This window comes from Hylobates moloch, unplaced genomic scaffold (assembly GCF_009828535.3).
Source record: "Hylobates moloch isolate HMO894 unplaced genomic scaffold, HMol_V3 SCAFFOLD_5, whole genome shotgun sequence".
Classification (NCBI taxonomy): Eukaryota; Metazoa; Chordata; class Mammalia; order Primates; family Hylobatidae; genus Hylobates; species Hylobates moloch.
The window spans coordinates 80,174,756-80,296,651 of record NW_026652280.1 but is presented as its reverse complement, the minus strand read 5'-3'; the positions used below and the strand labels follow the sequence as shown (position 1 = coordinate 80,296,651).

General features: G+C 47.3%; 3 protein-coding genes across 16 annotated transcripts; 1 reads left to right on the top strand and 2 right to left on the bottom strand.

Moving 5' to 3' along the window:
• Window positions 1-1,367: 1,367 nt before the first annotated feature.
• Window positions 1,368-66,196, bottom strand: SDHAF2 (succinate dehydrogenase complex assembly factor 2). 8 transcript variants are annotated; one of them, XM_058438775.1, is made up of 17 exons: window positions 66,092-66,193; window positions 58,374-58,597; window positions 58,103-58,212; window positions 23,893-23,944; window positions 10,704-10,840; window positions 10,178-10,304; window positions 9,807-9,960; window positions 7,800-7,928; window positions 7,214-7,277; window positions 6,418-6,530; window positions 5,928-5,987; window positions 5,721-5,807; window positions 5,270-5,383; window positions 5,091-5,185; window positions 2,347-2,511; window positions 1,715-1,798; window positions 1,368-1,485 (listed from the first exon to the last, which is right to left on the bottom strand). In XM_058438775.1, exons 1-16 carry the CDS (start codon window positions 66,125-66,127, stop codon window positions 1,729-1,731), a joined length of 1,737 nt encoding a protein of 578 aa, XP_058294758.1. In that variant the 5' UTR covers window positions 66,128-66,193; the 3' UTR covers window positions 1,368-1,485; window positions 1,715-1,728. The 8 variants fall into 8 exon arrangements, with proteins under 8 accessions (XP_058294758.1, XP_032008922.1, XP_058294761.1 ...); XM_032153031.2 differs by having other exon boundaries at window positions 10,187-10,304; XM_058438778.1 differs by lacking the exon at window positions 2,347-2,511 and having other exon boundaries at window positions 66,092-66,195.
• An 88-nt stretch (window positions 66,197-66,284) lies between these two features.
• CPSF7 (cleavage and polyadenylation specific factor 7) lies at window positions 66,285-93,316 on the top strand. Of its 5 annotated transcripts, none has more exons than XM_032153024.2 (10): window positions 66,285-66,360; window positions 66,984-67,092; window positions 74,605-74,823; window positions 75,640-75,743; window positions 76,121-76,266; window positions 79,704-80,118; window positions 80,441-80,559; window positions 84,254-84,422; window positions 85,073-85,240; window positions 91,269-93,316. In XM_032153024.2, exons 2-9 carry the CDS (start codon window positions 67,039-67,041, stop codon window positions 85,233-85,235), a joined length of 1,389 nt encoding a protein of 462 aa, XP_032008915.1. In that variant the 5' UTR covers window positions 66,285-66,360; window positions 66,984-67,038; the 3' UTR covers window positions 85,236-85,240; window positions 91,269-93,316. The 5 variants fall into 5 exon arrangements, with proteins under 5 accessions (XP_032008915.1, XP_032008914.1, XP_058294757.1 ...); XM_032153023.2 differs by having other exon boundaries at window positions 76,121-76,293; XM_058438774.1 differs by lacking the exon at window positions 66,285-66,360 and adding an exon at window positions 66,444-66,517 and having other exon boundaries at window positions 76,121-76,293.
• Window positions 93,317-97,124: 3,808 nt separating this feature from the next.
• On the bottom strand, window positions 97,125-103,382 carry TMEM216 (transmembrane protein 216). Of its 3 annotated transcripts, none has more exons than XM_032153019.2 (5): window positions 103,288-103,382; window positions 102,622-102,723; window positions 101,983-102,075; window positions 97,997-98,198; window positions 97,125-97,433 (listed from the first exon to the last, which is right to left on the bottom strand). In XM_032153019.2, the coding sequence occupies exons 1-5, from the start codon at window positions 103,319-103,321 to the stop codon at window positions 97,397-97,399; spliced, it is 468 nt and encodes a 155-aa protein (XP_032008910.2). In that variant the 5' UTR covers window positions 103,322-103,382; the 3' UTR covers window positions 97,125-97,396. The 3 variants fall into 3 exon arrangements, with proteins under 3 accessions (XP_032008910.2, XP_032008911.2, XP_032008912.1); XM_032153020.2 differs by having other exon boundaries at window positions 97,125-97,710; window positions 103,288-103,370; XM_032153021.2 differs by having other exon boundaries at window positions 103,274-103,363.
• Window positions 103,383-121,896: the final 18,514 nt, after the last annotated feature.

Sequence of the window (121,896 nt, the reverse complement as noted above, 5' to 3'; positions counted from 1 at the left end):
TGGGTGTTTATGTGAAGATCTGGTGTTTGTTTCCATTTGTTTGTGTTTCCGTGTGTGTGGTTGTGTTAGTTTGTGTGTACTTCCGTTGGTGTTTATGTGCCTAGATGTGTGTGTGCGTGCCTTCAGGGGTCTGTGTGCACATGTGTGTTTGTATTTGCATGTGCTTTTGAGTTGAGTGTGTATATGTGTGTGTGTGTCTTTGGGCAGGGAGAGGCCAGCTGATCCCGCACTCGCTCACTCTCCACCTTACTATGGCCATGGCTGGGGCCCAGCTCTGTCCCTTTGGTGACTCACTCCTAATGCTGGGGCATGGACTGGCAGGTTGCCACCCACAGTCTGGGCTGTCGCTGGATCCTGAGTCTGGCTCTGAGATTCTGTGTCTTCTGCTTGCCTCCTGTCATGCTGGGACCAGCTGGAGCCACCCACAGCCCACATGGAGCCCCAGCCAGGCTGTGGACAGCCCCCAGGCCTGCTGCTCAAGACTGTGCTGGGTACAGCCAGGCTCTGGAGTCAGCAGCACTGCTCCACAGACCCCCACTAAGGAACACAAGTGGAGGCAAGAGGTCGGAGGACACCCCCTCTGCATGCCCAGACAGGGCTGCAAGGCACAGGGATTATATCCCCAACCCAGGGCTGCTGCTGCCTTTCTGCCCTGTGGGACCCTGAGCAGCTCACGCACACTCCTGGGTCCACACTTCTCATTTATAAGGAGCTGGTGCTAGCAGGGCCACAGCATACAGTGTTAGTGTTGTGCACTGCACAAATGCACCTGGCTGAGGTGACAAAAGGTGCTGAGAGCTGGCCCAGATGCTGTCTTGCTGGCTGGGGGCCTGTGTCAGGCTGCAACATCTGGAGGAAGAGACGCCCTTCTCTTCCCACAAAGGATGTTGGCTCATCAGGGCCTGCGCCCACCTGGGACATCCGCCTAAGGGGCAGCTTGTTCTCTTTCTCACAAATAGATGACCTGCTCTGGTCACCTTGGCTGGGATGGAGACTGGCACCAGCCTTTGTGATCAACCCCCCCGCCCCGTGTTGGTGTCCAGGTGGCCATGCGTCCGAGACTGTCCTCTGTCCCCTTGCCCTGCGTCTGCTTCCCTCCCCTTCTCTGGCCCACCTGCCCCTCCCCTGAGGTTCTTCCACCCACACTTGACTAAGTACTTTCCCAAGCAGCACAGGCCATAGAGGACCCCTTTGCACGACAAGAAAGTGAGTCTGGAGAATGCAGTGCCTGTCCATCATGTCATGGTTCCTCAGAGGTTCCGGCCGAGCCCTTCCGACTCCAAATCTGGCCCTAGATCCTCCACCCCTGCACCCACCGCCCCAGCTCACCCCTCCTTTTTCCAGCCACCCCGATAGTGATGTCACACTTCTCTGCTTCAATGCTCTTTATTTCATTAGGAAAGTAGCTGGGCGGGGGTGTTCCCCTGGGGGATGGAGTGGGGGTACAGAGAGTAGCCTGGCTCCTGTCCCCTAAGGTTGACAAACCTGTGGAGGAGAAGCAGAGGCGAGGCCTGAGCGAGGGGTTCTGGGGTGGTTCTGTGTGCTTGCCTGGCACAGAAGAGGTTCTGAGAGGCCCCCTGATCTCCCACCCCCCACTCGGAAGGGGGGTCCCCAGGCAGGACTTGCTTAACCCAGGGCTTGGGAGGCAGGGCTGGCCCACAACGGTTGCCCACACACCCGGAGCAGCTGAGTGTGGGGGTCCCCAGCCCCTTACCAAGGGCTCAGGGCTCAGCTGTGTGCCACGCAGCGGCTGCTGTGAGGTGCACTCTGGTAGAAGGGGTCGGCTGAGGTCAGGGTTCTGCAGGGAGGCAAGAGGAGAGTGTTAGGGGCATTGGCAGGCAGGGCATGGACCTTGTCTTCTTGTCTTCTGCCTGACCCTCCCTGAGAGAGCATAGCCAGGGTTCAGCCAGGGCAGCCAAGCCACATTCTTTGCCTGCCAACTCTGGGCCATTGTTGATATAAATGTGATTTCTGAGGAATTGAATTGAGCAGAAAGGAGCTGAGTGAGGCCGAACCACAGTCCATTCATCTCTGGATCCGTCCATCCCCCCCCGGATCCGAACCACCCCAGAGCCCCTTGCTCAGATCCTCCCCCTCCAGTCCACCAGGCCTGGGGTACAGGGGCAGGAGAAGGAGGAGGAGCCATCTGAGGGAGGGATCACTGGAGGGAGAGGAGGGGAGGAGCCAGTGCTGGCAGGAGAAGGGACACTAGAGCCAGCCAGAGGAGACGGGCCTCTCATAGGAATGAACCTGACTGACAGAGCAAGAGAGGAGAGGAAGGGAAAGGCCTGGCGCAGGGCCTGGATGAGGGGTAGAGAGAAAGAACAGAGCTGGGGGCGGTGCCACCTTCCCACATGGGGGTGCAGGTGCCGCAGGCTCTCTGTGGGGTTGGGGTTGGCCTCCATGCAGCTGACCGGCTGGCTGAGGGCGTAGGCTCCCGGCATCTGGGGCTGGATGCCGCCTCGAGTCCAGCCTTCCCGGTCTAGACCCTTGGGGAGGTTCTTGAAGTACCTGGAGGAGGGGAGGGGTCCTTGGCTGGAAGCTGGCCTCTGCCCACCTCTGCAGGCCCTCCTGCCCTTCTCCATTGACCCTCAGATCGCCCAGCCTCCCCACCTTTGTCATGCTGTCCTCCTCGTCTGGCTCTCCCTAAGCCCACGTCCACTGGGGGAACTCTTACTCAAAAAGCCTGCCCTCCCCTCCACCTGACGCTGAGACACTCTGGAGTGTAAAAGGACAGTTTCAGTGATGCCCCTGTCCCTGGCCTGCCAGTACCTTGGGGTGGGGACCCTGTCTCATCCACTTCTCTAGGCACTTAACTTTCCTTCCATTTCACTTCTATTTCCTTCCATTTCACTGAGGACAGCCAGGTCAGGAGGGTGCAAAGACAAGAAGGGGGGTCCCACCCTTGAACTTATGAGAAAGGGTGCAGACAGATCAATGCAGAAATCAGTGATGACAACCCCGGGGCTCTGCGCGCACCAGGAAGCACCAGCAAGTGTGCCTGATAGCCAGCAGGAGCTCAGGACACGACAGGACGTGACAGGCTGGAAGGACCCAGCAGAGAGGGCTGGAGCTGGTCTCTGCCAGAGCCACAGGAAGAGGTGTTTGCCTAAGAAGCGGTCAGAATATCGTTGCCCCTCACACCTAGACGGAGCCTCTGGCCCTCCCACCACCTCCGTGGGAACTGGAGCAGCCACTGTGCTGTGAATCTGCTGTGCGGGCGGAAGCTCTGCTCCTCCCCTCTGAACCTCAGGGTTTAGGCCAGAGGACAACCAACCGCCCTTCCAGCTCAGACTCTCTGTTGCTCCTCCAGGCCACCGCCCTCTCCTCTTTTCAGTCTCAGTTCAAACGTCACCCGCTCAAGGCCACCGATTTCAAATCTGACCCGTGCCCATGCAGCCCTCCCGATCCCTTTCTCCTTGCCCATCACCTAACAGCTCTCACTAACTGGCTGCAGCCACATGCACGTCTCCTCCCATGCAGAGGTCTGAGCTCCGTAGGACAGGAGCTGCACACACATTCCCAGGGCCTGGAGCAGGGCCTGGCACCCAGTCAGGGCTCAGTTAAAGTCTATTCCATGAATGGATTCTGGGAGGTGTCCTGGAGCAGGGGGTGGGGCACGGGGAGCCTGAGGAGACAGAGAGGTGGCAGGGACACCTTGAAGGACCAGGAGCTGGAGAGGAAGCAGGGTGGACACAGGTGACTGATGTTGTGAGGAAAGCTTGCGCTTCCTCGCTCAGAGGAGTTTGTCCTAAGAATTATACTTCCTGGAGGCAGGCAGATCACGAGGTCAGGAGATCAAGACCATCCCGGCTAACACAGTGAAACCCTGTCTCTACTAAAAATACAAAAATTTAGCCGGGCGTGGCTGCAGGCGTCTGTAATCCCAGCTACTGGGGAGGCTGAGGCAGGAGAATGGCGTGAACCCAGGAGGCAGAATTTGCAGTGAGCCGAGATCGCACCACTGCACTCCAGCTTGGGCGACAGAGCGAGACTGCATCTCAAAAAAAAAAAAAAAAAAAGGAATTATGCTTCTTGGCAGGGCGTAGTGGCTCACGCCTGTTATCCCAGCACTTTGAGAGGCCGAGGCAGGCAGATCACTCGAGGTCAGGAGTTCAAGACCAGCCTGGCCAACATGGCGAAACCCCATCTCTACTAAAAATACAAAAATTAGCTGGGCATGATGGCATATGCCTGTAATCCCAGCTATTTAGGAGGGTGAGACAGGAGGATCACTTGAACCCATGAGGCGAAGGTTGCAGTGAGCTGAGACCATGCCATTGCACTCCAGCCTGGGTGACAGAGTGAAACTCCATTTCAAAAAAAAAAAGAAGAAGAAGAAGAAGAATTACACTTCCTTTATACCACCCCTGTAATGCTTTCCCCACCCAGTCCTGGCCCCAGGAGGCTTCCCCATGGCTCTGGGGCCACCTCCTCCTGGAAGCCCTCCCTGATGCCCAGGACAGTCACTCCTCACCCAGGGAATGCACAGCACAGAATTTACCTTCTGAGGGAGCATTGAGCCCACCAACCATTGGCTGGATGGAATGTCTTAGCAGATGCTGCTGCTCCAGACCCCCTCGCACTCCCCTGGTTCTTTCCATGCCCACCAGCCTGGCCACCAATGCCCTGCATCTCTGTGGGAAAGCTACCCTTGGGATGCTAGAAGCTGTTTGCCTGAGCAAGGAGGCACCTGGGATTTAATGTTGCCCTGGGGATAGCCTTTAACCAATGACTGATGGATGTGGGGATATAAAATACCCCAGCTCTCTCACCTTTGACTGGGGTAGTTCTGAGTTGTGTGCTTTACACTGTTTTCTAGAGTTTTCCCAGTGGGATAGCTGGCTTAGTAACATGCTCATTATTGCTACCTTCCCTCCCTCATCCCTCTTTTCCACTCCCACACGCCTAATAACTGCCTAATAATGTGCTTGCACTCCAATCCTTGGCTTAGGGTCTGCTTCTGCTTCTGAGGAGCCCACATTCACTCAGCGTTGATCTTCTCCACGAGGCTGTGAGCTCATTACTTATCCCAGTCTCAGTCTGTCTGTCAAATGGGTTTCAGCTTTGGACCAGGAAGTGGACCTCACCCTTGGTTGTAGGTGGTCAGGTATCGCTGATCCCTGTCAGGATCACAGGGGCTCCGGACATACATGGGGTTGTTAAGGGTGAACCCTGTGGGCTCCTGCACAAGAGGGGTAGACAGGGGAATTGTCAGGTCAGAAGGGGTGGGGATTTGGGGGTGGAGGCTGGGTGTAGCAGGTCTCACCTTTTTCCCCACAGTCTCCCGGCCAAGTAGGGCAACATTTGTCTGTTGCATCTGATGAAGTGGCTGAAACTGCTGGTGGCTCACGCTGCTGGGTTCTGGGCAGGGAGGGGGCACCTGCAGGGCACAGAACCACCAGAAGGGAGGCTGAGGTGGCCAGGCTGAGGCAGCAGGGAAGGAGAGGGGAGCAGGCAGAGACACACACAGCTGTGACCTGTCCACAGCCCCAGAGACCCTCCTTTCCCCTTCCAGCCAATTCTATTTGAGACCACACCCCTCGTCTTCCAGCCCCCAGGAAGGCCCAGGCTCTCTTCACCCTCCACCTGGGGCCCTACCTCCACATCCCCAAATATCCTAATTCTTCTCATTCTTCAATGCCTGACCCAAATGCCACCTCTTCCCAGAAACCTCCCTGTCTTCTCCCTTCTCTGAGCAAGACGCCAAGGCCACTCACTCTGGGGTTCAGAATCTTTTCATTCCCTCGGCTGAAGGCTGTTTCCCGCTTGGAGCCTCTGGCCAACCCAGGTAGGAACTCATCTCCCTGGAAGGAGCAAAGCAGCCACTGGCACCAGGATGTGGCTGCCTCCCCCACCACCTTCCAGAGCCATGTTCTAACTGCTCCCCGCCAGGCGGTCCCCAGCCTCCCCCTAGCTCAGCTTACATGGAGGTGAGTCTTGGGGAGGAAGTCTGACTTGGTGACACTCTGGCCTGGGAGGAGGGCCTGGAAAGAGGCGCACAGAGGATGTCAGCCCCGCAGAGGCAGGCTGGGCCCCTGGCGGCTCCCAAACACTCTGCCTCCAGGCCACTCCTGTGCTGAGCACAGAGGAGGACTCAGCTCAAATGAGCATCATTGAGAAAAGGGAAGTGTTTGGGGAGAAGACAGGGGAAGGCATGACTCTGAATGGGACCAGCAGGCCAGGGCTCTTGTCTGAATTCTGAATGACCTTGGCTACACCTCTTCATCTCTTTGGACCTCAAGTCTTCTCATCTATAAAATGGGGGATTTGGACCAAAGCAGTGGTTTTCACCTAAGCTCTTTCATCTTGTGTTTGAACAAAGGGCTCTGCAGCTCACATTCTTTAGGAAAGCTAAACCTGAGACCGGAGGGCTTCAAGCCCCCTAAAGTTCTAGTGGGAGCCCAGCTGACTTACAAGGTCCCCAGGGAGGGCCTGTGAGGGCGGTTGGAAGACAATGGGGCTCTGGTGGGACTGTTTGGTGAAGCCGCTCCCCTCCTTGGCGCCGATCGATTTCTTCTGCAAGAAATCTGCAAAAGAAATGCCCGGCTGGGCGCAGTGGCTCACGCTTGTAATCCCAGCACTTTGGGAGGCCAAGGCGGGTGGATCATGAGGTCAGGAGATCGAGACCACAGTGAAACCCCGTCTCTACTAAAAATACAAAAAATTAGCCGGGCGTGGTGGCGGGCGCCTGTAGTCCCAGCTACTCAGAGAGGCTGAGGCAGGAGAATGGCGTGAACCTGGGAGGTGGAGCTTGCAGTGAGCCGAGATCGCGCCACTGCACTCCAGCCTGGGCGACAGAGTGAGACTCCGTCTCAAAAAAAAAAAAAAAACAAATGCCCTGTGTGCTGCCAGGCCACCTGGCCCACCCACGTGTCCTCCAGAGGCTCAATGTCCCAGCAGGTGCAGAGGGAGTGGATCCCAAGATCCCAGAGACCTGCGCCATAGGATCATGGGCGGCAGGGTGAGGATTCCAGAGTCCAGGCCGGAAGACAGGAGAGGGAGCAGCAGGAAGGGTATGCACCGGCCAAGCCACCCTCCTGAGAGGCCCAAGGTACTGAGGTCAGCCCAGGACAGGCACTTCCCTCCAGCCATGTGTTCATCCTTCTTTCTTCCACTGGTGCCTTCTCAGTCCTAGACCAGCTCCAGGGCCCCTGGGGTAGGAAGTAGGGAGGTGGACTGGAAGGGAGCTGTGAGTTCAGACAGGGCCTACCTGGCTGGTCTAGAGGGTCCCTGAGATACTTGGAACTGTACTCCGAAGTCATGAAGCGTGGGCCCTGGAACAGAGAGGTTGGAGGAATGGGGGCACTGGCCCACCAGGGCCCCGAAGGCGTGTGGCAGCGGTGAAGTGGCGCCTCGGTTATCTGTGCTCTGAGGAAGCCTGTGTGGGCCAGTACAGCACCCTGGACACAAGTCTCTCTGGGGTGGGGCATCACAGGGCCAGAAATTTCAGCACAAGAGCACAGTTCCCCTGTGACTATGAATACCACGTCACACCCCACACCAGACTCCTGGTAATGAGTGGGGGGCCCAGAGGGACCGAGACCAGGAGGGGCCGTGAGCGTGAGGAGAAAAGCTGGGGGAAGAGGAGGAGCGTTAAATCGCGAGAAGCCACATTGATGCTATTATGGAAATAGCCAATATCAAATCCTTTGCTCTCCCGTCTTTCTTGGCGCCCTGAGCCTACCCTGAGCTGGCTTCTTGGGTGAGTCAGTGCAATACTTGTCTTGAGGTGGGAGGAGGAGGCGGCTGTGGCCCCTCTGCCCCACCCCGAAGCCCTTAGCCGGGCTGCCACTCACATATCGGAAGTTCTCCCGCTCCAGCGGGTCCTGGCCCTGCTGCTGGTGGAGCAGGGGGACTTCCCTGGGCTCCAGCCCCGTGATGGCCTGAGGCCCGTGCTCCTGGGTGTCGAAATGGACCTTCTGGACCTGGGAGGAAGAAGGGCCAATTACAGATGAGGGGGCGGCAGTCACTACCTGACTCTGCTTCTGCCCTTGGCTTTTACAGAGCACAGTATCTGCAGAGCAGCCAGAGGGGGTCCCTTTACAATGAAACCTGCACGTCCGCCCTCTGCTTAGAGCTCTGCAGCCTTCCCATCACACTCACAGGGAATTCCACATCCTCCTGGTGGCCTGCAAGGACCTGAGCGCCTCACCCTGCTCTAGCTGCTTGTCTCCTTTCTCTTCCCACCTCGAGGCCTTTGAACTTGCCGTTGGCACTGCCTGGACCACTCCTCCCTCAGACAGCTGCATCTGGAGGAGCTGGCCTCCCTCAAGTTTTTGTCCCGTGTCTCCATAGCAAGCTCTTTCCCCACCCTCCCGATTTGCAGTTGCAGCTCCTTTGCTTCTTATTTATTTATTACTTATATTTTTTGAGACAGAGTCTCGCTCTGTTGCCCAGGCTGGAGTGCAGTGGCATGATCTCAGCTTCCTGCAAGCTCCACCTCCCGAGTTCAATCAATTCTTGTGCTTCAGCCTCCCAAGTAGCTTGGACTACAGACGCAAGCCACCACACCTGGCTATTTTTTTTGTTTGTATTTTTTTGGTAGGGATGGGGTTTCACCATGATGGCCAGGCTGACCCAACAGCAGTTGGCCTCAAGTGATCCACCTGACTCAGCCTCTCAAAGTGCTGGGATTACAGGTGTGAGCCACCACACCTGGCTTTTTTTTTTTTTTTTTTAGTCCAAGTCTCATTCTATTGCCCAGGCAATCTCAGCCTCACTGCAACCTCTGCCTCCCGAGTTCAAGCAATTCTCCTGCCTCAGCTTTCCAAGTAGCTGGAATTATAGGTGCGTACCACCATGCCCAGCTATTTTTTGTATTTTTAGTAGAGATGGAGTTTCACCATGTTGGCCAGACTGGTCTCGAACTCCTGACCTCAAGTGATCTGCCCGCTTCAGCTTCCCAAAGTGCTGGGATCACAGGTGTGAGCCATCATGCCTGGCCTGCAACTCCTTCACTTCTCTTCCTCCTTGCTTCTCCCTGTTGTATTTCCTACCCCCCGTCCCACCCCGCACTCCACCAGCTCTTATCATCTTCAAATATGAAGGAGATATTCAGAACATTCTTACTGGATGAATGAATGAGTGTCCATTCTGGTGGTGGTGCTGATGATAAGAAGGGTGGTAATAATGAGGATAGAAATGAAAAAGATGGGGCCGGGGGCGGTGGCTCACGCCTGTAATCCCAGCACTTTGGGAGGCTGAGGAGGGCAGATCATGAGGGCAGGAGATCGAGACTATCCTGGCTAACACGGTGAAACCCTGTCTCTACTAAAAATACAAAAAATTAGCTGGGTGTGGTGGCACATGCCTGTAATCCCAGCTACTGGGGAGGCTGAGGCAGGAGAATCGCTTGAACCCAGGAGGCGGAGGTTGCAGTGAGCCGGGATCACACCACTGCACTCCAGCCTGGGCAACAGAGTGCGACTCCATCTCAAAAAAAAAAAAAAAAAAAGAAATGAAAAAGATGGGGTGAGGATGTCAATGGTGGGGGGACAGTGGTGGTAGTAGGGACAGTGATGGGGCTTGCAGGTGTGGACGGGAGTGTGAGGCTCATGGAATGGGGACAGGGATGGGGATGGAAATGGAGGCGGAGGTAATGGTGGGGCTAGGGGAGGGAATGGAGGTGGTGGGGATGGTGGGGACAAGGATGAGGACAAAGGGGAGAAAGATGAGTGGACCCCATCCCTACAATGTGGCTGCTCCATGCCCTGTCACCTCTGCCTTGACCAACTGTTGGCAGTGCAGCCCTAGCCCCACCCCACCCTGAGGCTTCCCTCTCCTGGCCCTGACCCAGCACTGACCTCCTTGGTGTGGGGACCCGCACTGGGCTTCTCCCGCCCGTAGCCTGAGCTGGTCTGGTGCATGCTCCAGGGCAGGGGATGCTTGCCGTCAGGCACCTCCAGGGGGCGGTAACTCTGGCTGGCCACGGACTGGAAATGGTCCCGGGCTTGTTCCCTGAGGGTGAGGAGAAGCCAGAACCCCAGGCCACCTGCCTCTGTCCTCTGCTAAGGAGCTTCCCTCCTCCCTGCACCCTCCCACAGATGGCTCAGAGGTCCGCCGTGCCCTGAGTCACCCAGGACCCCCAGCCTAGGCCAGGCAAAGCTCAGGGTCCCCATCCACGGAGACTGGAGTTGGTCTGATGAGCAGGGCAGGGGCTGGGAAGGGGCCATACAGACTGTACCCCCTGGCCGGGTTGTCTAAGGCCTCCAGACTGTCTTGGCATGAGACCATGGGCTGGAAATTTGATTTGTAGCCGGTGCCTACATGACTACCCACACGGGGCTTGAAATCCTCCCGACCTGCCAGAGGGGTAACGGGGAGACAGACCCCAAGGTCAAAAACAGGCAGGGCTTCTCAGGCAGGGCCAGCATCCTCCTAGGGGCAGTGGGGTCACAGTGAGAGGGGAGGGCTCAGAGCCACAGGCAGGAGCTTTGCAAGCCTGCCCTGTCAGGACTGTGATGGCAGGAAATGGAGTGGGTGGGCTGGGGACAAGGTCAGTGTGGCAGAATCACAGTGACAGAATTGCAGGGAAAGAACCAGAGAAGGGAGCAGCCGGGCAGGGCTCAGGGGACAAACGGATTCAGCGTGACAGGGTTGCTCTGCAGTGTGACAGCCAGAGGGGCTGCTCCTCCCTCAGAGAGAGCCCCTCCCTTCCTGCCCATGTCCTGGCGGAGGCTCCTGCACAAAGGTGCCCTCACCGTAGGCTGTGCAGTAGCTGGTGGCGTAGAATTTCAGGGGGTCCGTGTAGCCCCCCGAACTCATCTTCACATAAGGGGAGATGACCCCCAGAGGGAGTTTCCCCATCATGATGCTGTGGGGCAGGGCCCCGGGGGTCCTAGAAAGGAAGCATGGGGAGCCTCATGGGTCTCAAGCCTGGCTCGGAAGCCCACAGGGGCGAACATCTGGCCCCCCACCCACAACGCAGCTGGCCCCTTCTCCCAGGCCTCTGTCTCTCTGCCCCAGCTCCCACGTCCATAAACTGAGGGCGAAACTGATCATCCACACTTATCCCAAGAGTCCGCATGTCTCCTCTCGCTTTCCCACACCTTGTTATTAACTCTTCCTGTCCCCATTTACCGCTGGGGCAGTGAGGTTCCAAGTGATAAAGGATTTGCTCAAAATAGGTGGTAGTGCCGGGATTCAGACCTGGGTATTTGACTCCTCGGCCCACGACCTGAACCTTACATAACCCACCTCTCGGAATGAATGAGCCGACAGCCCGCTACCTGGGAAACTCTTGGCCCCCACCCAAGAAGTCAGGCCGGGACGCTCACTCCCAGCCCCCGGCTCCTCTCTCTCCCTCACCTCCCATGGCCTTGCCTGCCTCTGGCCTTGCCTGCCTCCCCTTGGAATTGGCTCTGCTCTCCCCGAGGCCCAACCACAGTGGCCCCACCCTCACCTTTCCTCTGCAGAGGCTCTGAGGTCGGGGAGAGGCTGCAGGAAGCAGAGCTCTGCAGAGAAGCCAGCCCTCCTGGAGGAGGCCAAGCAGGAGAAACAATATGTAGCCTAGCAACTGGTGCCTAGCAACAGCGTCCCCAGCCTTCTGAGCCCTTCTAGGGCCAGGGCCCACTGAGGGGCGGACCTGGCCAGGAGGCAAGGTTCAGGAGCTGCCCGAGCAAGGCCCTGCTTCCAGGGCTCTGGCCCCAACCTCCGGCCTCCTCCACAGGGCTGGGAAGAGTTGCTGTCTGCATGACATAAAAGATAATCCTGAACACACACTCCCATAAAGTACCCACTTCTCGGCAGATACTTTACATCCTCTATCTCGGTCCTCTGAGCAGCTCTTCAGTAGCTATGATTATCCCCATTTTCACTGGGGCAACATGAGGCTTAGACAAGCAAAGTGACTTGACTCCAGAGATCTCGCAATCAGAAAATAGCCAAGTTGAGATTCAAACGTGGGTGGATCTGGATCCCGCTCTTCTGCCTCTTGGTAAATCAATGTTTACTATGTTCCGCTGGAGCCAAATCTGTGCTAAGCCCTTTAACACACATTACGTCGTGTAATCCCCCAAACTACCCTGTGAACTGGGCACTATTATTGTAGGGCCAATAAACCGCAGCAGTTAAGAGTGTGGTTCAAATCTGATCTGTCACCTTTGATGAGGTACTTATCCTCTTCACGCCCCCATATCCCCAACTTCGCAAGGGATGTGACTGCACCCACCTCACAGGGCTGCTGGCAGATTTAGCAAGAGCATGGATTCAGCACCTGGCAGGTAGTAAATGCTCATTTTTTTTTAAGAGAGGCAGGATCTTACGCTGTCACCTGGGTTGGAGTGCAGAGGCACCATCATAGCTCAGTCCAGCCTCCAACTCCTAAGCTCAAGCAATCCTCTTACCTCAGACTCTCAAGTAGCCGGAACTACAGGTGTGCTCCCCCATGCCTGACTTGCTTATTTATTTATTTGTTGTAGAGACAGCGTCTTGCTATGTTGCTCAGGCTGGTCTTGAACTCCTGGCCTCAAGTGATCCTCCTGCCTCAGCCTCCTAAGTTGCTGGGATTGCAGGGGCAAGCCACCACGCTCGGCAAATGCTCCATTTGTAAAAGCTGCTGTACTTTTAGTCTTATTTTGCAGATAGGAAAGGCGAGGCTCAAGGGGAAACAGCCCAGGCCCCACAGTGGGTGGAGACGGAGCCTGGACTCAAATCTGAGTGCGCCAACTCCACAGTGACAAGCTTCTTCCATGACAGCCTTTTTGCCTCAAATTGGCTTTCAGGCTTGTAAATGTTGTAACAGTTGGATCTCTGGGTGGGGTGGGATAGCCCTACTTTGCAGCATTTGCCAATTTCTGTGATGTCAGTAGTCCCATCAGGGCTGCTTTCAGATCACCACTACAATGTCTTTGAACTAGGACATGGGAAGGTCGCTCACCACTGTATGGGAGTAGTTCCATCATGCAGACATAATGGGCGTAAGGAACCTCGACAGCACAAATAATAGAAAAATGTACTCACATAATTAGGGGGTGATGAGTTTTAGGTATGTATATTTTGTTTTTAATATAATCCATTAAATTTCAGGTTTCAGTTATTTATTTATTTATTTGAAATGGAGTCTTTCTCTGTCTCCCAGGCTGGAGCACAGTGGCGCGATCTCAGCTCACTGCAACCTCCATCTCCCGGTTCAAGCAATTCTCCTGCCTCAGCCTCCTGAGTAGCTGGGATTACAGGCGCATACCACCACGCCTGGCTAATTTTTGTATTCTTAGTAGAGATGGGGTTTCACTATGTTGGCCAGGTTGGTCTCGACCTCTGGAGCTCAAGTGATCTGTCTGCCTCAGCCTCCCAAAGTGCTGGGATTACAGGCATCAGCCACCATGCTCGGCCAGTAATTTAATTTTTAACAATGGCAGAGTTAAAAACCAGCTTGCCAATTTCCTGGAAGTTTCGCCTTCAGCTCTCCTGAGCCGGTAGAGCTGACTCCAGAGCACCCCTCCTCTCAGGGGAGAGTGAGGTATGAATGAAGGCTGAATAAAGGGAAAGGAGGCATCTCCTTTCCTCACCCAGGAGATGCCCTTGCCGCATTCATCCTGTAGTGACCTGGCCTGCCAGGGTGGAGGCTCACTCGTGTCCTCACCCAGCCCCCCATGGGAAGGCAAGCTGAAGCACGTTTGGCACCCACCCTCCAGACTAACGATTCTGTTCAGGGATCACAGGGCGCAAGGACACAGGAGTGAGTGCACACAGCCCTGCCCTGCGGCAAGGTGCTCCCATTCTACTACAGAGGCTCATGTGAGTTCCACACATGAAGCACAAAGGGTGAGACCACCACAGGTGAAGTGCCCACAGGGTGAAGGGAGAGAGGGGCTCTCCTCTAAGTGTGCCTGGATAAGTGGCTATGAGCAAGAGCTTGGACTCTGAAGCCAGATGGTGTGGGTCCTGTCTCTGCCACTAGATAACCGTAAGACAGTGCATGTTCCTTGTGCTTCAGTTTCCCCTTCTGGAGAATGAGTATAATAATGGTAACCACCTGCAGGGTTGTGGTACGCACGAAGCATTTAGCCCAGTACCTGGCACATGGTAGGTGCCATCTAAGAGTTAGGGAAAGAGGTGCCTTTTGAGTACTCACTGCCTGCTAGGCAAAGGGTTGGGCCCATGGGTTATAAACAGGAAATCCACATGGCCCTGGCCTCAGAGAGCCCACGGTTTAGGAAGGATCTCAGATGTAGCAAAAGAAAGCTCACTGTGGGAGCCCGAGTTCAAAACCTGCTTCTGCTGTGTGTGACTCGGGGCTTCCTCTCTTCGAGCCTGTTTCTGCACCTGCAGGCAGGGATAACCGTGCCTACCTAGCAGGGTCGCTGGTGGATTTGAAATACCCTATGCACAAGAAGTAACAGGCCTGCACCAGGCAGAGATAAGGAAGGGCCCTCTACGTGGAAGTCCCGACAAACACAAAGGCGGACAGGTGTCCAGCAGGCTGGGAGCCCGGACTGGTGCAGCGTGGCTGGGGCACTGCGTGGGGAGGAGGGGCTCAGCTGGGAGAATCAGCCCTCAGGTAGACTGTAGCCAGGTTTTCCTTTTAGCAGGTGGAGGGGGCAAGGAGGGGTGGTAGAAAGGTTTGAAATCATCCCTTAGGGCTTCTCTTAGGGAGGCTCTAGGCTGTAGCCGACCAAGGACCTGGGCAGGAGTTCAAGGGTCAGGGATCAGGGTCTGGCGGCGCTGTCCCATCAGAACCCCCATTAGGTCCCGTCCTCCCAGCGGCCGGTGGGTTTTTTGCTGTGTGGCGACACCCAGCGGCCATAACTCGGAACTGCAGGAGACGCCGCAGATGAATCCCTAAGACCGGGGTCGGCGCGGGGGCGGGGAGGGTCCTAGGAGTTGGGGACAGAGCAGCTCCGTCGACCTGGCCACAGCCCCACCCCAAGCCTCACTCACCCATCCCTCCAGAACCGAAGGGTTGGGTCTGGGCAAGGAGTGTTCCGGGAGGGCAAGCGCTGGAGCCCACAAGGAGCAGGAGTCCAGGTGCCAGGTGACCCAACAGCAGCGTGACTTTTGGACCTGTCACCTGTGGACCTCAGTCCTTCTATCTACAAAATGAAGGAACAGACTAAAAGTCCTTCCATACTGGAAAATCTAGGCCCACCTCATCCCACTCCCTTCCCATACCCGTCCCCATTTATTCAGCACTTTGTTGTGCCAGAGCTGAGCTACGAATCACCTCATCGCTTTTCATTCCTGGCTCTAAAGGGGAACTACAATAATCGTGCCCGTTTTACATGTGAGGAAACTGCCTGAGGCCTTGCAGACAATGAGGGGTGGAGCTGGGATCCAAACACAGCTTTGAACCTGGAATCTATGCCCCGCCCTCTGGAACACACCAGCAAATTCTCCAGAAAGCGCCGGGACCTTAGCACTGGGCTTTTCCAAAGGGATGATTTTCCAAAGGGATGGGCTGCCCTGGCCAGATGGGCAACTGCCTCCTACTTTCTAGCTCTCCCCAGTCCTGGGCAGTAAGATTCCCCTGTTTCCGGCCAGGCACAGTGGCTCACGCCTGTAATCCCAGCACTTTGGGAGGCCAAAGCAGGCAGATCACCTGAGGTCAGGAGTTCAAGACCAGCCTGGCCAACATGGCGAAACCCCATCTCTACTAAAAATACAAAAATTAGCAAGGCATGGTTGTGGGCACCTGCAATCCCAGTTATTCGGGAGGCTGAGGCAGGGAGAACTCCTTGAATGCAGGAGTTAGAGGCTGCAGTGAGCCGAGATTGCGCCACTGCACTCCAGCCTGGGCGACAGGGCAAGACTCCGTCTCAGAAAAAAAAAAAAAAAAAAAAAAGGATTCCCCTGTTTCCCTCCCATAGTAAGGCAGAGGCTACAGATACACCAGGTTAGCAGAGAGGACCCAGTGAGAGGACGTGCTGGGTCTCAGCCCATAGAGTTCCTTGGCTGAGATCAGTGGGGTAGGCCCTAGCAGGCTTCCGAGGCCAGAGCACACCACAACTGAGTGCTGAGTCCTGAGCAGAGATAGACATCTGCACTCTGTGCTGGGCCGTGTGGGCTGCAGTTCCCTGAAGGAGGATTAACTCAAGTGAATGAGCCACACACCACTAAGTGTGTGTCATTTTGCTTTGGTTGATGTGGGTCTTTATGGCTGCCCTCAGAGGGAAGCCAGGGCTCTTGTAGGGAAGAGACGGGTTGGCATACTTCAGCTTAATGGATAGAAAAGCCTCCTAACACACAAAATAATCCAATAGGGGAACAGGCTGCCCTGGGGAAGTGAGTTCCCCATCCCAGGAGGCATGCAACAGCTTGACAGGATGACAATAAGAGCAAACTTTCACTGGTTTATTAGGTATCAGGGACTGTTTCTAAGCACTTCCCATGATTAGCACAATTAAACTTCACCACATTCTTACCTGGTGGGTGGTATCAGCTCCTCCATTTTATAGATGAAGAAACTCAGACACAGAGGGGCTGCGTAACTTGTCACAGGTCACACAGCTAGTAAGGGGAAAAGCCATTATTTGAACCCAGACATCCTGGCTTCAAAGGTCATGCTGGTGACCACTTTGATATTGCCTCAAAGGCTGAGCTAGAGGTTCTCTGATCTATTTTCAAAATCTGACCTCCGATGACTTTTTAAATCTTTTTAAACCTGATTACCTCTATAAAGAAAAAAAATAAAAAGTAAATATTAAAAAAATTTTTTTATAGAGACAGGATCTTGCTTTGTTGCCCAGGCTGGTCTCAAACTCCTGGCTTCAAGGGATCCTCCTGCCTCGGCCTCCCAAAGTGCTGGGAATACAGGTGTGAACCACCATGCTAGGCCTAAAAATCCTTTTAAAGAGTTCATCCCTCTCATGGTCCTCAGTTTGTGCTGGGCACTGCTGGGTGAAAAATTCACAGAAGAAAGGTCTGAAATTGTTCAAATCAGCTACGATGATTGAGAAACGGGAAACAGATCCCTGGGATGCAGCTAAAGGCACTGAGCCCTCCCAGCCCAGGAGGCTGGGGGTGGCAGGGAGAGGGTAATTATACTCCTACTTTTGAAATTCCCATGCTGGAGGCTGGGACAAGCCTAGAGTAATGTTTCTTGGCTTCAGGTGATCTGAGGTTACATCCCTGCCCCTTTCTGAGACTCTTCTAGGCTTGAGTTTGAGGTCTGGCTCTGGCACAAATAGTACTCTGTGACCCTTCTTAATTAACTGCCTCCCTCTGATCCTGTTGCCTGTGAAGAGGGGGTTGAGCCAGAATAGGAGGTTTGCCTTGCTTTAGTTTGAGATGTGTTGTTTTGCCTGGAGAACTTGGAGCTCTGTCTTCATATACTGAAGTGATAGCTGGCTCCATATCCCCTCCCCCTGTGCCCCTCACCTGCCATCTGTGAAATAGCAGGACCCCAGCCTACCCCCTTCCAAGGTCCTTCCCCTCTGCCTTATTACACCGGGGCATGGAGGGGAGTCGGCCTCATGCCAACCCACACTCAGCCTGGCCTCTAGGCCTGCTGGACCTGCACAGGGAGTTTCTCCCAAGCCAGACTCCAAGGTGCCCACAAAGGACACAAGAGCTCACTGAACCCCTCATTCTGCCCACCAGAGTACTGTTCCCCAACCCAGATTCTTCTGAGCCCACCAACAAAGCTCACGCAGATGAGATACCCCAAGCTCAGCTGCTCCAACTGACCCTTTCAGGGGAGCAGTTTGAAGCTGGGATGCAGCATAAAGCGTATCATGGCAGAGAAGAGCTGACCGGGAGGACAGCAAGTCTGTGAGGCCCTGTCTTCCCTGCGATGGGGAAGAGCATGGAGCCCTGGATTCATGCAACCACCTTTCTGTCTAGTCCTGGGGGTGGCGGCTGCCCTGCTTCTTGGGCTCAGCTGTGTGAGCACCAAGGAGTGATGGGTGACGTAATGACCATGGGGGCGCAGGTTGGGTCCAAGGAGTGGCCCGCAGGCAGGCCTCACTATCATCGATTTTGCCCATTTCCAGTTTCTCTGCTCTGTGACTTGCAGTGATTAAGGCAGGAGAGCTGCCCAGGACTGGGGCCCTCCTTCCGAAAGTGCTTTGGGGGTTCTATTCACTGAGCTGTGTCATTACCAGGAACTGAAATAGCCCAAGTCTAATGGCTAAGTCCCATCTCTCTCTCTTTCGTAAAAGGAAATGATTCCCCTGATGACCGATTGCTTTCCCTCCCAGCCTCCCACAATCCTGGCCTCACTTGTGGTTCATTTCTCCCCTCAGTGGGCATTTCCTGGAAGACTCTATCCTGTGTATCTGATGGCTGTTCTGTTCCTGCCTGTTCTGTTCTTTTACTGTCTCCTCTGAGTGAACTTGTTGATCTCACACAAGGTTTAAAAATTCATGACTTGCGGGGAAGATGAAATGAGATGAGGCAGAAAATAAGAAGCCATTCCCAATCCTCAGATGGAATGAAGATATTCTTGGCAGAGATGAGCAAGGAACCAGGACAGGGGTCAAGGGGGTGGGTTTCCAATGCACAGAGATCTGGGTTCAATTCTGCAGCCCTGCCTTTATGAGGTATGTGCCCTTGGACAACTTCCTTAACTTGTCTGAGCCTGTTTCCTTGGCTGTATGATGAGGTCACAGTAGAACTTTAAGAGACTTAGGCTTGGAATACAGAAAAGGCAATATTTACATGCTTAGCACACAGCCTGGCATAGAGAAAGCACTCAAGAAATGTTTATGACTATCATTGCATTTTCCTGCCTTCCTTGCAGTTAGATAAGGGCCACGTGGCTGGTTCTGTGGGTGGAATTGAGCAGTGCCACTCCCAGTCTGAGTAGTTAGTGGTGGGTGTGAGTTTTCCATTCTCTGTGGGTAGAAATCACACTTGGGATGGCAGAACCAAAAGATGGAAGCAGGCTGGATCTCTGAGTCACTGCATGGAGTCAGCTGCCCTGGAGCTGCTTTCTCTCCAGCGCACTGGGATGTGACAGAGAGATAAACCTTGCTGCTTTAAGCCTCTAATGTTCGGAGTTTTGTTTGTTACTGCGGCATAAGCAAAGAAATGAAGATTTGAGAACTTCTTAGGGAATAAATTAGGATGTGATTCTGTATTAGTCAGCATTCTCCAGTAAAACAGAATGTGCACACACAGACATACACGAGAGATAGAGAGAGACAGATTTATTATACGGAATTGGCTCTGCCTGGGCCAGTGATGCCTGTAATCCCAGCACTTTGGGAGGCTGAAGTGGAGGGTTGCTTGAGCTCAGGAGTTCAAGACCAGCCTGAGCAACACAGTGAGACTCCGTCTCTACAAAAAAAAAATTTTTTTTTAATTAGCTGGGCATGGTAGCATGTGCCTGTAGTCCCAGCTACTTGGGAGGCTGAGGTGGCAGGATCACTCAGGCCCTGGAGGTTGAGGCTGCAGTGAGCCATAATCGTGCCATTGCACTCCAGCCTGGGCAACAGAGCAAGACCCCATCTCAAAAAAAAAAAAAAAAAAGGAATTGGCCCACGTGACTATGAAGGCTGGCAAGTCCCAAGATCTTCAGGATGAGTTGGTTGGCAAGCTGACGACCCAAGAGAGCTGATGGCTTAGTTCCAGTTTAAGTCCAAAGGCCTGAGAACTGAGAGAGCTGATGTAGTTCTTGTCTCAAGGCCAGCAGGCTTGAGACTCAGGAAGAGCCAGTGTTCCCAGGCGAATCTGAAGGCAGGATAAAAGCCTGTGTCTCAGTTTGAAGGCATCCAGGCAGAAAGAATTCCCTTTCACTCGGGAGAGTGGAAGTCTTTTTGTTGTATTCAAACCTTGAGCTGATTACATGAAGCCCACCCCCATTAGGGGGACAGACTGCTTTACTCAGTCTACCAATTTAAATGTCAATTTCATCCAAAAACATCCTTACAGAAACACCCAGAAGAATACTCGATCACATATCCAGGTACCCAGTCACCTAGACAAATTGAGACACAAATTAACTGTCACATTCAGGCATAGGAAACTCACTGGAAGTAGACAGATGAGAGGCCTACTGAAATTTTGAGAAAACAGTAATGCCCAAAAAAAATGAGATTTTTTTTTTTTTTTTTTTTAGAGAAAGGGTCTTACTCTGTCACCCAGGCTGGAGTGCAGTGGCGCAATCATAGCTCACTGTGACCTCAACCTCCTGGACTCAAGAGATTCTCCTGCCTCAGCCTCCCAAGTCGCTGGAACTACAGGCATGAGCCACCGCCCCTGGCCATGAGCCTGGTCTCGGTCTTTAAAAAGATTGTGACTATTTGAAACTTAAAACTTCCATGGGCAGGATGTGGGCTGAGAAATCCACACAACCCACAAGGAGGGTGGAACACACAATCCCTGCTTCAGATATGATCGAGGAAAGTAAGGTAGGGGAAAAAGAGCCTTAAATGAGGGAGCCAAGCGGCCCTGAGAGCAGCGATGAAGGTAGTTCCTTCCAGAAACTTCCCTACCCCTCCACAAGGTCTGCCCAGAAGGCCTCAGCTCCCACTTCCCGGGGTATCCTTACTGTGGTTATCCTGTCCCTGCCCCTACTCTGCCTTTGTGTATGGCATGGGGGTGGGGAGGGGGAAACAGGTAATTTTTTTTTTTTTTTTTGAGATAGAGTCTCGCTCTGTCACCCAGACTGGAGTGCAGTGGCATGATCTCAGCCCGCTGCAACCTCCGCCTCCCAGGCTCAAATGATTCTTGTGCCTCAGCCTCGCGAGTAGCTGGGATTACAGGTGTGTGCCACCACACCTAGCTAAATTTTGTATTTTTTTAGTAGAGACGGGGCTTCTCCATGTTGGACAGGCTGGTCTCAAACTCCTGTCCTCAAGTGATCCACCTGCCTCGGCCTCCCAAAGTGCTGGGATTACAGGTGTGAGCCACTGTGCCCAGCAGGTAACTTTTTAAATTTATTTTTATTTTTTGAGACGGAGTCTCACTCTGTCTCCCAGGCTGAAGTGCAGTGGCACAATCTTGGCTCACTGCAACATCTGCTTCCTGCGTTCAAGCGATTCTCCCGCCTCAGCCTCTTGAGTAGCTGGGATTACAGGCACGTGCCACCACACCCGGCTAATTTTTTTTTTGTATATTTAGTAGAGACAGGGTTTCACTGTGTTGGCCAGGCTGGTCTCGAACTCCTGACCTTAGGTGATCCACCCGCCTTGGCTTCCCAAAGTGTTGGGATTACAGGCGTGAGCCAACGCGCCCAGCCCCCAACAGGTAACTTTTTAAAATTCCTACATCTCTGGACCAAAAAGGGCCACCTCTAGACCTCATAAAGAGACCCTAGGGCAGCCCATGAGATCCTGGCTGGAGGCAGGAGCTGCACATCACTCTGGGTTTTCAGTCTTGGAAAGGGGTTTCATGTTGTGTGTTGTGTGTAGGAAGAAGAGCGAATCCAATGCAGTACACAGAGACCAGCAGAACAGACTGTGGTAGAGACTTTAGGCTCAGCCAGATCTGGTTCTCTTCTCCTTCCTGGATACCAGGGAGAACCACACCTCCCAGGCTCCTTGCAGTTCCACAGGAACATGTGACTAGCTCTGGCCCAAGGGCTGTGAGAAGTGTCACGTGTTGCTTCCGGGTTGCAAGTGAATGTGAGTTATCCGTACTTTCTCATTCCCTTTAGTAGCAACCGTGGAGACCACATGTTGAGATGGCAGAGCGTGGATCCCTGGGCTGCCACAGAAAGGAGCTGTCCTGAACAGCTGCCCGATTCACATTGGACTTGGCACAAATGAGAAATAAGCGTTGCCTTGTTAAGTCGCTGAGATTTGGGGGTTTACTTATTATCACAGTCTAGCCTAACGTGACTAGTACACCTTTCTATTAGATAGTGGCTAACTATATCATGCATAGGAGGGAAAGGAAACATCTATAAAGTATGGTAAGTTTCTGTTTTAAGAGAATCTTGTGGCTGGGTGCAGTGGCTCAGGCCTATAATCCCAGCAATTTGGGAGGCTGAGGTGGGAGAATTGCTTGAGGCCAGGAGTTTGAGACCACCCTGGCCAACATAGTAAGACCTTGTCTCAAATTTAAATTTTAAAAAAGTTAATTAAAAAAAAAAAAAAAGCCCGGGCACAGTGGCTCACGCCTGTAATCCCAGCACTTTGGGAGGCCAAGGCAAGTGGATCATGAGGTCAGGAGTTCAAGACCATCCTGGCCAAATGGTGAAACCTCGTCTCTACTAAAAATACAAAAATTAGCCAGGCACAGTGGCAGGCGCCTGTAATCCCAGCTACTCGGGAGGTTGAGGCAGGAGAATCGCTTGAACCCGGGGGGCAGAGGTTGCAGTGAGCCGAGATTGTGCCACTGCACTCCAGCCTGGGCGACAGAGTGAGACTCTGTCTCAATAAATAAATAAATAAATTTTTTTTTAAAAAAAAGGCCAGGCACAGTGGCTCACGCCTGTAATCCCAGCAGTTTAGAAGGCCGAAGTGGGCGGATTGCTTGAGTCCATGTTTGAGACCAGCCTGGGCAACATGGTGAACAAAAAATTAGCTGGGCGTGGTGGCATATGCCTGTGGTTCCAGCTACTTGGGAGGCTGAGGTGGGAGAATCGCCTGAGCCTGGAAGGTTGAGGCTACAGTGAACCAAGATCTTGCCACTGCATTCCAGCCTGGGCAACAGAGTGAGACCCTGTCTAAAAAAAAAAAAAAAAAAAAAGAGAATCTCATAAAACACTCAAAACATTTTCCACTAACTCGTTGAGTGTCATTAACAACTTCCATTTGCAACAGATGTCAATGGTCTTGGATCCAGCACAGGCACCTTCATAAAGAGCGTCTACCTTCATTTATTTCATCAGTCAATTAGTCATTCAATGAACATTTAATGAGCACCAACTACGTGCCAGGCACTGTGCTAAAACACGGAACAGAATGGAACCTAATGTATGTATGGTCCTTATCCCCCGTGGAACTAGTAGTAGAGAGAGTTACACATAATCTCTCTGGGCTGGGCTTGGTGGCTTGCACCTATAATCCCAGCACTTTGGGAGGCTGAGGCAGGTGGACTGCCTGAACTCAGGAATTCAAGACCAGCCTGGGCAACATGGAGAAAGCCCATCTCTACCAAAAAAAAAAAAAAAAAAAAAATTAGCCAGGTGTGGTGATGTGCGCCTATGGTCCCAGCTACTTGGGAGGCTGAGGTGGGAGGATTGCTTGAGCCTGGGAGGTAGACGTTGCAGTGAGCTGAGACTGTAGCACTACACACCAACCTGGGTGACAGAGTGAGACCCCCCATCTCAAAAAAGTTTTTTAAAATAAATAAATAATCTCTCTGTGCTAACCTAAGGGCCGTGTAGGGTAACAGTACAAGCATGCTTACTGGAGGCCAATGTGCGTTAGTTCCAATTCCAGTTATTTTCATGTAATGTGCTTGCTTAGAACAGTCTCTCTCTCTCTCTCTCTCACACACACACACACACACACACACACACACACACACACACACAAATAAAGGCACAAAACGAAAAGCAGTTGAGTAAGATTCAAATGCAGGTCTGGCTGACTCCAAAGCCTGCAAGCTTAGCTGCAATGCAATGCTGCCTCTCCAATGGCCAGGTCACAGTGTTATGTGCTTTATCCATACAGTGTGCCAAAAGCATTGTCTATATTTTATTTTTTTTTGAGACGGAGTCTCATTCTGTTGCCCAGGCTGGAATGCAGTGGCACGATCTCAGCTCACTGCAACCTCCACCTCCCGAGTTCAAGCGATTTCTGGCTAATTTTTATATTTTTAGCAGAGATGGGGTTTCACCATGTTGGCCAGGCTGGTCTTGAACTCCTGACCTCAAGTGATCCGCCCACCTCGGCCTCCCAAAATGCTGGGACTGCGTGAGCCACCATGCCCGGCCACATTGTCCATATTTTATAGATGTGTACACAAAGGCTCAGAGATGTGAAGATGCTTGTATAAGGTCACACAGCATGTCAGCCAAGGAGCCAGGGCTCAATGCTAGGATGGTCTCATTCTCACCTGTTGAGCTCCACTTCAGAATGTGCCATTTTTCTTGTATAAAACCTTCTCCCTGATTCAAGAAAGCACACAGGACAGGCCTTGCACTTAGTAAAGATTCAAAAGTTTATTATGATGGTGAAAATCAATGATGCTCAACCTTATTTCTGACTCTCCACCACCGGGGCAGGGGATGGGACTGTACTTCTGGGCTCCCTATGGGGCTATGTGACCAGTTCTGGCCAAACGGTTGTGAGCGATAGTGAAGAAAGAGTGTCACATCCAGGACAAGCATTTAACGCCACTGTGCAACCCTCCAGAGCTCTCATTTCCTTTTCTTAGGGACTGAACTGTGTCCCACTACAAATACATATGTTGAAGCCCTAGCCCTCCCCCCATGCGATCATCGGAGACGGGGCCTTTAAGGATGCGGTTAAAGTTAAATGAGGTCATAGGGCAGAGCCCTGACCCAATAGAATTGATGTCCTCAGAGGAGGAGACACTGGACCTCTCTTCCCGCCATGTGAGAACATGGCCAGAAGGCTGCCAGCCAGAAGGAGGTCCTTCACTAGGAAGCAAACCCTGCTGACATCCTGACCCTGGGCTTTCCGGCCTCCAGAACTGTGAGAAAATTTCTGGGCTGGATGTGGTGGCTCACATCTGTAATTCCAGCACTTTGGGAGGGTGAGGAGGGAGGATCACTTGAGCCCAGGAGTTCAAGACTAATACCAATGTATTAGTCTGTTCTCATGCTGCTAATAAAGACGTACCTAAGGCTGTGTAATTTATAAAGGAAAGAAGTTTAACTGACTCACAGTTCCACATGGCTGGGGAGGCCTCACAATCATGGCTGAAGGCAAATGAGGAGCAAAGTCACGTCTTACATGGTGGCAGGCAAGAGAGCTTGGGGAATTCCCCTTCATAAAATGATCAGATATCCTTAGACTTATTCAATACCATGAGAACAGCACAGGAAAGACCCACCCCCATGATTCAATTACCTCCCACTGGGTCCCTCCCATGACACCTAGGAATTATGTTATGAAAGCTATAATTGAAGATGAGATTTGGGTGGGGACATAGCCAAACTGTATCAGGCAACATAGTGAGACCCCATCTCTGCAAAATTAGCCAGGTGTGGTGGTGCCTGCTACTTGGGAGGCTGAGGCAGGAGGATCACTTGGGCCCAGGAGATGGAGACCAGCCTAGTCAATAAAGAGAGACCCCATCTCCACAAAAGATAAAATAATTAGCTGGACCTGCTGGTCCCAACTGCTCAGGAGGCTGAGGTAGGAGGATTGTTTGAGCCTAGGTTGAGGCTGCAGTGAACCATGATCGCACCACATGACTTCAGCCTGGGCGACAGGGTAAGACTCTTTCTCTTAAAAAAAATCTTGTTTTAAACTTTAAAAATTTAAAGTTATAGCTTTAAATTCAAGGAACCAGCACACCAAACCCCTTTTCTCAGGATAAGGCCATACAGCAGAGGGGTTAAGCAGGCTGGCCATGCAACCAGGCTGCCTGGCTCCAAGCCCCGACTCCCTCACTAACCAGCTGAGCCACGTTAGGCAAGTTGCATGACTTTTCTGCACCTCAGTTTCTCAGTTAAAGTGAGGCTGATAAGAATGCCTTTGCTCTTCACTATGAGAAAGAAATGAGATAAATTAGAAGCATGCTTCACACACAATAAGTGCATATTATTACTCTCAGGATAAGACTAAGGAAGATATTTATTGGCTAAAGGAGGCATTGTCTTGGCTGTCTTCCTGACACTGACTGGGACACAGAGCATGTGACCCCAGTTCCCTGAACCTCCCAAGGCAGTGTCAATGGACGATGGATGTGGCAGGGATGTCCGGTGTGGATTTTTGAGACCTGAACTTACACACACGTCACTGCAACAAAGCGTTACCTCTGCCTATTGACGACCTTTTTTTTTTTTTGAGACGAGGTCTCACTCACTCTGTTGCCCAGGCTGGAGTGCAGTGGTGCCATCTCCGCTCACTGCAACCTCCGCCTCCCGGGTTCTAGCGATTCTCCTGACTCAGCCTTCTGAGTAACTGGGATTACAGATGTCCATCATCACGCCCGGCTAATTTTTGTATTTTTAGTAAAGACAAGGTTTCACCATGTTGGCCAGGCTGGTCTCAAACTCCTGACCTCAAGTGATCTGCCCGCCTCGGCCTCCCAAAGTGCTGGGATTATAGGCATGAGCCACCATGCCCGGCCTTGACAACCATTTTTTATGTGACAAACTGATAAATACTCAGCGAAGGCAGTTAAAATCTTTTGCTCTCTCCACCCACATGCATATAGCTTTGGCATTCTTAATCCTGGTTAATATCAAAGTTCAAAAAGAAAGTTGTCTTTTGATGAAGAATTTCGTCTTCATTTTCAATATAAATGACATCAAACTGAGCATCCTTTTATTACAGCCTAGTCACAATCAGTTCCATTTTTCTCAGTGAGGAACTGATTTTTAAACATGAATTTTTGTAACTCACACTACTTTTACTCACACTTTATTTTCACTTATTTTTTTTTTTTTACGAGACAAGAGTCTCGCTGTGTCACCCAGGCTGGTGTGCAGTGGTGTGATCTCGGCTCACTGCAACTTCCGCCTCCTGGGTTCAAGCAATTCTCCCTGCTTCAGCCTCCCGAGTAGCTTGGATTACAGGTGCATGCCACCACACCCGCCTAATTTTTGTATTTTTTAGTAGAGATGGGGTTTTGCCATGTTGGCCAGGCTGGTCTTTGAACTCCAGACCTCAAGTGATCCATCCGCCTCGGCCTCTCAAAGTGCGGGGATTACAGGGGTGAGCCATTGCACCCAGCCAAATATTTTATATTTTAAAAATTTATGTGAGACAGGGTCTTGCTCTGGCACTCAGGCTGGAGTGCAGTGGTGCAATCACAGCTCTCTGCAGTCTGGATCTCCTGGGCTCAAGTGATCCTCCCACTTCAGCCTCTGGAGAAGCTGGGACTATAGGCATGTGCCACCACGCCCAGTTAATATAGTTTTAAAATTTTTTGTAGAGACATGGTTTTGCCATGTTGCCCAGGTTGATCTTGAACTCCTGGGCTCAAATGATCCACCTGTCTTGGCCTCCCAAAGTGCTGAGATTATAGGGGTGAGCCACTCTGCTCAGCCTAAACATTTTATTTTATTTTTTGAGATGGAGTCTCGCTCTTTCGCCCAAGTTGGAGTGCAGTGGGGTGATCTCTGCTTACTGCAAGCTCTGCCTCCTGGGTTCACGCTATTCTCCTGCCTCAGCCTCCCCAGTAGCTGGGACTACAGGCGCCCGCCACCACGCCCGGCTAATTTTTTGTATTTTTTAGTAGAGACAGGGTTTCACCATGTTAGCCAGGATGGTCTCGATCTCCTGACCTCGTGATCCATCCGCCTTGGCCTCCCAAAGTGCTGGGATTACAGGTGTGAGCCGCCACGCCTGGTTACAGATATGTTTTTTGATGAGATGCCAAACAATCCAATAGGAAAATGAGTTTTTAAAAATAAATGATGGGGGCTGGGCATGGTGGCTCACGCCTGTAATCCCAGCACTTTGGGAAGCCAAGGCGGGCAGATCACTAGAGATCAGGATTCGAGACCAGCCTGGTCAACATGGCGAAACTCCGTTTCTACTAATAATACAAAAAAAATTAGCTGGGCGTGGTGGCGTGCATCTGTGGTCTCAGCTACTCGGGGGCTGAGGCCAGAGAATCTCTTCAATATGGGAGGCAGAGGTTGCAGTGAGCCGAGATCAGGCCACTGCACTCTAGCCTGGGCGACAGAGTGAAACCGTCTCAAAAAATAAAAATAAAATAAAATAAATAAATAAATGATGGGGCTGAGGGAGTGGCTCATGCCTGTAATCCCAGCACTTTGGGAGCCCAGGGAGGAAGGATCCCTTGAGCCCAGGAGTTTAAGGTCAGCCTGGGCCACATAGTGAGACCATATCTCTACAAAAAAAAAAAAAGGTTTTTAATTAGCCAGTTGTGGTAGACTCTGCCTGTGGTCCCAACTACATGGGAGGTGGAGGTGGGAGGGTCATTTGAGCCCAGGAGCTGGTAGCTCAGTGAGCTATGACCATGCCAATGCACTCCAGCTTAGGTGACATAGTGAGACCCTGTAAGAAGAGCAGGGCAGGGAAGAAGGGCAGGGCAGGGCAGGGGGGAAGGGAAGAGTGAAGGGAAGGGAAGGGAAGAGGGAAGGGAAAAGGGAAGGGAAGAGAAGGGGGAGGGAAGGGAAGAGGGGAGGGAAGGGAAGAGGGAAGGGAAGGGAAGAGGGAAGGGAAGGGAAAGGAAGGGAAGAGGGGTGAGAAGAGGAGAGAGGAAAGGGAAGAGGGGAAGGAAGGGGAGGGGAGGGGAGGGAAGGGAAGGGGAGAAGGAAAGGAGAGAGGAGAGGAGAAAGACAAATCACAGACTGAGTAGAAATATTTCCAAACACATGTGCAAAGGACTGGTATGTAAGATATATACAGAACGACCACAGCTGTATGCAGTGGCTTGCACCTGTGATCCCAGCACTTTGGGAGACAGAGGCAGGCAGACTGCTTGAGCTCTAGGAGTTTGAGACCAGTCTGGACAACATGGCAAAACCTGGTGATATCGTTTGAATTTCTGTCCCCACCCAAATCTCCTGTTGAATTGTAATCCCCAGTGTTGGAAGAGGTGATTGGATCATGGGGGTGGATTTCCCCCTTGCTGTTCTTGTGATAGTGAGTTCTCATGAGATCTGGTTGTTTAAAAGTATGTAGCACCTCCTCCTTCACTCTCTTCCTCCTTCTCTGGCCATGTAAGATGTGCCTGCTTCCCCTTCACTTTCTGCCCTGATGGTAAGTTTCCTGAGGCCTCCCAAGCCATGCTTCCTGTACAGCTTGCAGAACTGTGAGTCAATTAAACCTCTTTTCTTTTCTTTTTTTTTTCTTTCTTTCTTTTTTTTTTTTTGAGACGCAGTCTCACTCTGTCACCAGGCTGGAGTGCAGTGGCATGATCTCGACTCACTACAACCTCCACCTCCCAGGTTCAAGTGATTATCTTCCCTCAGGCTCCCGAGTAGCTGGGACTACAGGTGTGTGCCACCTCGCCCAGGTAATTTTTGTATTTTTAGTAGAGATGAGGTTTCACCATGTTAGCCAGGATGATCTCAATCTCTTGACCTTGTGATCCGCCCGCCTTGGCCTCCCAAAGTGCTGGGATTACAAGTGTGAGTCACCACACCCGGCCTAAACCTCTTTTCTTTTTCTTTTTTTTTTTTTTTTTTGAGACGGAGTCTCGCTCTGTCACCCAGGCTGGAGTGCAGTGGCGCAATCTCAGTTCACTGCAAGCTCTGCCTCCTGGGTTCATGCCATTCTCCTGCCTCAGCCTCTCCGAGTAGCTGGGACTACAGGCGCCTGCCACTACGCCCGGCTAATTTTTTTGTATTTTTAGTAGAGACGGGGTTTCACCATGGTCTAGATCTCCTGACCTCGTGATCTGCCTGCCTCGGCCGCCCAAAGTGCTAGGATTACAAGCGTGAGCCACTGCGCCCGGCAACCTCTTTTCTTTATAAATTACCCAGTCTCAGGCTGGGCACGGTGGCTCACGCCTGTAATCCCAACACTTTGGGAGGCCTAGGCAGGCCAATCACCTGAGGTCGGGAGTTCGAGACCAGCCTGTCCAACATGGAGAAACCCCGTCTTTACTAAAAATACAAAAATTACCCTGGCGTGGTAGTGCATGCCTGTAATCTCAGCTACCCGGGAGACTGAGGCAGGAGAATTGCTTGAACCTGGAAGGCAGAGGTTGCAGTGAGCCGAGATCACGCCACTGCACTCTAGCCAGGGCAACAAGGGCAAAACTCTGTCCCTAAATAAATAAATAAATAAATAACTCAGTCTCAGGTAGTTTATTTATAGCAACATGTGAACAGACTGATACACCCCTTCTCTACGAAAAATACAAAAATAATGATAACAGGCTGGGCACAGTGGCTCATGCCTGTAATCTTGGCACTTTGGGAGGTGAAGGCAGGAGGATCACTTGAGCTCAGGAGTTTGAGACCAACCTGGGCAATATAGGGAGACCTCATTTCTACAAAAATTAAAAATGAGGCAGGTGTGTTGGCACATGCCTGTGGTGCTACTACTTGGGAGGCTGAGGTGGGAGGATCACTTGAGACTAGGAAGTTGAAGCTGTAGTGAGCTGTGTGATTGCACCACTGCACTCTAGCCTGGACAACAGAGCAAGACCCTGGCTCAAAAAAAGGAAAAAAAATGACTGCAATCAAATTTTTTTTTTTTTTTAGACGGAGTCTCGCTCTGTTGCCCATGCTGGAGTGTAGTGGCGCGATCTCAGCTCACTGCAAGCTCTGCCTCGCAGGTTCACGCCATTCTCCCGCCTCCGCCTCCCGAGTAGCTGGGACTATAGGTGCCAGCCACCCCGCCCAGCTAATTTTTTTGTATTTTTAGTAGAGACTGGGTTTCACCGTGTTAGCCAGGATGGTCTCGATCTCCTGACCTCGTGATCCGCCCGCCTCGGCCTCCCAAAGTGCTGGGATTACAGGGGTGAACCACTGTGCCCGGCCCCTACAATCAAATTTTTAAATGGCAAAAGACAAACAGATACTCTGCAAAAGAAGATACATTAATAACGCGAAAAAGTATCAACATGATTAATCATCACGGAAATGCACATTAAAATCACAATGCGGCACTGCTAAACACCCACCAGAATGGCTAAAAGTTAAAAGACTGACAATACCAAATGTTGGCAAAGTGGTGGGGCAACACACATAGCTAGTGGGGGTGTAAAATGGTACCTCCCCTTTGGACGTTTCTTTGGCAGTTTCTTTTAAACTAGACATATATCTACCTCATGACAGAAATTTTACTCTGACATACTTACTCAAAATAAAAATAATAAATTCACAAAAAAGAGTTGCTTGTAATATCTTTATTCATAACAACCCAAAACTTAGGCCAGCCTTGGTAGCTCGCCCCTGTAATCCCAACACTTTGGGAGGCCAAGGTGGGAGGATCGCTTGAGCCTAGGAGCTAAAGACCAGCCTGGGAAACATAGGGATACACCCCCATCTCTACAAAAAATACAAAAATTAGCCAGGCATGGTGGCACACACCTCTAGTCTAGTCCTGGTTACTTGAAAGGTTGAGCGGGGAGGATCCCTTGAGCCCAGGAGGTCAAGGCTGCATTGAGCCATGATTGCACCACTGTACTCAGAGTGAGGCCATCTAAAAAATAAATAAGCAAACATAATAACTGAAACCTGGAAACAGCCCAGGTGTCCACCAGTAGGAGTATAGATAGATTAGATAGGGGTAGAGTCAGACAATGGAGTACAACTCCACAATCAACACGTTATTAATGTGTGCACTGACATGGCTGTACCTCAAAAACATGAAGCCGGTTGGGCGAGGTGGCTCGCATGTGCAATTCCAGTTACTCAGGAGGCTGAGGCGGGAGGATTACTTGAAGCCAGGAGTTCAAGACCAGCCTGTGCAATATAGTGAGACCCCATCTCAAAACAAAATTACGCTGAGTAAAAGCAGACACACACAAAAGAGCACAAACTGTATGATTCCATCCATATGAAATTCCAGATAAAAATAATCTAGGGTAGACAAAACCAGAGATAAAGTTGTCTGGAGCTAGGAGGTGTGACGGGGCACTGGGATGGAGCAGGAGGGAACGTTCTGGGGTGACGGCAATTTCTCCCTTTTTTTTTTTTTTGGAGACAGAGTCTCGCTCTGTTGCCCAGGCTGGAGTGCAGTGGCGCGATCTCGGCAAGCTCCACCTCCCAGGTTCACGCCATTCTCCTGCCTCAGCCTCCCGAGTAGCTGGGACTACAGGTGCCCGCCACCACGCTCGGCTAATTTTTTGTATTTTTAGTAGAGACAGGTTTTCACCGTGTTAGCCAGGATAGTCTCGATCTCCTGACCTCATGATCCACACACCTCAGCCTCCCAAAGTGCTGGGAATTACAGGCATGAGCCACCGCGCCCGACCCAATTTCTCCATTTCAATAAGAGTCTGGTGTAAGCCTTTGTCAAAACTCAGCAAACATACACTTAAGATTTTTGTGAATTTCATTGTATGTAAATTTTACAGCAAAAGAATAAACTTTAAATATTGAATTCTAGTTAATAACATACATTGTGAAGCTTTTAGCAAGAGTGCTCTGATGTCTGTCATTTGCTTTGAAATGTACCAAAAAGGAGATGAATTAATGGGTGGAGAGAGGGATGGAAAGATAAACTGATAGGTGAAGAGCCCGGCAGAGTAAAAAATTAAGGGTAGGCTGATGCAGTGGCTCATGCCTGTAATCCCAGCACTTTGAGAGGCAGAGATAGGCAGAACGGTTGAGCCCAGGAGTTCGAGACCAGCCTGGGCAACATAGTAAAACCCTGGGTGTGGTGGTGCATGCCTGTAGTCCCAGCTATTTGGGAGGCTGAGATGGGAGGATCGCTTGAGCCCAGGAGGTTGAGGCTACAATGAGCTGTGATCACCAGCCTGGGCAACAGAGTGAGACCCTGTCTCAAAAAAAAAAAAAAAAAGTTAAAGGTAGAATCTAGGTGGAGGCTATACCAGTGCTCACTGTAAAACTCTTTCAACTTCAGCTGTATGTTTGAATTTTTTTATAGTAAAATGTTTTGTTTTGTTTTTTTTGAGACGGAGTCTCACTCTGTCGCCCAGGCTGGAGTGCAGTGGCGCAATCTCGGCTCACTGCAAGCTCTGCCTCCCGGGTTCAAGCCATTCTCCTGCCTCAGCCTCCCAAGTAGCTGGGACTACAGGCGCCCACCACCACGCCCGGCTAATTTTTTGTATTTTTAGCAGAGACAGGGTTTCACTGTGTTAGCCAGGATGGTCTCGATCTCCTGACCTTGTGATCCGCCTGCCTCGGCCTCCCAAAGTGCTGAGATTACAGGCGTGAGCCACCGCGCCCGGCTAGTAAAATGTTAAAAAAAACTTTAATAACATTGAATGTATTTGTTTTTAGAGTTTTAATTTTGGCAAGAGACGCTATTGATGAGATTTTTTCATTTACAGTTGTCATATCGTTTCCTTTTAAAAGTAATTCATTTAAATAAAAAAGGGGCTCTATTTAAGAACAGAGGCTAAATATCAGAATAAATGGTCACAGATCCCGCAGTGCTCATGAAGGTAATGAGTGAACGGGCTAAGTCTGAGAGGATGAGTAGGGTGTTGGGAACAACACAATCTCTAGGGCAACCTGGGTTTAAATTTCAGCCCTGCTGCCTCCTAGTGATGTGACCTTGGACAAGCCTCATGTAGGAAATGGGATGATACAATCTCCGAAGGGAAGTTTCTGAGTATGAATGAGAGAACCCAGGGAGAGTGTAGTTTGGAGGCCTCAGTAAGCGGCACCTCCCTCGCACTGAGGGGAGAAAGGCAGAGGACATTCCCATCTGGGAAAACAGTTTGAAGAATACAATTGGAGCAGTGAGTATATGTGTGTGCACTGGGGCTAGGCAGTGGGAGAGAGTCAAAGGAGTCCCACCAGATTGAATGGGGAGTAAGGAAGCAGAGAGAGCCAGTACTGAGCACCCACACAGTCACTTAGGATGGCCAACTATTTCTGCTTCTCCAGCACATCCTCCTCATGAGAAATGTAATGCCCACCCTTGGTGGGGGTGGATGGATCTTGGAGCCCCAGGCTCCAGGAATATGTGATGCAGCTTCTATTTCCTGGAGCACGCCTGGGTTTGGGAATTTGCTTCTTTTAACATCCCAGGTCTTCCAGAGGCCTGGGCAGAGAACCAAGAACTCTCCACTTTGCACAACAAGAGAGACAGATCTAATTCATTAAAACTCTTCTCCCCAGCCACAGGGCATTCAGCCACCTGGAAAGCTGGGACTAATCCTTCAGGCATACTGAAATTGGGAAGGGAAAAAAATCTCTCATCACAGCAGGAGGCCCAAGGGGCCTCTGATTCTTGCACCCGTACAGCTCTCACTGTTAGAAAGGTTTACTCTGAGTTCCGAAATCAGATGGATCCATCAATTGATTTTTTTTTTACTTTTTTTTTTGAGATGGAGCCTCACTCTGTTGCCTGCCCAGGCTGGAGTGTAGTGGTGCAATCTTGACTCCCTGCAACCTCTGCCTCCCGAGTTCAAGCCATTCTCCTGCCTCAGCCTCCCAAGTAGCTGGGACTACAGGCATACACCACCACGCCCGGCTAACTTTTTGTATTTTTAGTAGAGATGGGGTTTCACCATGTTGGCCAGGCTGGTCTCGAACCCCTGGCCTGAAGCAATCTGCCCGCCTTGGCTTCCCAAAGTGCTGGGATTACAGGCATGAACCATACTTGTTTCTTAAATAATTAGGAGCACCCTCTATATGCCAAGGGTTGTGCTAGGCACCAGGATATAAAGTGAACAAAAAAAAGATCTAGTCCTTGTCTTCATGGGGCTTAAAATTCTGGTGGGAAGATAAGCATCCATGGGAGAACCACCATATGGATTTAAAATGGAGGCTGGGGCCGGGCACAGTGGCTCACGTCCGTAATCCCAGCACTTTGGGAGGCTGAAGCGGGGGGATCATGAGGTCAGGAGATAGAGATTATCCTGGCTAACACGGTGCAACCCCGTCTCTACTAAAAATACAAAAAATTAGCCAGGCGTGGTGGCAGGCGACTGTAGTCCCAGCTACTTGGGAGGCTGAGGCAGGAGAATGGCATGAACCTGGGAGACGGAGTTTGCAGTGAGCAGAGACTGTGCCACTGCACCCCAGCCTGGGCAACAGAGCAAGACTCCATCTCGAAAAAAAAAAATGGAGGCCGGGTGTGGTGGCTCACATCTGTAATCCCAGCACTTTGGGAGGCCGAGGCAGGTGGATCGCCTGAGCTCAGGAGTGTGAGACCACCCTAGGCAACATGGTGAAACCCTGTCTCTACTAAAATACAAAAAATTAGCTGGGCGTGGTGGTGGGCACCTGTAGTCCTAGCTACTTGGGAGGCTGAGGCACGAGAATCGCTTGAGCCTGGGAGGCGGAGGTTGCAGTGAGCCAAGATTGCACCACTCCACTCCAGCCTGGGTGACAGAGCCAGACTCCATCTCAAAAAAATAAAATAAAATAAATGAATAAATAAATAAATAAAATGGAGAAGTTAGGCCGGGTGCGGTAGCCCAGGCCTATAAGCCTAGCATTTTGGGAGGCCAAGGTAGGAGGATCAGTTGAGCCCAGGAGTTCAAGACCAGCCTGGGCAACATAGTGAGACCTCTATCTCCACAAATAAAAAAATAAATAAATTAGCCTACTTGGGAGGCTGAGGTGGGAGGATCCCTTGAGTCTGGGAAGTCAAGGTTGCAGTGGGCCACTGTAGGTCGTGTTAAGAATTTTCATTTTCTTAAGAGCAATGAGCAGCCATAGAAGGGTTTTAAGGAAGTGGAAGACATGTTCAGACCAGCGTATTGAAATACAAGTGACTCTTGAACAGTAAGTTTGGACTGCTTGCGTCCACTTATATACCAATTTTCCTTTTCTTTCGTTTTTTTTTTTTTAGAGACAGGGTCTCATTCTATTGCACAGGCTGGCGTGCAGTGGTGTGATTATTGCTCACTGCAGGCTCAACCCATGGGGCTCAAGCAATTCGCTCACCTCAGCTTCCCAAGTAGCTGGGACCACAGGTGCGTGCCACCACGCCTAGCTCTTTTTTTTTTTTTGAGATAGAGTCTCACTCTGTCGCCCAGGCTGGAATGCAGTGGCGCGATCTTGGCTCACTGCAAGCTCCGCCTCCCAGGTTCATGCCATTCTCCTGCCTCAGCCTCCTGAGTAGCTGGGACTACAGGCGCCCGCCACCACGCCCAGCTAATTTTTTGTATTTTTTTTTTTTAAGTAAAGATAGGGTTTCACCGTGTTAGCCAGGATGGTCTTGATCTCCTGACCTCGTGATCTGCCCACCTTGGCCTCCCAAAGTGCTGGGATTACAGGCATGAGCCACCGCGCCTGGCCTTTTTTTTTTTTTTTCTTTTTTTTTTGAGACAGAGTCTGATCTATTTATTGCCCAGGCTGGAGTGCAATGGCGCGATCTTGGCTCACTGCAACCTCTGGCTCCTGAGTTCAAGCAATTCTCATGCCTCAGCCTCCCGAGTAGCTAAGATTACAAGTGCATGCCACCATGCCTGGCTAATTTTTTGTATTTTTAGTAGAAACGGGGTTTCACCATGTTAGCCAGGATGGTCTCAAACTCTGACCTCAGGTGATCCGCCCACCTCAGCCTCCCAAAGTGCTGGGATTACAGCTGTGAGCCACCGCACCCGGCCATGGCGAGCTAATTTTTAAAAAAATATTTTTTTGTAGAGACAGGGTCTCTCCATGTTGTCCAAGCTGATCTTGAACTCCTGGACTCAAGCAATCCTCTCACCTCAGCCTCCCAAAGTGCTCGGACTACAGGTGTGAGCCACTGCCTCTGGCTCTATATACAGATTTTCTTTCACCTCTGTCAGCCCTGAGCTCCCATCTCGGCCTCCCAAAGTGCTGGGATTACAGAGGTGAACTACTGTGGCTGGCTTATGCACAGATTTCCTTCCACCTCTGTCACCCCTGAGACAATAAAACCAACCCATCCTCTTCCTCCACCTCCTCAGCCCATTCAATGTGAAGACAACAAAGATGAAGACTTTTATGATGATCCACTTCCACTTAATGAATAGTAAATGTATTTTTTCTTCTTTATGATGTTTTTAAGAGACAGAGTCTGACTCTGTTGCCCAAGCTGGAGTGCACTGGTGTGATCACAGCTTACTGTAGCCTCAACCTCCTGCCCCACACCCCCAGTAGCTGGGACTACAAGGTGTGCCTCCACACTTGGCTAATTTTTAACATTTTTTTTTTGTAGAGCTGGGGTCTCATGTTGTCCAGACTGGTCTCCAACTCCTGCCTTAGCCTCCCAAAGCTAATTACAGGTGTGAGGTGCTGTGCCTGGCCTGATTTTCTTAATATTATTTCTTTTCTCTAGCTAACTCTAAGAATACAGTATATAATACATATAACACAAAATACATGTTAATCGACTATGTTCTCAGTAAGGCTTCTGGTCAACAGTAGGCTATTGGTAAAGTTTTTGGAGAATAAAAAGGTATATGCAGATTTTCGACTATGCAGGGGTTGGCGCCCCAACTCCTGTGTTGTTCAAGGGTTAACTTGCACACTCATTTGGGAGCTGCAGGCAAAGAACAGATTCGAGGGAATGCCAGATGATGAAGGCAGATCAGATGGCCGTACCCACTGTCCATCAGAGAGATGAGAGTAGCTTTGACTACAGTGATGGTGCTAGAGATGGGAAGAGGTGATGGATTTAAGAACTATTTTGGAGCTAAGTCAACAGGCCTTGGGTGATGGCCATGGAGGAAGAAGGTGCAGCTTAGGACAATTTCCAGCTTGAGCAACTGGATGATTGGTGATGTCATTCACTGAGGCTCTCAAGACGAGGGAGTTTTTGGTGAGTTGAACAGGGAGGGAGGGTGGCCTGGCTGAGTTTGAAGGGTTTTTCAGCCTCCTTCAAAGGAGGAGTCAAGCTGGCAGTTAGATATGCAAGCTGGAGCTTAGAGGAAGATGTGAGAACTGTCCACATACAGGTGGTGATGGGTACCCTGGTATGGGTGAGATCACTAGAGAGAGTATCCAGAGGAGAGAGGAGGCTCCTAGGAGAGCACTGTGAAGAACTACAAATAGAATGACTGGGAAGAGGACGGTGTGCCTCACAGAGGCAGAAGCATGGCTGGAGAGGCAGAAGGAAACAATCATGACAATCAAGGGAAGTGGAGGTGTCCATAATCGGTCAGAGGCAAAGATAAAACTTCAATAAAGCCTGTTGGATTAGCAACATGGAAGTCACAGGTGACTTTAGTGAGAGATGCTTTCATAGCATAACGAGGTGGAAACATGGATAGATTAATATAAAGAATGAGTGAGATTCTGGCTGGGCGCGGTGGCTCACGCTTGTAATCCCAGCACTTTGGGAGGCCGAGGCGGGCGGATCACGAGGTCAGGAGATTGAGACCACGGTGAAACCCCGTCTCTACTAAAAATACAAAAAATTAGCCGGGCGTGGTGGCGGGCGCCTGTAGTCCCAGCTACTTGGAGACGCTAAGGCAGGAGAATGGCGTGAACCCGGGAGGCGGAGCTTGCAGTGAGCCGAGATCGCGCCACTGCACTCCAGCCTGGGTGACAGAGCGAGACTCCATCTCAAAAAAAAAAAAAAAAAAAAGAAAAAAAAAAAAGAATGAGTGAGATTTTAAGAAAGTAGAGACAAGTATAGTCAACCCCTTGAAGAAGGTGGATTACGAAGGGGAGGAAAGGAAAAGAAGAGTCAGCCGAGCACAGTGGCTCACGCCTGTAACCCCAGCACTTTGGAAGGCCAAGGCAGGCGGATCACTTGAGGTCAGGAGTTTGAGACCAGCCTGGCCAACATGGTGAAACCCTGTCTCTACTAAAAATACAAAAATTAGCTAGGCGTGGTGGCACACGCCTGTAGTCCCAGCTACTCAGGAGGCTGGGGCAGGAAAATCGCCTGAACCCGGGAGGCGGAGGTTGCAGTGAGCCGAGATTGCACCACTGCACTCCAATCTGTGCGACACAGTGAGACGTGAGACTCTCTCAAAACAGACAAGACAAGAAAGAAAGAAAGAGGAGAGTCACCGGATTTGAAAAAGAAGCCAGGGCTTGGGAGTAGGATTGAGCCGAGTGGGACAGATGAGCATACAGGAGGCAGGCTGCTACTGACAGTGCAGAGCAAGGTAAGGGCAGAAGCCAAAGTTCCTGTGTCACAGAAGAATGGGTGTGCAGATGTGGGAAGGCAAGGGAGCTCCTCTCTGAGGGCTTCAAAGTCCTCTGATGGAAGTCAGTGAGGTCATCTGAGAATGGAGAGAAGGAAAAGTCACAGGTTTGAGGAATGGGTGGGAGGTTTGACCCAGTCATTGTGGAACATGAAAGAGCAGATTGGCCAAAGACATACAGCATGTGCAAAGGTCCTGCAGCAGGAGGAATTCTGGAAAGGGTGAGGTTGAAAGACTGACTATCTTAGAGGCTGGAGCACAGAAACTGAGGGCCTGGCCAAGATGAGTTCTGATATACTGAGATGTGCCAGTGATATCCTATGAGCCTGCTACACTAAGAGGTGCTAGTCAGGATCGAATAGACAATGATGAGGAAACGAATAAAGCATGAAATCCCCCTTGACTTAACACAGTAAAGGCTTCTCATTCACAAGCAGTTTGCAAGAGTTTAGGTGGCCCTCCTCCTTCGTGTGCCACATTGTCTGGACATGTGGTCTCCGGGATGTTTGCAGCAGGCTAGCAGCAGGCTAACAGCGGGCTGCAACCACTCAAGATGTTTCCAAGGGCCAGGCCTGGAAGTGGCTTTCATTGCTTTCACTCACACTCTATCAGCCAGACTGAATCGCATAGCACCAGCCTTGTTATTAGGGCAGCTCCTTCTTTTTTTTTTTTGAAACGGAGTCTCGCTCTGTTGCCCAGGCTGGAGTGCAGTGGCACGATCTCAGCTCACTGCAACCTCTGCCTCCCGGGTTCAAGCCATTCTCCTGCCTCAGCCTCCCGAGTAGCTGGGATTACAGGCGTCCACCACCACACCTGGCTAATTCTTTACATTTTTGGTAGAGACGGGGTTTCACCATGTTGGCCGGGCTGGTCTAGAACTCCTGACCTCAAGTGATCTGTCTGCCTCGGCCTCCTAAAGTGCTGGGATTACAGATATTAGCCACTGCACCTGGCCCGGAGAGTCTGCTTCTAATTTCCCACATGCTCAGGGAATTTCCTGGATGCTATAGGAAATGGTCTTTCTATATGCTTAGGGAGAACAAATGGTGTGCCGGGTGGATACCATCATCTCTGCCACAATCCACCGTTCTGTTTGCCAAACCAAGTTTTTATTTTCACTCAGGGAACACACCCTTTTCCCAAGGGACCCAAAGTCCTATCTAGTCCCGATATCTGGCTCAAAGCCCAGGGTCTCTGGTGATGTGCAGTAGTCGCTTCTCATCCATTGTGGCTCTTCTCAGTACAGTGAGCCATGACCAAAAAGACAAGCAAGTTGCTCCCCTAACCCCGTGCCACACAGTGGTGGAGCAGGGACAGGACTCAGGGGAGACCCGTTCATTACACCCAGGTGCTGCTCGCCGGGAGACACTCTCCTTAACCACTCTCCACATTGGCCCTGGCTCTTCTCTCTGGGAGATTCCTCCTTTTCCATCATCCTTTCTGACTACAGCTGAAATGGGAGTGGCAGAGCCTGCCCTCCCTGGGGGCTGAGCACCATCCCTCCTGCTCATGGATGATCGGAGGCCCAAAGGTTGTTTTATAGCTGGAACTGTCCAAAGGGTTGGCTCCTGGTTCCTTGGCAACACAATTCTTTACATAGTTAGTGTCTAACCTACTTGCTCTGGTCAGTTTTGTGGGCCAGTGGCCACGCTCACACATGCGCCAAGTCTTTTCCTAGATCCAGTTCTTAGGTCTAATATGTTTTGCCTGTTCATCCTCCATGTCTCTTCCTTTCTACTCAATGGCCAGCTTGAGGCTATTTGGAACAATAAATAGGAGGCCCACCTTTAACCTGACTCTTGTCGTGAGTAACTGCATCCAAGAGAAAAGTTTTACCAGGCTTTTCTTGCCCAGATGAGTCTTATATCTCATCTCTTCCTATTTGGGGTGTAACAGATTTTCCAACCCTAAAAGACCGTGGGTTTCTGGACTTTATTTCCTTTCATTACTGCTCAAACACCAGGTAATCCTCGCCTGAGCTCATCCCTTCCTTATAAATCCTCAACAAATATAGCCTATGGTAGCCAAGAGAGATGACAAGTTTTCTGCTTTCCAACTGCGTTGCCTTTGGCTGTCAGCCGGAAAGCACATGGGATACCCTCCCAAGTTACAGTAGGCAGTAGTTTTATCAAACATTTTGCTAATGCATAACACAGACCTCCAACTTTCCAAGGGTCCTATATCAGTTTGTTTGCTTCTGCCCAAGTGCTAAGCCACTGTCACCACAGGTGAGTAACTCAGTCTCTCTGGGCCTGTTTCCTCTTTGGCAAAATGAAGACAACAATACAAGTAACTTCATCAGACTGCTATGGAATTCAGCAAGACAAGCCATGTATGGTGTTAGCCTAATGTCTGCTCTGGAATAAGTGCTCAGTAAATGTTATTGCTGCTGTTCAAATAGATCAGTAGGAATCACGTGTGTTCACATGCGATTGCTATAGTAAGTTCACAAGAATCTGATCTATACTAGGCAGCTTCCTTTTTAAAAATTCAAGGGTCAGGCACGGTGGCTCACGCCTGTAATCCCAGCACTTTGGGAGGCCGAAGTGAAGTCAGGAGTTTGAGACCAGCCTGGCCAACATGGTGACACCCCATCTCTATTAAAAATACAAAAATTGGCCGGGCGTGGAGGCGCATGCCTGTAATCCCAGCTACTCAGGAGGCTGAGGCTGGAGAATCGCTTGAATCCATGAGGCAGAGGTTGCAGTGAGCCGAGATCACACCATTGCACTCCAGCCTGGGCAATAAACAGAGCAGACTCCATCTCAAAAACAAAAATAAAAACAAAAAAAATACAAATGAGAGACTGACCCATCCAAGGGACAGGATGCTCATTCATGCTGGCCAGTCAGTGATTTTTCTCCCTATAAAGCAAATCTACATGGACAAGCCCTGTTGCCATCTGTATCTGTCACCAATTGCTACAATAATGCTGCCTAACAAATAACCCCAAAACTTGATAACTTAAAATAAGCATTTCCTTAGCTTAAAAGTCTGCGGGTTCACAATTTGGACTGGGTTAGGCCGGGTAATTCTTCTGGTCTTGACTGGGCTCACTTAACTGTCAGTTGACTTTGGCTGAGGCAACTGGGGTGACTGGGACACACATCTCATCCTCCAGAAGTCTACCATGGGCAGGTTCTCAGGTGGTGGCAGGGGTACAAGAGCTAAAGGGGAAGTGCTTTCTAAGGTTGTGCTTGCTTCACAATGACTGATATCTCATTGACCAAAGCAATGAGTTGACCCCAGTGTCTGGGCAGAAAGCCCTAAAAGCTACATGGCAAACAGCATGGACACAGGGTAAGAATCTACCAGACAGACCTGGCTCAGTGGCTTATGCCTGTAATCCCAGTGCTTTGGGAGGCTGAGGTGAGAGGATCGCTTGAAGCCAGGAGTTCAAGACCAGTCTGGGCAACACAGCAAGACCCTGTCTCTACAAAATATATATATATTTCTTGAGACAGAGTCTCTCGCCCAGGCTGGAGTGCAATGGTATGATCTTGGCTCACTGCAATCTCCGCCTCCCGGGTTCAAGGGATTCTCCTGCCTCAGCCTCCTGAGTAGCTGGGATTATAGGCACGTGCCACCACGCCCAGCTAATTTTTTGTGTCTTTAGTAAAGACGGGGGTTTCACCACGTTGGCCAGGCTGGTCTCGAACTACTGACCTCTTGATCTGCCCACCCCGGCCTCCCAAAGTGCTGGGATTACAGGCGTGAGCCACTGCACCCAGCCCAAAATAAACTTCTTAAAAAAAATTTTGCTAATGCATAACACAGACCTCCAACTTTCCAAGGGTCCTATATCAGTTTGTTTGCTTCTGCCCAAGTGCTAAGCCACTGTCACCACAGGTGAGTAACTCAGTCTCTCTGGGCCTGTTTCCTCTTTGGCAAAATGGTGTGGTGGCATGCGCCTGTAGTCCCAGCTTTTCAGGAGGCTGAGACAGGAGAATCCCTTGAGCCCAAGAGTCGATCACACCACTGCACCCCAGCCTGGGTGGCAGAGTGAGACCCTGTCTCTATAAAAAAGAAATCTACCAGACAATCGTAATGGATTGCCGAGGGTGAATTCAGAACAAAAGAAGTTATTTCTATATTAAAAGTAGGTGTGTCAGAGCTCAGTGGCCTGGTGTCCTCATCCCTGCTGTGAGGATAGACCTGGCATACAAGGCTAGATGTCCTGCTGCCTGCTCTCACAGGGTCAGTGCCTGAGGCCCACAGACAAATCCTTTCGTGCCTTCCATTCACTTATCCCTTCTTCAGAGGACCTCTGCGGCATGAGCTCTATCTCATTGATCTCCGCGTCTTCTGTGTCTGGCACTGGGTGTAGCACATTGTGCTAGTGTAGACAACTTCTGCTTGGCAATCAACGAAATAAAGCACCAAGAACGTGAGCTCCCCAAGGACAGACAAGATGCGTTCTTCTCTATCCCCAGCATTTAGTGAAGACCATGACAGTGTCTTTCCAATTAGCTTTCTTTTTTTTTTTTTTTTTTGAGAAGCATTTTCACTCATTGCCCAGGCTGGAGTGCAATGGCGGGATCTCGGCTCACTGCAACCTCCACCTCCCGGGTTCTAGTGAGTCTCCTGCCTCAGCCTCCTGAGTACCTGGGATTACAGGCACATGCCACCATACCCAGCTAAATTTTTTTGTATTTTTAGTAGACACGGGGTTTCACCACGTTGGCCAGGCTGGTCTTGAACGCCTGACCTCAGATGATCCACCCACCTTGGCCTCCCAAAGTGCTGGGATTACAGGCATGAGCCACTGCACCCGGTCTCCAGTTAGATTTCTAAGCATCACTTTTCCTATTTGGACCAAGACAACTACCTGTTTCTGCTTCTGCTGGAAACACAGTATCTAATACACCATCTACGAAAACCTTCTCACTTCTGCACGACTCTGCTGAGAGATGGGAGCCCAGACAAACAGGTGAGTGAGGGTTCTGCTCACAGAGGGCCTGGCCTCAGAACCTGGGGCCTTAGGAGGAACCAGCACTAGTTTGTCAGCAAAGGCACTGGAGCCAGTGGGTGCGATAGAGGTTGTGCAACTCATCTTGGGACCCTGGAATGAGTTCTATGTGGGCTTCCTAACAGGCACATCCAACTCTCAGAGGCAGCCTCCCACTTGGATAGAAAGCACAGCCAGTGATGGCAAGGCCCGGAAAGCATGAGAGCTCATCTCTACTGCTCAGGGTAAGGAGAAAACACTTGAAGCTGGGCAGAACTTGAGCCCTTCCCTCTGGCTCCCCTCCAAATCCACAGAAGTCTCTGAACTCCAAACTCTCACCTGGAGAGCTAGGCTGCACGTGTCCTCCTTGGAAGGCTCAGGTGGTTAAGTCTGGAGCTGCTGAGGCTGTGACATATGAGTCATGGTCCCCAGGTCCTATAGGGAACCAAGAGAGGGTGGCCCAATCTGTGCAAAGCTGTCCACACCAGCAGTCTTCCATGGACCAAGACAAGATTCAGGATGAGAGGTTGTTAGAAGAGAGATGATGATGCTTTTCATGTTTTGAGGCAGGGTAGCACATGACCTAAGTGCAAGGGCCCTGGGGCCCACTGCCTGGCTTCAAACCCTAGCCCCACTGCTTCCTATCTGTGACTTTGAGCTAGCAACTTCATCTCACCAAGCCTCACTTTCCTCATCTCTAAGAGGGGAATAATCATTGCACCTATCTCATGGTATTGTGGGATGAAATGATGTAAAGCACTCAGCAGCACTGGGTACACAACAAGCCGAACTATTAGCTGTTACTACCAAGTGTTACTGAGGGTACAGGGGCTGTACTAAGCTCTCCAGGGACAGGACTTTATTCAGTCCTTATACCCACACTGTGAGGTCGGGTTCCTTTTCTTTCCTTTCCACAGATGAGAAACAGAAGCTTGGAGAGGTTAAATAATGTGTTTGAGGTCACCCAGCTAATCAATGGGAGCTCCAGGATTCTAGGTTAGGCCTCATTCTTAAACAGCTCCCCTTAACTATTCTGTTCTACTTCCCCTAAACACGTGTTCCAGGGCATCACCAGAGGAGAGTATTTTATTAAATATTAGCCAAATCACCTGAAATCCACTGAGAAACAGAATGTACATCTTAACGTCCTCACTTGCTTAAAGTTCCATGCTGTGATGTGTTGTTACAGAAAATGATATATCCACCCTCCCCCACTTTTTTCCTTTTATACTCTAATCTCATGACAGATTATACAATCCCCTTCTTAAAGAAACATTCTCCTCTTTGAAAGGAATATTTGGCACTTTGGGAGGCTGAGGCAGACGGATCACATGAGGCCTGTAGTTCGAGACCAGTCTGGCCAACATGGCGAAACTCCGTCTCTACTAAAAACACAAAAATTGGCCAGGCATGGTAGCATGCACCTGTAATCCCAGCTACTTGGGTGGCTGAGGCATGGAATCACTTGAACCCAGGAGGCAGAGCTTGCAGTGAGGGGAGATCCTGCCACTGCACTCCAGCCTGGGTGACAGTGAGACCCTGTCTCAAAAAAAAAAAAAAAAAAAAAAAAGGAATATCTGGGGTCTGAGATCCAGGATCCAACAAAAGGCTTTAACTCTTCTTTTGCAGCTATAGGTGATGATAAATCTACCCATCTCCTTTAAAGACTGATGTTGTCCTGGATAGCTTAAACTTTCTACCACCCCTCTAACAAACTGCTAACAACACTTGTTTCTTAAGTCACAAAAAGTACTGCTGGCCTGAAGCCACCTATCCCACCAATGCCATCTTCCCTGACAGGAAAATCTGAACACCACTCCTCATTCCCAGAGGGTTCACTGGGAAACTGAGGTGTCAGGAGGTAGCTTCACTGGGTACTGATCAGTGTCATCAACATGATAGCTGTGGGATGGTGAGTCCACTGTCCTCAGATACTACAGAACATACTATTAAGTGGGGCTGTCAGCTCAAAAATCTCACAGACCTGCTTGCCATCTAAGGCTGTTTAGCTTATCATTAAACCTTCCTCTTTGTCTAGCCACAAATAGCTGCAGATGGACTGAAGGATAAATGAGAGACTTCAACTATCCCATCGGAATCTTTTCCCGGTGATGTTTAAAAATATGAACTGGGTCTGTGCTGATGCCACCCTGGCTGGAGCAGAAGACATACTAGATGACCTCCAGATAACACTCAAAGCCAGTAAGAGGTGCTTCTACAATGACCCCCAAAAGACACACTCTATCTAAGGCACAGAAAGCTCCAGCACAAGGTGTTTGGCTTACGGATTTTTAAGACTTAGGATGATTAAAAGGAAACGATGGGAAGAGAACAGCCTTTCCTGACCCAATTTAAGGTGTCACGTGGGGAGCCTGTGCAGGACTCACAAGACCACTTGAGTCGGTCAGGACAGGGCCAGACGCTCATATGCCCCATACAGGCTCTGAATGAGGTCAGTAAGCAGGGATGTGTCAAAGTAAAAGGAATGAGTCTAGCTTCTGTGCATCAGGGATCCTTCAGGGGCTGCTGGCCCTTGCTATATGTTTAATTTCTAAAAAAAATGCACTGTGGCCGGCCTAGTTTTATTTAATGCCTAATAAAGGGGAAAAACTGTTTACATAGCACCCCTGGGCCTGACAACTGAGCGGCTGAACTTAGCAAGAACCTTCACTTTCAAAGATGACACAATCCAGCAGCCTGGGAGGAAAACAACTCCTCTAGAAGCATGCCATTCCCAGGTGAAAGCGGCAGCAATTCAACATTGTGTTAAATAAGACAAAATCAGGCTAAGAAGGGATCAAACCTGAGGGGGAGAAAAGTTCCAACTACATCCTTGGCTACTGGGGTTTGTTGCATAACGTGCAAAGGATAAATGGGTAAGTCACCGCCCGATTCATGTGCACTTCGTGAAGTCCACATCTATGTCTATATATAAACTCCGGGCCTGCTTAACATTCTCCCCAGGGTGCATCAAATGCAGCCCGAGAGACTAGCCAGAGACTTCAGCAAGCTCCCAGGGAGACGTCTCCTCCCTCGCCTGCCCTGCTTCTGCGAGTCTCACTTCCATTCCTTGCTTAGGGGAGAGTGCTAGATTTTTCCATCAAAGGTCTTGTCACCAGGGTCTGTTTTCTCTCTAGTCTTCACTGGGAGGTAAGACACTCTGTGGTTCTATTAATAGGCTCAGCTTTCTGACCTGCAGATGAGACACCCTGGATGTAGCTATGATGACCTCACTGATATGCCAGGCGATTTGTGTTAGGGACAGGTTTTAAGTCTCAGACTAAGGCTATGACTAAATGCTGACATTCACATCTACAGAGTACATACTGTGCAAGTTACCATGTTAAGAGCTTTGTGTGTTTCATCTCATCAACTAGCTGAGACAGGAAACATTATCATCCCCATTTTATAGATGAGGCAACTGAGGCTCAGGTCAATTCATGTATCCAGCAGGTAAGCAGCAGAGCCAGGATTTGAATGTGTAACCAGTACACTGCGCTGCTTCCTCACAGAAGCTTCACTGGGTGACCAAGTTCAGATCTACTCACTTGGCGAAGCACCTGGCAGATTCCTACCCACCATGTAACACAGAGGTCATGTCTCAGAACTGTCACGTTTATTTGCCACAGCTTTTCCAAACAGAGACTTTTATTAAATTTCCAGCAGTAAGGCAGGGTGTTCTAGTAGAAAGTTCAAGAGCTTTGGAGGCAGACTGAGTTATACTAAATTCTGCTTTTTCGACTCAATAGCTACCTGACCTTAGACAAATTACTTCCTCTCTCTGAGCCCACTTTCTTATGTATAAAATACGGATAACACCACTAGTCTAGAGTGCTGTGAGGCTTTACTGTGATTATGTAAAGGCTAGATCTCTTCCCTTCCCTCCTGAGCCACCATGGATACTGAAGGGCAGGCAGGAACCATGAGGTGGCTCTGTAGGAACCCTGGAGCTCAACAATGCTGGAAACATGTACGTGTGTCATCCCTGTGTGCGGCTCCTATAATCACCAACCACCTGCTCATCAAATCTGGCCGACCTTCCTCTGGTCAACAGCTTTAGATGCACCTGGTCCAGTTTGGGTGACTGATTCTACTGCCTAGATTACAGCTCTGAGGGCAAAACCCCTCCAGGGAGGGCACCACTAGCAACACAGAAGTCAACACAGCCCTAGAGCTTTTAAAAACACTTCTAACTAATTCATTCTAATATATTATTTCTTATGTATTATTATTTAGTCAACTAATTGTAAAGACTGTAGGAATGCAGGGTAAAGTTTTCTATAGTGCTACATGAAAATAAACCTGTAATTGTGAACTTGTAAAACGCTATAAAGATATGACTATGGGTTATATGAAAATAGACGAAATTAATTGTGAGGGCTGGGAAATTGTAAATTTCCTTTTTTCAGTATGCTTTAATAATTCTCTTTCAACTTCCAAAGTGCACGTTTTAAAGAAAGCCCAATGATGAAGATGTTGACTCTTAAGCAGTGTGCCTACGCCACTCCTGCCTGTGGCCCTCATTCTGCCTGCTGTGCCTTTGAAGGATTCGGCTCAGGAGGCTGGGATCAGCTACCCTTCACAGAAGGAGCCATACCAGGTTGGAAGTGGGGAGTTCCACCTCAACAAAGCCCTGGGCCACTGAGGGCGGGGAGCTGCAGGGAGGGCGGGAGGCTTGCCATACAGCACGCACAGCTGGCTGCCTCTTTTCTTTGAGTACACTTGGGCTGAGGCAATGAGCAAGCACAACTGCTTCGCCTGCAGTGCCCTCTCGTGGCAGACTTGCCTCTAGAGATAGCAGCTAGGCAAGGCCTGCATGCCAGCGTTGCTGACAAATCACTTTTGAGGCTCAGAGCTGAACAAAAAAGTATGAGAATGAGTCACATTGTGCATTTACATGTATGTCCTGGGAGAGGGTTATGTCCATCACTTAAGGCAGGACCAGCGGTCTGGGGTGGGGCAGCTGGGCAACTAAGGAGAAGCCGGAAGCAAGGCTAACGTCCATCATAAGTAGTTACCATCCGCAGACTGAACCCCCATGCCAGGCCGTGGAGCACAGCTCAACGTGGCTTTTCAAAGAGGTACTCAAGATCTGGGGCACGCAGTCTCTGCTCTTTGTTTTTGTTTTTAGCAAAGTCTCTCAGCAGGGCCATGACTTCATTTTCAAATATTTCTGGGGCTGGTTTAGCTTCTGCAAGAGAAGAGTGGGCAGAAAAAATTATGCCATAGTCAGTCAATGCTCAGGTATGAGAATCTTAAAACTTGAAACATTGGCCAAGAACCACAGATGGATATATAGACTGTCTCCATCCTTCTTCTAAATATACACGATGTTAGCCTATACCAGGGGGTGGCAAACTGTGTGAGCCTATATTTGTAAGTCGTTTTATTGGAACAGCTGCTCCCAATGGTTTACATATTACCCATGCTGCTTTTGTGTTACGACAGCAGAATTGGGTACTTGCAACAGAGACCATGTGACTACAAGTAAAATATTTACTATCTGGTCCTTTATGAACAAGTTTGTTGACCCCTGGCTCGCACAATCTTGGCTGTACTATTTTGCTTTGCATTTGGCAATTCCATTGTTCCCCAGACACTGTGTTTTCCCTTGCAATGTATACATTTCTTGAAACAAAAGCTCTCTCTCCTTTGTCTATCAGTTGGAGATCCTCAGTTTTAAGAGACAGAAACTAATAACTCTAGTAAACTTAAGCAAAAAGGAATTTATTGGAAGGATATTAGAGGCACACAGAACTGTCATGAGCCTAAAGAACCAGATTTCAGTGAACGGGCAACAAAGACACTGAGTCAGAAGAATGAGAAGGCCAGCCTCAGTCTACGGCAGTGGGTCTGGCAGTGCGCTGCTCCCTCTGACCTTTCTCTACACCCTCGGGACACTTATTTAAGATGCCAATTACAAGCAAAGCCTCCCACTGCCAAAGCCGAGGCAATGTGCTCCAGAATTACCCTTCCACCAACACTAGGTACAATGCCAGGAGAGAGAATTCCTCAAAACCAAGTCAGATTCTCCCTTACTCAGCACAGGGCCTGGCATCTAGTGAGGGCTCTGTTTTCATGTGACAATCAACATAAGATCAAAGAGGTTTTGGCTCCCCCCAAGAAAATAGAAAGTTGGAAAGAATATCGCACTCACTGTAACAACACGAAAAAGCCAGATAAATTACAAATATCATGACTTTTCTCAAAGATGTCAGAGAACTGAGGTCACGGGGCAACCCAATAGACGAAACCTAAGTAAAAAGAGGCCCTTCAAAAGAGAAACGAGAGCCGTGCACTTGCTCACCTGTGGCAGGCACAGGAAGAAGAGACACTGGACATCATACAAATGGGTAAAAGGAATTCAGCTAAAAAAAAAAATTTTTTTTTTTTTTTTTTTTGAGATGAGTCTCACTCTGTCACCCAGGCTGGAGTGCAGTGGTGTGATCTGGGCTCACTGCAAGCTCCGCCTCCTGGGCTCACGCCATTCTCCTGGCCTCAGCCTCTTGAGTAGCTGGGACCACAGGCGCCCGCCACCACGCCCAGCTGATTTTTTGTTTTTTTGTTTTTTTTTTAGTAGAGACAGGGTTTCACTGTGTTAGCCAGGCTGGTCTTGATCTCCTGACCTCGTGATCCGCTCACCTCCGCCTCCCAAAGTGCTGGGATCACAGGCGTGAGCCACCACGCCCAGCCAAAAAAATTTTTTTTTAAATTAATACAGACAGGGCCAGCCTTATGTTGCCCAGGGTAGACTGCAGTGGCTAGTCAGAGGTGCAATTCCACTACTGATTAGCACAGGAATTTTGACTTGTTCCATTTCTAACGTGGGCTGGTTCACCCCTCCTTAGGGAATCGGGTGGTACCCTGCTTCTGAGAGGTCAACATATTGATGCCAACCTTACAGCAGACACCTGATTGGTACAGAGCACCGCAGCCCAGACATTCCTGGGCTCCAGCGATCCTGCTGCCTCAGCCTCCAGGGCAGCCAGGACTGCAGGCCTGTGCCACTAAAATTTGCAATGAATTGTTAAAAGCCAAGTGTGGGCTAGCATGAGTGTATAAAACCACAGACACAGGCTGGGCACAGTGACTCACACCTGTAATCCCAGCACTTTGGGAGGCCGAGGCAGGTGGATCACCTGAGGTCAGGAGTTCCAGACCAGCCTGGCCAACATGGTGAAACCCTGTCTCTACTAAAAATACAAAAAATTAGCCGGGCATGGTGGTGGGCACCTGTAATCCCAGCTACTCGGGAGGCTGAGGCAGGAGAATTGCTTGAACCTGGGAGGCAGATGTTGCGGTAAGCCAAGATTGTGCCACTGCACTCTAGCCTGGGCTACAAGAGTGAAACTCCGTTTCAAAAAAATAAATAAATAAAAATCAAAATAAAACCACAGACACAAATGGAATATGCACCCACTCACGGGTTCTTCTCACAAAGGTGTGCTCCTGACAAAGACTGGGTAGAAAGCAGGAGGCTAGAAAGAACCTTCCTCAGTGATGAAGACCAGGAGGAGGGAAAGAGCCAATGTGTCCAAAAAATGCATATCCCAGTGCCTTGGGAGCCCAAGGCAGAACTGCTTGAGGCCAGGAGTTTGAGACCAGCTTGAGCAACATAGTGAGACCCCATTTCTACAAAAAAAGAAACAAAAATAGCTGGGTGTGGTGGCATGCACCTCTAGTCCTACCTACTTGGGAGGCTGAAGCAGGAGGATTGCTTGAGCCGAGCTCGAAGCTGCAGTGAGCTAAGATTGCACCACTGCACTCCAGCTTTGGCAACAGAACAAGACCCTGTCTCAGGAAAAAAAATAAAATTAAATTTAAAAAAGCATAAAGTCCAGCCTGGACTCTTTTCCTCTACCCCTATGGGAGAGGCACTACAACTGAGAAATCCCAGCTCCAAGACCCAGGACCACAGGGGCTACCTGGGACTAAGGCTAGCCCAGGATAACACAGAGTGCCATCCCAACCTCTCCTCCCCTGAACAAACCAAGCACCAAGTGGGAAGCAACAGGAAGGCTGCTGCACTGGGGAAAGGCAAGAACACAGACAGAGATTCCCTCTGAGACATAGAAATACAGGGAAGGCTGAGAGCTGAAGGTAGAATAGGGTTTCTCTTAAGAAACCCTCTGGAGGCCGGGCGTGGTGGCTCACGCCTGTAATCCCAGCACTTTGGGAGGCCCAGGAGGGCCGATCATGAGGTCAGGAGATCGACACCACCCTGGCTAACACAGTGAAACCCCATCTCTACTACAAATACAAAGTATTTGGCTGGGCACGGTGGGTCATGCTTGTAATCCCAGCACTTTAGGAGGCCGAGGTGGGCGGATCACGAGATCAGGAGATCGAGACCATCCTGGCTAACACGGTGAAACCCCGTCTCTACTGAAAATACAAAAAATTAGCCGGGCGTGGTGGCAGGCACCTGTAGTCCCAGCTACTTGGGAGGCTGAGGCAGGAGAATGGCGTGAACCCAGGAGGCAGAGCTTGCAGTGAGCCGAGATCACGCCACTGCCCCCAGCCAGGGTGACAGAGACTCCGTCTCAAAAAAAAAAAATTAGCCAGGTGTGGTGGCACGTGCCTGTAGTCCCAGCTACTCGGGAGGCTGAGGCAGGAGAATCGCTTGAACCCAGGAGGTGGAGGTTGCAGTGAGCTGAGATGGCGCCACTGCATTCCAGCCTGGGCAACAGATCCAGCTTCCACCCTAAGCACATGTTAACACTAGACACTAGTAATGCAATGAAGGTAACCAAAGCAAAAACAAAACCCAAGCTGAGCTTACCTCCCAGCTCACTGACTTGATCCCCACACTAACAGTAAAGCAGAAGCAGCATCCCCGATTGTAAGCATAAATACAGTTATGAGAAAATTACGAGAGACATATAAACAAAAGAAGAAAAAAACAAGACACTGTCAAGGGACAAAGAAATCAACAGAAACAGATTGAGGGATGACCCAGATGTTAGAACTATCAGACGGGGAATTTAAAATGACTATGACTGCCGGGCGCGGTGGCTCACGCCTGTAATCCCAGCACTTTGGGAGGCCGAGGCGGGCGGATCACGAGGTCAGGAGATCGAGACCATGGTGAAACCCCGTCTCTACTAAAAATACAAAAAATTCGCCGGGCGCGGTGGCGGGCGCCTGTAGTCCCAGCTACTCCGGAGGCTGAGGCAGGAGAATGGCGTGAACCCGGGAGGCGGAGCTTGCGACAGAGCGAGACTCCGTCTCAAAAAAAAAAAAAAAAAAAAATGACTATGACTAATATTAAACGCGCCAGTGGAAAAAGCAGACAAAATGTATGAACAGATGAGAAATTCTAGCAGAGTTGGAAACTCCAAAAGTCAAATGGAAATGCTAAAAATAAATACAGTAGCAGATATGCAGAATGATTTCAACAGGCTCATCATGAGATTTGACATCATCAAGGAAAGAATTAGTGGAAGATAGGTCAATAGATATTATCTAATACAAATTACTCAAACCGATACAAAAAGAGAAAAAAGAGTAAAAAAAACACAAAACAGAGAACCCAAAAGCTGTTGGACAAACTGAGCGCAGTGGCTCACGCCTGTAATCCCAACACTTTAAGGGGCTGAGGCGGATGGATCACTTGAGGCCAGGAGTTCAAGACTAGCCTGGCCAACATGGTGAAACCCGTCTCTACTAAAAATACAAAAAAATTAGCCAGGCATGGCGGCACGTGCCTGTGGTCCCAGTTGCTCAGGAGGCTGAGGCACGAGAATCACTTGGACCCAGGAGGCAGAGGTTGCAGTGAGCCAAGATGGTGCCACTGCATGCCAGCCTGGGTGACACAGCAAGACTGTCTCAAAAAAAACAAACAAAAAAAACCCCCACAAAAGCTGTTGGACAATATTAAACCATTTAACTAAGTATAACTAGAATCCTAGAAGGAAAAGAGGGAGAAAACAAAGCAGAAGAAATATCTGAAGGGATAACAGCTGAGAATTTTTTAACAATAATAAAAGATATGAAAACGCAGATCCAAAATGCCCAGAGAACCCAAAAGCACGATAAATATCAAATACCTACATATATAAATATCAAATAAAACCTACATATATAATATTGAAACAGCTAGAAACCAAAGACAAAATATTGAAAAGATTCAGAAAGAGAAGACACATACAAAGGAACAAAGATACAGCAGACCTCGTCACAACTATGGAAATGAGAAAACAGCACATGGTAACACGAGAGGGAATATGAAGCTGGTGACGCACTGAAGGTAACCAGAGCAAAACCAAAGCCCAAACCCAGCGGAACTCCTGACTACTCGATCTTGTACACTAAGAGCTGGCGGTAGAAGTGTGTCTATTTAACAGAAGAAAAAACATTGTGACCCTCGAATTCTATATCCAGTGAAAGTATCTTCCAAAATGGAAAATCTGGCCAGGTATGGTGGCTCACACCTGTAATCCCAGCACTTTGGGAGGCCGAGGCAGGTGGATTGCTTGAGCTCAGGAGTTTGAGACCAGTCTGGGCAACATGGCAAAACCTCATCTCCACAAAAAATACAACAACAAAAATTGGCTGGGCATGGTGCTGCCGGCCTGTAGTCCCAGCTATTCTGGAGGCTGAGGTGGGAAGATCGCTTGAGCCCAGGAGGTGGAGCCTGCACTGAGCCATGACTGCACCACTGCACTCCAGCCTGGGTGACAGAATGAGATCCTGTCTCAAAAAAAAAAAAAAAAGGGAGGCAGGGGTCGGGGGCGGAATTTGAAGAGACATATCACCAAATACACATAAAGGGCCGATAAGCCCTTGAAAAGATCCTCAATATTATTAGTCATTAGGGACATGCCAATTAAAACTACAGTGATGTACCAATATATACTTCTTGGAATGGCTAAAAACAAAAACAAAACCCTGATAATACAAAGCGTGGGTAAAGATGTGGAACACCAAGCCCTCCCTTCACGTCCAACACCCTGGCAATCACTGATTTGTCCCTGTAAGTTTTGCCTTTTTCAGATTATCATGTAAACAGAATCACATTCTTTGAGTCCAATTATGTACTGAGTATGTACTCGTTGCGTCTGATCTTTTTTTTTGAGATGGAGTCTCACTCTGTCACCCACACTGGAGTATAGTGGCATGATCTCGGCTTAATGCAACCTCCAACTCCCTGGTTTAAGAGATTCTCCTGCCCCAGCCTCCCGAGTAGCTGAGATTACAGGCACCCACCACCATGCCCAGTATTTTTAGTAGAGACGAGGTTTCACCATGTTGGCCAAGATGGTCTCGATCTCCTGACCTCGTGATCTGCCCACCTCAGCCTACCAAAGTGCTGGGATTACACGCGTGAGCCACCGTGCCCGGCCGAGTCTGACCTCTTTTGCTTAGCACAGAAGTTGGCAAACTATGCCCTGTGAGCTAAGAATGATTTTTAGAGATTGGGTCTCACTCTTGCCCAGGCTGAAATGCAGTGGCGTGATCATAGGTCATTGCAGTCTCTGAACTCCCGGGCTCAAGTGATCCTCCCAAGTAGCTGGGAATACAGCGTGCACCACCAAGCCCAGCTAATTTATTTTTATTTTTGGAGATAGGGGGTCTATGTTGCCCAGGCTGGTCCCAAACTCCTGGTCTCAAGAGATCCTTTGCCTCAGCCTCCCAAAGTGCTGGAATTACAGGTGTGAGCCACTGCATCCAGCCAAGAATGATTTTTTAATGGTTGGGGAAAAAAAATCGAAAGTATATTTCATAACTGGTGAAAACAGTATGAAATTCAAATTTCAGTGTCCACAAATAAGGTTTTATTGAAACACAATCATATTCATTTGTTTATCTGCTATCTGTGGCTGCTTTCATGCTACAAAGGTCGAGGTGAGTAGTTATGAGAGGCTGCATGGCCTGGAAAGCCTAAAATATTCACTATCTGTATTTGCTATCTATATTTACCTATTATAGAAAAAGCTTACTATCTATATTTACCTATTACAGAAAAAACATACTAAAAGTTTTATTTATTTATTTTTGAGACAGAGTCTCATTCTGTCGCCCAGGCTGGAGTGCAGTGGCCCGATCCTGGCTCACTGCAACCTCCACCTCCCAGGTTCAAGCGATTCTCCTGCCTCAGCCTCCCGAGTAGCTGGGACTACAGGAACCCGCCACCACACCCAGCTAATTTTTTGTCATTTTAGTAGAAACAGGGTTTCAGCATGTTAGCCAGGACCTCAGGTGATCCACCCGCCTTGACCTCCCAAAGTGCTGGGATTACAGGCGTTGACTCACCGCGCCCGGCCCTATTTATTTTTTTGAGAGAGTCTCGCTCTGTCGCCCAGGCTGGAGCGTAGTGGCGTGATCTCGGCTCACTGCAACCTCTGCCTCCTGGATACAAGCGATTCTCTTGCATCAGCCTCCAGAGTAGCTCCACCACACGTGGCTAACTTTTCCATTTTTAGTAGAAACAGGGTATTGTCATGCTGGCCAGGCTGGTCTCGAACTCCTGGCCTCAAGTGATCCACCTGCCTCGGCTTCCCAAAGGAGGAGCATGTAATCTCATGTTGAAATTACAGGCATGAGCTACCACACCTGGCCTCATTATAAAGTTAAACATATACACTTAACACATGACCCAGCAAATCCTTCTCCTGAGTATTCACTCAAGAAAACCTAAAACCTATGTTCACAAAATCTGTATGCAAATGTTTACAGTGGCTTCATTCATAATCACCTAAAGCTGGAAACAATCCTAATGTCCCTCAGCTGGTCAACAGATGAACAGACCGTGGTACATCCACACAATGGAATATTACTCAGCAACACTAAAGAATGAACTATTGATACAAGCAGCAACAAGGATACGCATCTCAAATGCATTATGCTTAGTCAGGGCAAACTTGTTCTGTAAAAGGTTGGAGAGTAAATATTTGGACTTTGTTGGCTTTCCAGTGATTGTATAAGGCTCCAGACTCTGTCTTATCACTCTTCATACCTGGAACCCATAGACAATGGCTGCTACTTTCTGATACAAATATTGAGTGAAGACACAAAAACAGCAGTCCCAGAGTGTGGCAGAATGAATGACACGTCCCCTAATATCCAATTTTCTTCGATAACAGAATCTCCAACGTAGCTGGGGAGATGGAAGAGACTGTATTATTTTTCCTTATGGTTAGATGTAGCCAAGCAACTAAGCTGTGGCCAATGGCAAATAAGTGGAAGTATGCTGGATAATTTCCTGAGCGGGATCTACAAAGGAGGGGTATGCACTTCCACACACTTCTTCCGGGCTGAAATATGGCTGTCCTGGATCAAGAAGTAGACAACACATGCTAGGATGAAAGAGCAGCAAGTAGGGGGGACCTGGACCCATGACTTTTCAAAGCCCCTCTATGAGCTCTGGAGTGTGCCTTCCTCTGGACTTTGCCTTCCTCTGGACTTCTGTCATGAGAAAGACAGTTCTACCTTCTTTAAGCCATTATTGTTTTGGATTTTTTTTTACTCGTAGCCAAAGTTAATCCTAACTATACACAGTTAGAATTCATTCCTCATAAAGGCAGTGCCAGAATGAAACTTTTTTTTTTGAGACATAGTCTCATTCTGTTGCCCAGGATGGAGTGCAGTGGTGCAATCTCAGCTCACTGTAACCTCTGTCTCCCAAGCTCAAGCGATTCTCTTGCCTCAGCCTCCCAAGTAGCTGAGACTGCAGTTGCCCGCCACCACGCTCTGCTAATTTTTGTATTTTTTGTAGAGATGAGGTTTCACTGTGTTGGCCAGGCTGGTCTCAAGCTCCTAACCTCAAGCAATCCATCCGCCTCAGCCTCCCAAAGTGCTCAGATTAGAGGCATGAGCCACTGCGCCCGGCCAGAATGAAACTATTGAGGAGCTATGGCTAGGCAGACTTAGTTGTCTGATTCCACTCTATTCCCAGAGTGGTTCTTCTTCAACCTTTGATACTGTGAGCTTCATATACCCTTCCACTAAATTCGTTTTTGCTTAAGTGAGACAGACAAGTTTCCACTCTGTCTTGCAAATAAAAAATCTTAACTGATAAAAAAATTTTGTACACTTAACGAAAATTTGAACAGTGTTTGGATTGAGTGTCTACTTCATGAATAAAAGAAAAAAATTATAGGCCAGGAACAGTGGCTCATGCCTGTAATCCCTGTACTTCGGGAGGCCGAGGTGGGCGGATCATCTGAGGTCAGGAGTTCGAGACCAGCCTGACCAACACAGAGAAACCCCATCTCTACTAAAAATACAAAATTACCCGGGCATGGTGGCACATGCCTGTAATCCCAGGTACTCAGGAGGCTGAGGCAGGAGAATCGCTTGAACCTGGGAGGTAGAGGTTGCAGTGAGCCGAGATCGTGCCGTTGCACTCCAGCCTGGGCAACAAAAGTGAAACTCAGTCTCAAAAAAAAAAAGAAAGAAAGAAAAAAGTATCTAGGATACAATTCTAGACTCAAATCAGCCTAAACTGTCCTATTTTCACATTATACTGCTTATCATGCCCAGTACCTGTGGCCCAGTAGTAAATATCCCAGTCATTACTAGGCTCGTTAATCAGGCGGTCATAGAGGTTCAGCTGCTTCTCTGTCATGCGCTGCAGATGTTCTTTAGCAAAAAGGCTAAAAACAAAAAGGAAGAAAAAAAAAGAGGTTGAGAAGGCTGTGTTTAATAAGAGAAGTGACACCAAGACTCCTACTCCCGGGAGTCTCTCTGAACCTACTCTGGCTCAGGAAGCTGCCCGATTTAAAAAAAAAAAAAAAAAAGACTCCTAGTCCCATACCTAAGAAGAATGCAGTTTTCCAACATTCCCCTCTTTCTGCTCTCATAGAGCAGGCGGGCTCTTTTGGTTTCTATGGATTCATCAGTTCTCTCCTGCCATGGAGGCAAAGGGATTTCAATCATGTCCTTTTGGGAATCTGTTGGACTGTCACCTTTGTAGAAGCGCCTGAATGATGTCACACTGAGCAAAGGAGACAATAGGCTGTGCCTTGACAGAGCAAGCATCTGAAATGAACAAACCACAAACATCTTTACAATAATGACGACTATCATCACTATCATTTACTCAATGCTTACTAGGTGCTGAATGCATTCAATCACATTTAGTCATGAGGAAATTACACTGCTGGCCAGGCGTGGTGGCGCACACCTGTGATCCCAGCACTTTGGGAGGTCGACGCAAGCATGATTACTTGAGTTCAGGAATTCGAGACCAGCCTGGGCAACATAGCGAGACCCTGTCTCTACCAAAAATACAAAAATCAGCCAGGCATAGTGGGGTAGTCCCACCATAGTGCCTGCAGTCCCAGCTACTCAGGAGGCTGAAGTGGGAAGATCATCTGAGCCTGGGAAGGTCGAAGCTGCAGTGAGCTGTGATCGTACCACTGCATTCCAGCCTGGACAACAGACCCTATCCCCCTGAAAAAAGAAAAGAAATTATGTTGATATTGTCCCCACTTTACAGCCAAGGAAATAGAGGCTCAGGAAGGTTCAATAACTCACCCAAAATCATCCAAATAGTAACTGCAATTAGAATTAAAACACAGTCCTAACTGCAAATGTGTCCTTAATCAGTGCCTTTCCAGAAACTATCCCAGCAGAAATAATTTTTCCTTCCTTTGCACTCCCTTAAAATTCTTACAGTGTGGTTTATACTCTACTCACTCACCTGTGTCAAATCCTGAGCACACAGAGACAGCATGATCCCTAATCCCCCAAAGGCTCCCAAGCCAGAGAAGTGGGTAACTTATCAAGACATGATGTCAAGGTGGTGACCTCAGCAAGAGGTGAAGATGGTGGAGTAGGAAACCCCAGATCCTCCTTCCCTGATGGAGACACTGAGCCAACAGCAACAAACAAACCAATTCCCTGTGAGAAATCCAGAAACCAGTAAGAGGCTCCTGCTCCCCAGGTGAACACAAAACCAGCTGCATGGAATACAGCGGAAAAATTTGTAGCACTCATTTGCCATAGTCTCTCCCCTCCCTGCCCAAGCATGATCATGAGATAACCCCCAGCTCCTAGCTTCAACCCAAGATAGAAAGAGAAGACTGAAAAGTATGTATAATGTTCGGACTTTTGGGGGGATCAGGTTTCTGTTTTGTTTGAATCTAAGTGCTGACAGAAAAGGGCAGCAGGTTGAGGGAGAACAAAGAACCACGGAGAACAAAGGTGACAGTTTAGACTGGCAAGCACTCACTCCCTCATCACTCATCCTTGGCTCAGTGCAGAACAAGCAGGAGAAAACTCCCACCTCCCAGCTTCTCCCTAGGGAGGGAAACAGGTGCAGTGTGCAACCAACATTCTAGCTTTTCGGGGCTCTCTGGGGGACTGGATTCTGTCTCTAAGCACTTGAAAGGATCTAGCACATTCTAAACGCCTGGGTGACTTGCTGCTGATCCAGAGGATCCCTGAAAAGGCAGAGAAAGGCCAATACAGCCCAGTGGCCTCTCCCAGGGTTGGGGGGAGTGGAGTGTGCATCTAATAGTCTGACTTTTTTTTTTCTTTTTTGAGACGGAGTTTCACTCTTGTTGCCCAGGCTAGAGTGCAATGGTGCGATCTCGGCTCACCGCAACCTCCGCCTCCCAGGATCAAGCAATTCTCCTGCCTCAGCCTCCCGAGTGGCTGGGATTACAGGCATGCCCCACCACGCCCGTCTAATTTTGTATTTTTAGTAGAGACAGGGTTTCTCCATGTTGGTCAGGCTGGTCTCGAACTCCTGACCTCAGGTGATCCGCTCACCTTGGCCTCCCAAAGTGCTGGGATTACAGGCGTGAGCCACCACGCCCAGTCGTAACATTCTGTCTTTTGGGGAAGCTACCAGAGGGACCAGTTTCTGTCTTGCCCAGCTTGGGGCACTGATGGGACATGGCATACTCTAAAAGTCTGGAGGCCACCGAATAAGACAGCTGGGAGACTTGCAGCAGCTCGAGAAACTGCACTATCATAGGCAGACACTAGAGGGAGCAAGAGATTATGGGCTCCTGAAAAAGAAAACCGGCAAATCCCTCCAATTGGGAATTTACATCCACAAGTCCAGAAAAGACACATCCTCAGGAAAGGATTGAGAGGCCCTCAGAATCTCTATCCATGCTGACTGGTGAAGGCCAATCACCAGTACAAAGACTGGGAGAGACAGATGATTTTTCAAATGTAGAAATCACCAGTACAAGTTACCAAGCACATGAATAAAGAGGGAAACATGGTCCAATTAAAGGAATGAAATAAATCTCCAGAAACTAAAGAAACAGAAGTACACAGTGAATCACTGTGAATCATCTGATAAAGAATTCAAACTAGCCATAATAACGATGTTCAATGAGCTTTGGAAAGTGATGCTTGAAATGAGAATACCAATAAAAAGAAAACATTAAAAAATAACCAAATGAAAATTTTGGAGCTGAAGAATACAGTAACTGAATTGAAAAATTCACTAGAGGAGGCCAGGCATGGTGACTCATGTCTATAATCCTAGCACTTTGGGAGGCTAAGGCTGGAGGATCACTTGAGCTCAGGAGTTCGAGAACCAGCCTAGGCAACATAGTGAGACCCTGTCTCTAAAAAATAAAAATATATAAAAATTTTAAAAAGGCCCCGCGCGGTGGCTCACACCTGTAATCCCAGCACTTTGGGAGGCCAAGGCAGGTGGATCACGAGGTCAGGAGATTGAGACCACCCTGGCTAACACGGTGAAACCCTGTCTCTACTAAAAATACAAAACATTAGCCAGGCATGGTGGCGGGCGCCTGTAGTCCCAGCTACCTGGGAGGCTGAGGCAGAAGAATGGCGTGAACCCGGGTGGTGGAGTTTGCAGTGAGCCGAGATCGCGCCTCTGCACTCCAGCCTGGGTGACAGAGCAAGATTCCGTCTCAAAAAAAAAAAAAAAAAAAAATTTAAAAATTTGAATAAATACAAAAATTCACTAGAGAAGATCAATAGTAGACCTGATCAAGCAGCAGAAAGAGTCAGCAAACTCAAAGACTGGTCATTTTAAATTAGTCAGGGTTTTTTCTAAAAAAAAAAAAAAAAAAAAATGAGAAAGAGTGAAGAAAGCTTTACGGACTCCATCAAGATCAAGGAGATCAAATATACACATTATGAGAGTCCTATAAGAGAAAGACAGGGGAGGAAAGCTTATTAGACGACATAATTGGCTGGGCTCAGTGGCTAATGCCTGTAATCCCAGCACTCTGGGAGGCTGAGGTGAACGGATCACCTGAGGTAAGGAGTTTGAGACCAGCCTGGCCAACATGGTGAAACCGTCTCTACTAAAAGTACAAAAAGTAGCCAGGCATGGTGGCGCGTGCCTGTAATCCCAGCTACCGGGGAGTCTGAGGCAGAAGAATTGCTTGAACCCAGGAGGCAGAGGTTGCAAGGTTGCAGTGAGCTGAGAATGTGCCATCGCACTCCAGCCTCAGTGATAGAGTGAGACTCCATCTCAAAAAAAAGACATAATGGCTAAAAACCCCCAAAGTTGGGGAAAGAAGTGGATATCCAGATTCAAGCCCAACAGATCTCAATTAACATGAAGCCAAAGAAGTCCACACTGAGATGTATTTTAATCAAACTGTCAAATGTCAGAAAAAGCTGGGTGCAGTGGCATGTCCCTATAGTCCCAGCTACCTGGGAGGCCGAGGTGGGAGGACTGCTTGAACCCAAGAGTTAAAGTGCAACCTGAGCAACAAAGCAAGACCCTATGTCTTTAAATAAAGTCACAAAAGAGACACCAAGGATGTGCATGCACAGAGAAATGTGAGGACACAGTGAAAAGGTGGCCATCTGCAAGGCAAGGAGTGAGGCCTCGAAAGAAACCACATCTGCCAACACCTTGCTCTTGGACTTCTAGCCTCCAGAACTATGAGAAAATTAATTTCTGTTCTTCAAACCACACAGGTTATAGCAGCCCTAGTAAACTAATACAGCATGCAATGAAAATTCAGATTCCCAAGCCCCACTATAAACATTCTGGATGAGAATCTCTAGGACTGGGCCCCGACGAATGAATTTTTTTTTTTTTTTTTTTTGAGACGGAGTCTTGCTCTGACGAATGAATTTTTAACAACCCTCTAAGATATTCTGACGCAGACTGAAGGCAGGGATTCCTACTTTCTATACTAAAATAACATGATTGAGTAATTTCTACAGAAATGAATGCGGATGGGGAGGACTATCATTATCAGTACAAGGAAATTGTTCTAATAATTGGGATGTCTTATTATTTTAGCCAAATTTCACCCATTTTTTTCTGTTAGTATCAAGGCAGCATTCCATAAAAGAAACAATAATGGTTGTCACATAGTTCCAGGGAATTGTGTGACACTGGTATGAGTTGTGTTAAAGAAATTATCACTGGAGGCCGGGTGCGGTGGCTCACGCCTGTAACCCCAACGCTTTGGGAGGCTGAGGTGGGCAGATCACGAGGTCAGGAGATCGAGACCATCCTGGCTAACACGGTGAAACCCCATCTCTACTAAAAATACAAAACATTAGCCGGGCGTGGTGGCGGGCACCTGTAGCCCCAGCTACCCGGGAGGCTGAGGCAGGATAATCGCTTGAACCCAGGAGATGGAGGTTGCAGTGAGCCAAGATCGCGCCACTGCACTCCACCCTGGCAACAGAGTGAGACTCCATCTCAAAAAAAAAAAAAATTAAATTAAAAATATATATATAGAGAGACAAGTACAGAATACTATAATACTGTAACTGTGGTACGTAAGTCACTTTTAATTTTGGCATAGAAATTAAAGACAAGGGTATAAAAATAACCATAAAAAATTGTTAATGGAGACAATATAAAAAGATGTAATTTGTGACATCAATAACATACAAGGGGGTCATAAAAGAGCAGAGTTTTTGTATGCAATGGAAATTAAGTTATCAAAACAGATTGTTATGTTTTATATAAGCCACATGGTAACCACAAAGAAATACCTGTGTAAGCCACACAAGAAAATGAGAAATTCATTTCTCAAAGTATGTCACTACAAAATAAAAAAAAAGTCAACGAAATATAAAGGATGACCAGAGTGGAAAAGAGGAGCAAAAATGTTGTAAGACAGAGAACAGTTTACAAAATGGCAATAGGAAGCACAGTCGGCCCTCCGTATCTGTGGGTTCCACACTTGTAAATTCAACCAACTGCACACTCAACCAACTGTGGATCAAAAATATTCAAAAGAAATAAATAATACAACAATTAAAAAACAACTAAGATATAGTATAACAAGTATTTACATAGCCTTGACATTGTTTTCGGTATTATAAGTAATCTAAAAATAATTTAAAGCATATGGAAGGATGTGTGTAGATTATATGCAAATACTATGCCATTTTATATAAGAGACTGAGCATCTGCAGAGTTTGATATCCACAGCGGATCCTACAAGTCATCCCATGGATGCAAAGGGATGATTGTACTTCCCTATTTATTTTTTGAGACAAGGTCTCACTTCCGATGCCCAGTCTGGAGTGCAGCTGCAAAATCAAGGCTCACTGCAGCCTTGACTTCTCAGATGCACTCCCACCTCAGCCTCTCAAGTAGTTGGGACTACAGGTATGTACTACCACACCTGGCTAATTTTTTTTAGTAGAGAAGCAGTTTTGCCATGTTGCCCAGGCTGGTCTTGAACTCCGGGACTCACACGATCCGCCCACCTCTGCCACTATTTACTTTAAGTATAAATGGATTAAACTCCAGGCCAGGCAAGGTGGCTCACACCTGTAATCCCAGCACTTTGGGAGGCCGAGGCGGGCGGATCACGAGGTCAGGAGATCGAGACCATCCTGGCTAACACGGTGAAACCTCATCTCTACTAAAAATACAAAAAATTAGCCGGGCGTGGTGGGGGCCACCTGTAGTCCCAGCTACTCCTAAACCAGGAGAGTGGCGTGAACCTGGGAGGTGGAGCTTGCAGTGAGCCGAGATCATGCCACTGCACTCCAACCTGGGCGACAGAGTGAGACTCTGTCTCAAAGAAATAAAATAAAATAAACTCCCCATCCAAAAGACATGAAGTGGCTGAATATAATGAATTTAAAAAAAGCTTCAACTATATGCCATACAAGAGACATTTTATTAAAACCTGGAAATCAATGTCAAAAGAAAAGCTGGAAAATTCACAAATACGTGGAAATTAAACAACACACTCTTGAACAATCAAGGAGTCAAAGAAGACATCAAAAGGAAAATTAGAAAATATCTTGAGACATCACAGGAATAGTGGCTCACACCAGTAATCCCAGTGCTTTTTGGAAAGCTGAGGCGGGAGGATCACTTGAGGCCAGGAGTTTGAGACCAGCCTGGGCAACATAGTGAGACCCTGTCTCTACAAAAAAAAAGCAAAAAAGAAGGAAAACAATAGGCCGGGCGCGGTGGCTCACGCCTGTAATCTCAGCACTTTGGGAGGCCGAGGCGGGCGGATCACCTGAGGTCTGGAGTTCGAGACCAGCCTGGCCAACAAGGTGAAACCCCATTTCTACAAAAATACAAAAATTAGCCAGGCATGATGGCGATGCCTGTAATCCCAGCTACCTAGGAGGCTGAGGCGGAAGAATCGCTTGAACCCGGGAGGTGGAGGATGCAGTGAGCCAAGATCGTGCCATTGCACTCCAGCCTGGGTGACAACAGCAAAACTCCGTCTCAAAAAAAAGGAAAACGACAAAAAACAAACAAAAAGGAAATATCCTGAGACAAACTAAAACCCAACATATACAAAATTATGAGATGCGACAAAAACCGTACTAAGAAGGAAGTTTATAGTGTAAACGCCTACATCAAAAAAGAATAAAGATCGAGTTCCGGGGTCTATAGGAAAAAAAAAAAAGAATAAAGATAGGGATGGGGGTAGGAGGGGAAGACAGAGGCAAAGTTAGTTACTTTATAACAGCAGGCTAGGAAAAAAGAATAATAAGTTCCAGTGTTCTATTACATATTAGAGTGACTACAGCTAATAACACTGTACTGCATATGTCAAGATGACTAGAAAAAGATCTTGAGAAGTTATTACCACAAATAAATGATAAAGATTTGAGCTGATGGACATGCTAACTACGCTGATTTGATTATACAACGGACACGTATTAAAACATTATACTGTACCCCCATAAACACGTACGATTATTATATGTCAATTATAAACAAAACAAAAAGCTCAAGATACTATGTGAAACCACGAAAAGCATTAAAGACTAAAGAACTGGGAGAAGGGGCGCCCAGAGAAGTTGGGCTAACCTCGCCTGGGACGTAGGTGAGAGGCGAATTGGGTCTTGGACGATGACTGATCGTTTAAGCAGGTATTTCCAGACCGGCACACAGTAGGCTCACCAAAGAATGGAAGCGACCTTTATTTCCTGAGCTGCAGGATCGGCCTCTCCCTGGGCCTGCACTTGCCCTGGGCTATCGGGCAGACGAACTCTCCCCAAGATAGAGACCATAGAGGAAGACAAAGGGTAATCCCCGCTGCTGCCCGCCCAGGACGCTAGAACGTTCTCTCTCCTCACCCGCAACGAAGTCGAGAACACTGCAGCCACCGCCATTTTCCCCACCTGCACCGGAAACCGGCTGTTCGGGCACTTCCGGGAACTCCTAGCCGCCCGGCCAGCCGACTACGGCAGCTACGGAGGACCTGAGCCGGAAGGTGCGTCCCTGCGTATGCCGGAAGTGGCGGTGCGTGTGACGCCGGCGGCGGGGGGGGCGGGGCCTGGGGCGGAGAGCGGTTCGCGCGCTTCGGGCCTAGTCCGGACTCGCCGCCGCCGCCGCCATATTCCCGGTAACGGGGGCGCGCGGCCGGGGGCAGGTTGGGCCGGAAGAGGGGTCCGGGCCGGCACTGAGGCGGGGAGGGGGTCGGTTGAGATGGGACGGCCAGAGTCTGCGGGCGGAGGGAGGCGCGGGCCTTTTGAGGGAGGAGGCAGAGCGCGCCGGGCCGGGTTTGTGGGGAGGGAGCGGGGCGGGCCTAGCTGGGGGCGAAGAGTAGGCCTGGGTGGGGAGCAGAGGCGGCTGGAACTGCTTGACACCTGGGGGCCCTGGCCGGAGCCGCCTTGGGGGCTAGGCAGGTGCGGCGGATAGGGGCTGCGGGCTTCGCCGCGGTCATTCTTCGCAACGCCGTCCTAGGGCCCCTAGGAACCGAGGGTGGGACTTTTCCGTCGCGCCATAGGCAGCTGCGGCGCCGACGCGGCGCTACCCGGGTCGGGCCCGAGGGTGATGGGCAGCGACCCCCGGCGGCCTGGGAGAGCGGGGGGCGGCGCGAGGCCGGGGGCGGGGCGGAGCGGGTGGGGCCGAGCTGGGGCCGCCAGGATGCTGCGTCTCTGGAGATGGGAGGTTAGCAACCATTACCCTCCTCCCAGCCCAGGACCCTCATGCCTTCTAATTCTTGCATTTTGCCGAATCCCGCAGTGGCATCTTCCTTGCTTTGTCCATCCTCCGGACTCGCGATCTTCCTTCCGGAGCCATGTCAGAAGGAGTGGATTTGATTGATATATATGCTGACGAGGAGTTCAACCAGGTGAGGGGTCATCAGGAGCTTTGGGATTTTCAGCAAACTGGCAGTGATTTCAAGCTGTACCAGTCCTAGGCTTGAACACGCGTCTACCTGGTCTAAAATTTTTTCCCTGCGGAAACTTTAAAGACTACACTCCATTCCTCTTTATGTTAATTTGAAGCTCCAGGCTTAATTTTAAAGGCTTTGATTTAAGAGCAAATAAAAAGCAGGTGTAATAGAATGGTGAATCAACCTGTGGAATTTACTCCCCAGGAAGCCAAAGTTGGATGTCAGACTAACCACACTTAAAAATCAAAAGTACATTTGCTACGGTATTCATGAGGACAGTGTTGATACCTGTTCCTTTACATGTTCAACCTGCAGCTGGAGAAGTGTAGTCCCCTCCACCGTGACAGTGCAAAGGCAAAGTAGAAAAGATAACTTTAACATGTAGTTTCAACTCCATTCCAGTTAAGTTTTACTTCCCTTTATAAGTTGGTTGACTCCAGTCATGAGAAGTCCACAGGCATTTTGGTATCAAATTGTATTGATTAACTTTAGTCTTTCTAGAGGGAATAAAAGAGTAAAGACGTTAGACAAACCAGTTAGGAAACAGATAATAGACCCACGCACATACCCTCAGTTGGATTTGTTTTTATTGTGCCAGGGAACATTATACAGACATTTATCTAGAGCTGGGCATGGTGGCTCTTGACTGTAATCTCAGCTGCTCCGGAGCCTGAGATGGGAAGATTACTTAAGGCGAGGAGTTCAGTACCAGCCAGTGCAACATAAGAAGACCCAGTCTCTACAAAAATGTAAAAACAAAACAAAAAAAAACAACCAGATGTGGTGGCTTGTGCCTGTAGTCCCATCTACTCTGGAGAGTGAGGCAAGAGGTATTCCCTGAGCCCAGGAATTCAAGGCTGCAGTGAGCCATGATTGGGCCGCTGTACTCTATCCTGGGCAACAGAACAAGACCCTGACTCTTAAAAACACGAGAAAAATTCTCTCAAAGAAATAATCTTCCATGCAGTTCAGTTTTTCAGTCTTGAGGTCAATTCTCAAGAATGTTCCAAAATTTCTATTGAAAACATACCAATATCTTGCCTGGGTTATTTTCAGCACCATTCTATGTAAGTAAGCTGGCTCTTCCCACTTGGCGTCTTCCAGTGGGTACACATAAGGACCTGGTAAGAGCATGTATTGAATGGGTTAGAAAGGGAAAGTTCCCTGGTTGGACCTGACTTTGATATGAGGCAACAGAAGAGGCAGGTACATGCCATTTATTTTTCACTTGGCGTAAGTTTACATTAAAATCTATTTTTTGATGCATTATGGTTTTGTAACATGGAAATTATAAACCATACACAAAAGTAGAATAATGTAATGACCTTGTACTCATTATACAGCTTCACCAATTATACTTTTTAATGGCAGATTTCTTGTCTCTGCTCTGGTTAACTGTGGTCCTTTAAATATAGCTGCTGATTGTCTTAAATACATGAATTTTCCTTTTTTTTTTTTCTTTCTTGAGATGGAGTCTCTCTGTCACCCAGGCTGGAGTGCAGTGGCGCCATCTCGGCTCACTGCAACCTCTGCCTCCCGGGTTCAAGTGATTCTCCTGCCTCAGCCTCCTGAGTAGCTGGGACTACAGGTGTGGGCCACCACGCCCAGGTAATTTTTGTATTTTAGTAGAGACGGGGTTTCATCATGTTGGCCAGGTTGGTCTCGAACGCCTGACCTTGTGATCCACCCGCCTTGGCCTCCCAAAGTGCTGGGATTACAGGCGTGAGCCACTGTGCATGGCAAAAAAAATTTTTAGTTTTAAATAAGTCCAATAATTATGGATAAAAGAGAAGTTATAGATGTTAATTTAGGTACAAAATCATTGTTTTCCTGAGTTTTCCATATTCATTTGAATCAGACTTTTACTACCTTAAAAAAAAAAAAAAAAAAAAAGTCTTGCTGTGTTGCCTAGGCTGGTCTCTCAACTCCTGAGCTCAAGTGATTCTCCCACTTAAGCCTCCCAAACGGTTGGGATTACAGGTGTGAGCCACTCTGCCCAGTTCAGACTTTTTGCAGATTATGTTTTTCCCCCACCAAGATAACAAGAGTGCTCCTTAGTTCTTCTCTTTTTTTTTTTTTTTGAGACAGAATCTCTCTTTGTCGCCAGGCTGGAGTGCAGTGGCACCATCTTGGCTCACTGCAACCTTCATTTCCCAGGTTCAAGTGATTCTCCTGCCTCAGCCTCCCGAGTAGCTGGGACTACAGGTGCGCGCACCATCATGCCCAGCTAATTTTTGTATTTTTAGTAGAGACAGGGTTTCACCATGTTGGCCAGGATGGTCTCAATCTCTTGACCTTGTGATCTGCCTGCCTCGGCCTCCCAAAGTGCTGGGATTACAGGCGTGAGCCACCGTACCCAGCCACCTTCTCTGTTATTAATGAAAAGCTTTTCCCCTTCTAATTTCTTATTTGTGGATTGATAATGGTGCCATTCATTTCACTTTGAGAAATAGGCAGAACCCATTGTCCAGTGGTCACTGCTTTGTTAGAGTAGAAGTTATTGGTCTCAACAGTTTGTTCTCTGGTCTTCTCAGTTAAAAAGGACTTTTTTATGGGTCTAAGACAGGCTAAAGGGACTTTAATAGATACATATATCCAACAGGCAATATTTGACACTAGGCAAGCTGAAGAAAGTGTGATTTTTGAATATCTTATGTTTTGTGGAAGGTGAGGGGATGAGTGCCTCCCCCACACACACATGCAAATTAGTTATTTTTGACAAAGTTAGTGTTAGTGTCATCTGGAAGCTACAGAAATTATTTAAAAAAAAAAAAAAAACTTTGGCTAGAATTGTTAGAAGCTGGCTTAGTCTGAAGGCACCCAGTACAAATTGTGTTTTAGAATGTTTTAAGAATGTTAATGATTTTGCCCCAAGCTGGCCCATGCACAGGAAGCCCTTCATGTGCACTTTGCTCCGCAAGGAAAATTAATACTTTTCCTAGATGGAACCCTATGGTACTTATTCCCTGATCTCTTAGAGCATTTGCTGCAAAAGCCTGTTTTTGCCAGAGCTACTTTATTCCTGTAACATAGGGAGTCCTGGGATTCACACTGGCTCTCAGTCACTCTGGAAGGGTGACTGAGATCAGTTGCTCTGCTGGGAGTTTTGGCTTATACTGAGACAGGCTTTGCACAGTGTGTCCAGTTCTCTTCCTTCCGTCCATCAATAAGTATTTATTTATTGAGCTACTTGTGTTTGCTAAGCACTGTGCCAGGACTAGTGAGATAAAAGGAAAAAAAAGTGGGTCCCTGTACTCAAAACAGATTCCATTCCTGGTGGGTAGGGGTGGTGGACAACGACAATGTACAGTGAAGGGCAAGGAGGGTGTGAAGTGGGAACTGTGGAAATGGTCATTATAAAGCCAAAATTTTTTGTTAAGCCTTGGTTACAATTAAAATAAACAATGGTATCAAGTTGGTTGTTCTGAGAAAAATAAATCCTAGGCTAGTTACTTCCCTCAGTGGGATATGAGGAAGAAGAGGGTGGAGGGTAGGAACATTGAGCAGACAAGTGGAGAAGATCTTATTTAAATTGAAAATCACACATGTTCTCTTTTGTTTATAGAGAAGCAGGAAGTTTCATGAGACAGTCACAGTTCTTTCTGTGCTATTAAACACAAAATTCTTTGAGATAGTCATTCAATATTAAATACATGTTTCATGTTTAATCTCCCTGGAATGAAACTTTGAACATCAGTATATGTAAAATGTACTTTTCACTTAATTTGTAGAATTTGATTTTACTTTAATCTATCACTGCATAAATCCCCTGAGAAATATCTCCAGCCCTTAACTGTGTTTCCGTTTTACTAGCTGAACAAGTAAAATGAATTATGATGCTGGGGGATTAAAATCCAAACAATTTGATACCTTGTTTCTTCAGTAGAACCCTCAACAGACTTGCCCTGTGCAGTTCCCACCAGCTTCTTTGAACTGAGGCTCTGTGGCCCAGAGAGACCATTTAAATCTTGTGATAATTTTGTATTCATTCAATCCTTTTGTTTCTAAAAGTGGTAGCCATACCAAGATCCTCCAGGATCTAGTGTGTCCTATTCTTTAAGGGATCTTAAAACAGTGGATTGGTTGCCTAAGCATATAGTACGAAGGGTTTCCTAGTGATGCATTTGGTCTCTGAGCTGTCCAAATCTGCATGTTAGTCCACTACTCAATTTTCAGTGATAATTTTTACATTACAAATTTTAGACACATATACCTGAATTACAGATACTGCGTGGAAGGGAATCTCAATTTGGTTCCATTCGATTATCCAAGATGATGTGTTTCCTTATTCTGTTTAAGTGTCATTTGAAAAATCCTTGATTTAAAAAAAAAAAAAAAAGGCTGGGTGCGGTGCCTTACGCCTGTAATCCCAGCACTTTGAGAGGCTGAGGTGGGAGGATCACCTGAGGTCTGGAGTTCGAGACCAGCTTGGCCAACATGGTGAAACCCCGTCTCTACTAAAAATACAAAAATTAGCTGGGTGTGGTGGTGCACACCTGTAATTCCAGCTGCTTGGGAGGCTGAGACAGGAGAATTGCTTGAACCCAGGAGGCGGAGGTTGCAGTGAGCCAAGATCGTGCCACTGCACTTCAACCTGGGTGACAAAGTGAGACTCTATCTCAGAAAAAAAAGAAGAATCTTGGTGTGAAGTAGTGCTTTCTAAGGATTTGAGCATTGGATAGGATCAAGTGATGTATATAAATCCTTTCTCTACCTTGAACCACAGGAGCAACTCACCATACCTGGTACATGAATAGAAGAGTGATTTGTCTAGAGTTGGGATAGTTTGAGACATAAGAGCTGTGAAATATTTTATGGTAATTACTTACACACAAAATGTTTTCCCACTCATTAGCCTTAGCTCACCTCACCTTTATTATCCACTCTGTCCTCTCCAGTGTTACCTTCTCTCCTCATTCTTTACATGCTGACCCTTTTTATGCACAATCCTTTTTTATGGGTTTGACTACATGGAACAAGCTTCCTGTGCTTATTTGCCTTACTAATTTCATGTTGTTAAGTTGCCCCCTAAAAGTTTACTCTCTCTTGCTATTCTTTTTCTAACGTTTTTACAAGGGTTAAGCCCTCCTGGTGGGTTTCTTAGAGTGTTTTAATATTTGAAATTATTTATATGCTTCAGGAAGTAGAATCCTTCCCCCTTCTCTATCAGAACAACCCAAGATTATTCTCTTAGTGTGCATTTTCTTCCACTGTACTTCAGATAAACTGAAAAACTAAAAGATTGTTTCCAAAGGTTCTTATAATACAAGGACTGGTCTAAGAGTAAACTTTTTTGTGAGTCTTCTTCACATCACTTCAGAATTAGCAGTTCTTGCCGTGATATTGGAGGGAGAAAGTTATGGGAGCCACCTGTCTTTAGTTGCCTTGGAGAAGCTGTTTCTTCAGGGTACTAGACAACTTAGGTGCCTCCTTTATTCCCTTTTCAAAAGAATAGCAATATGAAACTGCCGTAGCATCCTTAAAACACTGAACTACTTGCTGTCACTGTCATTTTGGCAGCATTATCTTTAGCATTGTTTGAATGTTTTGTCTAATTCTTGTAATAAAAATAAAATACTTGTCTAATCCTTAAAAAGATTTCTCTGAGGCTAGGCATGGTGGCTCACGCCTGTAATCCTAGCACTTTGGGAGGCTGAGGTGGGCAGATCACGAGGTCAGGGGTTTGAGACCAGCCTGACCAATATGGTGAAACCCCATCTCTACTAAAAACAGAAAAATTAGCTGGGCATGGTGGTGTGTGCCTGTAATCCCAGCTACTCAGGAGGCTGAGGCAGGAGAATCACTTGAACCCAAGAGGCAGAGGTTGCAGTGAGTTGAGATGGTGCCACCCCACCCCGGCAGGGGAAGAGGAAAAAGTCTCTTTCTCAAAAAAAAAAAAAAAAAAAAAATTTCTCTGAGATAATTACATTGTAGAATGCTGAACACTTTTTTTTTTTTTTTTTTTTTTTTTTTGATACAGGGTCTCACTCTGTTGCCCAGGCTGGAATGCAGTGGTCCACTCGTGGCTCACTGCAACCTCAACCTCCTGGGCTCAAGTTATCCTCCTGCCTCCCAACTAATTTTTGTATTTATTGTAGAGATAGGGTTTCACCATGTTGCCCAGGCTGGTCTGAAATTCTTGGTCTCAAGCAGTTTGCCTGTCTCTGCATCCTAAAGTGCTGGGATAACAGGCGTGAGCCACTGCACCCGGCCTGTAAAGTCCTAAACATTAAGATCCCATACCGTAGTAGTAGTATTTGTAGTTTTAGGGGTTTTGGTATATAGTAAGTAAGATAACACATAGGCAGAATATATATTTTGCACATTTTCCACAATACATATTCATATTGTAAATGCTTACTGTGATACAGTTTATGATATAGGTTTTTGTCCTGTTTTCTGGCCCTTTTATTTTAGAGAACTTTAACTGTTTTTTGTATATCATTGAATATCGGCTGGGCATGGTAGTCACCCCTGTAATCTTGGCACTTTGGGAGGCTGAAGCCAGTGGATCACTTGAGTCCAGGAGTTCCAGAGTAGCCTGGGCAACATGGTGAAACCCTGTCTCTACAAAAAAAAATTTGAAAATTAGCTGGGTGTGGTTGCGCATGTCTGTAGTCCCCAGTTACTTGGGAGGCTGAAGTGGGAGGATCACTTGAGCCCAGGAGGTTGAAGCTGCAGTGAGTTGTAATTGCACTACTGCCCTCCAGCCTGGGTGACAAAGTGAGACCCTGTCTCAAAAAAAAAAAAAAAAAAAGTCTCCTAGATACACGTCATGGTAATGCATTGGGTCTGTATGTCATTTAAGAAATAGAACTTAGTAGGGGAAAACCTCTATTGTTATTCCCTTCCCTTTTATTTATTTTTTATTTTCTCTGATGGAAAGATGGGATTGTATACAAAGAGTTTAGAGCTTTCCTACATCATTTGTACCAATCAAGGGATTTAAATCAGTAACTCCTTATCTTCTTTGCATTTTTGTACCCACTTTCATACTTTTCCTCTGCATTCTGTTTCTAAATAAATTTATTATTAAATAGACAAGTGAATTTTATGTAACACTTGATTTTGGAAATAGCATAAGATATTGAAAATAAGTTTTCGTTAGCTTATCTTAGATGTGGTCTTTAGAAGCTGACCTTATTGATAACAGCAGCCCATGCATCTCATTATGCATTCTTTCTTTGCTTGCTTAATCACCCAGTGCTTTTTGATTCTTGCTGGTGGCTAAAGCCAGAAACTTTACAGACTATTAACAGAATCTGGAGGGGAAAAAAAATGTACATAAGCATAGTTAAGTGATACAGTTTCAAAAGGAGGTTTTTCTTACCTTGTTTCCTAGGGTAGAACAAGGAAGTTTTGTACATGTTTTACCAAGTATTTAACTGGATTCTAATAAACTAGAGTGAAATAGAATGAACAAAATGAAGTTTGCAAACCTACCTTTGGCAACCCCTCATCTCTTAGGACCCAGAGTTCAACAATACAGATCAGATTGACCTGTATGATGATGTGCTGACAGCCACCTCACAGCCCTCAGATGACAGAAGCAGCAGCACTGAGCCACCTCCTCCTGTTCGCCAGGAGCCATCTCCCAAGCCCAACAACAAGACCCCTGCAATTCTGTATACCTACAGTGGCCTGCGTAATAGACGAGCTGCCGTCTATGTGGGCAGCTTCTCCTGGGTGAGTGTGGGTAACCAAAAATGCTTATGGGTGGGATGGAGGGAGAGCACTGGGAGGTGATGGCATTTTCAGAAACCACTGTTGCACTGTTTTGTGCTCTGATGGGGTTGGATTTCTTTTTCCTGGGATCAGGTTGGATTGATCTCTGAAAGAGAACTATCCTGAGGACGTACTGGTGCCGAAGAAAGCAATGATTAAGTGGGTAGTTGCTTTTTCTGCCATCTTGTTACTGCCCCTGACCCTGGGGCTTTATGTCTAGCAGGGTCATCTGTGGGACGAGATTTCAGAGTGAACACCTTGAACTCTTGGTGGTCATTAGATGGTCCTGTGATAATGGTGGGTGATGGGGATTAAAGACCTTGATAACTCTAGTATACTTGGGGTAGGTGGTGACTATTGTTCTGCAAGTTATTTTGTAATGTTTTGGGGCTGGTGGTGGGAGTGGTTTTTCCAAATTAGGAAATACATTTATGGTGGGGGAAGTTCTGGCAATGGTCAACTCTAGCCTGTCAGATCTATAATTAAAAAATTGCTAGCTGTCAATGTTTGAACTGATGACCAGCCAGCCCAAATGGCAGTCAAAGTTATAATAAGTTTTAATCTTCATAATCTCTAAAGATGGAGATTGGGGGTGAGTGGGTTTGGAATTCTGTATGGGTAAGGACAATAAGAAAAGTCTGCACTAATTGAAATATTGCCAGGCTTTTGAGTTTCCTCTGGGGGGACTTAGTTGTGACTAGAATCCTGGGTTTGGGACATTGGCGGGCGGGGGTGTAGCTCTTGACATCTCTTCCTTTTCCATCTTGCCGGCCCCAGTGGACCACAGACCAGCAGCTGATCCAGGTTATTCGCTCTATAGGAGTCTATGATGTGGTGGAGTTGAAATTTGCAGAGAATCGAGCAAATGGCCAGTCCAAAGGGTGAGGTCTGGATTTGAGAAGCCCCTTTTAATTTGTAACCACTGGGTAACAGATCTGCACTATATTTTGGCCCTGGATTTTAATCCCTCCCACCCCTGGCCCAGCTTACTGCCTTGGTTTCGGCAAACTGCCTTAGAAAGGGACCTAGCTGCAGTGTAGTAGAACATCCATCTGTTAAGGGGCGAAGAATACTGATTTTTAATTCCAAAAAGATAAAAATTTAGGCTATCTCTTTGTTGTTAGTAGTGCTGTGTGTCTGTTTAGTTTAGCAAGATGTCCTTTGCTTTATCAATTTTTACTAAAAGTGGAAGAGAATTTCTTTTTTCTTCTCTTGGTTGTCTACAGATTTCATTCATTTTTAATTTTTCTTTCCTAAGGTATGCTGAGGTGGTGGTAGCCTCTGAAAACTCTGTCCACAAATTGTTGGAACTCCTACCAGGGAAAGTTCTTAATGGAGAAAAAGTGGACGTGAGGCCGGCCACCCGGCAGAACCTGTCACAGTTTGAGGCACAGGCTCGGAAACGTGAGTGTGTCCGAGTCCCAAGAGGGGGTACGTGGAGACCATCTGTATGAAGGGGGGGATGTTTGTGGGTTTGTTTTCTGTGGTGTAGGCTCAGCCTACAGTGTGAATGAGTTTGGGGGAGGGTGATGGTGGTTGTGACTGGTGTCATGGTCGACAAGTAGTCCTCAGAATAGGTCTATATAGAAGAAAGAGCATTGTGCTGGGAGTCAAGTAGGTTCAGGTTGTAGTTTGGTTCTGCCGCTAATGCATTATGTGACCTTGGCCAAGTCACTTTACTGCTTAGGGCCTGTTTCCCCATCTGGACTAGTGACATGATGTTTAAAGTTCCATTACCTCTAAATTCTGTGTTTCTACGTAAAACTTGGCATTAGGTGAATGGGCTTAATTTTTAAGACATGCCTCTCTATAAATTATCAAGAAGCAGCCACCCTAAAATGTAACTAAAAGGTGCCTATAATCTTTCCATAAATGTTGATTGGAAGGATACTGTAAGGAATCAACTAAGAGGAGTGTTGGAGAATAAGACTTGAACAATGTTTCTCCAGCATTGTCCAGGGGAGAGGGTGTCTTTTGATTACCAAATGTTTTAGTCTGCTTGGCAGGTATATCCCATTAGTAAAGAAAGTTACAGGCTGGGCGCGGTGGCTCACGCCTATAATCCCAGCACTTTGAGAGGCTGAGGTGGGTGGATCACGAGGTCAAGAGTTTGAGACCAGCCTGGCCAACGTGGTGAAACCCCATCTCTACTAAGGATACAAAAATTAGCTGGGTGTGGTGACACGTGCCTGTAATCCCAGCTACATGGGAGACTGAGGCAGGAGAATTGCTTGACCCCGGGAGACGGAGGTTGCAGTGAGCTGAGATCAGGCCACTGCACTCCAGCCTGGGCGAAAGAGCAAGACTCCATCTTGGGGGGAAAATTAAAAAGTTAGGGGCTGGACATGGTGGCTCACACCTGTAATCCCAGTGCTTTGGATGGCTGAGGCGGGCAGATACCTGAGGTCAGGAGTTCGAGACCAGCCTGGGCAACATTGCAAAACCCTGTCTCTACTAAAAATACAAAACTTAGCCAGTTATGGTGGCACATGCCTGTAATCTCAGCTACTCGGGAGGCTGAGGCAGGTCAATCTCTTGAATCCAGGAGGTGGAGGTTGCAGTGACCTGAGATTGCACCACTGCCCTCCAGCCTGGGTGACAGAGTGAGACAACATCTTGAAAAAAGAAAAAAGGTTACCTCAGAACTACCTTAGTTTGAGGACAGTTTCCCTAATGTTCATCTTACTCTCTTTATTCTGACTGTACTCGCTGAGCCACTTTCTGATGCTAATTTGGTTTCCCAATTAGGGTCTCCTATTGGGAAGAGAATGCACTGACCAGCCGACACAAATATTCTGGTCTGCTTGGCAATTATATTTCTTATTGTAAATTAATAAATTGGTTTTATGGTTTATGAATCAGTCTCTTGTGAGTTTGGTTAGCATGGATCAGTCTCCTAGGGCCTAGTCACCCCAGTTGAAGCAAGTTTCTGAACCTGAGAAACCTGAGGACTAGACCTTGGATTTTCCTGACCTCATAAAGTGCAGCCACCCTGCAAGGCCTTCCTTGAGACAGGAAACCACTCTTATTTTCTTTTGCTACAGTGGGAGGAACAGCAAAGTTTCATCACTGATGTTCTGTCACTGCTTAGGTCCAGCTCTCAAAATAGTGCCTTGTATTGATTGGGTGTATCCTCCAGGTAGAAATAGGACCACTTTGCTCTTGCATAGGAACAGCTGTTCTTTTAACTAGATTGACAGCCTAGATAGATTTGGTGTGAACTCTTATTGTTCCATGTTAGAAAGGACACACTCTTCTTCCTTGACAAGTTGTATTTTCAAGTCCCCTCTGTTTTGGAGTCTTTCTGTAATTCACCCCTGACTTTCCTTAGGTATGTAATTTTACAGCTGTATTGAGGGGTAACATTCTACTTCTACTCAGCTACTTTTCGTGTTACTTTTCTTTGCTGAAAAGATTGTGTAACTGAGTGCTGTTTTTCTGCTCTGTCATGCTGATGGACCTGGGCTGTGTTAATTCACTAAGTAAAGCTGGTGGACTTCCTCTGCATAAAAATGGTTGCGTCTTTTGGGACTTGTAGCCATAGACACAAAACAGAACCCTTGCAGATATGACAACAGTAGTAGCTGGGAAAGTGGTTAGCTGTCAGATGACACTTGCCTTATACCTTTTTGTTCTTCAGTTTGAGAGAACTCTAGGAAAGAGCCAGTTGCCATGTGTTTGAGACATGAAGAACAAGACAGAACTGGCACTGTTCTGTAAGAGAGAAATCTAGGTGGTTGTCAACATAATTGATTCCACCTTAGGTTTTACTCAGGAGCTGGGATTAACTGTCGTATTATCGTATTCTAGTTTAAGGAGCACTCTTTCCTCACTTGCTGCCAGTGGCATCTTTCTATCTCCAAGACCGCCCCCCCAAAGCCATGTGATATTGTTCTTCTATTGGATTCCACAATAAAGAGGCTTAGACTGTTAAACTGGAGAGAAGGAACAAGTTTAACCAAGTGACTTGACAATGTCAGAATCCATGCTTCCAGCTGTTTAAAACATGTTCTGAGCTCCTGTTGTGCACAGCACCATACTAGCATGTGGTGATGGTGTTCCTGTTAGGCTGCCCTGAGGGGTAGAGGATTTTGGCCATTGAAATGTAGCGGGAGTTCCCCAGATTTGAGACGTGTTTTGTAGCAAGCTTTTGCTAAGCATCCTTACTGTCAGCTGTGTGCCATCTGCTTGTGCTGTGGGCGGATCTTTTATTGGCGGATCTCCCAATTTTTCTTACCTTTCACTTAACCTCCAGTTGTCTAGTCTTCATGTGTGTCTCTTTCTCACCCTGATTACTAGTTTTAGTATGTAAATAGAAGTGCCATCCAGTTCCTGCCACTCCCTCTCCCCGTAAATTCCCTAGCCTACACCCTGTGGCAAAGAGAACATTTTAAGTGTGCAACAGGAAGAGGTTAACTAGTATTAGTTTAAGGAGAGAGGTCGTGAACTCTTCAGGAGATGTGGGGTTTCAAGTCAACTGCAATTCACCTGAACATCAGTGAGCACTGTCATTTTCTCGTGGGCTATCAGGATCCTTCTACATTTAAAAATAGAAGATGTATATAAGAATAAATTAAATCTGTTCTGAAGCACTTCTGGAGTTCTGGATGGAAATCATTCTTTGACAGGATTTAGGACGATATTGTTTTTTGGATTTAATGTCTTCACTGAGTAGCTTCTGACCTTCTCTGAAGCCAAAAAAAGGCAGTAGATGATTTTACCTTCTCAGCCACTTTAGTCACCTTCCGTTGTAGGGTGTCTGATAACTCCTGAAGGATGAACTGGTCCTATGGGTTTGTGTAAAGCCTGGGCAGTAACGTCAATTCTGTTTTGCTTCATAGGAATACCTCCACGGGCCCATTCCCGAGATTCTAGTGATTCTGCTGATGGACGGGCCACACCCTCTGAGAACCTTGTACCCTCATCTGCTCGTGTGGATAAGCCCCCCAGTGTGCTGCCCTACTTCAATCGTCCTCCTTCGGCCCTTCCCCTGATGGGTCTGCCCCCACCACCAATTCCACCCCCACCACCTCTCTCCTCAAGCTTTGGGGTCCCTCCTCCTCCTCCTGGTATCCACTACCAGCATCTCATGCCCCCACCTCCTCGATTACCTCCTCATCTTGCTGTACCTCCCCCTGGGGCCATCCCACCTGCCCTTCACCTCAATCCAGCCTTCTTCCCCCCACCAAACGCTACAGTGGGGCCTCCACCAGATACTTACATGAAGGCCTCTGCCCCCTATAACCACCATGGCAGGTAAGGACTATCTTGTTCCTTTCAGATTTGAGCCAGGATAAATAAGTGTATTAAGCATTTTATTCTCCCTGAGAAAATGAGCACTGAATCCTTGTTCTTTCCCCTATGGATATTCTGTTATCATAGCATTGACTCCTGGGAAGTAGTACCATGTCCTTTATACCCCTTTTTAAGGTGCTTAATTAAATGCGGGAGCAGGTATTATGAATGCTACAGATGTCTAGCATTGTCGTGTGTTATGCCAAAATTACAAAAGTATTGTAGAGTACAGTAAAAATAATAAGGGGTATGAGCAATCAAGGATGGTATTTTCTCTGTACAGCCGAGATTCGGGCCCTCCACCCTCTACAGTGAGTGAAGCTGAATTTGAAGATATCATGAAGCGAAACAGAGCAATTTCCAGCAGTGCCATTTCCAAAGCGGTATCTGGAGCCAGTGCAGGTAACTCATGCTTACTTTTGCTGCCTTCTCCTTAACCTTTACTTTTTTTTTCCTGATTTTGTCATTTCTACTGGCAAAAGTTCAACAAGATAAAGTTGGAGTACTGTAGATATCAAGAGCGGCACACTTTGAAGAGCAATGTGTAACCTGATTTCTTGGCCTTGGGGAAGCTCCGGCAGCATTACTTAGCCTGTATCTAGGCCTGCCCTCATGAAAACCAACTTAATGCCTAGAATATAAATAATACCATCTCGATGTGGTGTTTGCTGTAGAATGAAATTCCTGCCTTGTGGAAATCTCCATCTCAGTGGTTGATCTTTAGATCTAGTGTCTGTGTAGTAGACCCAATACCAGATATAGACCCTGGGTTTTTTTTTAGGAATGATGTCTTGACTGGCTAATGTGTTTTTTTGTTTGTTTGTTTTGAGAGGGAGTCTTGCCCTGTCGACCAGGCTGGAGTGCAGTGATGCAATCTTGGCTCATTACAACCTCCACCTCCTGGGTTCAAGCGATTCTCCTGCCTCAGCCTCCGGAGTAGCTGGGATTACAGGCACTTGTCACCACACCCAGCTAATTTTTGTATTTTTTTGTAGAGACAAGGTTTCACCATATTGGCCAGGATGGTCTTGAACTCCTGACCTCAAGTGATCCACCTGCCTCAGCCTCCCAAAGTGCTGGGATTACAGGTGTGAGCCACCACGTCCAGCCTAGATAATGGTTTGCTATGAAATCTGATTACATTTGGGAATCTAAGCAGAGCTGGTAGGTAGCCTATCCTAAAAAGAGGCAAGTCTGTAGATGTCATCTTAAGGCATGTTATGCCCTTACAGCTAACTTTTGCCCTGCTCTCAGTATTAAGTGGGTAGAACCAGCAGCTATGATTCTGAAAGCCCTGAGCATAAGATCTTTGGTTTCTAAAAGAGGAGGCTACAGGAAGTTTCAGAGTTCTGGTCCAGTTTTCACATCATGACGTTAGCCATATTCACTTCCTTCCTGTGAGTTTCCTACATGAATATAAATGTCTGTAGGTTATCAGATCTCCTAAGAAATAAGTTAGCCCTAAATATTATCTGCTTTCCCTCAGTTTTCATCTTTGCATCATCTTGCCAAACTTGAATTCACAGAGTAGGTTAAAGACGGAAAGTATGTATGTTCCCTTCATTTTTTTCCCACCAGAAAAATCTACATTGACATCTAAGTTAATCTTTTTTAGGCCAGGTGCAGTGGCTCATGCCTGTAATTCCAGCACTTTGGGAGGCCAAGGCGGGTGAATCACTTGCGGTCAGGAGTTTGAGACCAGCCTGGCCAACATGGCAAAACCCCATCTCTACTAATAATACAAAAATAAGCCAGGCATGGCGGCACACTCCTGTAGTCCCAGCTACTTGGGAGGCTGAGGCACGAGAATTGAGAATTGCTTGAGCCCAGGACGTGGAGGTTGTGGTGAGCCGAGATTGTGCCACTGCACTCCAGTCTGGGTGACAGAGTGAAACTGTGTCTAAAAAAAAAAAAAAAAAAAATTAGTCTTTTTAAATTAAAAAGTAATATATGCCCATGGGTTATATGGGTTAAATACACAGAACAGTATAAAGTACTCATTGTTCCTTCTTCCTCATCAACCCTTTCACACTAAGATGATCAGTAACTGAATCTTGATCTCCTGTTGTTCTCATTCCAGTCATTCAAACCACAAATACTTATTGAAGGTGCTACAAAAACAGGCAAAAATTCCCTGCCAGGATGGAGCTGATGTCTTCATATTCTTGTGCCTCCACTGGACAGTTTATCCATAGTTTCTGTTCTTGTTGCCTTGCACAGAGGAAGCTTCCAGGCTTCATTTTCACTGGACCCCTGCCTGGATTCATAATTTCTTTGTATTAACTTCTGTCCTTAATGTTCTTAACTTAGCTTGGAAAAGCAAAGTGCAGGTACCTGCCCCATGACCACTATCCCTGAGCCAGGCATTGCTCAGAGTTGGGAATGAAAGGCCTAGTTTTTTATGACAGCATAAATTTTTTTTTTTTTGAGACGAAGTCCGGCTCTATTGCCCAAGCTGGAGTCGTGCAGTGGTGTGATCCTGACTCACTGCAACCTCTCCCTCCCAGATTTAAACAATTCTCCTGCCTCAGCCCCCCAAATAACTGGCATTACAGGTGCATGCCACACTGCCTGGCTAGTTTTTGTATTTTTAGTAGAGAGCGAGTTTCACCGTGTTGGCCAGGCTGGTCTCGAAATCTGGCCTCAAGTGATCCGCCCACCTCAGCCTCCCAAAGTGCTGGGATTACAAGTGTGAGCCACTGCATCCAGCCATAATTTTTTTAATGTATACATATACTACACATACATGTTTTATGTAAATAACATAATATACACACACATCTGATTGTAGGTTAAAAATAATTTGTAGAAATACACATTGTTTAGAAAGTCTCATGAGGTACAGTGGCTCATACCTATAATCCCAGCACTTTAGGAGGCCCAGGCAGGAGGATCACTTGAGGCCAGGAATTCAAGACCAGCCTGGTCAACATAGTGAGACCCCATCTCTACAAAAAAATTTTGAAAAATAAGCCAGGTGAAGTGGCATGCAGGAGGATGGCTTGAGCCCAGGAGTTCAAGGATGCAGTGAGCTATGATCATACCTCTGCACTTCAGCCTGGGTGATAAAACAAGACCCGTCTCAAAAACAAAATAGTCCTCTATACAAGGACCACCAATAAGACCACCTTTTATAGTTTATATTCCTCCAGAATTTTTTCTGTACATATGACAATTTATATAATTTTTATTGTTTTTACAAAAACAGGATATGGTTTTGAAACTTGCTTGTTTCAATTAGTATATTCTGGACACCTATTATATCAACATATAATATAACATTTGTTGATCCTTACTGTGTGCCTGGCACTGTGCTAAGGGCTTTACATGGATTACTTTGTTTACATACAGGTTTACCTCCTGCTTTTTAACAACTGTGTAATGTTCTGTAGAACCAATGTTCCTTTATATAGCCAGACCCTATTGAAGATAATATAACAAACAACATTGGCCGGGTGCGGTGGCTTACGCCTGTAATTCCAGCACTTTGGGAGGCCAAGGCAGGCGGATCACAAGGTCAGGAGATTGAGACCATCCTGGCTAACATGGTGAAACCTTGTCTCTACTAAAAATACAAAACATTAGCCGGGCGTGGTGGCGGGCGCCTGTAGTCCCAGCTGCTCAGGAGGCTGAGGCAGGAGGATGGCGTGAACCCGGGAGGCGGAGCTTGCGGTGAGCCGAGATCACGGCCACTGCACTCCAGCCTGGGCAACAGAGCGAGACTCTGTCTCAAAAAAAAAAAAAAAAAAAAATCACTAAAACACTGTTAAACATACACACTTGTGAACAGAAGTAGAAAATTTTTAATAGAATTGCTGGCTCAAAAAATATGCACGTTGTTTATTTTAATAGATGTCAAATAGCCCCTGGACAACAATGTGTCAGTTTGTTCATCTGACAACATCTGTCAGATTCTAAACTGCTGGAATATAGGTGTCATTCAGTTTTACACTTGCAACATCTGCCTTGTCTCTTTTACTGCGGTTGTTTGGGACAGCTAGCTACTCTTGGTTTGTGTCTGCCTGAGTTCTCCTTTTGGTCCAGTTAGTTTACCATCTCTCCTCACCCTTGGCCTTTCTCCTTCATCCTTTATCAGGGGATTACAGTGATGCAATTGAGACGCTGCTCACAGCCATTGCAGTTATCAAACAGTCCCGGGTTGCCAATGATGAGCGTTGCCGTGTCCTCATCTCCTCTCTTAAGGACTGTCTTCATGGCATCGAAGCCAAGTCCTACAGTGTGGGTGCCAGTGGGAGCTCTTCCAGGTGAGTTGGTGATTGTGTCCTCACCTACCAGCCCCAAGCAGCACTCTTCCAGGGATAGGGAGTGGGGACAAATGGAGCCCAGGGAATCTAGGAAAGACCTGGCTGAAAGTCTGGACCTTAGCCTTCGTGTCTTTTTGGGGAAGAAACTAATCAGATGCTTTCATTAATAAGTGTAACATCTGGAATCTGGCGGGTTGAGGCAGTGGGCTCATGTAGGAAAAAATACAGACAGGTATTTTTAAGAACATGGGCTTTGGAGCCCTACAAGCTTGGATTGGAATGCTAACTATCTGTATGACCTTCTTGCGTATGGAAGTTAGTCAACTTTCTAAGCCTTATTTTTCTCATTTTCTAAAAAAGGGACAATGATAGTATTTATCTTACAGACCTGTTGTAAAGATTAGGTCAAATAATCCATACAAAATTATTAGTACTGCACCTGATAAATTATGTTCTCAACAGATAAATTTACCTGTTAATCATCTTCCCAGAAAAGACTAGTCCTCAAAGAGCTAAAATCCTCAGACAGTAGGCCCATGATAGAGTAATAGAGGAATAGTTTAGGCAAATATCGGAAGACACCAAAACACCACATTCTTGGAAAGAAAGTGGTAGGCCTTCTGAGTGAGGCTGAAGGATCTTTCTAATAGGAAAAGACATCGGTCCCGGGAAAGGTCACCTAGCCGGTCCCGGGAGAGCAGCAGGAGGCACCGGGATCTGCTTCATAATGAAGATCGGCATGATGATTATTTCCAAGAAAGGAACCGGGAGCACGAGAGACACCGGGATAGAGAACGGGACCGGCACCACTGAGAAAGGTGGGGAGAAGCCCTGTTCCTGGCTGCTGGGGGATTTTTTATTAAAAAAAGATTTATAGTGAAGAGTTCTCTCTCTTTAAAGCAAAAGTAAATGCAGCAAGGGTAGGGGGATCTTCTGATTTACAGAACTTTAATTTCAGGGCAGATTTTCTACACATTTATGGGGAGTCTTACCCTGAGATTCACCTGTTTCTGCTTGTTTCTTGACTGCTCTAACCTGGTATCTGAATGAGAGTATGGTGTCTACATTCAGGTACCAATTTGAATCCCAGTTTCTCCACTAATAATTGGCCATATTACTTTCTGTTCCACAGTTTCTTCATTTGTAAATGAAGATAATAAAAGCAACTGTCCCAATAACTTGCTAAGTTTTAGTGAGAGAGTCCATGTAGACCATTTAGCACTCATGGTACCTGTCACATAGTAAGTTCTCAATAATTAATAGCCATTGTTACTATCATTATGAACTTTCAATTTAGAAAATTAGGAAAATTGACTAAGAATAGTAAGGCCATTGCCTACTTCGTTTTCAAGGTGCAACATTAATGATTTTAAGAATTAGGCTCGGCGCAATGGCTTACACCTATGATCCCAGCACTTTGGGAGGCCAAGACGGGAGGATTGTTTGAGCCAAGAGTTCGAGACCAGCCTGGGCAACATAGGGAGACCCTGTCTCTACAAAAAATACAAAAATTATCCAAGTGTGGTGGTCCCAACTGCTTAGGAGGTAGAGGTGGGAGGGTTGCTCGAGCCCAGGAGGTCGAGGCTGCAGTGATCTGTGATTGCACCACTGCACTCCAGCCTGAGTGACAGTGAGACCTTGTCTAAAAAAAGGTGGGGAGGAGGGGCGGGTGGGTTCCTCATGCCTGTAATCCCAGCACTTCAGTAATTTGGGAGGCAGAGGCTAGAGAATCACTTAAGCAGGAGTTTGAGACCAGCTTGAGCAACATAGTGAGACCCTATCTTTTTTTTTTTTTTTTTGAGACAGACCCTCACTTTGCCGCCCACGCTGGAGTGTAGTGGCATGATCTCGGCTCACTGCAACCTCCACTTCCCAGGTTCAAGCTATTCTGCCTCAGCCTCCCCAGCAGCTGGGGCTACAGGCACATGTCACCACACCCACTGATTTTTCTATTTTTAGTAGAGGTGGGGCTTCACCATATTGGCCAGGTTGGCCTTGAACTCCTGACTTCGTGATCAGCCCACCTCCGTCTCCGAAAGTGCTAGGATTACAGGTGTGAGCCACCACGCCTGGCCGAGACCCCATCTCTTAAAAAAAAAAAAAAATTAGTTTATTTAAAAGATTTTGAAAATTAATATGCTTTAGTGAGGAGAAAGCTGATCTGAAAAATTATCTTTAACAGGTTTAGAGGCTTTGGTGGATAATTAACTTCAACGGAAGGGTTTTTTGCTTTTGGAAAAGACTTAGTGACAAGGTTGTTTATTTTGTTGTTGTGTTTTTTGTTTTGTTTTGTTTTGAGACGGAGTCTCACTCTTGCCCAGGCTGGAGTGCAGTGGCAGCATCTCGGCTCACTGCAAACTCCGCCTCCTGGCTTCAAGCAATTCTCTGCCTCAGCCTCCCGAGTAGCTGGGATTACAAGTGCCCACCACCACACCCGGCTAATTTTTGTATTTTCAGTAGAGACGGGGTTTCACCATCTTGGCCAGGCTGGTCTTGAACTCCTGACCTCATGATCCACCTGACTCGGCCTCCCAAAGTGCTGGGATTACAGGCGTGAGCCACTGCACCTGGCTGTTTTTTTGTTTTTAAATAGACACACTGTCTCGCTCTGTCACCCAGGCTGGAGTGCACTATCATGAGGCACCATCATGGCTGTGTAACATCAACCTCCTGGGCTCAGGTGATCCTCCTGCCTCAGCCTCCTGAGGGCTAATTTTTAAATTTTTTGTAGAGTCTTGCTTTGTTGCCCAGGCTGGTCTTGAACTCTTGGCCTCAAGGGATCCCCCTGCCTCAGCCTCCCAATGTGCTGTGGGATTACAGGCATGAAGCCACTGCAACTGGCTATAATTTTCTTTTGAAGCAAAATGAAAGCAGGAAAGTTGGGAGAAAAACTGTTAAGTAATGGAGAAGTTCATTTAAGATTAGTTGGATCCAGGGGCTCTGGCTGTGTCATCCAGACTTTATCTGCATCTCTCAGCTCTGCTTTTCTCTGTTACTTTCATTCTTAGACAGGCTCCATAATCGGTAGGGAGTCAGAGGGGTTGCTGTGTCTTTAGGTTGCATCCTACCAGCTTAGCAATCCCAACTGAAGGAAAACTTCTGGAAAGATTGTTTCTAGTATATAAGCATATAGGAGCAGGTGTTGACTCTGCTTCTATGGAAATCTTTAAAATAGGCCAGAGTGGCTGGGGGTCAGTCTGTAGTTCCTGGAGGCTACTGCGTGACCCAGGTAACTTCAGGGTCCTTTCTCAATTTTGTGGTTGCAGATTTATAAGTCTCTAGGACTTCCCATTTTTCTGTCTCACATCAAGTACATTAGGAAGATGTCCTTGGCCGGGTGCGGTGGCTCACGCCTGTAATCCTAGCACTTTGGGAGGCCAAGGTGGGCGGATCACGAGGTCAGGAGATTGAGACCGTCCTGGCTAACATGGTGAAACCCCGTCTCTACTAAAAATACAAAAAATTAGCCAGGCGTGGTGGCACGCACCTGTAGTCCCAGCTGTGCGGGAGGCTGAGGCAGGAGAATGGCATGAACCCAGGAGGCTGAGCTTGCAGTGAGCCGAGATTGCGCCACTGCAGTCCAGCCTGGGCGACAGAGTGAGACTCCATCTCAAAAAAAAAAAAAAAAAAGATGTCCTTGATATTTTGCCTGCTTGATCTAAAGTAATGGTAATTGAAAAGGAAGGTGAGGGAAAGAATAGTAGTTCTGTTTGGTGTCTTTGGGATGGTGATGTCTGGATGAAGAAGGAGAAAGAAACTCTCACCACCTGTGAGCCCCTATAGTTCATGAGCAATAGCTGGAATGTAAATAGGTGGAAAATTAGCAGTATTTTGCCTAGTGACAACCTACTAAAACCCAAAATACTCCTTTTAGGTTTGGCTACTGCCCTCTATCTTATTCTTTGGCCATTAGCTTAAAAAGATTTATAACCAGGAATTGTTTTTATCTTCTCCCAAACAAGTAAGTGGAAAGATGAAAAATTACTAATATTTTTTGTCTCTGTTCTCTGTTGTTAGCCACTCATTTATTCCACAGAATCCTAGAGTGCTTAACATCATTGAAATCTAGGGTGTATCCCATGTAGAATCAACAGTTAGGCTGCGGGCTCTAGGTACTTCTTTCTAGATTTTGCAGCAGGTTGAGTTTGGGGAGATGCCCATGTGTCCTCTGGAAAAGCAGACACTAATGTAGATGGAGACCACAAACAACTTTGGCCTAATTCAGTCTCAGGTGGGCATGAAGGCAGGCATTAGAGTTGGTGTTGGTCCAGTCCTAACTCCCTTTTCTTGTTTGAGTCTGCACAGTTGCTAGTGTTACTTGTGGGTTGAAAAGCATATGTAGGCTACTGTGTATGTCTTTTGGAGCTGACTGGGATAAGAGTGACCAGGAAGGTGATGATTGACCTGTGCAGAGCATGCACTGTCGTCTTTGGGGCTGCATTCAGTTTAGTAGTTAGAACATAACTGCATGTCACCATTCCTGATGGCTTTGCTCCTGACAGCCTTATGACAGTGTAATTACCAGCGAGATCCACTGATCCAGCAGTAGTTTGAGAATTAAACATCTCAACCTGAGTCTTTAGCTGTCACTTTGCATTATTTCTTCCACTTATAAAATGGGGCCAGGCACAGTGGCTCATGCCTATAACCTCAACACTTTGGGAGGCCGAGAGGGGCAGATCGCTTGAGCTCAGGGACCAGCCTGAGGAACATGGCAAAACACTCGTCTCTACCAGAGATACAAAACTAGCTGGGCATGGTGGTGTGCTCCTGTAGTCCCAGCTACTTGGGGGTGCTGAGGCAAGAGGAGTCCCAGCTACTTGGGGGCACTTAGGTGGGAGGATCGCTTGAGCCCAGGAGATAGAGGCTGCAGTGAGCCATGTTCGTGCCACTGCACTCCAGCCTGGGCAATAGAGCAAGACCCTGTCTCAAAAAATAATAGTAATAAAAATAAAATAAGATGAGACTATTTCTCCCATTATGAGGATAACTCTTTTTTGATAACTTTGAAAATGCTGTGACAATATTGCCTAGAAAACAGTCATTTGACTTGTGTAGGCCCATGACAAGATGGGAAAAATTAACTCTGAGGCAGGTTTTCTACTACCCCACTTTTCCTGGTCACCTGTTTGATAATAGTGGTTATTGCTTCTAATAATACAGTCTGAAAGAACTGAATCAGGCACCCCAAGAATGTCAGTTTCTTACATTCTCACCCTAAGGACTCTTAATTCCATCTGTAGTGACCAAGTTATGGCTTAGGAAGTTTCATGTTGGGAAGATGGTACATGGTCCTCATTTATAGCAACCTTTTAGTTAGAAATGAATCGTATTTATATTCTGTGATGACAGGTGTTCCCTGAGAGTGAAAGGTACATTTTGTCCAGAGGCAGCAATAGAACAGTAGCCTTCTTTGTCCATCTTTTCTCAGCATAGGTCCCAGTTCTGGGGCCTGAAGGCTAATTGGCCTACTGAAGGAATCTCTGATTTCTGCCTGCATTCCAACATTGGCACCAAAATGTAGCCATGGAGATTTAAGAATTCAGTGCTGTGGCTTGCTTCTCTTGGTGTACAGGTTATCCTCTGCAACCTGTGTCTTCAACTTTTTGTAGTTCTCTACTATGTCAGTTACCTCATTATTTTAGGACATTATCCTACTTGAAATATAGTCATTCTCACCTCATTCCTGTCCTCATTATCCATTGAAAACTGAGCTTTCTCTTCAATTTGGATCGAATTTAAAGATTCAGAGGCCCTAATGGTATGAAATTGAGTGCACTGAGGGCTTCAGTTTTCCCTTAGAGAAAATGGGACAAATACCAGCCTGCATAGGTGTTTAGACAGGCCAGGAAGGCTTAGGCCATACAGATTCTGAGGACCCAAGCTGAAAATAGTGTCATTTCGGTGTGTAGAAGGATCAGGGAGGACGTAGATGTCTCCTCTAGGTTTTATAAGGCCACTTTACAGAAGTAGTTATATAAAAGGTAAACATTTGTGTGTAGGCTGTGTTGCCGGTTTGGGCATTAGGAGAAATTCTAATTCCTCATTTTCCCTTTGACTATTAATTCTGTTTAATATGCTCAGACTGACCATACCACCACCTGCAGATGGATATTGCAGCATTGGAACAAGGGCTGAGTATACTAGGAACTTTGTTTGGTGGCCATGTGACAGGTGGCTTAATAGACCCTTACTTTTGGGTAAAAGTTCTTAACTGCATTTAGGTTTCTTCCATGCTCTGCTTTCTGTTCTGGCCACGTGACTCCTGCTTAGTGTTAGTATGTTGCCTGGTTCCTCACCTATGGCTGTCAAGCGAGGAAAGACTTAAAATCTTGAGTTTTAGTACATCTTGGGTATTAATGGATTTGGTTGTATACATACTTGTTTTCTTACCACTGAACCTCCCATTTCCAGATTTTTCCCCCTTCCCCTTAAGGTAAGCTATGACTTGCACAGAATAGATTTCTGAACCCATATTTAAACTTACCTTATTCCCTTTTAGCAACTTTTCTTGAAAGTGTCACAGTTTCCATACTTTTGCAGCCAAAGTCCCCTTTTCAGTCAAACTTTCAGAGACCTCATTTTGTTGTTTTTTCACCTGATCTTTATAGTGGATGTCACTGCTTTTTTTCTCTCTACTCACTGTAGCTTCTCCTCCAACCATTCCTCACCACTTCCAGTGTCAGACAATCCTGCTTTGTTTTCCCAGACTTGCATTCTCTGTCTGCATTCCTTGCTTCTTATGTTGTAGCGTTAGAATATGTGTGTTTTATATAAGCCCCTGTCATTCAGAAAGTAACCTCTAACTTGTGTTTTCTTTCTTCTCTTCTGATGTTCTCATTGCAGGAGTCTGGTTGGAAGCAAATTTTTTTTAATGGACTTGCATCTCCTCACCTTGATCAGGACTAAAGGACGGAGGCCGCCCCACCCCCTTCCCTTTCCTCCAAACCCCTAACTCCCTCCAGACACCCAGGGAATACCCTCTGCCCCACAGGACTGACGCCTGCTTGGCAGCCCTCCCAATCACACACCTCCTGTTTGCCAGGGGAAAGAACCTAAAGACTTCTTGTGATTGGGAGGGGTGGCAGACAGGAAGAAAAGAACATGTCCAGGCCCCTGGTCTCCATAGAGAATGGTGCTTTGTCCAAGAAAACGTATGAGTTTCTGATTCTCCGGGAGCAGTTCAATGGTGAGGTTGATGGGAAGACTTCCTTCCCAAAGAAAATAGATCCTCCATGCAGGATCTAGGAGAGTGACTGGGTGTGCCAAAATATGCCCAGGGTCCTGCCCTCAGCACTAGATTTAATGGGGCCAAGAGGGTCCAAACCCCTTGCTAACATACCACTTTGTTTAACTCCTTTACCTTCCCAGCCCTTTGAGGAGGGACCATGAGAACAGAAATTACCTTATGAAAAGCTACTTCTGTTCCTGCTTTCCCTCTCGTATTGACGGTTTATTTCCTTGACCTCCCAGAGGGCTGAACTCTTTCAACTCTGCGCTGCCCAGCCTTCTCAGTGGACTTGCCCTCCTAAGCAGAGAAGGCCTATGAGGTTGCTTGCTGCTGGGAAGCCTGGCAGAGCCAATTACCACCCTCTTCTGCTTAGTGCTTGGGTACCTCTTGCAATAACCAGCTCTTAGTTGTTCCCTTTCCCTGGGGCTTTTCCATTTAACACATGGAGCCCTTCCCCCAGAAGGCTACTTCCTTGTTTTAGAGGAAGGTACTGCCCATTGGGAGATGGGGACATTGGGACCTCAGCAATGAAGAACCCTTGTGAAGTAACCAGGAGGAATGGGGAAAGAAGCAAGTTGGGCAGGATATGGCCTGCTTCCATAGGCTTTTCTTTTTTCAGGTTTGATGTAAGCATGGGCTTGCATCCCCCAGGTACATACTTTTACTTATTGTGGGATAACCTGGCACTAGTAGGCAGGTAAAGTCACAAATTTGGTGTCTTTTCACCTTTTGACTATTGACTTAATAGCTCCTCTCACTCTGCCTGGAGATACTTCCTGCCTCAGATGAGGAGCCAGAAGAAACAGAGCCCGACTTGAATGAACTCAGCTCAGAGTTCTAAGGACCAGCATTCTGGGGGCCATTTTCTCTACAGGCAAATGGAATTGCTTTTCCATAACATCCAAATTGTAATGTGGTTGCTGCTGAAGAAGGAGGCAGCAGCAAGGTCCTGCGGTACCCATGGGGTGATGCTACTTCTGCATGCATCTACAGGGCATCTGACATCTAACATGAGACGTGGCATGTGAGATGAGACTTGGCATGTGAGACATAGGGTCACTAGAGACCCTTCTGGGTCAGAGGATAGAGACTGAATTGGACTAAACCCTTCCTCTGTTCCCAGCACGTTTCACATATAGCCCTCAGTCACTGAGGGAGTCCCCCGCAGGATTGGAGAGGCACATTCCTTTGGGACAGAGGCTACAGGTTGGAGCTTTTTTTCCCCTGTCCCCCAACCCCATCCCCACCTCCACTTCAGAACATGGCACCCCACCCAACTGGCCAAGTGTTAAGTGATGTGCTTATTGAGAGCAACTCCGGGTGTCTTTTAAAATGTAGAGAAAAGGTGACAGTTTAAGGAAAAATATATATAGAATACCAGAAATGCCGTTTACCCGGAGAATTTTTTTCTCCCCATTTGTTTTGTTTTTACTCAATGACACCATTTTTAGTTTTATTTCCTGATAGCAAAAGGAAAAAAACACCCATCCCTCAAAAAGGCCAAGGTCCCGTCCCCCTGTTGTCGGTGATTTGTTTGTCTTTCTGATAGGTTGAAAATTGTGTAATAAACTTGATGACGCTGTCAATCTTTTATACTGCATTGTATTTTTTTCCTTTTGTAACAAAATATTTTTAAATAATAAATGGGGTGTGAGCTGTTTTATGGATTCTGCATTGAATAGATTTGTTGAGGTGTCTGGGGCATGGGCATGGGCTGATGTAGACACTCGAATGACGGTGAAATGCCAAGTTCTTAGCCAGGATTGCATGTCAGGCAGTGATAATGGCTTTAGTTGACTGTGGAAAGCCTCCTAAGAGACCTCTAATGCAAACCTTTGGAGGCATCCCTTAAGGTTTTGCTTTTTTCCTTGGCCATCTAAACAGCTGGTTAAAGAAAACTTCCAAGTTATCCTTTACCCTTCAAGATTCTTAAGACTTATTTTCAGAGCAAATGTTCTACCTTGTACAGTTAAATTCCGGTGTCAAGTTCAGGAAGGGAAGAATCCTTTGATAGGAGTTAGAAGATCTCACTGGTAGTGCCTAGTTCACCACCTGTTTATCTAAATATGGACAAGCAGTATAACCCTGGTCTTTTTCACCTACAAAATGAAAATAATAGCTGTTGTGCCTTCTACACAGGGATGTTTTAAGAGTCAGAGATAACAAATGTGAATGTTTTGTAAACTACCTAAATATGAGAAAGTACATAGTGTGGGTGATCTTGGGGCTCCAGAAAAGCTTTTGGCTTTAAAAAGCCAGGTGAAGAAGGGTTCAATGATTAAAAAAAAAAAAAAAAGTGAACCACAGACCAGAGGATAATGTGTATGGTACCAGGAACGGCAAGATCAGTGTAAAAACAAGCTTTAGGAGAAGAGAAATTCCATGGAGGGTCTATCAAGATGTGAAACTTAAAGGAGGAAAAAAAATAGTTGGAGTACCTCAGAATGTAAACTATTACTTTCAAATTGCGGTCCATGGTAACCCACATCTTAGTTGTACGTCATGCTTGCTAAGACACCTGTTCCTGTGCCATAGCAATCTCTACTTAAGGTCTAGGCGTCTGGTTTTTATGCCCCAGATGACTTGTAAACTAAATTGTGAGGACTGGCAGCTTAGAGGCAAAATTCAGCTTCATCTAGGAGGTACCATGGTGGTGTAGAAAAGGAAGGATTTTATGGTTACTCTAGGTTCAAATCCCAGTTCCATTTCTAAGCTGAGTGCCCTTGGACACATGGCTTAACATCTGATTAATTTCCTTCTGCCTCATAGGATCATTATATGAATGAAATACACTTTGCCAGGCACTGGATGATTAGTCTCCACAAGCTGCTGCCATGGTATGGAGCCAGAATCTGAATCTGTGTCCTAAATGCTTCCTAAACTGGGCCAGACCACTGCAGTCACTTGCTGGTTCTAGCCATGAGTGCGAGTAGCTGAGCAGGCCTCTGCCAGCTTATGACCAGGGCCTGTTTGCTCAGTTCTCTCCACTGTCCCAGAATTTTGGTACCTCCAGCTCTGTGTGGACTGTAAAGTGGCTTCCCTTGACTCTAGTGAGCACAGCCTCTGGCCACGATAAATGTGAAAGACTAGCTACAGATTCCTGTGATCCCAAAATGTTGGGATCACAAGTGTAAGCCACTGTGCCAGGCCTCCACTGCCTCAGTTTCTGTTGTATGTCCTAATTATGTGACTAACTGCATCTACACAGGTGGTTCCAACAAGCATCAGGAAAAATGAACATTTATCAAGCAACCCACAGGAAGCACAATGCACTAAACTTCCACGTAACCACCCAGTAAATGAGAGGACTTCCTATTCCTAATCACAGCCTCATTTTCAACCATCATCCTCATTCTCAAGTATGAGGAAATGGAATTTCCTTGATCCAGACAGACTCCTAAGGCAAGCTTTCTAGTTCCACCTGTTGATAACTAGATGTGTGGTGCTGGTTATGTCACTTCTCACCTCAGCCTGCAAAGTCGGGGGTTAGACTTGGTTCATCTCTAAGGTAGGTCTTTAAATTCTAATGGATTTTATAAGGTGCCCTTAAACTTCCAATTGAGCCTTCCAATAATTTATCTGTATTGCTGCGGTGGTGAGCTTAACCAGTGAACCTCTAAATTAAATAGGTCATACAGAACGGGCTCTCTTCCAGTTTGATACCAGCGATTTCTTCAAAACAGGGAGAAAGTAGCAGAAAATTGGTATTAGTGGGATTTGTGATTATCAGGGAAGTTCCTATTTAAGGTTTTGTTACTGTTTCATGGCTGATTAGACCTGTCTACTCTGGTTTTTGGATAGTCCGCAAGGGCAACTGGGAGGCAAGGGCACAGAAAGGATAGGAAACAAGAAAAAGCATCAGTGCTTTGGACAGCAGAGCCCCTCAGGATGAGAATGAGCTTGATCATAGAAAGAGTTAAAAGCCAGCCTAGAATGCTTAGTTATATTTTACTTTGAGTAAGAGCAGATAATCTAGGATTCATCTGAAAACAGAAGAGCCTCAAGGTTTTCTGAAGTAGATTCTGTCATGGCTCCTCGTGGCTTCTTGGAATTAAAAAACATGGCCACTACCAAGGAAATGAGGAATAATTTTAAAGATGCTTACTTGGAGAAAGAAAGTATACACTGATCTAGAGTGACAGTTCTCCAGCTTAAAAAAAAAGTGTTCCTTTTATGTTAACTCAAAATTTTATTTTTGAGACAGGGTCTCACTCCTGCACAGGCAGAAGTACAGTCGTACAAACATAGCTCACTGCAGTCTTGACCTCCTGGGTTCAAGCTATCCTCCTGCCACAGCCTCCTGAGTAGCTGGGACTACAGGTGTGCATCAGCACACCTGGCTAATTTTTAAATTTTTTGTAGAGACAAGATTCTCACCATATTACCCAGGCTGGTCACAAATTCCTGGACTCATGCAATCCTCCTGCTTCAGCCTCCCAAAATGTTGGGATCACAAGCGTAAGCCACTGTGCCAGGCCTCAAAATACTAAAACAAATGACCCCGAAAAAAATATCAGCTGGTTGCAGTGGCTCACACCTATAATCCTAGCACATTAGGAGGTAGAGGCGGGAGGATCGCTTGAGCCCAGGAGTTACAGACCAGCCTGAGCAACATAGTGAGACCCCATCTCTACAATAAATACAAAAATTAGTGGGCTGGGCACGGTGGCTCACGCCTGTAATCCCAGCACTTTAGGAGGCCAGCAGGCAGACCACGAGGTCAGGAGTTTGAGACCAGCCTGGCCAGCATGGTGAAACCCCGTCTCTACTAAAAATACAAAAAAAAAAATTAGCTCGGCATGGCGGTGCGCACCTGTATTCCCAGCTACTCAGGAGGCTGAGACAGAAGAACTGCTTGAACCCAGGAGGCGGAGGTTGTAGTGAGCTGAGATCATGTCACTGCACTCCAGTCTAGGTGACAAAACGAGACTCCGTCTCAAAAAAAAAAAAAAAAAAAATGCCAGGCATGGTGGTGTGTGCCTGTAGTCCCAGCTACTTGAGAGGCTGATGTGGGAGGATCACGTGAGCTAGGGAGGCAGAGGTTGCAGTGAGCCAAGATCATGCCACTGCACTGCAGCCTGGATGACAGACTGAGACACTGTCTCCAAAAAAAAAAAAAAAAAAAGTTAGTTTAGAATATGCTTCTTCCAGTTACCCATGGCCCACTGGAAAAAAGCTAACAATTATCTGTAAGAGGAGTGAGACAAGATGCTGACTTTGGGGCAGAGTGAAGCAAATAAGCAGTCTTTTGCATGATGAGAGACTTAAGGAAGATACAGAGGATGGCAGTGCATTTAGGGTTTAATTTAGGCTGCAGCGTGGGGAGGAAAATCAGTGGTCATCACTGCCTTTTGTCCACACTTTATCACTAAGCAAAGCTCCTGAGAACAAACCGCTGGGATAGTCATGACCCTCTCTTGGAGTGGATAAATTCTAGGGACAGGTGCCATAAGGAAAGGCTGCAACCCCCACAACAGAAAATACATATTTATTATAAAATAAAGTTAGTTTCTTGAAGAGAGTAGAAAAATAACACTATGAGCTACTAAAAAAGTTCTGGAACTCAGTCTCCGAGGATTGGGGTGAGAGGCTTTCCCATCACTCTGGAAACCCACCAACATGAGGCTCTCCGTGCTCATGTGGGACAGGTATGGCACAGCTCGTATAGGGAGCACGTGGCTCAGGTCCTGCTTGAAGCCCAAGGAGCCCAGATGGTCCACACGAGATGCTCTGGCCACGGTGATCAAGGAGGAGAACTTGAGGTCAGCAGGGGACTGGTTCTGAGAAGGGGCAGGATGGGAATAACCTTTACCCTCCCTATAGTGGAGTGTAGAAGAATCTCTTGGGCTGATGGTCCTGGTTTAGAAGATGGTACCCACTGGCCTTATGCTGAGTTGCTTGCCCAAATGTCTGTGCTGAAGAAAAGCCACACAGCCTTTCTCAGGACAACTTGCCCCACCAATTCTCACTGGTGTGGCTAAAGTACCAGAAGCAATATGTGTGGTGTCGGCCTGATGGGCTGCTGGCTGAAATTCTGTACTTCAAATCCTGTCCATACTGATGGCAGAAAGAAAGAAAATGTTAAAAGACCAGTGAATGAGAGCAGCTGGCCTCGACTGTTCTATATTCCAAGACTCCTGGCCCCAAAGAATAGGGAGAGTATCTTCCCTGAGTGGGAAACGATCTACCTACCCTAAACAGGAAAGGCGATCCTATAGCCACCCCTTCCTCCCTCTAGAAAAAAGTCTTCTAGATCCCTTAGGCTTCAGAAGAATACTGAATCCCTCCCTGGGATGGGAACCCAACCCTCTAGTGATGAGAAATGGTCCCTCAGCAGCAGTACCTGGAGAAAGCAGCCAAGGTGAGCACCTCAAGTAAAAGCTCTGAGCCACAGAAGAAGAGCAAGATGCCGTTCATGATGGCTTCCAGGCGGAGTACGTAGGTCTGCAGCAGCAGGTAATAGGAGGCCATCATGGCAGATGGGAAGGTCAAGGCCACGCTAATACTGAGTGGCATCTTTCGTTGGCAGAGGTTTCCCTTTGTACCTGTCAGACACAGCCCATGGAGTCATCTCCAAATGGTCTGCTTTTCCTGGCCCAGGGGAAAGGTGTGAGAGATGTGATGGAATGGCAAGGCACAAAAAATGATCCTGAGTGGGGGTGTGCAGATTTATAAATGGGGTCCCACTGTACTAAAAGTTTGAGGCTTAGGAGAGTTACAAGATTAAAGTCACTTAATCCAGAGGTCCTGCTTCCAGTCTGGTTCCCACTCAAGGGACAATGGGATCTTTATTTGGGAAAAACAAAATTTTTAATATAAAAATAATACATAATCATTTAAAAATTTTCAGCGGCCGGGCATGGTGGCTCACACCTGTAATCCCAGTGCTTTGGGAGGCCAAGGCAGGCGGATCACAAGGTCAGGAGATCGAGACCATCCTGGCTAACGCGGTGAAACCCCGTCTCTACTAAAAATACAAAAAAATTAGCCGGGCGTGGTGGCAGGCGCCTGTAGTCCCAGCTACTCGGGAGGCTGAGGCAGGAGAATGGTGTGAACCGAGGAGGTGGAGCTTGCAGTGAGCAGAGATCATGCAGCCTGGGGAACAAAGCAAGACCCTGTCTCAAAAAAAAAAAAAAAAAAAAATTTTCAACACAGAAAATAATTTTTGAGACTATAGAAAGTGAAAGGCCTCCATGTCCCTACACCCTGAAGATTATTAGAGAATGATGTGTATTGTTTCAGATTTTTTGTATGTATATATTCACATATTACTATTTATTATTATAAAAATAGAAGCATACTCTACATCCTGTTTTGCAACTTATTTTTTCCCCACATTTTTCCACACACATAGCTACCTTAATTTTTTTTTTTTTTAGATAGTGTTTAATTCTGTCACCCAGGCTGGAGTGCAGTTGCATCATCATAGCTCACTGCAGCCTCGAACCCCTGGGCTCAAGGGATCTTCCCACTACAGGTACACGTCACTATGCCCAGCTAATTTTTTTTTTTTTTGAGACGGAGTTTCTCGTCCCCCAGGCTGGAGTGCAATGGAGCGACCTCGGCTCACTTCAACCTCCACCTCCCGGGTACAAGCGATTATCCTGCCTCAGCCTCCCAAGTAGCTGGGATTACAGGTGCCCGCCACCATGCCCAGCTGATTTTCGTATCTTTTAGTAGGGACAGGATTTCACCATATTGGCCAGGCTGGTCACGAACTCCTGACCTCAGGCAATCCGCCCGCCTCGGCCTCCCACAGTGCTAAGATTACAGGCGTGAGCCACTGCACCTGGCCTTAACTGTTCTTTTTTATTTTCAACATTTTTTATTTTTTGAGACATAGTCTAGCTCTCTCGCCAGGCTGGAGTGCAGTGGCACGATCTCGACTCACTGCAACTTCCGCCTCCCGGCTCAAGTGATTCTCCTGCCTCACCCTCCCGAGTAGCTGGGATTACAGGCATGTGCCACCACACCCAGCTAATTTTTGTATTTTTAGTAGAGACGGGGTTTCATCACGTTGGCCAAGGTGGTCTTGATCTCCTGAACTCGTGATCTGCCTGCCCCGGCCTCCCAAAGTGCTGGGATTACAGGCATGAGCCACCGTGCCCAGCAACTGTTCTTTTTTAATGGTTACATACAAGTCTGTTGAATCAGTGCCATAACTTATTTAACAATCCCATATGGACAGATGTTTAGTTTGTTTATAGTGTTTTGATGTTACCAAATTTTTGGCAATAAACATTCTCATATAGCTATCTTTGCATATCTGTGGAATTTTTTTAATCTAGTTTTAGAAGTGAAATTGTTGGTGCTAAGAGTAAAATATTACACAGTAATAACTATTACCGAAGAGTTGTACTAAATTAAATTACCACAAAAGTGTATAACAACCTGTTCCCCACACCCTAATACTGGGTGTTATAAATCTTTATCTTTGCCAGTCTGATGGGTAAAAAATGTTACTTTGTTTCAATTTGATTTTTATTAGCAAGTTTGAGCATCTTGTCAAGTTTTACTGGTTCTCTAATTATTTTTACATCAACTGCCTTTTAATGTCCCTTACCAATTTTTTTTTTTCTTTGAGGCTCTCTGTCGCCCAGGCTAGAGTGCAGTGGGCGATCTTGGCTCACTGCAACCTCCGCCTCCTGGGTTCAAGCGATTCTCCTGCCTCAGCCTCCCAAGTAGCTGGGATTACAGGCGCGTGCCACCGCACCCGGCTAATTTTTGTATTTTCAGTAGACGGGGTTTCACCATGTTGGCCAAGCTGGTCTCGAACTCTTCACCTCAAATGATCCACCCGCCTCGGCCTCCCAAAGTGTTGGGATTACAGGCGTGAGCCACTGCGCCCAGCCAATTTTTAGAGTTATTTTGTCTTTTCCTTAGTGATTTATGTGAGCCTTCTTTTATCCTTTCTTATATGTTGCAAGTAATTTTGTTCCTAAATTTGTGCTTTAACGTTGATTTCAGGGATGACATATTCTAACAAATAAGGGTTTTGCTCTGTATTTCTGGGGTTATAAAACTTGTCCTACAGGCCAGGCATGTTGGCTCATGTCTGTAATCCCAGCACCTTGAGGAGGCCAAGGCAGGAGGATTGCTTGAGGCCAGGAGTTTCAGACCAGCCTGGGCAACAAGGCAAGACACTGTCTCTACAAAAAACACAAAATTAGCCAGGCATGATGTTGCACACCTGTGGTCCCAGCTACTCAGGAGGCTGAAGTTGGAGGACCGCTTGAGCCCAGGGCTTCAAGGCTGCTGTGAGCTATGATCGTACCACTGTACTCCAGCTTAGGTGACAGAATGAGACCCTGTCTCAAATAAATAAATGTTTAAAAAACAAAATCCGGCCAGGTGTGATGGCTCACACCTATAATCCCAGCACTTTGGGAGGCCAAGGCGGGTGGATCATGAGGTCAGGAGATCGAGACCACCCTAGCCAACATGGTGAAACTCCATCTCTACTAAAAATACAAAAACTTGCTGGGCATGGTGGCAGGCACCTGCAGTCCCAGCTACTCAGGAGGCTGAGGCAGGAGAATCGCTTGAACCCGGGAGGCGGAGGTTGCAGTGAGCCGAGATCGTGACACTGCACTCTAGCCTGGGTGACACAGTGAGACTCTGTCTCCCAAAAAAAAAAAAAAAAAACCAACAAGGTGCAGTGGCCCACATTTGTAATCCCACCACGTTGGGAGGCCGACACGGGCAGATCACAAGGTCAAGAGATCGAGACAATCCTGGCCAACATGGTGAAACCCTGTCTCTATTAAAAATACAAAAATTAGCTGGGAGCAGTGGTGCAAACCTGTAGTCCCAGATACTCGGGAGGCTGAGGCAGGAGAATCACTTGATCCCGGGAGGCAGAGGTTGCAGTGATCCGAGATCGTGCCATTGCACTCCAGCCTGGCGACAGGGCGAGACTCCATCTCAAAAAAACAAAATCCTACAGAGATCCTTATTCAGAGAATTGTTAGGGATCTTAGTACTGATCTGTGCAGGATACACCGCCTGCCCTGACATGGAGTTACAACTGAACCTATTCCCCTAAGAATACTAGTGAGAAGAACCAGGCACTCTTCTTGCAGTTAGGCAGCTGGGAAGGAATCATCTAATATCCCATTCTATTGCCCATCTCTAGCCTTACAGAGCAACAAACAGGTAAATCATAACCCAATGTATGAAGCAGCAACTTGAAACTTCAGAGAGGGAGTAATGGGATATACATATCCAGTCTCTAATAGTCAACCTAGGTTATGTACTTTTCTTGTTAATCAAGTTACAGATACCAGCTTGTCTCATAAAGAGTGGAAATATTCTCTGGACAACACTCACCAAAAAACAGGCGAATTACTTCAATTCCAAGATAAAGGAGGAGCATCACCACATCCAGTACTAGGTTAGCTGTTGGATATGGTAGCAGGACACCTGCCAATACAAAAGCCAGTTTGCAAACAGCATTTAACAGAACCCACAAGAACTGCCACACACTTGAGAAAAAAGAGGACATCAGTCTCAGCTTTCCATGAACTAGTTAGTGAGATGTGGGCATTATTACAGCTGCAGGATACATAAACTCACAACGCGACTCAGGCTCAGTATTATGGCGTTTTACTCCTAACTCCAAAAGTCTCTGGGGACTCCACTGTCCAAAATGACTGGATGTACATGGGTACACAGGCCACTCTTAGAATATTTCTAAGAGTCACCAATGGGCTTATGGTGGAGCTCAGCAAAGAGCAGTGATGTCGGCAGAGTCAGAATGGAGAAGCCCACATTTCCCAAACTCGAAATTCTTGCTGAGGGGCTGCCTATGGAATCATACTCAAGCCATCTGATGAGGAGGCCTGCCTTGCAGCGACAAAGAACTGCAGGGGGCAGAAAAGAGCGGAAAATAAGAAGGTTCTTGGTAGGAGTTGGCTCTGAGCTGAAGTGGGGAAGGGATGCTGTCGTCAAGCCCCAAGCCTTCCTTACCTTTATACAGAAATATGAAAAGTTCCAGCAGGAAATAGGTAGCATTATACCACCCGTTCAGAAAGAACAGGATTTCCAGCGGGGTGGAGGATAACCGTTTACCTGAAAAAGGAGCACAGAGAAGTGGGATGGGCCAGAAGGCAGCTCCCTCTCTGCTCGTATGGGTTGGTGTCTAACTTTGGGGAAACTAGACGCCGCAACTAATGGGACCGGCCACTCAGGGCCACTTCTGGTTGCTGATAATGAGGGGGCGAGGGTACGGGGGTGTGTGTGGAGGGGGCTTCCCTGGTTTCCCAGAAATCACCGTGAAACTCGACTCTTTGGCTTCAGGAATAAAAGTCAAGAGGTAACTCGCAGCTGACAGACATCTCAAATATCTCACCCTGTCACTATTTGGGAGGGGAAGTTGGGGCGCGGAGACCAACAGATTCGCACCTGAGCCAGCCTAGAAGCGGCCCAGCTAAGGATCTGGTTTATTTGAGCCGCGCATCTTGAGACCTTCAGGCACCCAGGGTGGGCGGGACCGCGGAAGCCGGCTTTGGACTAGGGAGGCGAGGCGTCCCTAACGCTAGAGAATGGAGGGTTTAGGTCAAGCTCTGGGACAGAGGTGGGAGGGAGGGGCCGAAGGGAAAGGGACCAGCGACTCACACACCTCCGGAATCTCACCTCGCGGCGCCATCTTCAGTCCCCGTGGCAGCATAACGCTGCCACAGCGGCTCCCGGAGCAGCGCTGCGCTGCCGGAAACAGGGACGGAGAGGTCTGGGTTTCCGGTCCCTCTGCCCGCCCGCGGCACTCTGTGGTCATCCGGAGCGGGACGAGCTCGTGCCTGGCCGCGAATGGCCCTCGCTCGGTTGTCCCCTCTCCAGACCTAAGGGATAACAGTGACCGCCCACGACGCCATCGTCTGCAGGACCTCGGGGGTGTGGGGGAGGACCCTGGAGGCTCTCGGGCTACCGGGCGTTGGGCGGAAGTGGCCAGTTGTGATAGTGTTACCCGGAGATTGGCAAGTAGGTTCTACTCCCACGATTCCCTTTTTTCAACAGAAGACAAAAAACGGTGTGAGGGACGGATCTTTGCAAATGCGGAGTGGAGTTAGTATTGATCTTTTCTGCGGCCGATTTACCTACCAGGTAGAGACACGAGGGAAATACAGCGTCCTTTCAGGAACACACATAAATAAAATGAAACGAGTCACCACGTGATCCGTAAAGTGGTGCAGTGGGAGCTGACAAAGTGCTCCCAGGTGGAAATCTAAGTTAGTTTCCCAGAGACGGCCTGTGAGCTGGGCTTCAAAACCTGCCTGATTCGCATTTGCAGCAGTAAAAGCGGGTTGCTGGCCAGGCTTAGTGGCTTATGCCTGTAATCCCAGCACTTCGGGAGGCCAAGGCGATGGATCACCTGAGGTCGGGAATTGGAAACCAGCCTGGCCAACATGGCGAAACCCCGTCTCTACTAAAAATACAAAAATTAGACGGCCGTAGTGGCGCGCGCCAGTAGTTCCAGCTACTTGGGAGGCTGAGGTAGGAAAATCGTTCGAACCCAGGAGGGGGAGGTTGCAGTGAGCCGAGATCGCGCCACCGCACTCCAGCCTGGGCGACAGTGAGACTCTGTCTCAAAAAAAAAAAAAAAAAAAGCGTGTTGCTGCAGGCAGGGGAGTGCAAAAAGAAGGGTTCTGAGAGGACTCAGGTTAACTTGACTTGGCTGTTAGCCCGTTGTCAATCAGGGTAAAGCAGGAAACAGACGGCACCAGGCAGCCTGAGGAAGGTGACTAAGCTTTATTTTATTTATTTCATTTTATTTTTGCGACGGAGTTTTGCACTTGTCATCCAGGCTGGAGTGCAATGGCGCTATCTCTGGTCACTGCAACCTCCACCTCCTGGGTTCAAGCGATTCTCCAGTCTCAGCCTCCCAACTAGCTGGGATTACAGGTGCCCCACCACCACACCTGGCTAATTTTTTTTTTATTTTTAGTAGAGACGAGGTTTCACCATGTTGGCCAGTCTGGTCTGGAACTCCTGACCTCAGGTGACCCGCCCCCTCGGCCTCCCAAAGTGCTGGGATTACAGGCGTGATCACTGCCCCCCGCCAAGAGTGACTACTAAGCTTTAAGCAAAGTGCTGTACCCTTGGCTAATTGGGATGGGGTGGGGCGGTAATTGTTACTTCTAGGCTTAAAAGGAAAGGGCCTGAAACAATTCCCTGAAGCTGGAGAGAGTAATATGTGCATAGAAGGCCTCCCACTAGGAACCCCCACACTCTAGAAGGCCAGTGGATAAATAGCAGGGACCTCCATTTCCCTTCTCCCGTCTCTGATCTCTGCTTGTGTCTCTCGCTGGTACAACTTAACTGCAAGCTGGAGGGCAAGGAAGCCCTTTAGGGTAAGTAGGAAAGCGCAGAGCACAGAGGTTAAGGTGGAAAGGGATCCAGATCCTGCTTCCCCATCTTTGCTGCCTACAAGACAAGAGACATTAGACAAGTTCCTGCTCTGAACCTCATATGGAAAGAAAGTGGGCCAGCTGTACCAGGCATGGTGGCTCACACCTGTAATCCCAGCACTTTGGGAGGCTGAGGTGGGTGGATCACTTGAGGTCAGGAATTCAAGACCAGCCTGACCAACATGGTGAAACCCCTTCTCTACTAAAAATACAAAATTAGCCAGGCATGCTGGCACATGCCTCTAATCCCAGCTACTTGGGGGGCTGAGGCATAAGAATCACTTGAACCTGGGAGGCGGAGGTTGCAGTGAGCTGAGACCAAGCCATTGCACTCCAGCCTGGGCAACAAGAGTGAAACCATGTCTTAAAAGAAAAAGAAAGAAAGTGGGCCAGCTGCTTGTTTTTGTAAATAAAAGTTCTTTGGAGAACATCATCATGGTAACTTACTTACATATTATTATATATTGCAGCTTTCATGCTATTATGGCAATGTTAAGTAGTTGCAACAGAGACCACATGGCCCACAGCCTTAAATACCATCGGACCCTTTAAGAAAAATTTTGCTAATCTATGTCAGAGTATGCCACAACTTCATAGACGCCAAAAGCTGACAGGCCAAATTACTGATGGCAAACAGCAGGAACATCAGCATGGCAACCTGGGCCCTCTGCTCCCAAGTCCCATGAGTGACACAATGACCCCAGATGGAGCTGCACTCAAGGAGTTATGCCACAGCTTGGCGAGCCCAGAGCCAAAGGCTCAGTACCTTTTTTAGCAAGCAGCAAATAAAGCCAGGCCCCTTCCACTGGGAAGGGAGAAATTACACTGTCATCACACTATAGTCACTTTGGTCTACTTAATTGCTTGTGTTCAGTATCAGGAGACAGACTTTCTGGTTTGACATGGTAAGAACATGCAGGGATGCTTAGGACCCATGCAAGACTGTCCCAACAGCCAGTGCCCTTGCTAAATTGATTATTTCTAGGAGGCTTGTTATGTACATGATCACATCGTCAGTAAATAAAGACATTTTTACTTCTTCCTTCTCAATCTCTATACCTTCAATTTCTTTTTCTCGCCTTATTGCACTGGCCAGGACTGCCAGGTGTAATGTTGACTGTAAGTGGTGATGATGGATAATCATGTCTTGTTCCTAACCTCAGGGGAAGTGTTCAATATCTCACCATTAATATGGTGGCTAGATATTTTTTGTAGATACTCTTTATCAGATTAAGAAAGTCCTTATTATCCTAGTTTGCTAAAAGGCTTATGATATATTTTATTAAATGTGTTCTCTTAATGTGTTGAGAGGACTATATGATTTTTCTCCTTTATTCTGCTAATATGAATTACATTGATTTTCAGAGGTATGAACAACCATGTCATCCTGGAAAAAATAAAAAACCCATTTGCTTATGATACTGTACAGAAAAAAACTTAACATAGCAGACCTGAGGCTGCTGTCTTTGGAGAGGCCCAACTGCAAGGTTGACCCTTGCCTGGTGTAAGGGAACTTGGCTTTTGGGAATGTTCCCACCAGTTTAAAGTGGCTCACAGTGCCCAAATTGTACAAACAATGTGGCTTATGCTAAATACCTGTTCTCCTTCTCAGAGTCTGGAGTTTTGAAACATGTTAGGCAGAGGGTGCCTTCATGATCAGCTCCCAATAAAAACCTTGGGGGCTGGGTCCAGTGGCTCATGCCTGAAATCCCAGCACTTTGAGAAGCTGAGGCAGGAGGATCAATAGAGCTCAGGAGTTCAAGACCAGCCTAGACAACACAGTGAGACCCTGTCTCTACCCAAACAAAAAAATTTAGCCAGGCATGGTGCACACCTGTAGTCCCAGTTACTTTGGAGGCTGAGGCAGGAAGATTGCTTGAGCCCAAGAGGTAGAGGGAAGAGGCTGCAGTGAACCATAACTGTCTAAAAAATAAATAAAAAAATAAAACTTGGACCCTGAGTCTCAAGTGAGCTTTCCTGGTAGACAACATTGTACATATGTTATCAGAATTTGTTGCTGGAGGAATGATGAATGTCTTGTGTGACTCCCCCTGGGAGAGGCCTCTTGGAAGCGTGCTGCTGGTTTCTCCTTGACTGCGCCTCATGTATCTTTTTCCTTTGTTGACTTTGCTTTGTATTTCACTGTAATAGATCAGAGGCATGAATACACCTCTATGCTGGGTCCCATAAGTCCTTATAGCAAATCGTGCAACCTGGGTTTGATCTTGGAGACCCCTGACACAGATATGTTATCCTTTTTATATGTCACTGGATTTCATTTGCTAATTTTGTTCAGGTTTTACATATGTTCATGAGAGAGATTGGTCTGTAATTTAACTTTGTCAAGGATCTTGTCAAGGGTGGGTATCAAGGTTAAGGTGGTTTCATCAAATAAAGCGAGAGGTGTTTCTTCTTTTTCTATTCTCTGGAAGAGATAGTGTAAGCTAGGTAATATTTCTTCTTCAAATATTTGAAAGAATACACTGATGAAGCCATCTAAACCTAAAATTTTTTTTGGAAGGGGGGAAAGTTTAAAATAATGAAATCCCTGTACTATATATAAGAACATTCAGATATTCTACTTCTCAAGTAAGGTTTGGGTGAATTTGTATTTGCGTAAACCTTGAGTAAGGTTTGGGTAAATCATTTTGTATACATTTCCAGATATATTGGCGTGAAGGTTTTCATAACATTCCTCAATTCTTTTTTTTTCTGTATTATAAGTCAGCAGTCAGGCTGGGCACAGTGGCTCATACCTGTAATCCCAGCACTTTGGGAGGCCAAGGCAGGCAGATCACTTGAGGTCAGGAGTTCCAGACAGCTTGGCCAACATGGTGAAACCCCATTTGTGCTAAAAATACAAAAAAATTAGCCAGGTGTGGTGGCGCATGCCTGTAGTCCCAGCTACTTGGGAGGCTGTGGCAGGGGAATCGCTTGAACCCAGGAGGTGGAGGTTGCAGTGAGCCAAGATCATGCCACTGCACTCCAGCCTGGCAACAGAGCGAGACTCTGTCTAAAAAATAATAACTAATTAATTTTTAAAAATTAAAAAAGTCACCAGGCAACCCTTAAATATTACTTAATGGATGTAAGAACTGCAGTGATGTCCCTTTTCTTTCATAATTTTTTCTTCAATAGTTTTGATAGGTGTTTATCAATTTTATTAACGTTTTATTATTTTTATTTTTTATGAGACAGGGTCTCACTCTATCGCCCAGGCTGCAGTGCAGTGGCACAATCTTGGCTCACTGCAACCTCTGCCTCCCAGGCTCAAGCAATTCTCATGCCTCAGCCTCCTAAGTAGCTGGGACTACAGGCATGCACCACCATACCTGGCTAATTTTTTTTTTGTATTTTTTTTTTTTTTTTGAGACGGAGTCTTGCTCTGTCGCCCAGGCTGGAATGCAGTGGTGCGATCTCGGCTCACTGCAAGCTCCGCCTCCCAGGTTCACGCCATTCTTCTGCCTCAGCCTCCCGAGTAGGTGGGACTACAGTTGCCCACCACCACACCCAGCTAATTTTTTCTGCATTTTTAGTAGAGACGGGGTTTCACCGTGTTAGCCAGGATGGTCTCGATCTCCTGACCTCATGATCTGCCCGCCTCGGCCTCCAAAAGTGCTGGGATTACAGGCGTGAGCCACTGCTCCTGGCCTTTTTTTTGTATTTTTAGTAGAGATGGGGTTTTGTCATGTTGCCCAGGCTGGTCTCGAACTGGTGAGCTCAGGCAGTCCACCTGCCTCGACCTCCCAAAGTGCTAGGATTACAAGCATGAGCCACCATGCCTGGTTTATTATTATTTTTTTTTTTATCTTTTATTTTTTTGAGACGGAGTCTTGCTCTGTCACCCAGGCTAGAGTGTAGTGGTGTGATCTCGGCTCACTGCAACCTCCGCCTCCCGGGTTCAAGCAATTCTCCTGCTTCAGCCTCCCGAGTAGCTAGGATTATAGGCGCCTGCCACTGCACCCGGCTAATTTTTGTATTTTTAGTAGAGATGGAGTTTCACCATGTTGGCCAGGCTGGTCTCGAACTCCTGACCTCATGATCCCCTCGCCTCGGCCTCCCAAAGTGCTAGGATTGCAGGTGTGAGCCACCGTGCCCAGCCTTATTAATTTTTTTAAAAACAGCTTTTCACTGTCTTTTTCTTCATTGTATATTTGTTTTCTATTTTACAAATTTCTGCTCTTTATAATTTCCTTCTTCTTACTTTCTTTAGGTTTTTTGTTTTGTTTTGTTTTTGTTTTTTGAGATAGAGTCTGACTCTGTTGCCCAGGCTGGAGTGCAGTGGTGCAATCTCAGCTCACTGCAGCCTCCACCTCCTGGGTTCAAAGGAATTCTGCTGTCTTAGCCTCCCAAGTAGCTGAGATTGCAGGCGTGTGCCACCACACCCAGATAATTTTTGTATTTTTAGTGGAGATGAGGTTTCACCATGTTGCCCAGGCTGATCTCGAACTCCTGACCTCAAGTGATCTACCCGCCTCAGCCTCCCAAAGTACTGGGATTACAGGCATGAGCCACTGCGCCCAGCCGGGTTCAAAGTGTTTTCTAATTTCCCTTATGATTTCTTCTTTGACCCATGGGCTATTTATAAGTGTATTTTATTTTATTTACTATTTTATTTTATTTTATTTTATTTATTTTATTTTAAGACAGAGTCTCTGTTGCCCACACTGCGGTGCAGTGGTGCAATCTCAGCTCACTGCCACCTCTGCCTTGCAGGCTGAAGCTATTCTCATGCATCAGCCTCCCGAGTAACTGGAGCTACAGGTGTGTGCCACCACACCCGGCTAATTTTTGTATTTTTAGTAGAGATGGGGTTTTGCCATGTTGCCCAAGCTGGTCTGGAATTCCTGAGCTCAAGTGACATGGTACAGGCGTGAGCCACCGCGCCCGGCCTTATTTAATTTCTGAATATTTAGTGGTTTCCTAGTATGGCAGTTATCAGCTCCAGATTCACTCTCAGTACCTGTTCAGTTCCATGATAACCGGATCGACGCTAAGCATTTATCCCTTACAGTGAGTACAGTGTTAAGCTTTGTCAGCAGAGGGCACTAGAGGGCTATTGCAGAAACAAAGAGGCTCTCCCGGGTTCCAGTGTGCAGCCTTCGGATTTTTCTAAGGAAACCATGGATGTCAACTATGACCGTGATTAGTTACAAAAATGATCAGTTACAAAAACGAGGACTGTAGCAGCGATGCATATTCTTCTTTGCTTCTTACATGCATGTGTTTATTTGTATGTACTGACCATGTCTGTTTTTTTGCCTCCCTTTGTTATTTTATGTGCAAATTGTTGGAGGTCAAATTTACAATCTAGTTTTTAGGTAATAGACTGTTTAATGGGATCATGACAAACGTGTGGAGTAATCTAGCCAGCTATGGATACAGCGACTGTTTGGACTGTGTGTCTTATCATTTGGGGGAAGGCTGAGAACTTCACTTTTAGAGAGGAGATATCTTGTTAGTAGGAATGTAGCTACTAAGGGAGTTCAAAATTTGTGTAAAGAGTGCATATGGTAGTGGAGTAGCCGGAAGAATGGTTTCTGCCAGTTACCTATTTTTTGCCTCTCAGCTTCATTATTTACCCTTCAGTGTCTGTTAAACGATAATAACTGGACTTGAAGCATTTCTCCCTACGATGAGTACAGTGTTAGGCCTTGTCAGCAGAGGATGCTAGAAGGACATTGCAGGAAGGAAAGAGCTTGTCTTCTGGTTCCAGTGCACTCCAGCTAGGGGCCTTGCTCCATCCTCCATCAGCAGGGCACTCCTTGGGAGATCTGCTGGTGTTCCACTCCAGCTGCACACCCAAAGCCAGCACTCCCTTGGCAACTTTGCCGATCTGGTCTAGGCCCCGTGACCAACTTGCTGTGGACTCCCTGTCATGGTTGCCGCTTACTCCAGGCCTTCCACCTGGGGCAGCTCCCTAACTCTGTGCACCTGCCCCCTAGTCTTGGCTTACCTATGCCATGGATGGTTTTCCCCAAAGCCCTCCAGGCACGGACAACGTGCGGTCAAGGCTATGCCCCAACTTCCTCTGTGCATCTGCTCACCAATCTGAGTTCTTGTGCATCCCAGAGGGTTGATTCCCATCCTCCATACCCTGTGTGGACACCGTGCACTCCAAGCACATGGGGCACTCCAGCTCTTTTGATGCATCTGTCTGACAGCCGGGGCTCACCTGCGACCTGGAAGGTTGTTTCCTAGGGGCCTCCCAATGAGGGTGCTACGTGCTCTGGGCAGGTGGTGTCCCCATGTGCTCTGAGCACCTGCCTACCAGCCTTAGTGTGCTTTTGGCTCAGAGGGTTGTTTCTTGCCTGACAACTGTGAACCAGCTCTGACCTGGGCTAATCAGTGAACTTCACCACCACCCAGTGAGTGGCATGCAGTGAAGTCTGAACCCCTGCCTTGTGAGTGGGGACCCTACTGAGTTTGCCCTTCCTTGGGTACTTTCCTCTGTACTTCCTTATAATTCCTCTCTTATTATAGTTTAATACTTTTTTACTTTTTCTATTTTTTTTTTAATTTTTTTGAGACAGGGTCTTGCTCTGTTACCCAGGGCTGGAGTGCAGTGCTGCATTCATAGCTCACTGCAGCCTCGACCTCCTGGGCTCAAGCAATCCTCCTGCCTCAGCCTCCCAAGTATCTAGGACTACAGGCACATGTCATCATGCCTAGCTAATTTTTTCTTTTTAATAGAGACAAGATGTTGCTATATTGTCCAGCCTGGTCTCAAACTCCTGGTCTCAAGTGATCCTTCTGCTTCAGCCTCCCTAAGTGCTGGGATCGGCTGGGCATAGTGACTCATTCCTGTAATCCCAGCATTTTGGGAGGCCAAGGCAGGCGGATCAGTTGAGGTCAGGAGTTCGAGATCATTCTGGCCAACATGGTGAAACCCCGTCTCTACTAGAAATACAAAAATTAGACAGGAGTGGTGGCACACGCCTGTAATCCCAGCACTTTGGGAGGCCGAAGTGGGATGATTGCTTGAGGCCAGGAGTTTGAGATCAGCCTGGTCAACACGGTGAGATCTTTATCTTACTAAAAAGAAAAAATAGAAAAAAATTAAAAATAATCTTTATGTTTAACTAAATATTATCCTATCTTCTTCTTTTTTTTTTTTTTTTTGAGATGGAGTCTCACTCTGTCGCCCAGGTTGGAGTACAGTGGCGAGGTTTCGGCTGACTGCAACCTCCACCTCCCGTGATCAAGCAATTTTCCTGCCTCAGCCTCCCGAGTAGCTGGGATTACAGGCATGTGCCACCACACCCAGCTAATTTTTGTATTTTTAGTAGAGATAGGGTTTCTCCATGTTGGCCAGGCTGGTCTCCAACTCCTGACCTCAGGGGATCCGCTTCGGCCTCCCAAAGTGCTGGAATTACAGGTGTGAGCCACCATGCCTGGCCTATCTTTTGTTTGTTTGTTTGTTTTGAGATAGAGTTCAGGCTGGAGTGCAGTGGTGTGATCTCGACTCACTGCAACTTCTGCTTCCTGGGTTCGAGTGATTCTCCCTCTGCAGCCTCCCGAGCAGCTGGGATTACAGGCATGGGCCACCACGCCTGGTTAATTTTTGTGTGTGTTTTTAGTAGAGACAGGGTTTTGCCATGTTGGTCAGGCTGGTCTCGAACTCCTGACCTCAAGTGATTCACCTGCCTTGGCCTGCCAACGTGCTGGGATTACAGGTGTGAGCCACTGTGCCCCGCCTTAATGTTTTTTATAGTGCAGCACTAATTCTCTTTGTTTTATTTTATTTGAAAATGTTTTTATTTCAGCTTCTTTTTTTTTTTTTAATTTTTTTTTTTTTTGAGATGGAGTCTCGCTCTGTCGCCCAGGCTGGAGTGCAGTGGCGCAATCTCGGCTCACTGCAAGCTCTGCCTCCCGGGTTCACGCCATTCTCCTGCCTCAGCCTCTCTGAGTAGCTGGGACTATAGGCGCCCGCCACCACGCCCGGCTAATTTTTTGTATTTTTAGTAGAGATGGGGTTTCACCGTGGTCTCGATCTCCTGACCTCGTGATCCGCCCGCCTCAGCCTCCCCAAGTGCTGGGATTACAAGCGTGAGCCACTGCACCCGGCCTCTTTTTTTTTTAATTTTTAAATTTTGTTTTTAGTAGAGATGGGGTTTCACTATATTGGCCAGTGTGATCCTGAACTCCTGACCTCAGGTAATTCACCCACCTCGGCCTCCCAAAGTGCTGGGATTACAGGCATGAGCCACGGCACCCAGCCCGAAGTTGCCTGTCTTTTAATTTACTGAGATAATATGTTCTGTTCTTTCTTTCTTTCTTTCTTTCTTTCTTTCTTTCTTTCTTTCTTTCTTTCTTTCTTTCTTTCTTTCTTTCTTTCTCTTTCTTTCCTTCCTTCCTTCCTTCCTTCCTTCCTTCCTTCCTTCCTTCCTTCCTTTCTTTTCTTTCCTTCCTTCCTTTCTTTCTTTCTTTTTTCTTTTCTTTCTTTTTTTTCTTTTGGACAGAGTCTCACTCTATTGCCCAGGCTGGAGTGCAGTGGTACCATCTCAGCTTACTACAACCTCTGCCTCCTGGGTTCAAGCAATTCTCCCGCCTCAGGCTCCCGAGTAGCTGAGACTATAGGCACATGCCGCCACGCTCAGCTAAGTTTTGTATTTTTAGTAGAGACGGGGTTTCACCATATTGTTCAGGCTGATCTTGAACTCCTGATCTCAGCTGATCCGCCCGCCTCGGTCTCCCAAAGTGCTGGAATTACAGGTGTGAGCCACTGTGCCCAGCCTTGAGATAATATTTTCACTGATGCTTTCATATCCTTGTTTGTTAATTCCGATATCTGGACCATCTCGTTGGTGGCAGTTGTAAATGTTAGAGACTCTGGTTTCAGTTACTTTTCCCCAAAGAGTGATGTTTTTTAATTTTATCAGGCGGTTAGCTCAGTTACATATATACTACAGTCACCCTTATTGAGTTGGCAGCTCCAATCTTCAGTTTAGATCTTTTTTATTTTATTTTATTTTATTTTTAGAGATTGGGGGGGTGGTTCCTCGCTATGTTGCCTACACTGGTCTTGAACTCCTGGCTTCAGCCTCCTGAGTAGCTGGGATTATAGGCACAAGACACCACACCTGGCCACTTTAGATCTTCTGTCTTTAACTGAGCTGCGTGGAGTCTGAGTTGCCTGTGTGGGGTTCAGAGCTTGGGCGGAGGTGTGGGCAGACAGAATGTGGAGATTTCCCTCTCTGGCTCTTTCCCTTCTAAGATTCCCATCTTCCTCTCTAGTGGTTTCAGCTGCACAGACGCAGGACCCTGTTTCAATATTGAGAAAGAGGCCGGGCACAGTGGCTCATGCCTGTAATCCTGGCACTTTGGGAGGCTGAGGCGGGCAGATCACGAGCTCAGGAGTTCGAGACCAGCCTGGCCAACATGGCAAAACCCCGTCTCTACTAAAAATACAAAAAAATTAGCTGGGCGTGGTGGCAGGCGCCTGTAATCCCAGCTATTCGGGAGGCTGAGGCAGGAGAATTGCATGAACCCGGGAGGTGGAGGTTTCAGTGAGCCGAGATCGTGCCACTGCACTCCAGCCTGCGTGACAGAATGAGACTCTGTCTAAAAAAAAAAAAAAATTAAGAAGGAAAATAATCTTTTATCTGAGGAATATGGGTCTCTTTAAATTGTCAGGCTCGGCCGGGCGCAGTGGCTCACGCCTGTAATCCCAGGACTTTGGGAGGCCGAGGCGGGTGGATCACAAGGTCAGGAGATCGAGACCATCCTGACTAACAAGGTGAAACCCCGTCTCCACTAAAAAATACAAAAAAATTAGCCGGGCATGGCGCCGGTAGTCCCAGCTACTCGGGAGGCTGAAGCAGGAGAGGGGCGTGAACCCGGGAGGCGGAGCTTGCAGTGAGCCGAGATCGCGCCACTGCACTCCAGCCTGGGGGACAGAGAAAGACTCCATCTAAAAAAAATAAACAAATAAATTGTCAGGCTCACAAAGACATTTAAAAACATAGCCACGGTCACGTCTCATTCCCTCTTGAGAAAAATAATTACCTCTTGAAGCCACTTGCTATGTGCACTCTAGACTAACTGACACCAAGGAGCCATAAAATACCATAAACCTTATAGTTCAACAAGGTATAGCCAATCACGAATGAATGTTCCTTCTGTAAATCAATAATTCCTGACAAACAATTTTATAACCACCTCCTCTCTTAATTAGCTTTGTTTAATTTTCTTTTTTCTTTTGAGATAAGGTCTTGCTTTGCCGCCTAGGCTGGGGTACAGTGGTGCAATCACAGCTCGCTGCAGCCTCAACCTCCTGAACACAAGCAATCCTCCCACCTCAGCCTCCCGAGTAGTTGGGACTACAAATGCACACCACCACACCCAGCTAATTTTTAAAATGTTTATGTAGAGATGGGAGTTTTCCTGTGTTGCCCAGGCTGGTCTCGAACTCCCAGATTCAAGTGATCCACCCTCCTCAGTCTCCCAAAGTGCTGGGATTACAGGCATGAGCCACTGCATCTGGCCAGAACCTTTGCCCTTGAATACACTCTCTTTAAAATATATTCTGACCCTTTTGATTATTTTAAGTTAATGATATTTTGTCTATTTCTTTCATATTTTCCTTTTTTTTTTTTTGAAAGGGAGTTTCACTCTTCACTCTTGTTGCCCAGACTGGAGTGCAGTGGCATGATCTCGGCTCACTGCAACCTCCGCCTCCTGGGTTCAACAGATTCTCCTGCCTCAGCCTCCCAAGTAGCTGGGATTACAGGCATGTACCACCATGCCTGGCTAATTTTTTTTTCCTCTATTGTTGACTCCTTGTCTTCCTTTTTAAACAGTTAGATCACCTGTTTCTATTTCCTAGTTGTTCTCTTGTTTTATTGATATGGCCCTACCTTTTAGCAAGCTAGTAATTTTTATTAGACCTAGAAATTGTGATAAAAACTTACAGATGTTTTTTCTTCCACCCTTTCCTTGCTAGGCAGATAGAATGAGTGCTGATCACTTTAACCCCATCAGGGACTTTATGGTTTGAGGCTGCACTACAATTTTTTTTTTTCTTTTTTTTTTTTTTTTTTTTTTTTTTTTTTTTGCTGGAGTGCAGTGGCGCAATCTCGGCTCACTGCAAGCTCCGCCTCCCGGGTTCACGCCATTCTCCTGCCTCAGCCTCTCCGAGTAGCTGGGACTACAGGCGCCCGCCACCACGCCCGGCTAATTTTTTTGTATTTTTAGTAGAGACGGGGTTTCACTGTGGTCTCGATCTCCTGACCTCGTGATCCGCCCGCCTCGGCCTCCCAAAGTGCTGGGATTACAAGCTTGAGCCACCGCGCCCGGCCTAATTTTTTTTTTTCTTGAGATGGAGTCTCGCTTGGTCGTCCAGGCTGGAGTGCAGTGGTGCGATCTCGGCTCACTGCAACCTCTGCCTCCCGGGTTCAAGCGATTCTCCTGCCTCAGCCTCCTGAGTAGCTGGGACTACAGGCGTGTGCCACCACACCCAGCTAATTTTTTGTATTTTTAGTAGAGATGGGGTTTCACCATGTTAGCCAGGATGGTCTCCATCTCCTGACCTTGTGATCTGCCCGCCTCAGCCTCCCAAAGTGCTGGGATTACAGGCATGAACCACCGCGCCGAGCCTGCATTACAATTTTGACAAATTTCAGTCCACCTGTTTCATCCTGTTTCCAGTAAGGAGCCCTCCTGAGCATTCATATGAAAGCCCTGTGTGTTTGCCAATCCCTTTGCCCAGGTGGGTCCTAAATTCTAATCTTCATCACTATCAGTCAGAAATTCTACTCTGCTTCTCAGAGGTTTGGTGCTTTTTTTTTTATTATTATTATTTATTTTGAGACGGAGTCTCACTCTGTCACCCAGGCTGGAGTGTGGTGGCATGGTCACCGCAACTTCCACCTCCTGGGTCGAAGTGATTCTCCTGCCCCGGCCTCCCGAGTAGCGGGATTACAGACACGCGCCACCAGGCCCGGCTAATTTTTGCATTTTTAGTGGAGACAGGGGCTCACTGTGTTGGCCAGGCTGGTCTCGAACTCCTAGCCTCAGATGATCCGCCCACTCAGTCTCACCAAAGTGCTGGGATTACAGGCGTGAGCCACCGTGCCTCGCCAGAGGCTTAGATTTTTATAGCCTCTAGTTCTACACAGCTTCAGAATTTGGTAAATATCTTAAGGAAAAAATCTGTTATGTTTTAAAGGCTCTTTGACTCCCCAATTTTCTTCCTCCCGTGTTATGAGATGACTCAGCTCAGCTGGCTTTTCTGCAACCTTGTCTGGGCAATGCTTGGATTCTTAGCCTCTTGCTCAGTCGTACAATCAGTAAATGCCCCAGGGAGAATTCTGTTGCAGTTGTTAGCTGGCTTCTCTATGATTGTCCATACTCTAGAATTTTAGGTCTGCTGGTCCTTTTTGCTTCACCAGCTCTCTGAGAGTATTAAAAATATGATTTTTAAAAATTATTATTTAGGGTGGGTGTGGTGGCTCACACCTGTGATCCCAACACCCTGGGAAGCCGAGGCAGGCAGATCACCTGAGGTCAGGAGTTTGAGACCAGCCTTGCCAACATGGCGAAACCCCATTTCTACTAAAAATGCAATATATATATATAAAATATTATATATACATATATACACACACACATATATATGTGTGTATATATATGTGTATATATATGTGTGTATATATATGTGTATATATATGTGTGTATATATGTATATGTGTGTATATATATATACATATCTCACGGCACTGCACTCCAACCTGGGCAGCAAGAGTGAAATTCCATCTCAAAAAAAAAAAAAAAGAAAGCCTCAAACTGAAAATCATATATATATGACTTTTTGTGTGTGTGTGTGTATTTTATCTGACTTTTCTAGTTCCTGACTGGAGTGTTGGTCAGTTAGAAGAATGGAAGTCTCTAAGCCCTTTCAAAGTGCTTTTTTCCACCAGGTGCAGTGGCTCATGCTTGTAATCCCAGCACTTTGGGAAGCCCAGGCAGGAGGATTGCTTTAGGTCAGAAGTTTGATACCAGCCTGGGCAACAGCAGGAAGGCCCCATGTCTGCCCAGAAAAAATAAAATTAGCCAGGTATGATGGTACGTGTGGGTGTTTTCCCACACTGACAAATTATTCAACATCAGCTGGGTGTCCTACAATTCGATTCAATTCTGACACTACATGGAGTTAGCATCAGAGCCCACAGGTTAAGTAAGGCTCAGTCCCACAAGAATGCCCCCACTTCAAATGCTAATCGCAAGTCTGGCTCTCTGGTACTTCTGACCCACTGGCTATGAATCAGAGATTCCCACAACCCTCTCCTTGGGTTCAGTAATTTGTTAGGATGGCTTATAGAACTCAGGAAAACAGTTTACTTACTAGATTCCTGGTTTATTTTAAAAGGAAAGAACTCTAGAATAGCCAGATGGAAGAGATGCATAGGGCAATGTATAGAAAAGAGCCAGGGAGCTTCCATGTCCTCCCTGGTGTAGACCAAAAGTAATATTCTAAGTCCCCCAACAGACTGAATGAACCCTCCTCTCGGCCAAGGGGATTCCAAACTAAACCTGAAAAACTAGTTCAGGTTGTGATTGGAAGGGATGTTTGTACATGCTTCATTATACTGCCCTCCCTTTGGAATTCAGGCACAACTGACCAGTGTGAAAGGAAAATAAATCTTGGATCGCCAAGTTAGTGTGAACCCAGAAAATTTGAGACAGGTCTCAGTTAATTTAGAAAGTGTATTTTGCCAGGTTGAGAACACATGCCTGTAACAACACAGCCTCAGGAGGTCCTGACAATATGTGCTCAAGGTGGTCAGAGCACAGTTTGGTTTTATACATTTTAGGGAGACATGAGACATCAATCAGTATGTGTAAGATGTACATTGGTTTGGTCCAGAAAGGTGGGACTACTCTAAGCAGGGGAGTGGACTTCCAGGTCATAGGTAGATAAGAGACAACCAATTACATTCTTTTGAGTTTCTGATTAGCCTTTCACCGAATGCACAATTTACATGCAAGAGGAGGGTAGAGGAATAGTCAGGTATGCCTTAGTCTGGCTCAGTGAAACAATATGGCGGAACAACTCGAAGCAGGGAGGGGCTTACAGGTCACAGGTAAACTAGAGACAAATGGATGCATTCTTTTGAGTTTCTCATGAGTCTCTCTAAAGGAGGCAATCAGATATGCATTTGTCTCAGTGAGCAGAGCAGTGACTTTGATTAGAATGGAGGCAGGCTTGCCCTAAGCAGTTCCCAGCTTGACTTTTGCCTTTAGCTGAGTGATTTGGGGGCCCAAGATATTTTCCTTTCACATTTCCTCCCTTTTCTTTTTAAACATCTTTTAGAGAAAGCATTTTAGAAAAAAATGAGTCTCTTGTCTCAGGTTTCATGTGATCTCTCATGGCTAGGATAGTTTATTTCTAGATGAGTAGGTCCTGAGTTATTAGGAAAACTCATTTTTAGAAGGTTGTGAAGTGTCATGTCCTATGAAGAGAAAATAGGGGGAGGAAGGGAGAACAACAACAAACAAAAGAACAATCCTGGAAAATTGCTATAAGCTACATTACTCTGAAGTCCATACATCAGTAGGCAGGTATGAAAGTGGCTTATGTATGTAAATAGGTTGCTGTTATTTTTCTTCTGAAGTTGTCTAGATTCAGTTTGCAGGGCTTTATGAAAGCACAGCTTAGTTTTCAGTGACTCCAAATTAGAAAAAAATGGAAAAAAGAAGAAAAAAAAGAAAACATTATTTTGAAGACTTGTAGCCAAGAAAAATTAGAATTCAGTCCAAACTAGAAAATAATAAAATTGAAAAACATTAGGCAAGACTAGAATCTAACAACAGGTGTGCCATAGTTTTTGAAATAATTTTTCTCTTTCCAGTTTTCAATTTTTTTTTTTGAGATGGAGTCTTGCTCTGTCATCCAGGCTGGAGTGCAGTGGCGTGATCTCAGTTCACTGCAACCTCCGCCTCCTGGGTTCAAGCGATTATCCCACCTCAGCCTCCTGAGTAGCTGGGATTACAGGCATGCACCACCACACCTGGCTATATTTTGTATTTTTAGTAAGGATGGGGTTTCACCATGTTGGCCAGGCTGGTGTTGAATTCCTGATCTCAGGTGATCCGCCTGCCTTGGCCTCTCAAAGTGCTAGGATTATAGGCATGAGCTACCACACCTGGCTGAATAATTATTTTTTACATAGGCTTTTAAATTGGCTTTGATGAAACTTTGTTCCATAGAAAGAATCTCAGATAAGACTTTTTTAAAGCCGAGCCCAGCCGTGGATTTGTGCCATCAAATACCTATGAATTGCATGATCCTCTCCTCTTGAGGTTCCAAGATAAACTTGGGACTCCTGGGCCTGTCAGAAAGTGACGTGCTTTACTTGCCACAGGTCAGAAACCTTGGACAGGGGCTGTGTGGACAAAGGTATGGGGCCAGTTTTTCCAAGGGGCTTTCATTGGCTCCATAAAGTCAAATTTGATTGCTTAAAGGAAAGTACACCATTCCAGTAAAAGCCTTGGTAAAATAACCAGTTTCTCGAATTGTGTCCTGTTACAAACGAAAACAGATTCTTACTGCACTTATGCAAATAACTGTATTGTCATAAGTTAAGAATACTCACAGCTGGGCGAAATGGCTAATGCCTGTAATCCCAGCACTTTGGGAGGCTGAGGTGGGTGGATCGCCTGAGGTCAGGAGTTTGAGACCAGCCTGGCCAACATAGTGAAACACCATCTCTACTAAAAATACAAAAATTAGCCAGGCATGGTGGCGCATGCCTGTAGTTCCAGCTACTCAGGAGGCTGAGGCAGGAGAATGATTTGAACCCGGGAGGCAGAGGTTGTGGTGAGCTGAGATCACACCACTGCACTCCAGCATGGGCAAAAAGAGTGAAACTCCAACTCAAAAAAAAAAAAAAAAACACCTCACAAATAATCTCCAAATTCTGGAGAAATCAGAGAAAAACAAATATGCTCCAAATTTTGTTCATAGGAGTATACTCAATTGTTAAAGCTATAAAAAGCTTAAAAGTTTTCTTGACTCTGAAAAACAAAACACGGGATCAGCAACGTTTTAAGTGTAAAGTTAAAAAGATCACTTCAGACACCTATTAGTTTAGTCCATGCAATTAATTCCTGTTCTGCTTGATTTTCCTGAACATTTCAGTTCTCCATGAGTCATGAAAGTTATTCCTCTATTCTGATGTGACAATCTCTAAAGTTATCAGAAACCTGTATTCAGGGGCACCTATTAGTTAGTTAGTTAGTTTGTTTGTTTGTTTTTGAGATGGAGTCTAGCTCTGACAACCAGGCTGAAGTTCAGTGGTGCGATCTCAGCTCACTGCAGCCTCCGCCTCCCAGGTTCAAGCAATTCTCCTGCCTCAGCCTCCTGAGTAGCTGAGTAGCTGGGATTACAGGCACCTGACACCACGCCCAGCTAATTTTTGTATTTTTAGTAGAGACGGGGTTTCACCTTGTTGGCCAGGATGGTCTCAATCTCCTGACATCATGATCTGCCCACCTCGGCCTCCCAAAGTGCTGGAATTACAGGTGTGAGTCCCCACGCCTGGTCTAGAGTTTTATAGCTGATTATAAAACCACCTTCTAAAGAGGACCAAAGCAAAACAACAATTGTCCATGGATGACAAAATGTTTTAGGGCAGCTATAGTCAAAGAGAAAACTGACAAGGAAATTTGTTACCTCTGTGGCACATAATAATTTAACATAACAGTTATAATTATTACTGATAATGTACATTAAGTCATATCAGAATTATAGGAGTTTCCAAGGCCAGTGGCAGTGGCTCATACTTGTAATCCCAGTACTATGGGAGGCTGAGACAGGTGGATCACCCAAGCTCAGGAG

Excerpts from the sequence above, each read along its gene's own strand:
- SDHAF2 (XM_058438775.1), bottom strand. The coding sequence starts at position 66,127 with ATGGCGGTGGCTGCAGTGTTCTCGACTTCGTTGCGG. Across the intron at positions 23,945-58,102 it reads TATTTACTACTGGGCCACAG|GGAGAAGGTTTTATACAAGA; the intron begins GTACTGGGCATG and ends TTCTTGAATCAG. Across the intron at positions 10,841-23,892 it reads TCTGAAGTGGAGCTCAACAG|GACCCCCGGGGCCCTGCCCC; the intron begins GTGAGAATGAGA and ends CTTCCTTTCTAG.
- CPSF7 (XM_058438774.1), top strand. The coding sequence starts at position 66,444 with ATGGGACGGCCAGAGTCTGCGGGCGGAGGGAGGCGCGGGCCTTTTGAG. Across the intron at positions 66,518-66,983 it reads GGCAGAGCGCGCCGGGCCGG|TGGCATCTTCCTTGCTTTGT; the intron begins GTTTGTGGGGAG and ends CGAATCCCGCAG. Across the intron at positions 84,423-85,072 it reads GCCAGTGGGAGCTCTTCCAG|GAAAAGACATCGGTCCCGGG; the intron begins GTGAGTTGGTGA and ends TCTTTCTAATAG.
- TMEM216 (XM_032153019.2), bottom strand. The coding sequence starts at position 103,321 with ATGCTGCCACGGGGACTGAAGATGGCGCCGCGAG. Across the intron at positions 98,199-101,982 it reads AGTAATTCGCCTGTTTTTTG|GTACAAAGGGAAACCTCTGC; the intron begins GTGAGTGTTGTC and ends TGTGTCTGACAG. Across the intron at positions 97,434-97,996 it reads ACCTTGGCTGCTTTCTCCAG|AACCAGTCCCCTGCTGACCT; the intron begins GTACTGCTGCTG and ends GCCCCTTCTCAG.